Source organism: Pelobates fuscus, chromosome 10, assembly GCF_036172605.1.
Source record: "Pelobates fuscus isolate aPelFus1 chromosome 10, aPelFus1.pri, whole genome shotgun sequence".
In the NCBI taxonomy this organism is placed as follows: Eukaryota; Metazoa; Chordata; class Amphibia; order Anura; family Pelobatidae; genus Pelobates; species Pelobates fuscus.
Genome location: NC_086326.1, coordinates 30,724,209 through 30,858,753, shown reverse-complemented (window position 1 = coordinate 30,858,753; position 134,545 = coordinate 30,724,209). Strand labels below are relative to the sequence as shown.

Here is a 134,545-nt window from a genome sequence, read left to right as displayed (position 1 = left end):
TTTTTTTACTTTGTAACTAAAATGCTTTGTTCCTTTTATCAATTTTCTAGCTCGTCTCTGCACTTTTTCTTCTTTAGAACAGGTGCCCAAAATTGCACAGCATATTCAAGGTGTGGTCTTACCCCAGCTATTTACAAAGAGGCAAAATTATATTTTGATCACGAGAATTTATGCCTCTATTTTTATTTATTTTGTATTTTTGCAGTGCACAAGGTTATCACATACAGGCTTGATGTACCCCAACGGCAATCCTCGAGCATAGCATCCCGTAGTACATTCAGGTTAATAAAGAAGACATTCACAATATTTAGAATAGAAACAGGTGTGAATAACATGCACTAAACAGGTTAACTCAAACATATCCAGCTTTTAGTTATAACTATGGCAGAGTATAGAGGCATTAACCTGACTGGATATGCTGGTTACTACAATTCGTCGAGTGTATGGAACACGCTTATGTATGACGGGAATGCAGAGATGTAGCACGTTAGGAGAGTTTGAAAATGATATATAGTGAATCTAGCGAGCTATTTACTTAATTCTAGATATAAAACAGGGAAAAGGAGTAAGAGCTAAATATCAAAAGGGACACTCCGCACCCAGACCACTTCTGCCCATTGGAGTGGTCTGGATGCCAACTCCCACTACCCTTAACCCTGCAAGTGTAATTATTGCCGTTTTTATAAACGGCAATTACCTTGCAGGGTTAAAGGGGCACTGTCATGCCGAACTTACCTTTCCCTAATCGATTCCTCTTATCTCCCTCTCTCAGGATCTGTTCTTCTTTTCTTCCTATCTGCTATAGTTTTCTTTAAAACCTAAGAAAAAGTAGGGACTATTTATCTTCTGGAGGTTTCCTACGCAGTGACCAGCGGAGGAGCAAAGTGTGCTTCGTTTCCGGTGGTCACAGCAATTTTCCCATAATCCTTAGCTTTCCTCCCTCTTCCCACGATGCTTCCTGTCACTTAGACAGAACGCCGGCAAAACTGCCGAATTGCGTTCTAACAGTTTCTCCATTCGTGTTAGAACGCAATTCGGGACTTTGTTCGGATCGGAATTTCAATCGAATGAATGAAACTCCGATCCTATTCATTGCTGTGGCTGCATCTTGCAGCCGCTTAGTAGATAACTCCCTAATTCCCACGGTATTGGGGAGCTATCTACTAAAAGGCTGAAAGATCTAAATTGGTCTTTCAGCCAAATTTCCGAATACTAAATAAAGATTACTTAGTATTGGTAAATTATGCCCCTACTCGCTATACTGCGAGTAGGGGCATGCCTAGTAAGCAGTGAGCAGCCAGTGGCTACTAACTACTAACACTACTAACCGCCCCCCCCCCCCTTCTGCAAGGGCGGGTGGGGGCCCCCTAAATAACAAATAGGTGGGGGGGACCTATTGTCCTCCCCCCGGCCCCCACCCATGGGCGACTGGTGAGGGCCCTAAATGAGGATAAGGGGTGGACCTACTGTCCTCCCCCCTGGCCCCCATCCCTGAGTGGTGGGTGGGGGCCCTATATAAGAATGGGGGGGGGGCCTACTGTCCTCCCTCCCTAGCCCCCACCCCTGAGCGGTGGGTGGGGGCCCTAAAAAAAACAATAGGGGGGAGGAGACCTACTGTCCTCCCCTCTCCCCCTCCCCCCTGGCCCCCACCCCTGAGTGGTGGGTGGGGGCCCTAAAAAACAATAGGGGGGAGGAGACCTACTGTCCTCCCCGGCCCCCACCCCTGAGTGGTGGGCAGGGGCCCTAAATAAAAATCCCCCCAGTCAAGGTGACTAGGGGTCCCAAGCCGCTAGTCACCTCCATCCCCCCCCCCACCCAAATAAAACTACCCCCTACCTACACCCCTCACTATTTTAGGGTGAGGGGGGTAGGTAGGGGGTAAATAAAATAACTAACCTGTAAACAAAAATTAAACTTGCCATTTGGCGTCTTCTTTTTTCTAAAATCTTCATTTTTCAGCCCCAAAAAAGGCCAAATAAAAAGCCATCATACCCGTCGGACTTAAAATAAAATAAAAAAACCCGAGCAAATGAAAAATACGACGCTAAAAAAATTAAAATTATAAAGCCTTGCCCCGCCCTGCAATTAGACTAAGAACACTCTGATTGGTTGGTTTAAGCCAATCAGAGTGCTCTTTGTCATTTTAGACAGCGTGGGAAAATTCCAAAGAACTTTCCCACGCTGTGTAAAATGACAGAGCACTCTGGGTGGCTTGAAATCCATCTAATCACAGTGCTCTGTGTCATTTTACACAATGTGGGAAAGTTCTTTGGAATTTTCCCACGCTGTGTAAAATGACAAAGAGCACTCTGATTGGCTTAAACCAACCAATTAGTGTTCTTATTCTAATTGCAGGGCAGCGGAAGGCTTTATAAGCCTTTCCCCGCCATGCAGAGCTCAGTCTGCACGGAGCCCTCCATGGGTGAAGATGGATTAATTTTTTTTAGCGCCGTTTTTTTCTTTTTCGTCGGGATTTTATTTTTGCGCTAGGGTTTTTTTTTATTTTAAGTTCGACGGGTATGATGGCTTTTTATTTGGCCTTTTTTGGGGCTGAAAATGAAGATTTTAGAAAAAAGAAGACGCCAAATGGCAAGTTTAATTTTTGTTTACAGGTTAGTTATTTTATTCCCCCCTCACTATTTTTAGGGTGAGGAGGGTAGGTAGGGGGTAGTTTTATTTGGGTGGGGGGGGTGACTAGGGGCTTTCGGACCCCTAGTCACCTTGATTGGGGGGGGGGGGGGGGGCGGGGATTTTTATTTAGGACCCCCACCTGTCGCTCAATGGGGGAGGACAGTAGGTACCCCCCCTTATAGTTTTTTTTTTTTAATAAGGCCCCACCCACCGCTCGGGGGGGAGGACAATAGCTCCCCCCCCCTTATTGTTTTTATATAGGGCCCCCACCCACCGCTCAGGGGTCGGGGCAGGGGGGGGAGGACAGTAGTTCCCCCTCCCACCATTCTTATATAGGGCTCCCACCCACTTTTCAGGGGGGGAGGACAGAAGTCCCCACCACACCATTCTTATATAGGGCTGGGGAGGGACAGTAGGTGTCCCCCTCCTTATTGTAATTTATGTAATTTGTTTTCTACAGTGAGCAGCCACAGGCTGCTCACTGTTTAGTAGACATGCCCCTAATTGCGGTATAGCGAGTAGGGGCATTGGGGAGATTTTAATCTCCTTTATACTATTATGGGGGTCATATTGACCCCCATAGAGTGAGAGGGGACCTGGGGGGGCTTATGAAGTGGTGGGGAGCACTGCTCCTTGCCGCTTCTATCTTTACATATTACAAGGAGGGAGCTGCGTGCCAGTAGCTCCCTCCTTGTAATAATCTGAACGAACAAACTAACACTGATACAGTGTTAGTTTGTTCGTCTGATTTTTCTATTCATTCATTCGTCTGTCTGATGAATGAATAGATGAAATTCCCGTTCGCATGTACAGGTGTTTCACTGGGCATGTGCGGGAATCTCACAGTCTGTCTAGTGTGGGCAGATGATGTGTCCCACAGGGACTTCACCTACCCACACAAAGATGGCGGCGCCCTGAATAAAGATCGGGGCAGAAAATAAAGATTAATAAAGAGGTAATCTGGGGGGTTTAGGGGCATTTGGGGGTGACTAAGGGGTCAATTGGATGTAGTGGAGGCGGGAGGGGGTTAAAAAAAAACGGGATTCGGCATGACAGTGCCGCTTTAACTCCTCTAGTGGCTGTCTACTAGCCACTAGAGGGCACTTCCTGGTCTATAGCACATGTTTTGAGGACCTCCAGCATCGCTAAAATCCCCATAGGATACCATTGAAAAGCATTTTCAATGCTTTCCTACGGAGAGGTCTAATGCGCCTGCGCGGCATTGCCGCGCATGCGCATTTGGTCTCCCCTGCCGGCTGACGTGATGATGGGGAGGAGCGTGAGCGGAGAAAGAAGCAGCAACGTGGGACATGTTGCTGCCTCTGGTAAATCACTGAAGGGCTTTTCACCCCTTCAGCAACCAGGGATGGTAGGTGGGAGGGAGAGGGGACCTGCAGTGCCAGGAAAACTGATTGTTTTCCTGGCATTGGAGAGTCCCTTTAAAAAACAAGAGAAATATAGGAGATGAGGGCTGCGCCAGAGAGACTTTATATCAAACAGTAATAAAAGATAGTCCAAATGAGTCTTTTCTAAAATGTCCTCGCTGTCCTCATCCGTGTGGATCCAATCATATGCAAGAGATAAAACAAATAGAGAACCAAATAGTGCAATATGTCCAGTAATAAACCAAAATAAATATAAAAAGCTGGTATTAAACTCACATGTACAAGAGCTATAGCTAGCTCTAGTGTGAAAGGCGTACAGCGGTATATCCCTGTTTATTATGGGGTAAACTTCCTCATGTTAAGATAAGTAAGAGAAACCTGCATCAACATAATATTTAGTCAATGGTTGCTGGGAGCGTGGGTGATACTTCACCGTGAAGTAAGGAGGCCTACAGCTTTATTTTGCCAAGTCTGCAGCTTGTTTCTGAAACCCCTCTGGCCGGCTGTCACCCGATACCTTTGCTGACTATCCAAGATTTTTATGGAAACAAGTCCTGGAAAGTCCACGCTTGGTCGTTCTTCCAGCCCTGGGCCGTCTCGAGAGCCTCTGTGCGAACCCCACTGCTCCGGTTTCTAACGCCACCGTAAGCATGGTCTTTGTGAGATGCTGTCGCTGCTTGAGCTCGTTGTTGATCCTGCTGAGGGTGTGGGTCATGCACCAGGGTTGTCTCCCTTTGGGCTCTCTATCCTGAAAGGCAGTAGCGAGCGTTGGGCAATTCAGGGCAGGATGTGGCTTTCATACGTGCCTTCTTCTTCTCCCCTGGCCTCTTTGGTCTGGGGGGCTGATTCGGTGCTCCGAGGACTGCCATCCACGTGGTGTGGGCAGCGAGGGTCGACATCTGTCGGTCTGCTGCCACTTCCCCTCAGTCTATGCCCCTCTATGCCATAGCTTCCACCAATAGACACTGAAGATTGTGTCCAACCGATGGTCGAAACTTTCCAGCAGGCCTTGTGTCGTCATGGTCAACGCCACTGTCGCCATCTTGGCTCAAGCCGTGGTATAGTGCAATGTTTCAGGATCAGGTGAGTTCCCTGGTTTCACTTGTTAATATACCTCACCAGGAGGGGTGACGGGGGTCCCAGGCGACGCAGCGTATTCCCGCAGGACTGCTTTCAGGGAGATCGGCCGCCGTTCCTGTGCTTGAAGCGGTCCCAAAACTGAAGCCTGAGAGACACCACTTACCAATTTTGTCCAGCTTGAAAATTTACCATTAATGACAATTCGTTGTACTCTATCCTTACCAAGAACAAGAATATTCTACCCAAGAACAAGAATATTCATCTAGACCAATTTATTTTAGTTTGAAGACTAACCTATTGTGAGGAACCCTATCAAATGCTTTGGCAAAATCCAAGTAGATCACATCCACTGCAACACCATGATCTATACTTCTACCTATTTCTTCGTAGAATGCAATTAGGTTAATTTGACATGACCTATATTTCATAAAGCCATGCTGATTATTGCTAATAACAAAGTTCTTCCCAATGAATTCCTGAATATTATCCCTTAATAGCCCTTCAAATATTTCCCCAGTCACAGAAGTTAAGCTCAGGATGCATTACTTGTTCTAAATTAAATTTTTTGTTCCAAAAATGGTTTTCAGGCTCTCATGAAGTTTCCTAACATGTCCTGTAATAACCCCCCTGAACACACCTTCTAAAGTGAAAGTGTTACTATTTGGATATTTGTAGTTTTGATGGGAGGTATGCTTTACAGTAAATTTCATGGAGTGGATCACAGTGCTACAAATACACCCTCAATGTTCTAAGATTCTGGAAAAGATTAACGGGTTAAAAAAGGAACGGTTTCTCCAAAGAAGGGTGACTAGGCCGTTGATAAGCAGTTAATAGTGCAAACGCGCTTTCTGCAGTTGAATTGAAATGTAGTGGTGATGGTGTCTAGACTGCTTCTTGACTCATATCTGTTCACCGTTTGTAGGCCTTTGTCAATTAATCCGTCACCAAGTGTCAAACTTATTCAGTCATCTGTAGCAAGTTATCAAAGAAGTAAATGACACTTTACAGTGACACTCTTACAATTATTTAAAAATTATTTTTAAAAGAAAATAATTAAATATTTTCACTTTAATTCAGTTATTATTGTTACTAATATTGGGACATAATAAATCCTTTAAATTAATCCCTAGTGAATAATTTTCTGGCAATGTAGGGATACTTTTGACTTTAGAGAATCATTTGACAGACAGCCGCGTACTAATGAACGTTGTGTGACCTACAGAGTTGTTTTTCTGACCTTTGTACCACAGATTTCAGTTCTCCGAACGGTCAACTAACTTTGATTGGGGTAAAGATACTGGACAAGAACATAACTGAATTTTAAGAAACTATTTAAAGCTCCAGCTTTTCTTAAATATTTGCAAATATAAATGAAAATGTTTGTTTTAATAGGCTTATTAATTTATAAATCTAAAATACAAATTTAAAAACTAATTACAGATTATTTTTTTTGCGTGTGTGAATGTGATATAATAAAAAATAATTTAAGTTGACTTGCACCATTGAGGCTGCCCTACCCCTACATTTTTTTTTATTTAAACAAACTCCGTTTAGAGATAAGAAGCCAGCAAGCTTTAGTGAAATGAAAATCTTTGACATTTCAACATTAAAGGGACATTGTAGTCACTGTAACTGATTTCTCATTAAAATGGTTAGTGTCTGGAGTCCCCTGAGGCTTTTCCTCCATTCTGTGTTAAATGTTTTATGGTTAAACAAGAGTCCCAGCAGCCCACCTCCTCTGTGCTGCGTGGGATAATGAGTAAGCACTTCAGGCACTATAAACAATTCAGTGAGTCTAAATGCTTATAGTGCCTACAGTGTCCCTTGTAAGGATTTTTTTTATTTTTATTTTAAAGCCTTGTGAAATGCGTTGGTCATTTGGTTTACATGCCAAAGAGCTTAATTTATATGCTACATATGTTTATATTTATGCTGAAGACTAGGGATCGACCGATATATTGACATTTTTCCAATAATCAAAATTGGTCTCCAAAGTTAGATTTTGTCAATAATATACTTACCTTCACAGCACACCGTCTTCTGCGTCAAGTTGCCAGACAATGCAAAGCTATGTCACCCAGCATCCCTCCCTGCGTTGACCAGAGCATCTTTGAGCGGAGCACGAGGCATTAGGTAAGGTTGAGTTTGAGGAAATCTGGCACTGTAAATCTTGCCAAAATAGACTGCCCCACTGTGCTTACTGCCACTTTCACCCTCAAATCACCAGCTTGCTGAGGTTCACCATATTGTCAAGTAATACTGGTAGGTAGATGGGAATAATTGTTGTATATTATTTGGGTCAGTGATCTTTTGGGATTTAATATGGAGGGGTAATGATTGAACACATGTTTTTAGTGTTATTTTAACCTGTGATATTCCCACCTAATCCTTGAGGTATTGCATTGTTTTGTATAATAATGTCACCCGGTAACCCTATTAAAATGATGACTGTATACACTAAGTAAAAGTAGTCTGGGAATATGTCAGTCAACCATCCCCAAAACATGCAAAACCATGTGAGGATGGGATCAACAACTGCAAAAAGAGTGTACGTCGAATTCATGTTGATTTGTATAATGCAACACACAAAACAAACATAACAAAAAAAACATCTCGGGGTGGCATGTCGTGGAACGCAGAGAGAGTGGACGCATGTAGCTGAAGCTCCATGCGAACTATGCCTTACCGCAGTGAAATTAGTGACCCTAATACGCAGCAAACGCAACAATCAAGATGTCTCAACCAAAGCAACGTAGACAGACTGAGAAAGGAGACAAATATACTCTTCCACATTATAAAAAAAAAAGATCAGGTCCGGTTTGTAAAAGGGCGTCAAGGCTGAGACAATACTAGGAAGGTCCTGGACATCATATACATTACCCAAAGGCAGAATACAGAACGTGTGACCCTGTCGCTGGATGCAGAAAAGGCCTTTGACCGTCTGAGTTGGAAACGGTTCTGCATACATTTGGGATATCGCAGGGTTTCCTCTCGGCGGTCACAAGTGCTGACGAACGGTTTTGCATCGGATCTCTTCTCTATAACCAATGGGACACGGCAGGGATGCCCGCTGTCCCTCTTGTTATATGTAATGGCCCTAGAGCTGATGGTGGAGACCATCCGACAATAGAGCTCTATCCATGGGATGGATATTGGAGAGAAGGAATTCAAGATAACTTTATTTGCGGACAATGTCCTTCTTACTTTCACCCACATTTCACTACTGAACCTTATAGCCAGGAATAAAGAATACTGGCTCTACTCCTACTATAAACTCAATGTCTCAAAATCCCAAGCGATGGACTTGCAAGTCCGTGCAGATTAAGTGACAAACTTAAGCAACACATTCCCGTTTGACTGGAGATGAGACTACATCACCTTTCTGGGGATCCACATCCCTCCCCACTTACCACATTTGTTTAAACTCTATTACACTAAACTGTTAAAACAACTTGCAGACACAATTCAGGCGTGGCTAGGCAGACTAGCAGCAGTTAAAATGATACTACTCCCCAAACTCCAATACCGATCACGCACTATACAGATTCAACTTCCCGGAACATACTGAGAATCGATACAGAAACTCTTTGTTCGATTCATATGGGCGAACCGCAAAGTGAGGGTGGCCACAAGAATTCTCCAAAAACCAATAGAGGGAGGGGGACTGAGTCAAAGAAACGTGAAAATGTATCATAAAGCAGCTCTGGAACCCCAACAATGGGTGTACATAGAATCACAATGCCCATGCAAGCAGGGTTTACGATTCTTTATCGGTTACCAAAACATCTATATACCACTATATTCAGACATGCTTCCGACAACGGCAGTGATGCTAAAAACTTGGGAGCAGGTCAGGTCCTCCTTGGGCTTGGTTGGACCAACTGCTCGGGACATACCAATATGTAGCATTTCAGTGGGCGTCCCAACATTTGACTACACACACTGGGTGAGGGGGGGATGCATACACCTTGGGCAGGAATACCAAAGGAAGAGATGCTATCCTTTCCCAGGTTACAAGACAGATTCGACCTGCCACCTAAGACTATCTTTTCGTACCTCCAATTAAAATCCTTCGCCTCTACTATAGACAAATTCGTAGGGTCAGCGATGCCTCACATTCAATCCGTAGAATACCTACGCCTCTCAGACAAACCACCTCCGAAAATTTTATCACGGATCATCAACCTTGGACACACCCGAGGAGTTTAGGAAAGTCTGGCAAAGAGAGTTAGGACACACGATAGATAACTAGAGTTGGAAACAAGCCTTTGTAGCTCATAGAGATCATACCACAAGCGCATCAATTTTGGAGACTATGAGGAAGCTCCAATACAAGTGGTACATGGTACCAGACAGGCTCTCCAGGATGTACCCAGGGACACTGAACACATGCTGGAGGGGGTGTGCTGATAGGGGAACGATGTACCATATTTGGTGGTCATGCCCAGTCCTCGCACCTTATTCGCTTGCTGGTGTATTGGGAAAACCATATATTCTGACACCAGAACAAGGGGTCCTCTTTATGCACAACACACACGGACCTAATCTTTCAGGTACTCATATCGGCAGTTACCCTTATTGCCAGGGCGTGGAAACAACTGCACCCACCAACGAAACAAGCACTGCTCGATCATATCTCCCTAAATTGGGAATTCAAATATATGGCTAGGAAATATGTCAAACCAAATCCAGCTTCAGAGGAGGCCAACGCCTACCAATTGACAAATAGTTAATGCTCAAGAGACCTGACAGTCTTAGATTAGGTTACATACTCCCATGCTTAAACCTTGAGCACCCAACGCAATAAGGTGCTGTCCACCCAAAATGAACAGACCCCCAGAACAAGTCTTTCAATATATAGTGATTACACCTGGGGAATGGGTGGAGATAAGCGTAGGACAGCGCATACCAGATACCCATGCCCTTTCCGATTCTACCTTACCATACCCGAGCCAACAGAGCACTATATCCTCAGCCACCAACACAAAGCTAAGACGCGTGAGAATCTAGCACAGTGACATAGGCCGCACAGGCCTGAGAGCAGAGGTGGGAAACCACCGGACAAGGTGACCTCATTACAGGATGGTCTACGGCAGTGGTTCCCAAAACAGTCCTCCTGAAACCCCAACCAGTCCTGGATTTAGGGATATCCCAGTTGTGTCTAAGGTCTTTTTATATAAAACAAAAAAATATTTAGGCACAACTCAGTAATCCCTAAATCCAGGACTGGTTGGGGTTCCATGAGGACTGAATCAAAAAAACAATAAAAATTGTCAAATTTGAAGAAAATATTTTCAAAAATCGCTATCCCAGCCAACAATAACACATCTTCCAGAAACACAAAAAGTGGCAAAATTCTGCTAAAAAATCCCACTTCTGGACAGAGCAATCACAGAAATGATGGTTGCGGATAACAAGCCATTTACAATGGTATCTGACTCTGGCTTTAAGCGCATGATGTCATAGCTGTGCCAAGGTACACACTGATAATGAAAAGCATTACAGAGCCCGAAATGCTGGTAAAGATTCACCACAAGGTGGTTTAGAAAGTAAAAACTATGCTGCAACCAGAGACTGCTTGCAACTCACTCTCATTCTACTGAGTCACTTCTTCAGGCAGCTGGTGTTGATTACGAAGGTGATGCATGGATCTTACTCTGGCGAGTACATTAAAGAAATGTTTCTAGGCATGTTTGATGACTGGGGATGCTTGTGCTTTCAGGCAGCATAGCAACCATTGTGAAAGGAATAAAGCTTGTTGAAGTGTCACACCCTCTAACTTATCGTAAATGACGGTCTGTCAAGTCAGAGAGATGTGATAGATATCCTTGCAATGCTAAAGAGTTTTGCATTGCGAAGTAGCGACTGAGGTGTATTCAGCTAGTCCTTGGCCTGTCAAGAGTCTGATTCAGACGATGGAACGCAACACTCCACATGCTGCAAAGAATGTTGAAACAGAAGCGAGCTCCTGGCATCTATTCAGGTGACCATGGAGGATACTCTTGTCCTAACGATGCTTAGTGGGACGTAGCCAATCTCATTGAGACTCTCCTCCCAATAGAGGAAGTGACACTAGAGGTGAGTCATTATGACTTATCTGTCATTCCATATAGGAGCGTGCATAAGATGTGTCTTTGGGAATGAAGAACCCACTGGTATTAAACACTCATGAGGGACAGCCTCAACGAACATTTTGAGAAGCACAAAGAGAATAAAATGTGGTGTTGGCGTGTGTTTCAGCCCTCGATACAAAAATCATGCTTTCTCTTCTGATAAAGTATTGGCCAAGTAAAAAAAAATGGCTTAAAGAATATATGCAACGGGAGGTGCAGGTTTTTCTTGCAAAAAAGTAACATACAGAAAATAATCTTCAATGGGGCCATGTTCAGTGTTTAATTGGGGCCTCATGGGGAAAATTCTCTAACTGTGCCAAACGTCAGCCTTGACGATGAGCTTCAACCCTAACCGTACTCCTAACCCTGCTCCTAACCCACCCCTATCTTAACCCTACCTCTACCCCTACTCCTAAATCAACCCTACCTCTAATCCTACCCCTAAACCAACCCTAACCCTACACTTACCCGAAGTGCCGAACCGAAGTCCAGAATTTTGGAATATTTTTGCCATGCACATCCCTGAAGGTTCTGTCCTGTGTCAGTCTGTGCCCACCTCTGCTATCCGTAAAGTATGGCTATAGTGCCATGTTTTAATTGTCTATTTTGCTATCGACGTGTATGTATATGTATATATATATATATATATGCCAGATTGCAGCAAAACTATATGATCCAAACTATACATATTACACATATGTATGGATTGAATCATTATTGTTTTGCTGCAATGTGGCTTATATATTTGATATATTTTGTGCATTTACATTACCACTCAATAAATGAAAAAGATACAAAAAACTTATAAAACAAAAAACATGTTTTGTAATGGCAAATTTGTGTAGATATTGTGTTGCTTATTGAAAACTTTAAATGTACAGAATATCGGTACCAGTTATGGTCAATCGGCACGACAGGCAACCGATAATCTGTAACTGCTCTGGAAAAGATATGTCAATCCCTACTGAGATCTATAAAAATACAGTATAACGTGAATACATTCGGTGAGGATTTGAAAAGGAATGTTTTAACCAGCTTTATGGTGCAGAGTATCTGAACACTAGTATTTGTGTTTATTTTATTTTAGTATTTTATTGCTCAATTTAGATTAGCATAGGTCATCTGTCTCCTCACGTTGCCATATTCAATATTGCTTAATGTTCCAAGTATGACACCTATTCAAATGTCAAGGTTACAGACCCTTTCACTGGGTCAACTAAGCCTTTCATCATTAATATACAATGTATAAAATCATTTGAGGGGAAAATAGCAAACGTACCCCTACACATGAAAAAATGATTCATTGTATCCTTCCTTCTCGATATAATATATGTATATTGGTAAGTTCTGAACAGAGATTTGATGCAACCTAATGGCGTAACTTCCATCCAGAGGCATGGCTATGGAATGGCCAAATAGGGGGAGTGCCAGTGCCAATATGTATGCCACCGGTGACAAGGTAATTCCTCAAAGGCCTCAAAGGTCATGTTTGGAAAGAGGGTGTATCAAGCTGGCATGCATACCATTTTAACTGGCAGCAACAATAGGTAGGTTCTTAGCAGCGCACTTGCATGGTCTGAATACCCTGAGTTAAAAAGTACCGGTCATGCCATGTGCAACATATGCTCTTAAAGGGACACTATAGTCACCAGAACATCTACAGCTTATTGTATTTGTTCTGGTGAGTAGAATCATTACCTTCAGGCTTTTTGCTGTAAACACTGTCTTTTCAGAGAAAATGCAGTGTTTACATTACGGCCTAGTGATAACTTCACTGGCCACTCCTCAGATAGCTGTTAGAGATCCTTCCTGGGTCATGGCTGCCTAAAATGCATCCAAACATTCAGTATCTCCACCCTCTGCATGCAGACACTAAATTTTCCTCATAGAGATTCATTGATTCAATTCATCTCTATGAGGAGATGCTGATTGGCCAGGGCTGTGTTTGAATCATGCTGACTCTGCCTCTTTGTCAGTCTCAGCCAATCCTATGGGGAAGTACTGTGATTGGATCAGGCTACCACTTCTGATGATGTCAGCAGACTGCTTTTTTTTTTTTTTTTTTTTTAGGCAAACAGCATGCAGAGTTACAGCTTCATGCTTGAATACAGTAAGATTTTGCTATATTTAGGAAGGCATGAGGGGCCCAGGGGGTCTAGATGGTGGTTTTAACACTATAGGGTCAGGAATACATGTTTGTGTTCCTGACCCTATAGTGATCCTTTAAAGAGCACCACAACATTTTTAAAATGTCCTTCTCCCACCTGTCAATCAATAGATCGGACTAGACTGACCAGGGAAAGGAGAAAAGACCTCCAACATGCGATCCTTCTGGCAACAAACCTCACAAGGGAGGTTTCCCCAAGCAGGGCATATCAAGTAAGACTGCAGTCGGAGCAAGGGTGGACCGGCGTTGGCTGGTTCAGAAGTTTTAACCCTCACCTCTGTGGGGATATAGCGACGTGGGCACAGTGGGTGTGGTGACTTATGGCAGATCCCTTTAAATTTCCGACACTACGCTTATTGGGAAATGCTTCACCAGCAGAACAAACCCAGGAGGGTCCCACTGAATCTGAGATTGTTAGAAAATATGACAAAATCTAGATAAAATTTAATTAATAGATGAACAATTACAGTGGTTTATTGAAACTGGGAATGTGGAAATTGTAGATCATAAAATCCAAAATGATAAAATAGATGGGTTGTTTCCAGGTCTGCTATTTCGACTTAAAAGTAGCAATTCCTTGTCTGCTTTTCCCAATTCCATACTTGTGAATATCACATTTTCATTCATCATGCCTTGATTACATGTCCTGGGTTAATGTACCTGTTGTTGTTAAACTGAATGTCTTTGGAGAGCTTTGTCAAGGTAGAAATAAATCTATAGCTTTTGAACAGATTACCACTAGCCTGAAATTCAGGTTTTATTTAGAAACTTTGGTAAAAGGTGAATTATCAGGGGTTTGCTCATTAAGCAGTAAAGTAGTTTGAAAAATACATTTAAATATTTAGGACAAACTAGCCAATCTGTGACTTGTAGAAATGATGAATTGTAGATTATTGTTCCCTAGAAGTAATATCTAGATTCTCAGGATGTCTGTGAATCTATATCTAGAAGGCTTTTAAAGCGCATGCATGTTTTAGTTTGGTCACCGCTGACTTGTTTCAAACGGCTTTTGCTTTAGAACACTTCCTGAAACATTGCATGACCCTAAAAACATAATACAGAATTTAAAAAAATAAAAAACCTTTTGAGAAAATACATTAAAGAGTTCATCTAAACAGATATCCACTTGCTAGCTTGTACTTAAAGGGACACTATAGTCACCGCACAACTTTAGGTTAATGAAGCAGTTTTGGTGTATAGAACATGCCCCTCACTGCTCAATTCTGTCTTTTAGGAGTTAAATCACTTTGTTTATAAACAGTAGTCACGCCTCCCTGCATTTGACTTGCGCAGCCTTCCTAAACACTTCCTGTAAAGAGTCATCTAAAGTTTATCCTTCCTTTATTGCAAGTTCCGTTTAGTTTAGATTTGCTTATCCCCTGCTATGTTAATAGCTTGCTAGACCCTGCAAGAGCCTCCTGTATGTGATTAAAGTTCACTTTACAGAGCAAGAGGTACAATTGTTTAAGGTAAATTACATCTGATTGACAGTGAAACTAGTTTTTTTTCATGCAGGCTGTGTCAATCAGAGTGAGGGGAGGTGTGACAAGGGCTGCATAAACAAACAAAGTGATTTAACTTCTAAATGGCAGTGAATTGAGCAGTGAAACCTGAGTCATGATCTACACACTAAAACTGCTTCATTAAGCTAAAGTTGTTTAGGTGACTATAGGGTCCCTTTAACTTCAGGTATTTATTATAGGTATGTCTGGTGATTAATCCAGAGTATGAACAAGCAAAGACGTTTATTTACTAAAGTTCGAATTCAAGGGGAATTTTAAATTTAACGTCAGAGTAGCCAAATCGAAAACGTAACTTACAGAATTTTTCAAGTTAGACCTTAAATTTAAAGTTAATTTTGAATTCCTACTATAGTGAATAGTCTGGTAAACTTTGCTTTGCATTACGAAACAAAAAATAGAGTTGTGTAGGGATGTGCATGGGAAAAATCTTCGGTTCGGTTCGGTTCGGCACTCCGAAATTCGGGACTTCTCTTGCAGCCGGTTAGTAGATAACTCCCTAATTCCCACGGTATTAGGGAGCTATCTACCAAAAGCCTGAAAGACCTAAATTGGTCTTTCAGCCACATTTACTAGTACATTTTGCCCCTACTCGCTATACCATGAGTAGGGGCATGTCTATTAAAAAAAAAAAAATTCCACGCTGTGTAATTTGATTTCATAACACTCTGATTGGTGGATTGAAAGTAACCAATCAGAGAGTTATGAGTCAAATTACACAGCGTAACTGGATGGCTTTTTTTTTATTTTTCTGTTTAAAGTGCGACGGATATAATGGATTTTTATTTGGCCTTTTTTGGGGGCTGAAAAAAGAAGATTTTAGAAGAAAGAAGACATCAAATGGTAAGGTTTTTTTTTACAGGTATCTAGTTAATGGTCCCCCCTCATTATTTTTAGGGTGAGGGGGGTAGGTAGGGGTTAATTCTTTTGGGATGGGTGTGGCTAGGGGTTTGGGAACCCCTTGTCACCTGGGGGGGTTAAATTTTTATTTAGGGCCCCCACCTGCCGCTCAGGGGTGGAGGCCAGGGGGGAGGACAATAGGTCCCCCCCTTATTGGTATTTTGGGCCCCCACCCACCGCTTAGGGCCTCCACAACTATTTATTTATCCCCTCAAATATTCTGTAAAGTTTGAAACAATAAGTGAAACAATTAATTTACGTTAGTTGATCTAGTTGTATACATTAAAGTATCCCTTAATCGCAATCTAGACTCATAATTGCTATTTTGTCCTAAGTTAATTATGTTAATTGGGCATCCATGGTTTCAAATAAACAGCAATTTTGTATTTTAAATTAAGTGAAAGTGGAAGGTTTAGAAATGAAAAATAATTTCCCCTCCATGCTGATTTGTGGTCAGAATTGTTAAAACCGCAAGCAAATTATGGCCTGTTAATGTTTCAAGCATTTATTGCCGAGCTGTAGTTTAATTTATTTTATCTTGATTTATCTATATTACTTTAGTGTGCTGTTAATGAGTCCTTGAAGCACTTGTTCTATTTGCTATATTGTGAATAGTTTGCTATCAAATATTATGTTCTGTATATAGTATATTAAATTATCATTTATTCATTGTTCTACTTACATAGGCTGAAAAGAGACATCTGTTTTTTTCTGTTGATCCGACTTGTATTTAAAGTAAAACAATTAACATAACGAGGCGCAAATACATTTATACATAGAGTAACTAGCTTTGCCGTTAATGGGATTTTATATTCAATATGTCAATAAATATCTATATATTAATGATGCACCCCGGTGAAATGAACCTGTTGATGTCCATTTTAAATAATTGTACAGATAATTAAAAAAAAAAAAATTATCTACAGTTTTGCAATGTATAAGGTATTGAGTGTCTTAATGTATTATAAATACTTTTTATAATAAATAAGACACTACAAGTTTGTATTGACACCCAGGGAGCCAGGTAAGTGCATTTGGTGACGCAGTATACACAGGATTAAAGCAGCAGGATATTGATCAGACTCGTTACCTTTGCAGTTGGCAATATGATTAACCTGCAGTGCTAATATGGAGCTAAGAAGCACACAAAAACTGGTAGGGTGCCATCCCAAGCGCCCCTACTGACGAGCCTCCACTGCTGTAACACACACAACCTGCTTAGAAATGACAATAATAAACAGACATTATGGTGAATCATGTATTGGGGAAAATAATGCCATGTCAGGGTTCTGGAGACATTTTATAAATCGCTTGACCTTTAATTTATTATGATGTCTAACGCCCAGCGTTCTCTGTCTCTCTCCTCTGCACACATACACAAATATTTATGTAGAACATTCAGAGAGTTTTTATATTTAAAGATGTATTTATACTGTACATTTGTGTGTGTGTGTGTATATATATATATAATACTTTTTTTTCCATTGCCTTTAAATATATAATTTTCAATGTTCAGAGAAATAATTAAATATTTTTTCTTAAAATAAATAGATGAACAGATGTCATTGTCTGTGCCGTTCATGTGAAGGTCATTTCTGTTAATCACTGACTGAGGAACAGACTCCACTTTGTACCGTGAGCAGCCTCTGTCAGTGAAATAATTGTGCTTGTTCATGCCGTAGAGCGGAAGGCTCCCGCATGCCTGGGATTCTCTAGAACACAATGCTGCACTAAGATCTATGTCTGTGCATTTAAATACTGCTTGTTATTCAAACCATTCAACAGCTGTGAAAGGGGGCCCCTAAACAAATGGAAATGTCACTGTACACATACAAACAACGCCACTGCATTAAATACTTACACTTTCTTACTTATTTTATTGGATAATGAAACTTAAATAATTTTTTTTAACCCATTAAGAAAACAACGAGATTCACATATAATTATTTTCGTCAAGCCCCAAGATATACAGAAATCAATTTTAGATATTCCAATAGTTTATACCCAATTCTATATCTTCTTGCACACTGTATACGCCCATGATATGTTGTCTTTCCTGCTTATATTAGTATTTTTTTCCTGTTTTTTTTTCTTTTTTTCTTCATTTTATATTCATTTTATGAAGCGTGGAAGAATAGAGTGCGCATTAAGAAAATTTAAGATGTGTGTCCTCTTTAAGAGAGTGAGGCATTCTGGTAAAATTTGTGGTCAGAGTGATGACACCCATTATTTCCACACTTTATAGTAAAACAAGGCTCTCATTGACTTCCGTAAACCAGCGTGTAGACTGGCAAAAAGCCAGAGAGCTCTGCTTCCTGTTGAGATCAAGGTCGTTGATACTTCATTGCAAGAAATATTCCAGCCACACTGATGTGTTTGCATCCTGAATGCATTGTGTTATGTTTGGGACAAACCAATTTAGCTCCAGTATGGAATCCTATGTGTTCTGGTGACTAATTGGACTCTGTATATTGAGCGCTTAAGAGTCTGTCCATAAGGTGGCACACTGCTAAAAGTGTTTGACGTCTTAAAATGGGATGACGTCAGGGCACTTCTGGCACCAAAACCACCAGAGCAAGCTGTAGAGGTTCTGGTGCTTAGTGTTCATTTAAAGGGGTGCTTAATGCACCATCACAACATGCGCACCTTGTCACCATATGTCATGGTCTAATGTTTCCCCCGGTAGCTATAAGAATGTAAATAAATAGATATTAAAAAATTAATGCATATTGACAGCAAGATAAAAATAAATATATGTTCGATAGTCTTGTTTCTTTGTATATTATAATGTACTACACTGCGCACAGTGGGATTTGCAAATACTTCACTAAATCTTCCTGCCTCTCCTCTCCTAATTTTTTTTTTTTCAGGCAAATCTCAGTAGTCAAGATTTGTTGTGTATAAAATGCACTTCTATATTTTTCAAAAACGTTTTTTTTATTTACTAAAATGTTTAACTTTTTATATTGTAAAAGCAGCCCAAGATAACAATTCATGTCACCTTATCAGATGCACACTCAATGAGACTGTGCTATCCAAGAACGACCTTGTTCCTCTGTATTTGGGGCATCAGCTGGGCTACTTAGACTGATATATATTTTCAGAATCCTTAGGAATGTTTTTATTTTTTTTTGCTCGCTGCCAAAGCTGTGGGCCCAGAAAATGGGAATAATTTTTACATTACATATCTATGTTGATGCACTGCGTGTTTTTCAATATTTCCAGACTGGAATGTAACTTTAAGATCGACTACTTCTGGAAAATTATCCTTCCTACTAAAAAAACACGTAAGCATCACAAACACAGGCTCCCCTTTATGGGAAGCACAAACAGGGGACATTGTTTCTTTACAAGAAACGCACTTTACCAAATATTCCTTGCAGTAAACCTGCCTATAAAATCCATCACAGGAGATTGAGACGTCTGAGTTGACATGCAATTCTCATGGTTGAGATAGACCTAGATGGTATATTTACCATATAGTAATATTCAATGTTACGTGTGGATAAGGCAGATCTGTCTGCTTTAACGCTTTGTTAAAACTGTCTAATTTTGTTATTTTTATTTTTTGTTTTAGATGTGCATGTGCAATAGAGTCCTCAGTCGTTTTGTCTTATTTTTGTAGTGCATTGCGTAGCAGACCAAGAGTACGTAGACATTCTGCAAAAGGCATAAATGACAGTGATCGGTATAGACCCATAATGAGAATGAGGGAGTGGACACCATCGGGGAGGCTGACAATGGCGGAGACCAGGACTCTCCTTCATTGGGAATCGGCTGACCGATCCACACTCTCTTCCTGCATCCTAGTTGTGTCTCTCCTGGCACACACTGCAAATTTCCTGCAACATTTTGGACGTATTCTCCATTTTCAAATTCTAATTGAGTTCAAGCCTTAGAACTAGTGGTTTATACACTGCTAAAAAAATAAAGGGAACACAAAAATAACACATCCTAGATCTGAATGAATTAAATATTCTTCTGAAATACTTTGTTCTTTACATAGTTGGATGTGCTGACAACAAAATCACACAAAAATCAAAAAATGGAAATCAAATTTTTCAACCCATGAAGGTCTGGATTTGGAGTCACACTCAAAATGAAAAGTGGAAAAACACACTACAGGCTGATCCAACTTTGATGTCCTTAAAACAAGTCAAAATGAGGCTCAGTAGTGTGTGTGGCCTCCACGTGCCTGTACGACCTCCCTACAAAGCCTGTGCATGCTCCTGATGAGGTGGCGGATGGTCTCCTGAGGGATCTCCTCCCAGACCTGGACTAAAGCATCTGCCAACTCCTGGACAGTCTGTGGTGCAACGTGACGCTGGTGGATGGAGCGAGACATGATGTCCTTGTTATGATCAATTGGATTCAGGTCTGGGGAACGGGCGGGACAGTCCTCAGTCGTTTTGTCTTATTTTTGTAGTGCATTGCGTAGCAGACCAAGAGTACGTAGACATTCTGCAAAAGGCATAAATGACAGTGATCGGTATAGACCCATAATGAGAATACTGCACTTTTAGTAGTAAACAAAAAGAACTGCAAGAACACAGCTCTATTTAATTAGAGAGGGAAAATACATGCTGAAACGTAGAACTGTACAAAAATTGCAAGATATATACACTGCTCAAAAAAATAAAGGGAACACTTAAACAACACAATGTAACTCCAAGTCAATCACACTGCTGTGAAATCAAACTGTCCACTTAGGAAGCAACACTGAGTGACAATCAATTTCACATGCTGTTGTGCAAATGGGATAGACATCAGGAGGAAATTATTGGCAATTAACAAGACACCCCCAATAAAGGAGTGGATCTGCAAGTGGTGACCACAGACCACTTCTCAGTTCCTATGCTTCCTGGCTGATGTTTTGGTCACTTTTGAATGCTGGCGGTGCTTTCACTCTAGTGGTAGCATGAGACGGAGTCTACAACCCACACAAGTGGCTCAGGTAGTGCAGCTCATCCAGGATGGCACATCAATGCGAGCTGTGGCAAGAAGGTTTGCTGTGTTTGTCAGCGTAGTGTCCAGAGCATGGAGGCGCTACCAGGAGACAGGCCAGTACATCAGGAGACATGGAGGAGGCCATAGGAGGGCAACAACCCAGCAGCAAGACCGCTACATCCGCCTTTGTGCAAAGAGGAACAGGAGGAGCATTGCCAGAGCCCTGCAAAATGACCTCCAGCAGGCCACAAATGGGCATGTGTCGACTCAAACGGTCAGAAACAGGCTCCATGAGGGCCCGACGTCTACAGGTGGGGGTTGTGCTTACAGCCCAACACCGTGCAGGACGTTTGGCATTTGCCAGAGAACACCAAGATTGTCAAATTCGCCACTGGCGCCCTGTGCTCTTCACAGATAAAAGCAGGTTCACATTGAGCACATGTGACAGATGTGACAGAGTCTGGAGACGCCGTGGAGAATGTTCTGCTGCCTGCAACATCCTCCAGCATGACCGGTTTGGCAGTGGGTCAGTAATGGTTTGGAGTTGCATTTCTTTGGGGGGCCGCACAGCCCTCCATGTGCTCGCCAGAGGTAGCCTGACTGCCATTAGGTACCGAGATGAGATTCTCAGACCCCTTGTGAGACCATATTCTGGTGCGGTTGGCCCTGGGTTCCTCCTAATGTAAGACAATGCTAGACCTCGTGGCTGGAGTGTGTCAGCAGTTCCTGCAAGACGAAGGCATTGATGCTATGGACTGTCCCGCCCGTTCCCCAGACCTGAATCCAATTGATCATAACAAGGACATCATGTCTCGCTCCATCCACCAGCGTCACGTTGCACCACAGACTGTCCAGGAGTTGGCAGATGCTTTAGTCCAGGTCTGGGAGGAGATCCCTCAGGAGACCATCCGCCACCTCATCAGGAGCATGCACAGGCTTTGTAGGGAGGTCGTACAGGCACGTGGAGGCCACACACACTACTGAGCCTCATTTTGACTTGTTTTAAGGACATCAAAGTTGGATCAGCCTGTAGTGTGTTTTTCCACTTTTCATTTTGAGTGTGACTCCAAATCCAGACCTTCATGGGTTGAAAAATTTGATTTCCATTTTTTGATTTTTGTGTGATTTTGTTGTCAGCACATCCAACTATGTAAAGAACAAAGTATTTCAGAAGAATATTTAATTCATTCAGATCTAGGATGTGTTATTTTTGTGTTCCCTTTATTTTTTTAGCAGTGTATAAACCACTAGTTCTAAGGCTTGAACTCAATTAGAATTTGAAAATGGAGAATACGTCCAAAATGTTGCAGGAAATTTGCAGTGTGTGCCAGGAGAGACACAACTAGGATGCAGGAAGAGAGTGTGGATCGGTCAGCCGATTCCCAATGAAGGAGAGTCCTGGTCTCCGCCATTGTCAGCCTCCCCGATGGTGTCCACTCCCTGGACCCGGGCCCACAGACTGAACAAGAGCATCCCCCATGGATAGAAATCCCGACCCCCAGCCAGAATTTGCATTAGCTGTTTGCAGGTTCTATGTAGCCGGCAACAGGAGTGTTAGGCCTCCAAGACAAGTAGAGCGTGTTGGGGGTCAGCGTGCTCGCTTACCCGGTATCTGTCCAAGTCGTAGCGAGTGCGGGGACCAGAGCGTTGAGGTACCTATTGCCGCCACTGCTGTCTTCTGCGCTGTCTTCTGACGCCAGGCTTATATGGTGACACGTTTTGCCTGCAAGGAAGGTCTGCGTCCGCCATCTTGGTGAGATCCATGTCACAGTGAAGTCTGTGTGACCGAGATATCCCCCACTGGTCCAAGGGGGAAATGGGGGGCACCAAGAGGACTATTTCTCTGGGTTGAGGTGCGCGAACAGGACATCGGCCACCTTCCTGCTCTACACCTTCACTAGGCCTCACCTGGAGCTCCCGGCAAAAACAAGCTGCATATCTGTGAGATCAAGCATAAAGCTGCATCTGGAAGAGGTGTTTATGTCCATTATTTAATTTTGTTAAAGGGGGCTCAATCATCCAAAGCCATCAGCAACACTCCCATAAATGTGAATTCAAAGTGAATATTTTATTATAGGCCACATTAGATACGGGCAGGTAGGAAACTAGGAACATTCTTCCAACTAAGGGTCAAGAGATGGAGAAGGCCACATGGCCTGACACTGCTCCTTGATGACTGTTGCATGATACCTAAATTGCTTTTGCAGTTTGTTTGAGCTCCTAAAATATATTCTTTATTGACCTTTATATTTCTCCAGCTTAAAGGGACACTATAGTCACCTGAACAACTACATCTCAATGAGGTTGTTCAGGTGAGAACTATAACTCCCTGCAGCCTTTCTCATGTAAACACTGTATTTTCTGAGAAAATACAGTGTTTACATTGAAAGCTAGGAACACCTCCAGTTGCAGTCACTCAGAGTGAACCAGAGGGACTTCGGAGTTGATGGAGGCATAATATCATGTCAGCAGACTCCTTGTTTTTCTGAGTCTACCAGCATGCAGATTTACAGCTTCAGTAAGATTTTTTACTATATTTATGGAGGCATGAGGGGCCCAGGGGGGCTAGATGGTGGTGTTAACACTATAGAGTCAGGAATACATGTTTGTGTTCCTGACCCTATAGTGATTCTTTAACATTTTATTGCAGATATGGCCAAAAGGTAGATCCCGAGTTGTCGTAGAACTCCTGTTTTTTCTACTCTAAAGCAGCTAATGTGTATGGAACACCACATCTACGAGTACAATGTATATTGTAACATTTTTATTGAATTGCTTAAATGTTCGATACAGAATAAATGTAGACTAAACAAATAAAGTACATGTCCCTCTTTCTTATATATTTTTTCCTGTTTAACCCCTTAAGGACACATGACATGTGTGACACGTCATGATTCCCTTTTATTCTAGAAGTTTGGTCCTTAAGGGGTTAAATAAAACATTACATTGAGGGCTTTTCTACTAAATTTTCCAACATTCAATAATGAACTATTTCTTTAAAACATATATCTATATCTATACACACACACATTTTTTTTCCATGACAAGTTTGTAATGAAGGATGTTTTTTTTTTTTATAAAACAAATTCTTTTGTTCGGATTTAATAGACTATCTAAGTAATTCGTAATAAACCATCTTTAATATGCTGCTTTCTAGTTGAATCTAGTTCATTGCTGGTAATTGTATTCATAAAATAAAGTCATGCTCATCATTACAGAAGTTAAAATGGCGTTTATGGTTTAGATTTTTTTTTTGCTGAAATCTGTTTTATGGGGGATAATGGTATAACGAGCTAACCGCAATGCTCCCATTAATTGCACGCAGTTAAATATTAACAAGTCTTTTCTTAGATGGAGCAAAAACCAAGGCTTGCAATAAACAGATTATGTGGAGAACTTCGTGGAAGGGTGCTGGTTTCTAAGAAAATCCAAGATAATAAAAACCAAGGCATATAGTTTAACCAAATATTGAGTTTCTCTTTCTTGTAATTAATTATGAAAGTAAATAAAGAGATCCAGGCCATCTATTTTACATTAAACCATGAGTTGTTCAATCTACTGGCAACCCGGGAGCCTTGGTTGTGTGTTGGAAGGCAAAACTGTATTGCAGATCACCCCAGCATGGAAAGGGTTAATTCTGGGATTGCTGGAGGTGTACACCAAGCGTTCAGTCTAAGTGACTCTTGTTTACGTATTTGTCCATGTATGTTTTATAAGTGCTGCTTCAGGGCACTAGACATGAGTAAGGAAAAGAATTCTCATATTAGTGAATATAACCCATTGCGTTACAAGATATTGTGAGAATCAACAGACCCACTCGGGATCAGACTGCAGCAAAAAAAAAAAATTATTATATAGATATATTTCATAAGCCCAGCTGGGGCCTGGACAATCCATTGCTATGATCCAAAGAGGGCCATTAAGGAATTACTTGCTATTACTATTCTGAACAAATTTGAGCGAAGTTCTAAAAGTTAAGTAATCACCATGGAAACCAGCGGAACACGCAGAAACATTCCATTATTTATTTGTTGCATTTTTTACAACAAGATAACTATTCAGATCATTCACTTTGATAAATCTCCCTCATTCGTTCATCATTTGCCATTCTTCTCCTATTGGACCTGAAAGTAGTATTGTTTTATGGCCTGGGCACCACCTCGGATAAGAGTGAGATGCACACGTTTTTTCTTTTTCATTTTAATTAAAGTTTATTATTTAAAAGAACATTTTAAGAACCATAACCACTACAGCCCTCTGTAGTGGGTATAGTGCCAGGTGTGACCGGACATCCTCCCTACCAGAATAACTAGCAAAACCGTTTTAGAATAGTAAAAAAACAACTGTTGTCTATAAACTTGCCTTGGGTCCGCTGTGCGCTCCCCTCCTCTTCAAGCTTTTAGCTTACTTGCACTAATCCCTGCAGTGTATACTCTCAGCCAATGAGATAAGCAATGCACTGCTAGGTTTTGATTAGAGCAGGGAGCTTCCAGCTAGAGAGGAGGCCTTCAGTGGGTGCTCAGCAGACCTCTGGTAAGTTGTTGAACCTTGCTCAAATGGTTTGATTGCTTACCTTGCAAGGGTGCCAAGGCTGCAGTGGTTGTGGTGCTCCATGATGGTAACACTTTATTTCATTATTGGACAATGCACTTCATGCTAAGTATGCTAAGTGTATGTTTGTAATGTATCCTATATCCCTAATTATAGAAATCACTATTTCAATGAGTAATATAGTTTTTAAAATACATTTAGATTTAGATTTCTAGTGCTTCCTATAATGTGAGTAGGCAGCTAGGACAACCCAAGTCAGAGTCTCTTCTTTCTGGTAGAAGGTAAGATGCAACAAGAAGAAAGGGTCACAGTGCCCCTTATAGTTTTTATTTTTTTTGGATAATCTTGCTCACTTGGTATTCACATGATCTGAGACTTTGTGTATAAAAAATGTTGCGGTCACTGTGGTATTCATACATGATTAAGGATTATTGAAGCTGAAATGTCGTTATCTGGGGCTGCGCTTCTATCAATAAATCCATTATCAACATTTGCACTTGTTGTGTTACTTTATCATTGACTGCTTCTCTGTGCAAGGAACCTTTAGCTAAAGACAAGGTGATAGCAGGTGGTTGGCAGACCCCAGGTAAGTTGTTGAACCTTTCTCAAAAGGTTTGACTCTCTCATGAGGGCACCAGGGCGTGATGGTACCATAACCACTGCAGTGTGCTGTAGTGGTTGTGGTACTAGAAGTGTTCCTTTTAAAGCACTGTATAGAATGGAACTCTAGAATCAAAGTACCATGGGAGTTTTGGTTCTGTAAAAGCCAGATCTCTCTTGGTCACCCTCTTGTTATGCCAGCACTGTACAAGGTAATTGTGGGACTACGTCAAACACATCACCTGCTTTACAAATGTTTATCCTAGGAAATCCTTCCATTACGAAATTTCCAAGTTTTTACTGGTCTGTCCACTATCTCTGTAGATAAAGTCTTCTCGTGCACTTTGATATAAAACATAATTACATCATCTACAGACCACGTGACTTTAACGAACACATTAACAAAAAAAAAATTCTAATTCCAAAAATAAAAATCAGTGTGAAGGTCATACCGCAATGTCATTATACATTGATAAAGGGACAGGAGACACAAAAAAAACCATCTGTTTAGGTTTTTGCTCTTTTATTAAACTCTAGGGCAGAGCTGCCAAAAAGGTAGCTCCCTGGATGTTGTAAAACTACAACTCCCATGATTCTTTGCATGCCTTTAGAATGACAAAACATCATGGAAACTGTAGTTTAAAAACATCTAGGGATCTATCTTCACCCCTGCTCTAGGATTTTCACAAGTCAGCCCATGTTACCTAAGCTGTGCCTAATGTGTTTCTATTGCTAATTTCCATAGTGCTGGTAGCGAGCTGTTTTTTTTCTCTCCGAAGTAGTATTAAAGGAGTACTTAGTGGAGCAATTTCTACACTTTGGTGCAATTTATATATCTACCCATGAGAAAGTTTAAAGGTAGGCCTCCTCCTGTGTTTGATATTTAAATGGACACCCGGGGTTGAACACTACTCTTTTGTGTCCATTACAGAGATGCGGAAAAGGCAATAATGAATAAATAAATAAATAAAGGCTTCTCTCTGTATTGCCCTTATTTATGACTCTGTGACTGCTAACTTTTTCTGCAGAAATCCTATTTTGGTTTTGTCGAGTACAGAACAGGTTTTAATTCCCTTTAAGCTTGCAGGGGTTAAACGGTCTATTTATACAAGATGTTAAGGGTTAAAGGGTTCTGTGCAAATTGGGGGGTTGGGGCAGTTGTAAAACTGTGTAAGGTATGTGTATCTGACAGATCGTGATCTTGATTGAGAATCTGACAGTGTTAACTGCACCAAAAGTATAGAGGCAGACCGTGAAGCACTTCAAAAGGCATCTGTGTGGACATGTTAGAAATAGTGATGTCCCGAACGGTTCGCTGGCGAACATAGCTTGTTCGCGTTCGCCCCCTATTCGTCATCATTGAGTAAACTTTGACCCTGTACCTCACAGTCAGCAGACACATTCCAGCCAATCAGCAGTTTCCTTCACACATGTGCGTTTCAGGGCCTGCCAGGGCACAGTGTCACACTAGTGCAACTCATATCTGGTGTAACAGAAGTGTACATTTAAAAAAAAAAAATACAGGGGGCTTGTTGTCACCTTTCGAGGACCCTTGGTGTTGTATGTGGCTAGGTGGAGGAAGAGACCTTCAATGACATCAGTGAGGACAAGGTACGGGACATGGCTAGCTTGGTATCCAACCTTGTGCAAATGTGGAGTTTGCGGTTGTGCAAATGGAATGTTTGCGGTGCGTTAAACGGGGAGTTTGGTCTGTCACTGTGAAGCGGGCGTAACCCTTACACTACCTGATCGATACAACATCATACCTGATGTTTTAAAGCACGTTATTCCAAACAATTTAGGAATGTTAGGTGATTTATGCCCTTTATCAATTAAAACCAGACTCTGCAGCAACTATGTAATTTTCCATGGGAGTTTTGCCATGGATCCCCCTCCAGCATGCCACAGTCCAGGTGTTAGTCCCCTTGAAACAACTTTTCCATCACTATTGTGGCCAGAAGGAGAACCTGTGGGTTTTAAAATTCGCCTGCCTATTGAAGTCTATGGCGGTTCGCGAACATTTGCGGAAGTTCGCGTTTGCGAACGTAAAATTTTATGTTCGCGACATCACTAGTTAGAAATCATGGCACTTTCCAATATGCAAACCCTGTTCTAGACATGTAATTGGAAAAAAACAGAAACACGGACCCCTGTCATATATATGTCGGGACACATTCCATTATTAAGTTGAGCTTCTCTGTTATTTAATTTCTCTGAATCAACCATGACTATTTGGGAAATTCACACTGTGTTTTAATTCCTTATTATTTTTTTGTTTTGCTCACATTACTTTTGGTTTTAAAATCGTAATTGTGATAAGTCTTGTGACTTCGTAATTTTTACCTAAAGGCAAATTTATCACGTTAGGAAAATCATTAAGTTTGTGCGTTAGTTGGACTGGGCTGCAGAATTCTTTCCTTCACCTTTTGTGAATGTGTATTCTACCAGGCCAGATCAAATTTGATTGAATTTATGATGGTTAAAAATATGGGAAGTTATATATTTTGTACTGCTGATCAGCACAGAGTGAGTCACAAAATGCAGCGGTTGAGAAGAAGTTTAAGAAGCGGTTACAGAATGAAAGCATGGCAGAATGTAATAGCAGTCATGGCACCGAACAGCAGGGAATGTAAGAATAACTGCTAAATATGCCGTTGCAGAATGTTAACGCAGTCATGGAACTAGTATCTAGAATAGTTTTTGACTGTATTGGAATTTCAGTGCCCTTGTGCCCTTAACTCTGTAAATTTAATTATATCGGTTTATGAGAAACTGCAATAATTGTATTGCACAGTTAACTCCTCCTCTAGTGGTTATCTACCAAACAGCCACTAGAGGCGCTTCCTGGTGTTTCACAGAGTTTTACTCCATGAAATTATGCTGGGCGTCATCATGCTTTGAATGCGCATTAGGTTCCCTCCGTCAGCTGAGAACGAGCCCAACCTTAATCCGAGGGACATCGGTACTGGAATCAGGTATGTGTTTAAAGTTAATTATTTTACATGGCCTGGGAAGAACTGGGGGTGGGGTCTGCGGAGGCAGAGGGTCACTGTAGTTTGATGTATTCTTCACACTATAGTGTTGCTTTAAGAATTCACATTTGCCAGCCCTAATTTTAATCTTTACGCATGCAGAATACTTTTTCCATAACAAAATTTTAGGTTTTTAAAGTTACCCTGCAGATGTATCTCCTCCGGACTAAACAGTTGAAATGAAATTACTGTGATTCAATATTTAATTATGAACCTAATTTCCTCACAGCTGAAGATTCCACTGCAATTAATTATTTCTGGCAACTGTGAAAGTGTTGATTGCCGGTAAAGCAATTTGATTCAGACAGCATCTACACATCTGGATACCGCTGCCATCCAAAGGAACACCAACCAAGTAAATTTTTTATTTTTTTTAAATATGTTTATTGGTTTCATAAGATATTCCAATGCAAACGTGTTATTGTTAAAGCGGGTTAGTGCCTGCGCAGAGGCCTGGTTATCACTGCATGAATGGATATACTAGTTGTTGCCTGCGCAGAGGCTCATCAATCACGTTAATTTATTTTTTACGTCAAACTCTTACACTGCTTTATATGTGGTCCCTTACATGATTTAAAAAAATAACTTTCCAAGAATAATCAATTATGTGAATATTGGAGAGCAAAAAACGGGGCGCAAGAGAATACGGAGAACGGGCAGCAGCTGAAATAACCTGCCCTTCGGTGGGTCCCTGCTCAGATCTCTAGCTGGTTTTAGCTCATCTTGTGCCTGTCATGATCTGCTCTGCTCTGTTCTGATGTCTGGACTTGGCTTCTGGTATCCAGTACTCTTTTTGCTATTCTTGCTTAGTTTTCCTTGGTTTTTTGGTTTTCTAGTCTATGTCTGGTTTTCTTTATGCTGGGATTTCTGGGTTAATTCCTATAGTTCGTCCCTGGATTTCCCAGTCTCCAGGTTTCCTTTAAATGTTTGTTTTATGTTGCCACACCTGTTTGTTTTCCATCATTCCTTTCTGTTTCAGTGTTCCTGCAGGCAGCTCCTCAAGGCGTCTGCCCTTTCTTGCAGGTAAGTGCTATATTTGTCTTTTGGTTGTTTTAGCATACATTAGGCAGTGTAGGACCTGACAGATATGGGGTACATTGGCGTTGTTGGCAGGCTTATGCAACGTATGATCATATAGTGTGACTAAATCCCCATGATTTCCATATGTAGCACTTAGTTATTTCTCCTCTTGTTTTGCCTATGTTATCTTGTCTTGTTTTAGTTTGTATACCAGTCCATGTACAGTCCTGTCTAGTCTTGCCAATGTTATGTTTGTTTTCCTCATGTCTTGTGTATATGTTCTGGGTTTAGCTTACTATCTTTCTCTGGTTCTGGGTTCTACTAGTTCTGTCTTGCTTTCATGTTTGGTGCCTATCTCTAGTCTAGCCTTGTTTCTAGTACTGGATACAATCTTGCTGCAGAGCCTCCCTATTAAGCTCCTGGGAGGTCTGCTTGAATTCCAAGTTCCTGGTATCCGCTTAAGCTGTATCAGGGTCTTGGTATGTGGCTGCACTAACGCTGGTGCTCAACACCAGGGGGCGTGTGGTTACCCTGCTAATCCACCTCCACACTGTGACTCCTACTTAACATCAGGCATAATGGGTCCCGGTCCACGCCCCGCCGCCTGGACACTGTGTCTGGGTTCCGGGCACCGGACTGCCACCCTGACAGTGCCATTACAGAGAAAACGTCTCTGAAACATATCAGACTGGTCCCACCCTTATGGGCAGTCCAGATCCGAAATGCCTGCAAGTTCCCTCTGCGCGAGAGACACAGCAACCCGAGACGATCGTTTCAGCCTTGTTAGGCATCATCAGTGAGGCATAGCTGATATCTCTCTAGGCACCGTGAGCAAGGGGACCACGTCTGGATTACCCTTTAAACTAATGGAGAGCAAAAATCGGGGCGCAAGAGAATACTGGGAACGGGCAGCAGCTGAAATAGCCTGCCCTTCGGTGGGTCCCTGCTCAGATCTCTAGGTGGTTTTAGCTCATCTTGTGCCATTACAGAGAGAACATCTCTGAAGCATATCAGACTGGTCCCACCCATACGGGCAGTCCAGATCCGAAATGCCAGCAAGTTCCCTCTGCACGAAAGACATAGCAGAGGGGATGTGAATATTGCTACATTTTGAAACAGTTACAAATGCAGGTGTCTTTTTAATTATTATTATTATTTTTTTACTACACTCCTGCACAAGAATTGATCAGAGAGCGGAGTACACAGTGCAGTCCATAAGTATTTGGACATAGATCCAAGGCTTGTTTGTGTCTTGCATCCATATTGAGTTAAATGTAGAAAATTGATGGAAGTGCACTCCACCCCTTGCCTAGGAATCCAGGGTGCTTCACTGGATATGTCCCAGTACCAAAATGGACCAAATATAATAGTAAAAATAGAAAAATGAATCCAGGCACTCCAAATGAATTCCAAGAAAAAGGCAATTTATTGGAACCAGCAGCTACAAAGCGACGTTTCTACCCCTAAGGGTTGATAAAGACCCTTAGGGGTTGAAACGTCGCTTTGTAGCTGCTGGTTCGAATAAATTGCCTTTTTCTTGGAATTCATTTGGAGTGCCTGGATTCATTTTCTATTTTTACTTCCATATTGAGTTAAGACTGATAGTTTTAGTTTGAATTAATTTACATCCATTAACCACGCACCGTGTAGTAATGATAACCCTCATTACATCCCCCCCCCCCCCAACCACTACATGTGTCTTATGCCCCCCTTCCTCCATGTATCTTATTGCTCTTCCATGCGTCTCTCCCTCTGTGTGAACGGCTGCGCCTTGGGCCGGTGCAGCCATTCACAGGCTCTGAAGTGATGCCGGCTCACGGTCGCAGGGGTTGACCGGACCCCCTGAAGTGACAGGTCTGGTCGGACCCGCAAACTCTGCGACCATATTTGCTACACTATTGACTGCTACCATATTTAAATAAATTAGGTGGTAAGTGTAGGGTTATTTGCATCTTCATTCAACATTCACATCGATTTTCTCTATCTGGAAGAATTTATTCCAGAATGCTACAGGTTTTTTATTTCCTGTGCATATTTGAAAACTGAAACTTGGGCATTCTTTTATGGACTCACTGGTTATGCTAGTGTGGTCTTAACTTAGTCTTAATCCTGTTGGTGTCTGTGATCTGTTAAACAGTTTAAATACTTTGTTTGGGTTTTTTTCACCACATTTTTAAGCAATTATTAGTCATCAAGTAAATTCCATTTTAGTGTTCTACCTGTTAATGTTCTATCACTGAGCTCAGATGTTTCTCTTGCTTCATGTGATTTTAACACAACCAATTTTTAGGCTGTGTCTCTCTAAAGGGACACTATAGTCACCCAGACCACTTCATCTTAATCAAATGGTCTGGGTCCAGTGCCACTGGGATTTTAGCCCTTCCATGTAAAACACTGCAGTTTGGTAGATTACATAGCTAAACACACCTCTAGTCGCTGTCCTCCTGAAAGCTACTAGAGGGGGTTTTCCAGTGAGAACCAAGTCTGTCTCTGTTCTGTGATGTTTGCGTCATTATGTGCTCACAGTGCATGTTACAATGTGAAGCATTGGATTGGACAAGAAGCCACGAAGCGAGGCCTCCAAAATGACGTTTTTCATTCTGTTCTCTGTGTTACCTCTTTTGTATATTAACTAATGAAGCATTGATATATACCATACGCCTAGCCAAACGACAACTGAGCAACTAACTGTCCTATTATGTTGGTAAAGTTAATGTGAGTATATCTTTATTTTTGCATTTTATACAAAATGCATAAAAAATATAAATCTCATCCATGCTAGTTTTTTTTTTTCGATACCTACAAAAGATTTTTGTAAAAGTAAAAAAAAAAAAAATACTACAGAATTAGAAATATGTGAATGTCGTTACACGGACAAAATGAAATAATTTCAATATGTTTATTTAAGAAAGAAATGCATATGACTGTACCATTATGTGAAAAGGCCAAGCAGACGTCTAAAAGATCAGGTGATAAAATACTTAGCTGGGAGATACAGGTTGCCTGCTGCAAAAAGACTGGTAATTTGCAGAAAAATACTTCGCTATATAAACTGTCTTTGGTCATTTGTAAGAATAAAAAAAGCACGCCCACGACCCCCCAACCTCATCCCCCCTTCCCCAATCCCCCCCCCCTTTCCTACACCCTACCTTTCCTTCCCCCCCTCATACCAGCCCTTAACTGACCAAACACGGAACGCTGTAATTGACTAGACACCTACAACTAGACCGCTCACATATGACGACCGATATACCACCCACTATCAACACTCATCGCTGACTGAAACACCCGATGAGCACCTAACCCATACTGAAATTATAAGGCACACTGATGCTCCAACCCCTCACGACAGGGCCACCTATACACTGGAAGATATTCTCAACAGCACAAACCACTCCCATAAACTCGGGACCCCTGGGCACCCACCAATTAACGTACACACTTAACGTCGACAGAGGCTTTAGGGACCTAGGGGAACAACGACAGACATATGGGACACTCAGTTGGGACAAAGTTGAACTAGTTTAAGTTATCAATCTTTAAATGGCTTACATAATTAACTACCGTAAACTACTGATGCACAACAGCTTGCAACACTTGATAACGTGGGACCTATGCGTCCCACCTTCAAAAATAACCAAAACACATACACTAACCTGCCATATCTCATGCACTATAACTGGCTTTAATATCAGACTACCAAAGCTAAGCCAAGGACAGAGAGAGGGGGGAAAAAAATAGGAAAACTCATGCGAACAACACCAGTATACAATCAGGACCCTATGAAGCTGCAGCCACCACCTGTACAGCGTGGCAATACTTAAGGCTGCAAACCTGTTGTCTCCTAAAGCCTATTTATAGCACCACCTCTAGCTGACAGGGCTATTCACTACATGACCAACTGCTAATATTTCTGTCATTGCATGAGTTGCACTTATCCCCTGAGGACCGAGTTTGTATTTTGAAACGAGGTATAGCACATGCTACCGCTGTATATGATGTTACATATGTTCCTTGCTCCTTGTAATACGGTATACTATGTCTTTGGTGCAAATACCTCAATAAAAACCTAATTGATCTACCAAATTAAAAAAAGCACGGCATTTTCAGGTTTTAAAATGACTCTCCTCTGTTCTCAGGTGGCGGTGTCTATGTTCTTCCAACCATTCCTCAATTTAGCAATCACCTTGAACGTGTTCACTTGAAGAACTACCCCAAACCTCCCTTCCAGGTCTGGAAGCTGTTCACCCTCTGGAACCACCAAGGTAAACCTCTGCAGAATCCACGAAAGGAAGAGAAAGATTTCCATTTTGGCCAAGGCTTCTCCAAGACAAACACGGATCCCAGCACCAAAAGGCATGTAACTTGGGCAGGGGGAATAAATACGATTTCCATTCTCGTCCAAGAATCGGTCTGAAAAATGTAACATCATTTATTGATGGTCTTCTAAAACGCAGTAGTCCAACACAGAAATTATAAAAACAAAATGTAAATTGAATAGCCCCCCCCCACCCTCTAATGAGAACTATTATTACTCATTATGGTCTTGATTTCATATTTTAGGATAAGCTTTTTAAATGACTAAATATTTTGAAAAAAGGTTTTAATCATTTATTTTTTATATATTGCATAAATATATTGATTTTTAATATTTGAAATTTTGTTTTTTAAATTTATCTAAATATATTAAAATCATTTGAAGAAGCTAATCCAAAATGATTAAATCGAGGCATAAATTGGCCATTACACAGTCTATGAAGGAAACTGGTGGTTGGTACTGGGATCTACAATATATACACATATTACATCCTCCATCAGTGAATGGCGGTGTGGGGGTAGTAAAAATAATAACGGCTAGATATAACTTTACTTTGTGCTACCATTTGTACATTACAGAATGGGTCATACGTAGGACAGAGTTGACGACAAATTAATCATAGATTACACATAGATCATTCAAATTAAAAAGAAATGAGTCAACGGGGCTTAGGTTAAGAGACACAGAGATATTTACTAACGTGAGAATTGACAGTGAATTCCAAATCTAAGAGCAAAAAAGCTGAAATGGAAAAATCCCTAATTACGAAGGCTGTCAGTTTTGTTACTGTGGCTTTCAATTTGAAATTCAATTTGAATTCGCACTTGAAATAACCCTGATAGAGACATGATGATATTGATATATGTTTCTGTGAAGATCTCCAGAGCTTTGATTTTAAAAGGGAGTTTATTTATATATGTAGTGATGTACTAAATATATGTTCTTGGAATACATACCTGGATTAAAGACTTCAGGGTTTTTCCATTCATTGGGGTCATGATGAAGAGACCAGAGATTTATAACCACACGAGCATCTTTTTGAATTGTGTATTCTCCAATGCTATGAATGAAGAAAATCACAGTTCACTGTCATAAACAAACCCCAATTCAGTTGTATTAAAATAAAGATTACAAAGTGACGATAGCTATTTATCCCCAATTAATCCAGCTTTGCACATACAAATCTGTATAAATCTACATAAATATTTATTGCACACAGTGGCGTACTAAGGAGGGTGTGGGGTGAGGGCGGTCTGCCCCGGGTGCCACTCACTACGGGGGTGCCATGACCAGGGTGGCCTTAGGATGTGTGAGCTGTGCGGCAGGGACAGGTTGCCATGACATTCGCGCAGCTCACACACGCAGGGACAGGCAGACGCAGAATTTTAAAACCGCCTCATCTAAAATAAACAGGGTGTGGCTAATTGGCAGCGGGGGCGGAGCCAAACCAGCAGCAGAGCGCAGAGCTAAACACTGCCTCCACCCGCTGATGTTACTGCTGCACATCAAGGGGAAGCAGGATTGGAGTCCATGCTTCCCCCAACAACTACACAGCATGGACTGAATCCACTCCTCCAGCCCAAGTGGACTGTAAGTGTGTGTGAGAGAGAGAGAGATAGTGTGTGTGTCTGTCTGCCTGCGACTGTGTATGTGTGTGTCTATCTGCCTGTGACTGTGTGTGTGTGTGTGTGTGACTGTCTGCCTGTAACTGTGTGTGACTGTCTACTCGTGACTGTCTGTGTGTGTGACTGTGTGTGTGAGTGCCATCCTGTTACTACGTGTGTGTGACTGTCTGCCTGTGATTGTGGAATGCTGCCTGTAACGGTGTGTGTGCGCGACTATCTGTCTGTAACTGTTTGTGTGACTGTCTGCCTGTAACTGTGTGCGATTGACTATGTGCCTGGGACTGGACTCTGAAGACTGTTGCTAATATTGTTGTGTAAAAAAAAATGTATTCTATTGTAAGGGGCTGAGCAGGGGCTTTAGAGCGAGAGGCAGGTTTTTGTGGGAAGGGGGGTGCAGGGGTTTGTAGAAGGGGGTGCAGGAGTTTTGTAGAACGGGGGCAGGACATGCATTTGTAGAATGGCAGGCAGGAGAGGATTTTTGTAGAAGGGAGCAGGACAGGGTTTTATCAAAATGTACACATCTGTGCAATTTAAAAACTGAAAAAATTAAAAATACTGCGGGTGTTTTTTACATTTTAAAGTGGGAGGGGCAGTGCCAACTGCTCTAGGTATGCCCCTTATTGCATATGCTCTTTATTCAGAAACTGATTGGCTTCACTAAGCTTAGTGAGTTGAAACTGTTCCCAGGTCATCTCTAAAGGGCATTTACATTTTGTTTTGATTCCAGAATATTTTTTTTATTTACGTTGGACTGGAGATGGATATCCCTACTATAGCAAGACTTGTGTTTCTCTGCGCATACGGAATTTGCTGGGGGCACAATAATGTGATGTCATCGCATACCTTAGTGATCTTCACTTGGCACTTCATGACAATGACCTAACTCACCTCGATTCTTCCATGGCGACATGCGGAATGAGCAGCGGCGACACGGGGCGAATACGTAGCACTTCAGCAATGGTGGCTTCCAAATAGTGCAACTTCCCTCTGTCACTGATCAATGGGTATCTTTCAAATCCAACCTGGGCATCAAGTTCCTCTTGGATTTTGAGTTGGACCTATAGTTTATAATAATCAAATTGTCAAAATGTAAATTCATATGCATTGATGTATCTATTAATATCTGCATTAAACACCTCATCTAGTCCATTTTTGATTTCTGTGTAGTACTATAGAAAAATGTGAGCTAAGCTAATTGAATAACACGGTTGAGAACACAAGTTAGAGAGGATGATAACGAGGAGTCTGGAATATGAAGAACTGAGCAAAAAGGAGAGGAAATTTCGACATAAATCTTGAAGCATTTTTTATAAAATCCTGCCTTCCAGTCCTCCGATATTAAGGGTTACACAGATATCTGAATCAGATAACAAGCTTTGATCTATGCCAGTAGCTTACACATTTTTATTATTTATCTTTTTAAAACCTGGATCTAAACACCAACAAATAAACAAGAAGGTAAAAGGAAAAAAGGTAGAGAGGTAAGTGAAAAAGAGGACCATGTCTCAGGGTAATCTACTACACATGTGGTGGTCCTGTGAAAAAATTAAGAATCTGTGGTTCAGAGCCTTTGCTTTAATTTCCGATCTTACAGGGACTTTAATTCTGGTAACACCAGAAAAAGGCGCTGTTCCACTTTGACTTGGTCTATCTGTCATCCTTTTTAATTTGCATTTTTATTAAAGTTTGTACATAGAATATACATCTTAGCCGTTGTATGGGGGTATAACTAAACCTAAAGATAGCTTTTTAGGTGATGGTTGGGAGCACTGAAGCTGGAGGAGCAAAGCAGAGATGCGTAAGTGTAATAAAGATGAAACAAAGATTGTGTCAGACAGTGGTGCAGCTGTGTGAGAGGCCAAGTTTGGCTATCAACAGGTGGGAATGCTATGGGTCTTATCACAAGTCTTACTACAAGTCCTGGCTGCCCGGCATGTGCCACTGCCAGTTAGCTGCTACTCTGGGTGCGCCAGTCAGTAGGCGGTTGCGGGTTGTCCCATCTAGAGCCTCTCTTCTTTCTAGGTTTTCCCTTCGTCTGGGTTTCGGTGGGCAGTGTGATTGTCATGCCCAGGCTTTGCAGAAACGAGTGGATGACAGCGTGAGTGTTTCTTTACCGCGGGGGACTATAAGCATGCCCTCTGTTCCCCATCTGTACTTGTCTCTCAGCCTTCTGGCGATGGGGGCTAGCTGCCTCGTCTCCAGCAGCACAGAGAATGGCAGGTCTCTGTAAATAGATACCGTGCAGCTGTCGTAGGTGACAGTCCCAAAGGTCCTGGAACGGTTCATAATTGCAGTTCTCACTGCTCTGTCCCTTGTGACTGCGATGGTGTCCCTAGGAGCTTCGGCTTGCACTGTGGAACACCGACGTTATCTGAGGGGGATCATTGCACCCCTTTATTCCCATGGACAACAGCGCCTCCCCCTCCACAGTCTCTGGGATTCCTCGTAGGCGGACGTTCCGGCGTCTGTGGCGGGCCTCCAGTGTAGCCACTGCACGACTTAGCTGGTGGACTTGCTGGGTGAGCCCTGCGATTTGGCTCTGTGCTGCCTGTAGCTTGCTGTCTCTGGCTGTCTCCCTCGCATCCACCACTTTGATCTTCCGGTGGATTACACCAATTTCAGCCTGGGTCTCACGCAGGTCGGCCTTCCAGACCTCTTTCAGGTTGGTCAGGAGTCTCTTGATGTCTCCTTTGGTAGGCAGAGTGGAGTCTTCATCTGACTCAAGGGACTGATACCCTCCACTGGCTCGAGGAGAGGTAAGGGATTCCTCTTCCTCGTGGGAGTCCTCCAAGGTTTCTGGGTCGACCTAGGCCTCAGGCGCCATCTTAGGCAGCGCTCGTGGCGTGTGCCTCTCGAAGGAGAGTCTGATGTCTGGCAAGCGAAAGTTTTCCCTGCGGTTCTGCTTTCTATTTTTGCGCCCCATTGTGTCCTCTGCTGGGGGCTGCGAATAGTGTGTTTTCAGATGTGAGATTTTTGTTGCTGGGGTCTGTTTATTGCGGGGTCGCATCGGAGCCCCGATGGTAGATGTCTGGTTAGGTGCTCTGCTGGCCACGCCTCCTCCATCTGTCATCGTTAAATAAAACACTGGTGTTTAACATTCTGATGGCGGTGAAATGGATCATCGCTAGACATCGAAGTATGTGGAATTTCTTGATTGGTCTAAAGTTAAAAATCAGATAGCATATCAATGCTTGATGGAAAAAAGGTTATTATAAGGTCAGATGTAAGGGATACCTCTTTTATAAGATATGGAACAAGTGGCTACTGAAACACCCAGAAAATAAAAATTATGATAATGCCCTAACAACTCTTTTTTTATGTTCTTATAATGGTTTATAGATAAGGGGAGGTCCCCATGCCAAAATGTCCCTTGGTGTCCACATGGTTGTGTATAAAGTTTGTGTGTGTATGTATACGAAAAAATCTTGCACTCCACCAAAAAATCACTGTACTGCCCGGTGCTTGTCCAGCCAGGAATACAAAAATTTGCAAAGGGTAGCACTCCAAGGACTTATATAAAATATAACTTTTATTTACCTTCCAATAAAAAAAATGAAAGGTATTGGAAGGTAAATAAAAGTTATATTTTATATAAGTCCTTGGACTGCTACCCTTTGCAAATTTTTGTATATATATTATATTATATTATATTATATTGGAATGCATTACATTGGCTATTTTAGTGTCTCAGTCAGACCTTGAATGTTTAAGAGGAGAAATTGAAAATGAGAGACTCAAAATATTGGATAATCTGTTTTGTCAGCTTATGCAGTGTTTAAGAGATCTTATCAATTTATATTTTGTTTTGTATTTTTTTATGTGAAAACAATAAAAATATTTGAAAAAAAGAGCAACATGCTCAGATGGAGTGTTATACTGCCAGGTATGAAACCTGCATTTATTAAACATATGCAAAAAATGTAGGACATCTATAGGAAGGGAGAGTGATGGAAAATAAACAGTTTTATCTATGCAATGCTTAGTGAATATTCCCCTAGACGTACAGAGCTATATATATATATATATGTTACAGGGTGTCCGTCTCATGTCCTGCTTTCTACTTCTGTAGCTAAAGTATTACTGTATACATAGCTAGAAAGATGGGATGGTCAGTAGGCCTGATTAGAATACAATACAATATTTTTCTCACGTGTGCCTGACACCAGTTTTCACACCCAGCTAAACATCCTGCACTTGGGAAAAAAAAAACATTCTTTCTAAGCACCTGCAAATTTTAATTGGGTTCCTAAATCAAAGACTGTCATATCGGTTAACAGAAGACTAACAGCAATACGTAATGTTATATAAAAAATTTTACTTTTTGCACTGAGAATCCCGTGATTGGCTGATATTGCCGTATACACCCCTAGAAAAACAGTGTGTTTTATATATATATATATATATATATATATATATATACACACACACACACACACACACACACGATGTACGACCATTAATTAAACCTTTTTGCCCATTGCCCTGGTCCTAATGTTTGTTTTTTCACAACCCATTAAATATGCGATATTCTATCTGCTGCCATTGTCATCATTACATAGCTCAACCGAAGGCAGCAAGAAATATCCATCACTGCCATTTCTCCATTATTCACCCACATGTGCCGTGTAGCGGAGTAGAGGTACGATCCAAGGTAGCTCCGCTGGTAGACAGGAACAGCAATCCAATATAGGTATCAAACGGGTAGCGTGGTTACAATCCCTTCCCTCCAAGAACTAGACGACACATAGCTTGGAGGTCAACTGTCAGCTTTATTCACACAATTTCTTTTATGGCTTTTTCCCATGCAAGGGAGGTAACTCAAAACAACCAATCACCTCACAATCACCTCCCCTCCCTCTCCTCCCCTTAGATTAGCAGGTAAATTAATTAGAGGGAACCGAGTTTTCCCCAGTTTCTGAATGACCCCTAAATACGGGGGGTACGAGGATAAACGGGGGTCCCCTGGTAGGTCTGCTCTGGGTGAGTAACATATTCAAATTTCACCCAGATCAGACCAGGGGTTCGGGAGTTACAGGTATGTAAAGATTTGACCGACTGCAGGGACACAGTAGCCGAAAACGGCTCCATAGATTCTGGCCCTGTAGTCGGTCTACTTCACTGCATAGAAAGTGCCGAACAGCTCAGCCATCCGACCCCAATCTTTGGTTCGGATGAATCCCCTAGACTGGGGAATGCAAACTACCGAACGGCGGGCCGTTCGGCAGTTTGGATCATATGATTTGGTGATCCTGGAGGTCTGAGCGGTGTCTGGGTAGTCGAGCGTCCGATTTTAGTTCCAGACGCTCGACGACCAAACACCGCTGTTCGGCAGTTAAGATGGCCGCCGCCACGTGGAGATTAGGCGAACGGCGGCCACCCACGGACCCAATAACGGTATGTGCACATGGATTCTTCTTTAACATGCTGGCATAATATACAAGATACATTGACAGGGACAAATAACATGGTAAATACGGGTTTCTGGTGGCTGCTTCTGCCACAATGCTCCCCCAGAACCAAGCCAGCATACACAGTCTGATCCCAACGGATCGGCTTGGGGATGTCTGGAGGAGTACCCACAGATCACTTGTCTAGTTCCGTTTGTCGGGATAACCCGTCAGCATTTCCATTGAGCTTCCCCGGGCGATATTGGATATTGAAATCAAAGGGCTGAAGCGCTAAGCTCCAGCGCAGCAGTCTGGCATTGTCTCCTGACACCCGGTTCAGCCAGACCAACGGGTTGTGATCTGTGAGCAGGGAAAATGTTTGTCCATACAAATAGGGCTGTAGTTTCTTGAGGGCCCACACCACGGCAAGGCATTCCTTTTCGATGGCGGCGTAGCTTACTTCTCTGGGTAAAAGTTTTCGGCTGAGGTAAGCTACGGGGTGTTCACCGCCATCGGCTCCGATCTGGCTCAGTACTGCTCCCAATCCGAACATTGAAGCGTCTGTATGGACGAGAAAGCGTTTAGTCGGATCGGGAGCAGCCAACACAGGGGCATTAACAAGGGCATTTTTTAGGAGTTGGAAGGCCTGTTCACACTCTGGGGCCCATACTACTAATTTGGGAAGGTTTTTGCGGGTTAAGTCGGTAAGGGGCTTGGCTAGGGCGCTGTAGTTAGGTACAAACTTTCGGTAATATCCTGCCGTCCCCAAAAAGGCTAGTACCTGGGTTTTAGTGCGGGGGGTTGGCCATTTAGCTACGGCCTCTATTTTGGCTGGTTCGGGTTTTTGGTGGCCGCTGCCTACTCGGTGTCCGAGGTATTGGACCTCGGCCATCCCTATATGGCATTTACTGGGCTTGAGGGTCAGTCCGGCTTCCCTGATGCGGTCTAGCACTGCTCCGATATGGTCTAAATGATCGGCCCAGGAGTAACTAAAGATGGCTATGTCGTCTAGATAGGCGCAAGCGTACTCCTGAAACCCGTCCAATAGTCGGTCCACCATCCTCTGGAAGGTGGCCGGGGCGTTCTTCATCCCAAATGGCATGACCCGGAATTGGTACAGGCCAAATGGGGTGACGAAGGCCGACTTGGGAATGGCGTCCTCGGCTAGAGGAATTTGCCAATATCCTTTACAAAGATCAATGGTGGTTAAGTATTTCCCCCTAGCCATTTTGTCTAATAGCTCGTCTATCCGGGGCATGGGATAGGCATCGGATATGGTTTTATCATTGAGCCTCCGGTAATCTACACAGAAGCGGGTAGTTCCATCCCGCTTCGGCACGAGTACTACGGGGGATGCCCAGGGGCTATCTGAATGCTCAATTACCCCTAACTGCAACATTTCCTTCAGTTCCTTGTACATGTTCCCCCTCACTGCTTCGGGAATGCGGTAGGGCGGTTGACGGAGTGGGACCGGATCTAGGGTTTCTACCCGATGGGTAGCTAACGGGGTATATCCCGGGAGGTTGGAAAAAGTGGCTCCTTTTTCCCTAATTAAACTTTGGGCCTGAGCTTTTTCCTGGGGATTCAAGCGGTCTCCTAGCTGTACGGCTGCGAGATCCTCTTGTAGCGTTTCTCGGGCCAGCATGTCAGGGAGGGGTAGGTTATCTGTGTCCTCTGCAGCCGAGGCGCAGATGGCGGATACTTCCTCTGTGCGCTCGTGGTAGGGCTTCAGCATGTTCACATGGAACATGCGTCGGTCCCCGGTCCCGGCGCAGGGGCCGATTATATAGGTGGTATCGCAGACCTGCTCTACCACCTTGAATGGGCCCCGCCAGGAAGCCTGCAGCTCGTCAGTAGGGACGGGGCGTAAGACTAGTACTTTCTGGCCGACCTGAAAGCTGCGGTCCCTGGCTCCCTTATCATACCAGTGGCGCTGGCGTGTCTGGGCCGCCTGGAGGTTGTTGCGCACAGCTCGGGTCAATTCCTCCAGGCGGTTCCGAAACTCCAACACATAGGGTACGATAGGGGTGCCGTCAATGGTCGTCCCCCCCTCCCAGTGTTCCCTTATTAGGTCTAGGGGTCCCCTTACCCTCCTTCCGAACAACAGTTCGAAGGGAGAGAACCCAGTGGACTCTTGGGGCACCTCTCGGTAGGCGAACAGGAGATGGGGTAAGAACCGCTCCCAGTTCTTCTGAGTGGCTACGAACGTGCGGATCATTTGTTTTAAGGTCCCATTAAACCGTTCGCAGAGGCCATTGGACTGGGGGTGGTATGGGGAATTAAGGATAGCTCGGACCCCGCATACTTTCCAAAGCTGTTGCGTGACCTCGGCCGTGAATTGGGTACCCTGATCTGAAATGATCTCCCGGGGGATCCCCATACGGGTAAAGATACGCATGAGGGCGTCTACTATGGTCTCTGCGTGTACATTCGTTAGGGCTACTGCTTCGGGGTATCTAGTGGCATAATCTACCACGGTCAATATGTATTTCTTACCAGACGGGCTTTTTTTGTCTCAGTGGTCCGATAATGTCTACCGCTACTCGGCTAAAGGGTTCTTCAATAATGGGCAGGGTGTGTAGTTTGGCCTTGTATCGGTCCCCCCGCTTTCCCACTCTCTGACAGGTATCGCAAGTATTACAGTATTGCTTAATATCCTGTGATATCCCTGGCCAGAAGAAGTTCTGTAGCAGCCGATGTTTGGTTCGGCTGATCCCTAGGTGTCCGGACATGGGAATGTCGTGGGCGATTCGCATTAACTCTTGTCGATACTTTCGAGGCACAATTAACTGTTTAATGGGTACAGGAATTGACCCGGCTACTACTTTTTCTACATACCGGTATAATAACCCCTTATCCCAAGCATATCTCTCCCCCTCTCTGCCAGTCTGGTCTTTATCTATCCTGTCCTTGTAAACCTGTAGGGACGGGTCCAGGGCGACCTCGCTACCAAATTCTAATGGGGCAGCCCAGGGTAATACAGTGTGATCAGGGGGGTTTGTGCTTACCTGAGCCTCAGAGTCAAGGTGGGGTGCCGTGGTGCGAGCCTGTTGGCGGGTGACGACCGGGTAAGCTTCCTGTGGAGGAGGCCGGGTAACAAACGCGGAAGTTAGCTCCCCCAAATCGTTTCCCAAAATCACATCGGCAGGTAGGTCCTGCATCATCCCCACTTCAATTTGTCCTGCCCCCGCTCCCCAGTCCAAATGTAGTTTAGCAGTGGGTACCTTGTAGATAGCTCCCCCTGCCACTCGAACTGCAATGCACTCCCCAGTGAGATGGTTCGGGGCCACTAAATGGTTCCGTACCAGAGTGATGGTGGCCCCAGAATCTCTTAACCCCTCCAGCCGCTTGCCCTCCACATGGACCACTTGTCGGTGGCCCTGGCGGTTGTCTGAGGCCGCCTGGACCGGGTTTACCTCATGGAGGGTGCCCAAGGGTTCTGCTATTTGGGTAGAGGTGAAAGGTTGAGCCCAGGGCCTGCCCTGATAGCAGTGTACCGCGGCTCGGGGGGTGGTTGGTGGTCGTTGAGGGGTCCAGGCTGGTCTGGCCCGGCTTTGGGGACAGTCTCGTTGCATGTGACCCAGCTGGTTACATGCATGGCACCGGACAGATGCCCGGTTGTTGTACCGGGGGGTTTGAGACTGGTAGGTCCCCCCTGGTCGGGGCGGATTTACTGGGGTAAGCTGGGGAACAGCTGGCGTAGATTGCACTCTACTGGAGACATGCTGTTCCCGTCGGGAGTCCTGATGCTCATCTGCTAGTTGAGCGGCCTCATGCAGAGTACGGGGCTTACGTTCTCTTACCCAGATCTGTAACTGTGGAGACAAACGTCGGTAGAACTGCTCCAGCATCATCAATTGCTTGATCTCTTGGGCCGTGACGGCTTTGGCTGCCTCAAGCCACCCGTCAGCTGCCCGTTGTAGGCGGTGTGCAAATTCTGCATGTGAGTCTTTTTCTGATTTGGGTAATTCCCGGAACTGTGTTCGGTATGCTTCAGGTGTAAGGGCATACCGTGCGAGCAAGGTTTGTTTTACCTTTTGATAGTCCCTGATATCCTCTGCCGGCATAGCTCGGTAGGCATCTGCTGCGCGGCCGGATAGGTTACCCGCTAGCACTCGTACTTGTTCTTCAGTGCTAATGGCATGTAGCTGGCACAAAAGTTCAAAGTTCTGTAAATAGCCATCAATGTCCCCCTCGGTATCATTAAATGCTTTGAATACCTGGTACGGTATTTTAGCTTTCGCTGGCGGGGTGGGGGCCGCTGTTGCGCTTCCCTGCGCTGATCGCTGCATAAAGAGAGCCTGTACATCGTTGTACACCTGGTCTGCTTTCTGTGCTGCCATGGCTGGTGAGAATAGAGCCATCCTGGCCCTATATTCTCTGGTAAACTCAGTTTCTTCCCCCTCCCTTGGGGGTGCTGCAGCAGCTGCGACTCTGTCTCCTTCCATGAGTTCTGCGATTAGGATAGCCTTTGTTTTGTTGCTTGCTATCCTCCCTCTCGCTTCCAGTAACTCTTTTAGCGTGTCCCGTTTCAAGAGGGTATAATCTGTTTCCATTCAGTCCTTTTTAATTCCTGCTGAATGCCTCTTGCTGTGTAGTACGATCCCGTCGCTTGCCACCAATTGTAGCGGAGTAGAGGTACGATCCAAGGTAGCTCCGCTGGTAGACAGGAACAGCAATCCAATATAGGTATCAAACGGGTAGCGTGGTTACAATCCCTTCCCTCCAAGAACTAGACGACACATAGCTTGGAGGTCAACTGTCAGCTTTATTCACACAATTTCTTTTATGGCTTTTTCCCATGCAAGGGAGGTAACTCAAAACAACCAATCACCTCACAATCACCTCCCCTCCCTCTCCTCCCCTTAGATTAGCAGGTAAATTAATTAGAGGGAACCGAGTTTTCCCCAGTTTCTGAATGACCCCTAAATACGGGGGGTACGAGGATAAACGGGGGTCCCCTGGTAGGTCTGCTCTGGGTGAGTAACATATTCAAATTTCACCCAGATCAGACCAGGGGTTCGGGAGTTACAGGTATGTAAAGATTTGACCGACTGCAGGGACACAGTAGCCGAAAACGGCTCCATAGATTCTGGCCCTGTAGTCGGTCTACTTCACTGCATAGAAAGTGCCGAACAGCTCAGCCATCCGACCCCAATCTTTGGTTCGGATGAATCCCCTAGACTGGGGAATGCAAACTACCGAACGGCGGGCCGTTCGGCAGTTTGGATCATATGATTTGGTGATCCTGGAGGTCTGAGCGGTGTCTGGGTAGTCGAGCGTCCGATTTTAGTTCCAGACGCTCGACGACCAAACACCGCTGTTCGGCAGTTAAGATGGCCGCCGCCACGTGGAGATTAGGCGAACGGCGGCCACCCACGGACCCAATAACGGTATGTGCACATGGATTCTTCTTTAACATGCTGGCATAATATACAAGATACATTGACAGGGACAAATAACATGGTAAATACGGGTTTCTGGTGGCTGCTTCTGCCACATGCCGTGATACAGAATAACTGAATGACTTACCTCTGGATAGTGTAATAAATAAGCCACTGCCCACTTCAATACAGTTGAAGTGGTTTCCACTCCTGCTCCAAATATATCCCCGACCGTCATAAGCAGGTGATCCTCGGTGAGCCCCACATCCTGGGAAATATTGCTGTTGTTGTTTTCCACGCTAAGCTTTGCTTTCAGAAGAGCATCTGTCAAGTCTTTTATTGCCTCGCTACAAAATGCCTCCTGTGCATAAAATGTGACAGGTCAGGGTAATACAGAATCTAGAATCAATATTAAAAACATTCTCAGGCCAACATTAGAGATCTGTACTCCCTTCTAAATATGGATAATTTCATATAATAAATAGTTGGACACCCTGAAACAAAGCTTACACAGTAGGGTGACCAGTTATGGGGTCACTGGTACATGTTCATTATTCTTTGCATTTTTATAAGACTCAAGATGATGTCTTTTTGGATGGGGTATCCATGGGATGAGGGTAGATAAGTTTACCCGACTCTCTCCTTGGTATCCCCATCATCCACTTCAGCTTGATCTTTATCAGCCAGGTGTTTCTCCAATGGTTTTCTCTTGTTTACGCATGAAATTAAAAAATGTAGGTCTGCAGGGATGTCGAATCCTCCTTTTCTATCAAGTTATAAAATTTGTAAGCTCCCGACTGATTCCTCTTCTGCAACTGCCATTAGTCTAATACTATCCTTAACTTTTTGTGTCATTTTACCCCACTCCCTCTAGCATGTAAGCTCATCCAGAAGGGCCCTCAACCTCTCTGTTCCTGTGTGTCCAACTTGTCTGGTTACAACTACAGGTCTGTTCGTCCACCCATTGTAAAGCGCTGCGGAATTTGATGGCACTATATAAATATCATAATAATAATAATAATAATGTTATTGTTTTTTATTTTTGATTCTTACATTTTGCAACTTAAACTAGGGTCACCTACTGGATGTGTGCTGCCTGGGGCAAAATAATCTTGCAGAGCTAAGTTTTATCCCAGACCATTCCTCCCCCCCTCCCCCTCCCTTTTTTAGGACGCCCAGATCGCAGCTAGGCAGGAACAGAATAGTCATACTGCACACAAATCTCTAACTGGTCTCTTGCGACATCAGTCATACCAGAAACACAAAATCCAAATATTCTGCTTCCTGTGTGATTTGGGTTTAACTGGTGAAAGAGCTAAGTGCAGCACAACCCGCTAACTGCTCACACATCTGTAACAATTCCTTGCGATTTGTGGTTGAGGAAGGGGATGGAATTCAAAGATCCAAATTCAAAGATAATTGGAATCAAAACAGTGCTATTATTGCTTAAATGAACACTATAGAGTCAGGGACACAAACATGTATTCCTGCCCTATAGTGTTAAAACCACAATCTAGCCCACTGGTCCCCCTTGCCTCCCTAAATATAGAAAATCTTACTTGTATTCAAGTCTAGAGCTGATGCCTCTCCTTTGAACTGCATCTGACCTCTGACATCATCAGAAGTGGTGGTCTGAGCCAATCACAGTGCTTCCCCATAGGATTGGCTAAAACTGTCAAGGAGGCAGATCAGGGGCAGAGACAATCAGCATCTCCTCATAGAGATGAATTGAATCAATGAATCTCTATAAGGAAAGTTCAGTGTCTGCATGCAAAGGGAGGAGACACTGAGTGGCAGTATTGTCTGTGTGCAGTTCTACCCCAGGAAGCACCTCTAGCCGCCATCTGAGGAGTGGCCAGTGGAGTTATCACTAGGCTGTAATGTAAACACTGCATTTTCTCTGAAAAAAACAGCATTTTTTCTGGTTCTGGTGAAGTTAATGATTCTACTCACCAGAACAAATTCAATAAGCTGTAGTTGTTCTGGTGACTATAGTGTCCCTTTAAATGTGTTAATGGGTTAACCATTCTAGCCAATACATGTGAATTTATCAGTTTAATAGCTTAAATTCAAATACTTACTTCATGTTCCTTCAATTTCTGTTCCAGAAGCTTATCTCGCTTTGCCACAGAGTTCTTCAATAAACTCAGATCTTGGTTTGGAAATATCTGCAATTTAAAATAAAGAACAGAAATAACAATAAGCAAATCACTTAGTCTCTCTCTCTCTCAATGCAATCTGACGTGATAAATTAACTACATTTAATAGCCTTTTTTCCTACCTGTAGCCAAGGAAAGATATCCACTAAGCTATCTTTGGCAACTGTGTCCACTATGCCTTTACTATAACTCAACATTTGCTGAAACTCTGTATCTCCTCTGTTGTATCTGGTATTGAAACATAGTGCGCAAACCACGTTGGTTACAGCCCGGGTCAGTTCTGGTGCCATGTCCAATGGATTGCTTTGGAAACCGATGAGCGTTTGGCACAGTGATGAAGCCTCACGAGAAACTGTAAAACACAAAGGGTAACGAATAAAATATGTTGATTCTTGGTAAATAGCATCCACGTGGTTTATTCACAGACATGCAACGTACCAGCAGTTGGGGGGTAATGAGTTATAAAGCTGCTCAACATAGCAAAATGGTGGTGCTTGGCAGTATATTTATCCCTTTAAGACAAAATTCAACTACTCCCAATTTTAGGTATAGTTCACCCAATTTTTGTCACTGCCTGGCTGTTTCTGTGCACGGCCTATTTTCCACCAATGGCACATCCAATTGGCACACCAACATAACTTTTTTAACCCCTTAAGGACACATGACATGTGTGACATGTCATGGTTCCCTTTTATTCCAGAAGTTTGGTCCTTAAGGGGTTAATTAGTATATTTTATAAAATTGAGGGTGATTACGAACTCAGGTTCTCTTTCTTTTTAGGAGTAGCAGTGATCTAAACACAGCTTTGCTATACATAAAATCAATTTATGAAGACTAGTTTTCACATTTGTCTTTTGTTTTATCCCCCCTCATGTTCTTGTTGTCTTTTAATTAGTGTTGTATGTATTGCTATTTCTATGATTATGACAAAGTAACAAGGTCTCATGCATTATGGTTAACTAATGCAATTTTCTAGCGTAGGTAGTAAACAGGACCACATGCTTCTAAATGTCTGATGCAGTTTTGTACAGGAATACACATTTGTTTTCATGGCACTATAGTTTCCCTTTGAATATGTCTCATGAGTTGGAGATTTGCATTGACCACTAAAACACAGTTTTCCTTGGATTTATTTGACATTTTCCTAAAAATTATGTATCTGACATTAGCTTGGTGACCTATCTTTCAACTGTAAAAAATAGTCTAGGAACTCATTCTTCCAATGTATTCCAGTATGTATTTACAAAGGACTCAAAATTTCCAGTCATCACTAGACGAGTAAAAAATCTAGCCCATCAGCGTAGAAATTGGCCACGGACCCTAGGCTTGCAGTGGTTTGTGACTTTGAAGCCTTGGCTAGTAGCATACTATTTTAAGCCTTGTACTAATTACTTAAAACACTGAGATTAGAGATGTTTGTCTAATGGAATATCCATTGCATTGAGGAGAGCATTGCACCTACAGCAATCCAACGATTGTGATCAGTTTCAGAGCTTTACTAATTAGAAATGGCTGGCACAATTAATGAAGACCCCATAAAATAGCTTAGGTACCCCATTTTCCTTCTCAGTCCAATGGTTTACGTCAAAAAAATATTCTTAAATGTATTTGTAAGACTCAAACAAGCCTGGCTTTATTTAGACTGAATGATGATCCATTCATTGTGCTTGCTCTGAGTATGGGTAATGGTTTTTGTTTCACCTCAAACCCTACAGCTTTCGTTAGAAGAATCTGATAGAACTTTTAATATATATATAATGAGTTGCCATTCAGTCTCAGAACAAACAATGGGTTTTGTTGTAAAGTTGGTCTAAGGCAGTGATGGCGAACCTTTTTGAGCCAGAGTGCCCAAACCGCAACTTTTTTTTCCTCAAAGTGCCAACACGGCAATTAAACCTGAATACTAAGGTTTCAGTTGTCTGAACTAATTAACAACTTTTGTTTTAAAAGAATAACACAACAGAGAGTTCAATGATACAATATTTAAATAATGATATAAATAGATAAAATGAAGCTTATATTTATTAGTATCTTCAACAAATGGAATACATACACACACACACACACAGTCTGCTGAACACACACACAGTCCGCTGAATACACACACAGTCCGCTGAATACACACACAGTCCCATGAATACACACACAGTCCACTGAATACACACACACACAGTCCAATGAATACACACACTGCCGAAGACACACACAGACTGCTGAATACAAGCACACGCACACACAGACTGCTGAATACATACACACGCACACACAGACTGCTGAATACACGCACACATACTGCATTGAGGGGTGTAGTGTATGTGTGTCTGTGTGAGGGGTGCTGTGTGTGTGTGTGAGGGGTGCTGTGTGGGAAGGTAGGAGTGCTGTGCTGTGTTGGAAGGTAGGAGTGCTGTGCTGTGTTGGAAGGTAGGGGTGCTGTACTGTGTGGGGGTAGGGGTGCTGTGCTATGTGGGGGGTAGGGGTGCTGGGCGGGGGTAGGGGTGTTGGGTGCTTTGTGTGTGTTGGGGTAGGAATGCTGTGTGGGGTGGTAGGGGTGCTGTGTGTGGGGGTATCGGTGCTGTGAGTGTGGGGGGTGGTAGGGGTGCTGTTTGTGTGGGGGTGGTGGTAGGGGTGCTGTTTGTGTGGGGGTGGTGGTAGGGGTGCTGTGTGTGTGGGAGGGAGTAGGGGTACTGTGTGTGTGTGTGGGGGAGGTAGGGGTGCTGTGTGTGTGGGGGAGGTAGAGGTGCTGTGTGTGTAGGGGAGGTAGGGGTGCTGTGTGTGTAGGGGAGGTAGGGGTGCTGTGTGTGTAGGGGAGGTAGGGGTGCTGTGTGTGTAGGGGAGGTAGGGGTGCTGTGTGTGTGGGGGGAGGTAGGGGTGCTGTGTGTGTGGGGGGAGGTAGGGGTGCTGTGTGTGTGGGGGGGGAGGTAGTGGTGCTGTGTGTGGGGGGGGATAGGAATGCTGTGTGTGTGGGGGGATAGGAATGATGTGTGTGTGGGGGGATAGGTGTGCTGGTTGTGGGGGGTAGGGGAGCTGTGAGGGGATAGGGGTGCTGGGTGTGTGGGGGGTAGGGGTGCTGGGTGTGTGTGGGGGGTAAGGGTGCTGGGTGTGGGGGGAGGGGTGCGGTTTGGGGGGAGGGGGTGGTAAAAAAAAAAAAGTATGCTAAATCTTGGTGGTCCGGTGGTGGTAAGGATTGTAGGGAGCAGCTCCTCCTGTGCACTGCTGTGTGGAGCGTTGCCATGGTAACGCGCGGCAACGCTTCACACAGCTTGCTCGTGGGAGGACAGGGGAGCTGCTTCACAGATCCCTCCCCCTGCCTCCCAACACGGAAACAGAGTAGGCGCCTGCCTTTTTGGGCAGGCAGGTGCCTTCACTGCATTGATGGCAAACCTATGGCCGCGTGCCCACAGAGAGGGCGCGGCGTGCCACCTGTGGCACGCGTGCCATAGGTTCGCCATCACTGGTCTAAGGCAAAGGAAAGGTTTTTTTACTGTAAGAACAATCAGGATGTGGAATTCTCTGCCTGAAGAAGTGGTTTATCAGAGTCCATACAGATGTTTAAACAGCAACTAGATGCATACTTGCAAAAACAGAATATTAAATTATATAATTTCTCAATGTAGGGTAATAGCTTCTTGATCCAAGGATAAATCTGACTGCCATTCTGGGGACAAGAAGGAATTTTTTTCCTAATTTGTTGCAAAATTGGAAGTGCTACAAACTAGGGTTTTTGCCTTCTTTTGGATCAACAGCAAAAAACAAATGTGAGGAAGGCTGAATTTGATGGACGCAAGTCTCTTTTCAGTTATGTAACTATGTAATTTACTCAGTCATGACATTTTCATGCTATTCTCGGACAGAAGGTTTTCGTTCCTATCACTCTCTGTGGTGATATACTCAATATATTATTATATAATTAGTCCTGAGTGTAATAGTAAGATATGTAATTAGTAAAATGAAGGGAGAAATGCAACTGTTAATAATTATTACTTTTTTCTATTTAACATAATGAGCCAACTTGTGAGATATTAGTAAACTTCATACATATATTTCACCCATATATTTTTTATATATATATATATATATATATATATAAAAAATTTTTATTGTGGGTGCTTTGTACTTCCTCAATATGAATGACTTTTGTAGTATGTAGAATTAATAGAATAAAATCTGCTAACAATGTATTAAATAATAAATTAAATGCACTAGAACAACAGAATGTGTTTTTTTTTTTTTCAATTTAATAGAGAAACTGGCACGTATTTTGGTAAATACTACCAGCTGTGACCATATTGCAATTCTTATACTTAAATTTGGGCTAAATACACCCAAGATGTGCTGATACAAGCAAGGCAAATTCACTTCACATTGTTTACACACTACATAGAAGTTTCAATAAATGCCACTAGATGTCACTAGAGAAGCATGCTGATATTTACTTCCACTATAACCACCACCAGAGCTGTAATATCTGGAAGGGACATTTACCATCACACCAGCAAAATATAGATCTTTTATTACTTTGAGGGAATTTAAATATGATACTTCTTATACCACATACATCATTAAAGTGTACCTTTCATCAAATCTGTCATGGTGGTAAATTGAAGAGCATAATATTTTATCTTGAACATTTGTGCTAGCCAAAGTGATAGCTATTCGGAAATAGACAAAGACACGGTGTCTAACATTTAACCAGAAACTTGATATTGTGAGACGCGGAGATCTAAATATGGCAGTAAAGGGATACACACATACAAAATGAGCAAAGAGGCGAGGCATCACCAAATTTCCTAAATTCATTCTTTTTTAAAAAATAATCTCTCTTTTTTAGTGCATTATACATTAAATAAAAAGGCAAAAAAACAAGTGTAACCAATTACAGGTTACCTGGTTTTATTTATTTTTTATTTACTTGATAGGCCAGGGTACCATGATATACCAAGAGCATAACTGACATGAACGTGACCACTAGCATGTGCAAATGTACAGTACTTTGGTAGAAATGTCTGTGAACACATAGATTCATGGAACACTTTCTAAACAGATGCATGAGTGCGCATGAGCATGCACACAGCATCGTGGGAAGATGTCAATACCTGGATCTGCGTAGATGTTGGTGGATTTTATACTTATCTCTCTTTACGTGAACCAGTCAAGTATGGGTGCCTCTTGAAGATATTTCAGAACGTGGGATATCCTGTCCATTTAATGACAGCAGGGCTATATTGAACTGGATTTTTGTTTTTTAAGAGAGACATTCCGTGCTTGTGTGGATCATATCGTGGAGACGTGATATAATATAATTAGTGATGATGGGGTTAAATCAGTAACTAATGTTCATCCCACTGTACTTCCCATTAACCCCAGAAGGTGGCCCTGTTCCCTTTTTCGACCCACAGGGTTAATAATGTTACCTACTCTACAAATTATGAGTTTAAATACATGTCTGGAGTGATCACGATGCAGGATGTGAGAAGGGTGGTTGGTTAGTGTAACTAAAACATGGTAATTTAATTATTGGTATATGTGACTTCAGAAACTCAAGCAAAGATAGAGTACTGAATATCACAGTCAACTATCACATGGGCAAATGACTGGAGAAAAAAAAAAAGAACTCATGATGTTATTTTGAAATCATTAAAAATCATCAAAAAAAATCTAATAAGTTGGTGAAGAGAAATCTAAAGGTTATTAGGAACCAGCGCACCATCGAGAAGATAAAGGATGGAGTATGGTGACAATCTAACTATCTGTCGGTCTGTCCAGTGTTGGGTGCGAGAAAGGACAATGGAAAAGTAGGCAAGAAATTGCTATGGAGAATGTTCATGAGTGGGACCTACAGGAATCTCTCAAGGTGTGAATAGACAGGGTAGAATATCAGATGGTACTTCCCTGATATGAGCTTAACCTCTATGTATTTAGCTGCAATACTTTGAGAGAAGTAGGACATATGGGCTTACTGATTTCCTCGATAGCGATGGTCCCTTCTCCGAACATGTTGACAGCTGAATGTACTATCTTGCGGTGAAATTTCCAGCTTGGGCTGTAGTCTGCAAAGGCAATGTCTTTTCCGTTCCTTGATAAAATATTAGTTGTTACCTTTAAAACATAATAAATATAGGTGTTATTTGGGTGTTGCATCAACTTTAATTATGTTTTTCATTGAATTTGTTTTTTAAAAAACAATTATTTGTATTAAACAGAAAAAGGAACTATACTGACTACTGTCCACAAAATCTTGTAATGATCACATAACGCAACATTTTGGGAGAATTACTTTACAAGGGATAAAACGGCTTGTGAACAGTTTCTCAGAAGAGTTGATATCAGCTCGGTGGACAGAAACATACATTCATTGGCTACCAAAAATATGAGCAAAATTGTGAATAGCCCTGGTAATACATTTTATGGAGATGGTCCATCCTGTATCCAAGCTCAAATTCCATGCAATCCATGTGCCCGAACAAATTTTACCAGTATTGAAACTCTTAAATAGAGTGAGTTCCCATGATGGGGTTGCAATAATTTTGGTGTATTCCTCCTACTCTTGATATTGTTTATACTTTATTTCATCTCTTGACTATGCCTGTGTAATTGAAACAGCTTTTTCTGTGATCTTTGGGATAATTTTTACTATTTTAAAGCCTGGATTTAAAGACTGTTCTTTGGAGATAGAGCTACATCGCAATTATCTTTCTTGTAGAAACCAGCTGAAGATGAATCATAGGGATCTGCAGGAAGCCACAGTAATTGTGATGTTTTTAAAATGGCATTATCACCGTCTGGGGACTTTGCAGAATTCACAAAGACCCCTGATGGGTCTGGAGGGCGGGGGGTGGGGACAGGTAAAGTGAGTTCTACTTGAACGTGTCCTCTAGTGGCGCAGCCATCTTTCTCTGACGTCCTGCTCAAACAAGCTTACAGTCTAGAGGAGGTGATATCAAGGAGCATCCCACATATTCAGCCCAAAGCAAATAGTAGTTTTCAATTTCTCCATCGCATGCAAAAAGAGCTATGCTAAATGCTGAAAATGGCTCTGCATCTGGTTTTGAGCTGCTCAGGACTTGTGCATGACATCAGCATTAGTGAACATACACTATCTCTGAATTTTCTGCACAGCTTTAGATTGGGAAAAATGGTGGTTTGGATCAAAAGTCACTTGCATTAAGTAGATCTTGTGGAGTAAGGATAAACCAAGATTCTCAATGAAACAATGCATTTATACACTGCTAACTACTGTATAAAATGCACTGCAAAATAATGCACAGAGAGACTGTAATCTATGCATTATTTTATTTAAATAATATGTGTATGCCAGTTTCTCTGTATCAATTGCCAATTAGTACATTTTTCAGATAATAACAGGTTTATGATTTAACACATTTCATAGTTTTCAGGACCACTATAGGCACCCAGACCACTTCAGCTCAATGAAGTGGTCTGGGTGCCAGGTCCATCTAGGGTTACCCTGCAGCTGTAAACATAGCAGTTTCATAGAAACTGCTATGTTTACATTAGGGTTAATCCAGCCTCTAGTGGCTGTCTCACTGTGATTTTCACAGTGAGAAGACGCTCTTGCCGCGCATGCGCATTCGGCGGATGACGTCGGAAGAGGGTGGAGAATCCCCAGCACCAAGAAAGCCCGGCGCTGGAGAAAGGTAAGAATTTAACCCCTTCCTCCCCCTTCAGCCCGGCGGGAGTGGGACCCAGCGGGTGGGGGGGGGGGGGGGGGGGACCCTACAGAGCCAGGAAAATTAGTTTGTTTTCCTGGCACTGTAGTGGTCTTTTAGGTCTAACTTAGCTCTTAACACGAACTCCAGATTTTTTCCTATACAAGAAACTGCTGTCACTTCATGCCACTATTTGAGTATTTCATTGAGATAAAATCTTTATGAAATATTAATGTTCTCTGCGTTGGAATTTTATTGAAATTTCAATGCAACCAAGCGATATCTTAAGACAAATTAGAGACTACTTTGTGTTATGTGGAAAGCCTACGCTGGCGAAAGGAGGAGCTTTGCCCTCACCTGTTGATTGCCACATCTGTCACCAGAGACGCCTATGGAAAACGGGTATCTTCTCATGCATCTATTCTCTAAGACAGATCTTGCAGAATCCTTTATATATTTCTGTATTGTACTCATGCGCATGCACACGACTGCAACAGTTAAACAGCTCCTGGTAGATGAAGAGCCAAGAGCTGGAGATACAAGTTGGAGGTGCCCGTGGAGGAGAGCTTCAGATCCCTATAACTCCCTTCAGCTTCACCTGTGGTCTGCTGAACAAAGAGTGGGGATGTGACCTTCTGGGGGTCTTTGAAACAATTGCAAAGACCCCACCCAAAGTTTCAAAACTGTTCTTGCATTTTTTTGCGGTTTGTTTCAATAATTGAAAAAACATAACCATTCTAATTTAATTTGTTTTTAAAATATTACTACAGTATTTATTAAATAAACATCAGGGGATTTATTCCCTAAATTTGAATTTATGGCTCAAATGTGGAATATTCTAAAATTCAGCTATTATTCTGATCTAGTGAATACACTCTCAGATTTAACAAGCAAGATCTGCTGCATTTATATAGAAACATATTTCTCCAACTTACTGTACGTGGCCTCCCAGCAAACGTTTTCCCTTTCTTCAACAAGACCTCCTTGGCATGCTGGTGGTTGTTGACAATGACAACGTAATGGGAGCCCATATTAAATGAGTAGAGACTCCCATACTTTTTCTGTAAATTGCAGAAATGGATGTGTGGAAGAAGGTGATGACCAAGGTGAAGTAAACTCCCAATCACAGGTAATGATGGTAAGCTCTTTGGGTACTTTACATCCTTGTGGTTTTTCCTTGTCAACAACGAAAAAGAAGTAATAATTAGCCCCAGTGCTAGAATCAATCCTGCAACTAGCAAGGCAAGCATACTGGTAGCTGCTTTACCTTGAAATGGTAATCTCAGTTTACATTCCAAATAAATAATGCGGAGTCCAAACTAGCAGCCAATCAGAGGGGACCAACGGAATAAAAATTGTTAACCCTTGTGTGGACAAGAAACCAGTATTCAATTAGGATTAGAATTTCATGACGTCTACTTATATAATTAATGTATCTTGTACTCTTCAGGATACAACTTCAGAAATAAAAGGGAATGATGACTGATAATTTGCTGTGCTTAAACAAACCCATCCTGCATAACAGCATTTACAATTACTGATCGTATTTGGGACTGTTCTGCTGAATCTGGGACTGATGAGAGACATTATGTCTCTCAACAGTCCCAGATTCAGCAGAACAGTCCCAAACTTGGGCTCCTGTTCTGCCACAGCAGGTTAGATCCCCTAGAGAGAAAAACAAGTATCAAGAGAGATGAGAACGGACAACACCTCAATTAGACTGCCCTTCGTGGGTCCCCACTCAGATCTCAAGCTGGTTTTAGCTCATCTAGTGCCATTACAGAGAGAACATATCTGAAGCACATCAGACTGGTCCCACCCTTACGGGCAGTACAGATCCAAAATGCCAGCAAGTTCCCTCTGTTGAGAGATACAACAACCCCAGACAATCGTTTCAACCTTGTAAGGTATCATCAGTAAGGTATAGCCAATATCCCTCTAGCCAACGTGAGCAAGGGGTCCACGTCTGGATTGCCCTTTAAACTTAAGGAGAGAAAAACAAGTCGCAAGAGACGTGAGAATGGACAACAGCTCAATTAGCCTGCCCTATGGTGGGTCCCCGCTCAGATAGATAGATCCCCATAAGTGCTTGCACGCAGAATCAGCTGTTTTACAGCAATTACATGTACTGCACGCGCACACCTCTCTATCAGCTCAACTCAGAAATCAAAACAAACTTTATATCGGAATCAATATAAAGTTTACGTTTTTATATCTCAATTGAGCAGCTAGGGAGGTGTGTGTGCTCTCGCGCATGCTCAGTACATGTAATTGCTGTAAAACAGCTGGATTGTGCAAAATTCTGAAGGGTCTATGAAAATGGCAGACCACCGCCGTTCATGCACACTGGGCTGACATGTCTCCTTTCTTGGGTGGAGGAGCCTCACCACCACCATTCAATGCTTACACAATGTTAGGAGATTTGTTATAATAACTCTCTAAAAATGAATTGTTTTTTTTTTTTTGTCAATCTGATTTTTATTAAAGGCATAAAGTATGGGATACAGAAGAGAAATCGGGGGAAACGTTTAAGTGATTTACAACATAGGGTTGGTACGACAATATGCAAAATTAGAGTACATTTCCAAATTTTCAATGCCTCATTTTTTTTTTTTTTTTTTTATGTAGTGTAGTTAAACTCCAGTTTGAAAATACAAGCTATGGATCAAAGGATCCGGGTTGGTAACTCACTAGATCATGTTAGTCAGGTGTCAGGAGACACATGGGTGAGAAAAAACATTGGTTACTTATGCTAGGTATATGTTAACTTCAATATGCAAGCAGGTCTGGCTAGTTCAGCGTCAGTAGTGCTGGTCGGGTATGTTAAGCTATGAACTGGTTATGGTCTTTGGGTGTCTGAGTAAGGTACACGCTTTAAGAGTTAGAGTACATAGGCTACAGCAACGATCATATAATTACTCGCTGAACGTAGACAAGCTAGGTCAAGTAAATAAAATAAAATAAAACATTGCTATCCATCAAGAGTGTCATCTATACTGAAGCTGAGTTACGTCGTTTAAACAGCAGGACGAACAGGAAAGGAAAGGTAAACCATCTACATGGCACACTATGGTATTGTGAGTAGTCATACCCACAGAAATACAACAATTTGCCTGCTATATTGTCCACCAAGAGTCCATAGTTGTGGGCGGCATGTGATGGGGCTGCGGGCTTACAGGCCATCCATCAGCCAATACCCCTGCTGGGAAAGTCTGAGCCATGTGCCGGACGGGTCAGCGAGAGGCCGGTGAGCCGCTGGTGCAAGGAAGGAGTGCTCCAGCCCCAGGCCGGAATGAAGGCCAGCACCTGTTGTCCACGGACTCGTGCTCTCTTAGTCGAGGCCGGGTCCACCCTCTGTCGGGCGCCGTGGGGAGCTCGGATGTTCTGCCGTCGCCTGCGACGGTCGGGCTTCTGGCGGTGTGGTCGGTGCCGTGGAGGTGTCCTCCGGGAGGCCTTCAGCCCGGGAAGGATTGTAGGGCGGTCTGCGATTGTCGCCTTGCGTGGTTTGCCCGTTGCGGGTCCATGCCAGCTCCGCACCTTGTCCCTCCTTACTGTGCCCACCGGGTCGGGTGGTTCCCATCTACAGCGCAGTATCAGTCGCTCCCAGAGCCTTTGGAAGAGCTTGTCTAGCCTCTCAGCGTACTGCTCTGCCGTGTAGAAACTCTGGCTGCTTGGTTGGGCTGGCGCGCTTTTCTGCCGTTGAGTCGCGGCCGCCATCTTGAGAGGCCCACTGGCCGTGTTGCTCGAGCCGCGGAGTTTAGCCGGGGCTTGTGAAGTCGCTTGCCCTGGTTTGATGGATACCGGGATGACCCCCACCGGTCCAAGGGGGGGGGAACGGGGCCCCATGTTGAGGTCGTGGCCCAGTATGGTCCCAGGAGAGCAGCCGTCTCCCCCGTGGTCCACTAGGTTCAGTGACCGGTAGGCCCTGCTGCTCTGCTCCGGTTTCCGTGGTCGGAGCTGCATGTTTCGCGCACCGTTGGGTGCCGCTTCTGGTGCTGGTTAACCCCCTCAGGTTGGTAAGTAAATATAGTCTCAGTAGGTCGCCGTGAGGGCTCAGATTATGCCCCTTGCCACCGGAGCACGCAGCATGTGCGTCCGGCCATCTTGGCGGTCAGGCCCCGCCCCCACATGAATTGGTTTTATCACCAAAGTGTAAATTATTGTTGACTCAAATTGAACTTTAAATTTAGGCCAAAGTGGTCCACTTGGAAACATAGGGGATTTGAAGAATTTTTTATTTTTGACTATTTTGGCTTAAAATTTTAGTTTTTGGCAATTCACACTTTAGCAAATTCAAATTTTGACAATTCACACTTTAGTGAATTTTTATTTGGACAATTCACACTTTAGTGAATAACCCCGTGAAAGAAAAACAAAAGGAGACACACTGCCCCTTTAACACCGGTTTCCATGACAACCCCTGGTAGCATCCTCCTCACAGATCGCTAGATTACGCCTTTTGGACTGCAGGCTGACCCGTAGTTGTATCTTGATGGAGAAGGAAGCGGTAGCCAAGATGGCTGCGTCCGCGGACGGGCAAGCTCGGTACGGGCACTCCGTGAAAGGTTTGCTCACCGAGAAGGTTGGTACGTGCGGTGCTGACGTCATCGCGCTCACCAAGCAGGTGCTGAAAGGCTCGCGCAGCTCGGAGGTAAGGGCGAGCGGCGGCCATCACACGGCATCCCGGCCGGTGGGCGGGGCTAGTCCTGGTTATATGCGCCTTATACGGCGTCGAACTACGTTTCCCGTGATGCTCTGTCATCCGCTCATCTGACTGAGCATCACGGGAAATGCAGTCCATATAAATCTATCTATTGCTGCTAGTGCTTACAGAAGGAAAATAATTCATACGATGTGTTTAATTTCCCCCTTGTATATTCAGTAAACAAAACAGTTTTAAATAAAACTTGATGTATTTGTATTGCTGAGTGTGAAAATGGTATTTGTTGTAAAATAACCAGATTCAGAGTTTCCCTGCTGCTGATAGCTTGTAGAAGTGATTTTTAGAGTGCCTGTTAGCCCCAAACTGAGCATTTCTGTAAGGCTGTAATTACACAGTGTGTGGCTATCTATAGTCTGGGCTCCAGATGGGCAGCAAATGAAAAGTGTTGCCCTGTAGTGTGTAGCACTGAAATGCTGCAATAATTAAAGGGACAATGTAGCCACCTGGACCACGTCAGCTCATTGAGGTGGTCTGGAAGCAGTGTGTCCTTTTTTCCCAGGTAGTGCTGTAATGTAAACAATTGCCATTTCTATACATTGCAGCTCTAAGTCTGCCCTCAGTGGCTCCCTACCAGACAGCCACTAGAGAGAGCTTCCCGAATTGAAGCGGACCTTTGGTCTGGTATCTGGCGCTAGACGACCTCACGCTCTACATGAGGACCTCTAGCGTCAGATTATTTCCCTGTAGGAAAGCATTGATTCAATGCTTTCCTATGGGGAGGTCTAATGTGCGTTCAGCATTTGCTGCGCATTAGAGCTGGCTTGTCGCATGATGTCGAGGGACATCGGTATTGGGATAAGGTGAGTAAATAAGAGGTTTTTAACCCTTTATTCACCCGGGCAGGGGGCACAAGGTAAGGAGGAGGTAGAGGGGAGAGATAGTGCCAGGAATACAGCTTTGTATTCCTGGCACTATAGTATTCCTTTAAATTAAAGGGACACTCCAGACAAATACATCACTTTGGCTTGACTAAATTCATTTAATTAGCACCTTCCCCACCCCCTGAAAATGAGTATTTCATATTTTTTGTCTATGTATTTCTCCTGTGCCTGACTTTCTTAGACTCAGGGCAGAGCTACAGAGTCAATCCCGACAGTCATCACCAGTGCTGGAGGTAATTTGCTTCTGTAGACATCATTGCTGTACTCTAATGCATGTGCGAGAGTACAGCAATGCCATCAGCTTCAGGCAGCACCAGGAGCTGAAGAGGAGCAGACCAAGAAAATGGCAGCATCCGCAAAGGACAGGTTCCGGTAAGTAAATCTCACTTTTACTTTCCCTCCTGGCCATCAGACCCCCAGTGGCACTGTCACCATCGGGGGCTTTACAAATTCACCGAAGTCCCCAGACGGTGACAGTGCTGCCTTAAAGGATTACTATAGTGTCAGGAAAACAAACCCATTTTCCTGACACTGTACAACCCTCAGGGTGCCCCTCCCTTGGCGCTGAAGGGGTTAAAACCCCTTCAGTTACTTACCTTAATCTCCCTCGGCGCTGGTGACTTCTCCTCCCCCACCTGCGTCAGCTTCCGAGTGGAGTGGAATGCGCATGTGCGGCAAGAGCCGCGCGCGCATTCAAACAGTCCATAGGAAAACATTTCTCTGAAACTGCTATGTTTACATCTGAAGGGTAAAACCTGGGGGACCTGGCACCCAGACCACTTCATTGAGCTGAAGTGGTCTGGGTGACTATAGTGTCCCGTTAACAATGTTATATCCCCTGCGTGTTAATCAGACAGCCAGTCCTGTTACTTCCGGGTTTGTTTAGCTAAGTGAAGCTAAATTTAAGAGGCAGCTTTTGCTCAGAGCACCTGACTTGCAGAGTCTTCTAATTAAGGTGCATTGGAAGTCTGTGATTGGACAGAGAAAGTTTGAGCAAGGTTATAAAGGGAGGGTTCGCGAAGGCAAAAAACATTATTTTTTTCATTTTAAAAGCATATTATTATAATATTTTAACATTGCATTATTATAGGTTATTTTATCATATATTCTCTATTTAATGCTATTAATTGTTAATGCCTGCATTTGTACAAGAGGGAGGCTGTTTAACAATAAGTAGTTTAAACTACATCTAACCACATATCAAGTCATTTATTGTTCTGCTTTACTATGAGTTTAATTCACTATTTAGTTTCATTTGTGTTTTGTCCAAAATAACAAATTGCAGTTTTGTGTATATTTACCAATATTATGTAAATATCTGTCCTGCCAGTTACCAAGCCTAAATTCATAGACACACAAACTACACACTTGAAACTGTAGAAATAGTTTTTTTTTTTTTTATTTAATTGGAAATGTAATTTCATTTTTAAAATTTTATTTTTTTCTTTGCCTTTTTAATTTAGCTCCTTGGCCAAGCAGCCCGAAATATGGTTATGCAAGAAGATGCCATTTTACATTCTGAAGATGTAAGGAAAACTGTTGTAAATATGAATAGATCTAATGTCAGTGTATTCCGCTTGATACCTATTGTGTGTATTTAACTTGAAAATTGCTGATAATGTTTGGCTATAGTTAATTGTGATTTTTATATTTTTGTTTTCATTTTTTTTAAAATTACAATCTTGCCTGTAAAATCTATAGGTTAGTAATGACCGATTAAAGACAGAGATGCATCATGGGAAGTGTACTTTAAAAATATTTGAAGGTGCCAAGAGTAGACATCGTTGGTGTCGGTTTTATTGTTTTTAGTTTTTATTCATTCAAGGGACACTATAGTCACCTGAACAACTTCAGCTTAATGAGGTTGTTCAGGTGAGAACTATAGCTCCCTGCAGCCTTTCTCATGTAAACACTATTTTCTGAGAAAATACAGTGTTTACATTGAAAGCTAGGAACACCTCTAGTTGCAGTCACTCAGAGTGAACCAGAGGGACTTCGGAGTTGATGGAGGCATAATATGCCTCCATCCACTCAGATTGGCTGTCAGCAGAGCACAGGGCAGCACTGTGCACAGCATCCTGTGATTCAGTATCTCCTCCCACTGTATGCAGACACTGAACTTTACTCATAGAGATTCATTGATTCAATTCATCTCTATGAGGAGATGCTGATTGGCCAGGGCTGTGTTTGAATCATGCTGGCTCTGCCCCTGATCTGCCTCTTTGTCAGTCTCAGCCAATCCTATGGGGCAGCACTGTGATTGGATCAGGCTACCACATGTCAGCAGACTACTTGTTTTTCCAAGTCTAACAGCATGCAGATTTACAGCTTCAGGCTTGAATACGGTAAGATTTTTACTATATTTATGGAGGCATGAGGGGCCCAGGGGCGCTAGATGGGTGTTAACACTATAGGGTCAGAAATACATGTTTGTGTTCCTGACCCTATAGTGATCCTTTAAAGGATTAGTGAAAACACCATGACCACGTCTGTGTTTTGAAGTGGTCATGGTGCAGGGAGTCTATATGTGAAACGCAGCACATGCAGAGATTTTTGATCAAGATTCCGGAGATGGAACTATTTTTCAATTCAGACACTGTTCCTCCATCCTACCTCTGTTCCTCGGTCTGTCGCTCAGTGTTCCTACCCAGCCCAGAGCGAGGGCAACTGCCGCACATGCACTCTCGGCCCAATAATGCGTCTCTACAAAAAGCATTTCATTAACTACAAATTGTTTGACATAACTGGATGACATAAATGATGGCAAAACTTTGGCTACCGGGAGAACTTAGAGTAACTCTTTCTTTTATTAATGTGCATGATTGAATTCCCCCCCATTTTAAGTTTATGTATGAGATTAGCTAATAATATATTGCGCAGTCTGGGGGAATGGCTTATTATTTTTTTGTATTAGTTATTCTGTGTTCCCACAAAATGCTAATAGACATCTTATTGACACACTTTGTTTAATGTCTCACCTTTTTAAATATGATTTCTTTGTTTCTATAATAGTTCCTTGGTGAAATGTTTTTTTGAAACTCATGGTGGCTTCTTCTGCAAGGAGCTGCATTAACGGAAACTATCGTGTTAGAGATACAAAGCTGCATTCCTTATATTATAGTGTCCTCTGCCCCCCTGCAAACCCCCCCTTGCGGCAATGAAAGAGTTAATCCTTTAAACACCTTGCTTATTCCAGCACTAAGGTCACTCTCGCCACTGGCTCCATCTCCACTTCCGTCAGCGTTAGGGGAGAACCTAATGTGCTGGTGTAAGGTGTGTGTTAAAGGGCTTTTAACCCTTTAATTTCTGTAAGGGGGTGTAAGGCAGAAAGACACTAGTGTTAAAAAAAATATCTTTGTATTCCGAACACTATAGAGTTCCTTTAATAACCCTTTGACTTATTCTTATTTATATGATCTGGTTTTCACAAAACTGAAAAGGAAATAATTGAATAAAAACATTTTTTGCAACTCTTCTGCAAATGATTGCTTTGTTTCACAGACATTCCTGTGAAATGTTAATGAGCATATTTTTGATTTAATGAATGACCTGCATATTGTACCCACAATCTTATACAGTAATACACACAGACAGCGAGTCATACTCAAACCGAATCATATACTGTAGTGGAGATAATTATTAATCTGATTTCGCCGATATCGCTTTTTTAAAATTTATGCTTACTTGATTTTCAAGAAGAATATGACCTCCGTGAAAAAAGTAGATCCCAGTAAAGAACAGATATGTCTGCTATTTCCGAGTGCAATCACTATCTTGGATATTTTACAGCACAGTGTAGTAAAATTGGATGTGGGCTGCAATTAGTGTTGGCCAGTGGGAAATCTAATATTAGGTAAGGGTTTGTTTTGTGATTTAAAGATCTACACCTGGTCATAAAACACAAACTCTATTGCCCCAGAAATCAAACAGGAGGTTAAGGTTTAAAACTTTATCCTGGAATATTGCATTGTGGTTTCAAGACGTGTTATCAGGGACAAAAGATCATCATCAGTAATTGAATGCAGCGTCTGTTGAATTTGTGTGATAAAAATAGTTAATTAAAATATAATATAATAAAAAAATCAGTTTTTTTTATTTATTATTATTTATTTAAATCCGATTACTTTTAATAAAATGCTTTTTTGGATGAAAAATATTTATATTTCAGAACTTGATTGTCAAAAAGTTATTCAGCGTGAACTAGAGATTAGTAATGTAGCTTGCTGTACTGCTCATGTGTCAATTCTGTCAAAATATGGATGCCATTGAGTGGCTGAGCATATCACATGTAGTGGTTATCAAGCTTGGACTACACATTCAAGACCCAAATAGCCAAGCCAGATAAATAGCTGAGTTGTCAATTCACTGATTAGTAAATAACCTTAGAGATCTCTGTGCCAGGATTGCAGTATCGCCGAGCCATGAACCATTCAATTCAGTCAACCTTAAGGTAAGGCACTAACTAAGCAGGACAGGAGAGCATAATGTGTCATTGGTAAAGTATTTACTTTGCCCCAAAATGCCAAGTCCTGGGCAGGACTATCCCTTCTAAGCCTGGGAACTTTTCATGAAAGGGGGGATCCCCTTGTAAAATGTATGGAAAAAGTACCTTGTATGACAATAACAATAAAACCATACTTGTGTAAACAGAAGGAGCCTTGTTTCTAACCAACGCTTCCTTTCTTTTTCAGAGCCTCAGGAAAATGGCGATTATAACGACTCATCTACAGTACCAGTAAGAAGCTCCTTCCTTTTCATTTCTGATGTTGTCAATTACGGATGATTTCTTTATATCAATGCTTTTTCTTTTCTTTCTCTCATAGACAAGAGGCTATTCAGAAAAAGTAAGTCCATTTTTCATTCTATATCGTTGTACTTGTAGTACCCACGTACAGCTTGCTGTATTAGTTATGGTTTCAGCACTTTCACACATCACAAAGAATGAAAGAAACTGCTCTGTAGGTTTCAAGTTACACGAGACACACACAACATGGATGAAATTGCTGTCCCGGGTCTGAAGGTCTGTCTTTAGCAGTGTTTTTTTCGGTTGTTTTTTTTTTTCTATGGTAATTTTTTTTTCAACAATAGATTGTACAAGTTGTCATACTTAACTGAAAGGGGCTTTGGTATGCAGCAATTTTTAAATTCTTTATTTTCTGTTGTGCATGGTATAACAGTAGCTTGGTCAGCCACAATAGCAGTCACAAGCGGTATAGTAACAAACATATTAAACATAACGTGGCATATAGATAGGCAGCACATTTTTGTGTTTGTATGTTATAGTATGTGCTAGACAGATTATGAAGTTTGCATATATATGAGCATTCTTAGCTAGCTCAATGCGTTTAGAGTATGCTAGGCAGATTAACAGTGCTTCATCTATGTGCGTGCGAGCGAAGACATAGTGTGTTTCATGCAGTATCACGCTTTAGTGTGTTATAATTCTAGCGTTCAAACGTATTTACAATATGGTAAGGTTTTAACTACTATTACATGTGTAAAGCATTGCATCTCGTGGTTCCATATACTGCGCAACATGGAACTCACGATTACTGTAGGTAAGTCCTGGTTGTTTATCCGACGCCCGAAGCGTGTAGGGTGTCGCTGGTATGGTGGCTGTTAAGCTGATCTCCGGTGATGTCTCCCCGCCAGACCTCTCTCTCGCTGGACCCCCATGGACCGGGTGCTGTAGCGCGACTGCGGAGAGTTGCAGGCTCAGTATGGCCGCATGGCTCGGTGTTTCTGTTACATGGGTCCGCTCCAGTAAGTCTCTTCATGATGTGCAGCCTCTTATCCGCTTGTGTTGCAGCATTGGTCGGGGAGAGGTGCTTGGTGCTGCGCTGGTAGCCGGGATCGAGGTCAGACGCTTTTTTCGCGTGCGTCACTTGCTTTGGGTCCCTGTGTTGCTTGTGTGCGGGTGGGAGCGTATGTTTCTCAGGGCCCTCTGGTATCTGATTTGCCTGACGGCCATCTTAGATGCTCGGGGTACCTGCTTATAATATTTGCGTCTCGCCGCTGATCTTATCCACGAGGCCACCGTTAGGTCAGCTTGTCGGTGGGTTTCCCCTCGGCTTTGCAGGGCTTTCCTGAGGCCTGCACATAGCTGGTCAAACAAATCCATAGGGGATATGTGTGCTTTAGAGCGATTGCTCCGTTTTGTAGGTCTAGGCTGGGCGGCCATTTTAACTGTACCTTGTGGGTCTGTTGCCCCGCCATGACTTGTGGCTGTGTTGCAGGCGTTCCTTGCTGGTCTGTGTGGCCAGAGTTTGTGGACCGGGATATCCCTCCCGGCCCAGAGGGGGGGGGAACGGAACTCTTTGTATTCCTGCTGGGGGTTCAGGCAGGGGATGGGAGACCGGACGTCTCTCCCGCCCGGAGCCGTCACCAGGCCGCAGCCTCGCTGTCTCATCTTGGTCGGGCGGCATTCCGGTTTTCGGTATCGGAACGCTCCGCCCGTCTTTTACTTTGATTAAGCCCCTGTTTGGTGCGGTTTGTGGACGGCAGGAGTCCCGGTAAGACGCTCGGGAAGGTAGATTGTTAGGGAGCTCCTGCATAGTGCTGCCGTCCGCCATGCTTGTCAGGCCCCCCCCCCCCCCCCCCCGGTATGCAGCAATTTGTGGTGATACCTCGATTAAAGGGATTCTTAAAGGACACTATAGTCACCAGAACCACTAGAGCTTAATTTAGCTGTTTTGGTGTCTAGTGCTTGTCCCTGCAGGCTTTTTAATATAACCACTGCGTTTTCAGAGAAAAGGCAATGTTTACCTTGCTGCCTACTTACACCTGTAGGTGCAGTCACTTATATGGCCACTAGAGATGCTTCACAGTGTACAGCACTGACGTTCTGCATGGAGACGCTGTACGCTTCCCACAGACATGCATTGATTCACTGCGCCACTATGAGGAGATGCGGACTGGTGCAGCACGTTTTCTGCTGCACACGCCCAATAGCCTCCCAACGCTTTCCTATGGGGAACCATTGCATTGGCTGAGATTAATTAAGAATGATGATCTCGGCCATGGAGGCAAAACCAGCCGCGGCAAGGGAGAAAATGTAAGTAAAATCACCTTTCAATTCTACAGAGGGGGGACCGGACACCTAAGCAGTTAGTTTAACACTAAAATGCTAGGTATATATGTTTGCATTCTTGACAGTATAGTGTTTCTATAATATTATATTGTTTTTCCCTTATATTTAACAAATATGCGTTTTGAGGGCTAAAAAATAACATCTAAATGTTAAAAATCGACATTTATTTATTTAACCATTTTATTTTTCTTTCTACTGTGTAGTGTTGAACAGTCGACAAACCTCCAGGACCAGCTGCGGCATCTATTGAAATAGGAAGAATGTTATAAATAGTACTAGCATCACGGAGGACGTATCGCAAATTGTTTGCTTTTCGGTGCAGATATAGATTACACTTTCATCGCAGCATGTGTTGGCTATTACTTAAAGAAACACTCCGAGCACCATAACAACTTCATTGAAATTAAGTTGCTAAAGTGCCAGGAGGTCCCTGGCACTGGCTCACCTTAAGGGTGACTGGCTGAGAGGCAAGGAGAAGAGCACAAACTTTGTGGTTAATCCGTTTGACAATGGTTTAACACCTTAAGGTGAACCAGAGATCTCAGAAGATCATTTAGATGAAGTTGTTATGGTACCTAAACTGTCCCTTTAAAGGAAACACACCTTTTTCCTCATTTTTATTTACAGTGTTCTAAATTGCTTGTTGTTTACAGAGTCAGTGGATTTAAACATGATACGTTCCCATCACCGGCATCATCTACAAAATGAAGACCTAACATCACTAACTCATACTGTATTTAAATATTTTCCTTGAAAGTGGAAGAGCCTTATACGAATACAACTTGTTAAAATGAATTGCTTTGTCTATGTATAAAGATATGTATATTTGGATTTGTAAAATAAATTGCACTTTTGTAATTACAATTAAAAATGTATTTTTATTTGCGTTTACTGGGGGCCATATGCTGTAAGGGAGAAATTTGCAATTCACACAGATCCATTCCTGTGCAGAATGCTGAGAATCGTTTGGGTAACCTGCAGAGACACCTTTACAAATTCAGCACTCAAGTTGCACAAATCCTTTGATAGGAGAAATGCATCTCCCCCATCCTGCTACTTAAATAATATATATATACACACAGAGAACTATTTACTAAAATGCCATATGTACGGGTTTATTTATCACAGTGCTTCAAAGGTATGAAACGTCCAGCAATGTGTGTTTATGAGTTGATCAAACTTCCATATCAATATAAAATCAAACAGGATCAATTGTGTGTCCAAATGTAACTATAAATTGCGACATTCTATTATATCTAATATAATATTCTAATATATCAGTTAATATATTTCCAAAGTCTCAAGGCACATTCAGAGTTAAAGGAACCCCGCTCTGCCTGGTTTCTAAAATAATAAAGCAGTTTTACATATAATTTCTTCCTCCCAACACTGGTTTCCATGCTGCCATCCCACCTCCAGAGCTGTGATCATTAAGACTGATGATCCCAGCCAATCAAGGCAAGTGCTCATGCATAGCAAAATGTTACACTGCACCAATCAGATTTCATTGCTTTTTGGACACAAACGTGCCTCTGGTGGCTGTCAGAGTGACACTAGAGACATTTAAACCCTGCAATATAAATATTGCTATTCCTGCAATATGGCAATGCTTTATATTGCAGGGATAAAACGACCGGATCATGAAGTGCTCTAGATTCTTATAGTGTTCCTTTAGGCAAGAAAATTTGGCTATATGGAGACTGCTGAATAAATTATCCCTGGAAATGTCCCAATTCCATTCTAATAAATGTAGACATTTATCAAAAAAGGGGAAGTCCCTGTATTTGAAGAGTTATCCTTAAGTTAAATATCTCTCCTGCTGAATGTTCCGTGGCCATTGACACAGGGATATATTTACTTAATAGGCCATAGCAAACCTTAGGTCAAAATCGCAACGTCAGAAAACAAAGTTTGTCTCTTTGTCTAGATTATTTTAGCCTGACATTTACAGGATTATTCAATAAAGTGAGAATTCAATGTGAAATTTAAAGCCACAGTAGACAAAATTGAAGCATAGCTGACTTATGGAATTATTCTAGTTTGGCTAATTTGACCTTACATTTGTAATTCGCTTTGATTTCTCACTTTAGTATATAACCCTGTTAAAATCCCTTTGTCAACTCACTATAATTCCAAATTTAGTCAATAACTCCTGCAGTGATTTTATTAATTAGTCTGTCAGAATTGGATTTTGTACTCCTGTTTTCTCCCACTCTGTGACCGCCTCCATTACTAAGAATCAATATTGATGATCTCAGCCAATTCAATGCTTTCCCGTCGGAAAGGAATCAGAGGTACTGCGCATGCATGGCACAACGCCGTCCTGCGCCAATCAGCATCTCCTCATAGAGATACATATAATTCTCTGAAAATGCAGCCTTTATGTTGAAAAGCCTGCAGGGACATGCTATAGATACCAGAACCACTATATTGTCCCGTTAATTCCCTACAATTAAGTTTAGCAAACACACCTTATATTGTGGTGGAATCTCGGTAAAAATAAATTTAGTAGGCCGAGATTACCACGTGGCATGTGTACGTGCATATGCTGACGTATCGATCAGTTGGTTGCACGTGGCAAGATACGATCAGTAGTGTACGGAGCATGTGCAAGAATACAGGATATAGTATTCCCCCTCCTCCATTGTGCTGGACAAGCCATGCGGTCAAACAGGAAGTTAATTCTTATTTGTATTGATTGGTTAAGAGAATGTGCGGGTGGAGCTTAATATGGGAGGAGTTATATGCCTATATAAGGAGCCTGCACTATTGTCCGGGGCTCAGAATTTGCTGTATTTTGGTGACGCTAGTCCCTCTGAGTCCCGATCGGTGATCCAATAAAGAATCTCTTCCTTCCTGAAGAAACCTGTGTCCATCTCTCTGTGCTTGGCTTCCGTCAGTTTCTCCGGTATCATTTGGTGCATTGGCCGGGAAGCTCATCGTTCAACGGTAGCTGAGAGGCAGAGGCGTGAGACGGTCTATCTTTGCCCACGTTCTCTACGGCTGCACCCCTGAACTTCTGCGTGGACCTCCCTTCGTCTCGGCGCCACTGGTCTGTTGTCCAGGAGATCATCGGCCTCTACGTGAGAAGTGCTGGGGTGTCCCCGTCGATGAGTGTGAACTCAGGTTCAGGAACGAGGAGGTAAGACAACTGCTGTTTTAGACGGCAGGACCCGCTAGGGGTATACCGATTGTGCGGTAGGCCCAAAGGGGTTTTTGAATCTGTATCTGCCCCCTCTGTCGGAGGGAAGGAGCGAAGGCGCACCGCTCGATCGAACGCTCTTTAGTCAGACCGTTTGATTTGGTTAGTCAGGCGGGGTCCTGGTGTAAATAGCCCTAGCCGGACACCGGTGTCTTGTCTAGACTAGCGTTCTAGGGTGTATATTACGTTCGCTAGGTCGGAGGGACCGGGAGACTAAGCGGCGCCTGTGTAAATTCGGTTCGCTAGTTCTCATCCTATCTGGGCTAAGTGGGAAGGCGTGTAAATTTGGAACCCACTAGACTTTTGATAGTACGACTAAGAGGCGCCTGTGTAAATTCGGTTCTCTAGCTCGTTGTATAGTGCGACTAAGAGGCGCCTGTGTAAATTCGGTTCTCTAGCTCGCTATATATGTGGTGATTGGGCAGTGTGGCTAACCAAAACGGGTGTATATAGTTTTAGGTAGTCCATTCAAGGTACTGGCCAATAGTTTAGTTGGGAATTGTAAATGTGTTAACGATTGTTTTAGTAAAGTGTATATCTTGTTAGATAGCGCGAGCTCAGCCGTCTAGCGAGAGTGTTAATAGTGTGTTGCTGTATTATAGTGCACGGTACCATAACACTGTATATTTACTGACACTGTATATAAGTACTAATCATTGTCGTCAATTGCATGTTTTAACACCATAACCACTAATAATTGTATTGTGACCTTAACTTGTACTTTGACCTATGCTAACCGTACTGTAACCGCTATTTGTAAAAGACGATGTTACTGGGGTGTGTTATAGACGGGTAATTCGTATATAGAGAATTATAGCGTGGGTGACTGTATAGTTACGCCAAAGGGCATAATATCGATTATATAGTGACTGGTGTAGCAGCTGTGTGTGTACGGGAATTCCCTGAGTGTTTATTGTTATTGTGTACGTTTCACTTGGTAACCGTACCACGTGGTGCTGTTGCCAGAGGAAACGGGTGTGACTGTTGAATAGTACGCGTGTATAGTAATCGTTGTCGACGACGTTCCATTGTTAAATATGGGTGCGTCGCAGTCAACGATTCCGGATCCCTTAGGATGTATGGTTAAGAATTTTAAAAAGGGATTTAAGGTTTGTGATTTTGGGGTTAAGATGTCTTCTGTGCGTTTAGTTACTTTGTGCACTAGGGAGTGGCCTACTTTGGTTGCGGCATGGCCGCCACGTGGCAGTTTGGATCCAACTCTGGTACAGCGCTTACACGTGGCTGTATTGGGTAGGCCTGAACTTTACGGCCAGTTTCCTTATATTGACTGTTGGAGACAGGCCGTAAATGACTCGCCAAAATGGCTCCAGACATGCCACGAGGAGCAGTGTCGCCTCATGGTAGCTAGGACTTGTTCGTCCACTAGGACTGGTGTTAGGCCCATTTTGGACACGCCCCCTGAGTCCGAGATCCCTTTGCCGCCCCCTTACTTTCCGTTAAGAGGAAGTGACGCAAACGCAGGAAGTCCTGCACCCCTCCCCTCATTACCCTCATCCACTTCCGCTTCCTCCTCCAGTACAGGATCCACCCCCCCTCGTACTAAATCTCCCCTTCCGGAACCAGAACCCACCCCCATTAGAAACGAATATCCTGATTTGGCGCCACTTCAGACTTCCGGTCAAGCTTCATCTAGCTCGGCTCGAAGTGTTCTATTTACGACCTTTTCCCAAAACCAACCTCCTACATCCCCATACCCTATCTCTCCCCGACCGGAACCCATGACTGACGCCTCCCTACGTAGCCCCATCCAAACCCGACAGTTGACTGGTGCCCAACAATTAAAGCACTATCAGATGCCTCTTCGCCTAAATCCCGGGTCAGCTTATATCGATGCCGCAGGTCAAATGGCACACGCTGACCCAGTCTTCGTATATGTCCCATTTACCACTACCGACCTTTTAAACTGGAAGACCCATAATTCCTCGTATACTGAGAAACCACAAGCCATGACTGATCTGTTCACCTCAATAGTACAGACGCATAATCCGACATGGGCTGATTGCCAGCAGTTACTAATGACTTTATTTAACAATGAGGAAAGGACAAGAATAAATCAAGCAGCCATTAAAGCATTAGAAGATAGAGCCCGTGCTTTGAACCAAGCTAATCCAGCAGCATGGGCCGCAACACACTATCCCAATACCGATCCCGATTGGAACGTAAATGGTGCTGATATGGTTCAACTCAGAGCCTATAGAGACGCTATAATTGCTGGCATGAAAGCAGGAGGAAAGAAAGCCATTAACATGTCGAAGACAGTTGAGGTGATTCAGAAAAGCGATGAAGCACCCAGTGTCTTTTATGACCGATTATTGGAGGCATACCGCTTGTATACCCCCTTTAATCCGGAAGACGCAGACAATTCCCGAATGGTTAACTCCGCCTTTGTCAGCCAAGCATACGGAGATATTAAGCGCAAGCTACAAAAGTTAGAAGGGTTTGCAGGTATGTCCATCACCCAACTAATGGAGGTAGCAAATAAGGTCTATATGAACAGGGATACAGAAAATAAGAAAGAGGAAGAGCGCAAGATGCGTAAAAAGGCTGATATGCTAGCGGTAGCGATCGCAGGCGTAGATAAACGGGGCCCAGATAGAGGCAATAATAGATGGAGTAGGGAGCCTTTGAGTAGGGATCAGTGCGCGTATTGCAAGGAAGAAGGGCATTGGAGGAACGAATGTCCGCAAAGAGAGCAGTACGAGAGAGACCAACCCAGGGCAGGCTACGGAAATTTTAGAGGCAGAGCGAGAGGTAGAGGAGGCCCCGGAGGGAGTAATGGTTATAGAGGGAGTAATGGGAACAGAGGAAGTGTTAGGGAAGACAGGTATATTCCAGCAGCGCAAAGGTCCCGCGATAGAGAAGGTAGGGACTTCGTAGGATTGGCTGACACGGTCATGGAGGACTATTGATACCGACCGGGCTCCATCCCCCTTGGTCGAGCGGAGCCTATGGTCGATGTATCAATAGGGGGGAAAAGGAGTGCGTTCATGATCGACACTGGTGCCGAACATTCAGTGGTGACTAATCTAGTTGCTCCTCCATCTGGAAGGACTATTACTGTGATAGGAGCAACTGGAAGAAGTGCTGAAAGACCGGTTCTTAAAAGTCGACTCTGTACATTGGGAGGCCACGTAGTAAAACACCAATTCCTTTATATGCCTGAATGTCCAGTCCAACTGCTGGGACGTGATATGCTATCAAAATTACAAGCGCAGATTACGTTCCTACCAAATGGAACAACATCTTTAAAGTTTAATGGACCTTCAGGTATTATGACTTTATCCGTACCAAAGGAAGAAGAGTGGCGACTTTATACAGTGTTGACTAGCCAAAACCCTAGGAGTGATGAGACATTGTTTAACATACCAGGAGTTTGGGCAGAGAACAACCCACCAGGACTGGCCCGCAATATTCCACCTATAAAAATTGAACTGAAACTTGGGGTTTATCCAGTAAGCCTAAGACAATACCACATCCCACAGAAGGCTAAGAAGAACATCCAATCCTATCTGGATAAGTTCATACGGTATGGTATCCTAAAATTCTGTACTTCCCCCTGGAACACCCCATTGCTGCCTGTTCAAAAGCCCGGTACAGATGAGTATCGACCTGTACAGGACTTAAGAGCAGTCAATGATGCGGTTGTTAGTATACATCCAGTTGTACCCAATCCATATAACCTGCTTGCTTTAATTCCGGGCGGGGCTACTTACTTCACAGTCTTAGATCTCAAGGATGCCTTCTTTTGCCTCCGAATTGCCGCAGAAAGTCAATGTATTTTCGCTTTTCAATGGGAGAACGCTGTAACGGGCTCAAAACGCCAAATGACTTGGACAAGACTGCCCCAAGGGTTTAAAAATTCACCTACCCTATTTGGCTCAGCCTTAAGTCAAGATCTACTGGATTTCGAGTCCATCCCAGGAGAGTGTGTCTTGTTACAATATGTAGATGACTTGTTGATAGCAGCAGTTACAAAAGAAATCTGTCAGCAAGCAACGCACGATCTACTACACATTCTCTGGAAGGCAGGATACAAGGTGTCTAGAAAGAAGGCTCAGTTGTGTTTGCCAACTGTCAAGTATCTGGGATTCCATATCTCTGAAGGTCAAAGAATTATGGGGCCAGAGAGAAAAGAAGCTGTCTGCCAAATACCAATACCCAAGAATAGAAGACAAGTGCGAGAATTCTTGGGGGCAGCAGGCTTCTGTAGGATATGGATTCCCAGCTATGCGATACTAGCAAAACCTCTGTACGCAGCCATCAAAGGTACAGAGCACGACCCCTTCTTATGGACCCAAGAACAGCAAACGGCATTTGAAGATGTGAAGAAGGCTTTGATGAGTGCCCCAGCATTAGGTCTACCTGATCACACACGACCATTCTACTTATATGTACACGAGCAAAGAAGAATGGCTGTGGGAGTATTGACACAGTACTTGGGATCATGGCAAAGACCTGTTGCCTACATGTCTAAGCAATTGGATGCAGTGGCCAGCGGACTTCCACCTTGTCTAAGAGCCGTAGCTGCAGCCGCCCTGCTAGTAGCTGAAGCCGATAAACTCACTCTGGGTCAAGAACTTTATGTACGAGTTCCACATGCAGTACAGACGTTGTTGGATTACAAAGGAAATCATTGGTTTAGTAACAGCCGTATGACCAAGTATCAAGCAATGTTGTGTGAAAACCCAAGAGTGCATTTAGAGACTGTAAACACCTTAAATCCAGCTACCCTTTTGCCACAACCTACTGAAAGTCAACATGATTGTTTGGAAGTAATGGATGAAGTATTCTCAAGTAGACCAGATCTTCGTGATTTTCCCATCCAGAACCCCGATGTTCAATATTACACCGACGGCAGTAGTTATGTGAAAGAAGGGATCCGCTATGCAGGATATGCAGTAACAACAATAGACAAGGTGATAGAAGCTCGGCCACTGGCGAAAGGAACATCAGCACAAAAGGCAGAATTAATAGCACTAACACGAGCGTTACAATTGGCTGAAGGTTTAAGAGTAAATATCTATACGGACTCTAAGTATGCGTTTTTAACCACTCATGCCCACGGAGCTCTGTATAAAGAAAGAGGACTACTGAATTCAGAAGGCAAAGAAATCAAGTACGCAGCTGAAATCCTACAACTATTGGAAGCAGTGTGGGAGCCGAAAGAAGTCGGTATTATACATTGTCGAGCGCATCTGAGAGGAGATGGTGATGTAACTAAGGGAAATCGGATGGCAGATAGTGCAGCTAAGCGTGCTGCTGAATCAGGAAGACAGGAGTATGTGGGGCATATAGCTGCTCTAATACCAACCCCACTGTCTCAATGGACTCCAGTTTATACAGCTCAAGAAGAGGAGTGGTTAAAGACTGAACCGGGAAAGTATTTGGAGAACAAGTGGTATCAGCTAGAAGATGGAAGAATAGTTATACCAGCATCGCTAGCGGTAGAAATTGTCCAAAATTATCATAACGGGACACATTCTGGGAGAGACAGTACTGAAGAATCTCTCCGGAAACATTTCTACATACCAAGATTGTCCAACTTGACTCAGGCCATTGTACGCAGATGTGTAACGTGTGCTAAGAATAATGCAAGACAAGGACCAGTAAAGCCACCAGGAGTCCAGTTTATGGGGGGACTCCCCATGTCCGATCTACAAATAGACTTTACAGTGATGCCTAAATCGGGTGGACATCGTTACCTGCTGGTAATTGTGTGCACCTATTCAGGCTGGGTAGAAGCATGTCCTACTCGTACCGAGAAAGCAGGAGAAGTTGTGAGATTCCTGCTACGAGAAATAATACCCCGATATGGACTACCCTGTTCTATAGGATCAGACAATGGTCCAGCTTTTGTTCACCAGTGCCTACAACAACTGACTCATATGCTTGGTATAAAGTGGAGGCTTCATACTGCATATAGACCCCAGAGTTCTGGTAAGGTAGAGAGAATGAATAGAACTATTAAGAACCAGTTGGCTAAAATGTGTCAGGAAACCCAACTTAAGTGGAACGTTCTCTTACCTATAGCTCTATTGCGAATCCGCAGTACCCCTACCAGAAGGATGGGCCTCTCTCCTTTTGAAATTATGTATGGGCGACCACCTCCCGTACTTGGTAACTTAAGGGGGGATTTGAGTCAGCTGGGAGAAGGAATTACCCGGCAGCAGGTTGTAGAGTTGGGTAAGACTATGGAGGAGGTACAGAAATGGGTACAAGATAGATTACCTGTGAATATTTATCCCCCTGTTCATAATTATCATCCAGGAGACCAAGTGTGGATTAAAGAGTGGAATAATGTACCGTTAGGGCCCAAGTGGAGAGGTCCTTATGTTGTTCTTTTGTCTACCCCTACAGCGATAAAAGTAGCCGAAGTGACTCCGTGGATACATCACTCCAGGGTTAAACCAGCAGCAGTCGATTCTTGGCAAGTTACAGCAGATCCAGAGAATCCCTGCAAGATCCGGTTGAAACGCACTACTCAGTCGGAGTAACGAGGAATTATTGTGGATTACAAATTTTATTGTTACAGGTGTAAGTGAGAAGGCCATAATAAAGCCTGTCCTCTTACCATCACATAGTGTATAAGCCAGGAAAGTCCCGAAGGGACACCTGTGAAGACGAGCAGAACTCCATTCCCTGCAGCCCTCACATCCTGGAAGCTGAGGTTCCATCGCACGGACGAAGACTGAGGATGACGGCGAAAGATGTGCTTTTGATTGTGTTTATTTATATGTGTTTTTATATTCAGGAAGGTAGAGGTACCGACACTCCTAGCTGTGAGGTATGCATTAAGACTACGAGAACAGGTAACCATATTTCCCAAACCCTAATTTGGCATTCACAATACGAATGTAAAGGAGATGTATCAAGATGTAGATACTTAAATATAGACTATAGTGTATGCCATTTAGGAGTAGGAGAACCTAAGTGCTTCAGTCCGGAGTATCAGCCTCGTACAATTTGGTTGACTCTCAGGAATGGAGATCCTCAGGGGACCCTAATTAACAAGACGGTGTTAGAATCCGTACATTCTTCGGGTGTTCTGCTATTTGATGCGTGCAAAGCGATATCGAGTGGTAGAAAGCCGTGGAATGTATGTGGGGATCTTAGATGGGAGAGGACGTATGGGTCTAATGATAAATATATTTGTCCCAGTAGTAAAAAATAAATATGTGAGTCCTAGATGCCCAAATAAAGACTATAACTTTTGCCCATATTGGTCTTGTGTGGGGTGGGCGACTTGGGGACAGACAGTAGATAAAGACATGATAGTGACTAAGTTGCCGACTAGCCCATATTGTAAGTCTATGGAATGTAACCCAGTCCATATACTTATTAATAACCCCGACAAGTTCTTAGATAAGTATGGCAATTTATTTGGGTTTCAGATATACGGGACGGGTTTAGATCCTGGGACATTATTGTTTATAGGGATAGAGACTGATACGGTATCCTCCCAGACTCATCAAGTATACCACTCCTTTTATGAAGAGATGAGTATAGATAATAAGATCCCCCATAGCGCTAAGAACCTGTTCATCGACCTAGCTGAAAGTATTGCCGGTAGTCTTAATGTTACCAACTGCTATGTGTGTGGAGGTACTAACATGGGAGACCAATGGCCTTGGGAAGCAAAGGAGGTAATGTCCGGTTCTGAGGCAGTTGACCAACTAATATCTGCACCAGCCGATTATCATTTGAGTGTTAGAGGTAAATCTGAGTGGAGATTAAAGACCTCCATCATAGGTTATGTTTGCATAGCAAGGAAAGGAATAATGTATAATACTTCTGTAGGAGAATTAACTTGTCTAGGGCAAAAAGCTTATGATGATGATACAAAGAATACAACTTGGTGGTCGGCTTCAAATGTCTCAGAACCATCTAACCCGTTTGCTAGATACGCCAATTTAAAGGATGTGTGGTTTGATTTATCCATCACATCTACCTGGAGAGCCCCAGCAAATTTGTACTGGATCTGTGGTAAGAAAGCCTATTCGGAGCTGCCACAGGACTGGGAAGGGGCATGTGTGTTGGGTATGCTCAAACCATCCTTCTTCTTGTTACCGATTGAAACAGGTGAGACTTTAGGTGTTAAAGTGTATGATGTGAATCATAGGAAGAAAAGGGGACCCTTAGAGATAGGTACCTGGGAAGATAATGAATGGCCTCCCCAGCGTATCATAGATTATTATGGGCCAGCCACGTGGGCTGAGGATGGTACCTTTGGTTATAGAACCCCTATTTATATGCTCAACCGTATTATAAGATTACAGGCGGTGGTTGAGATTATCACAAATGAGACATCACAAGCTCTCAATCTTCTAGTGAAACATAATACCAGGATGAGGACAGCAGTATACCAGAATAGATTAGCCTTGGATTACCTTTTGGCAGTAGAGGGAGGTGTATGTGGGAAGTTTAACCTAAGCAATTGCTGTCTTCAAATAGACGACGAAGGGCAAGCAATAGCTGAGCTTACTAGCCATATGGTTAAACTAGCGCATGTGCCTACTCAAGTATGGAAAGGGTACAATCCAAGTAGTTGGTTTGGTAGCTGGTATGAGTGGTTTGGAGGGCTTAAGGCAGTGGTAGGTGGAGTCCTACTGATTTTACTGTTGTGTCTACTCCTACCGTGTCTTATACCCTTAGTAGTTAGGTCTGTGCAAAGCCTGATAGGAAGTATAGCAGAGAGGAAGGCTGCTGCACAGATAATGGCGATATATAAGTATAAGGCTCTAGATCAGGGAGAACCAATGCAGGAAGATGAATGTTGAAGATTCACATCATAAGATAAGTCTGGTCTGGTTCAAGGTAACTTGCGGTGTAAGCAAACCAAGGTTATGTGATGCCTCAAGTAATTGTAAAATATCAAGAGGCATCAAAGGGGGGAATGTGGTGGAATCTCGGTAAAAATAAATTTAGTAGGCCGAGATTACCACGTGGCATGTGTACGTGCATATGCTGACGTATCGATCAGTTGGTTGCACGTGGCAAGATACGATCAGTAGTGTACGGAGCATGTGCAAGAATACAGGATATAGTATTCCCCCTCCTCCATTGTGCTGGACAAGCCATGCGGTCAAACAGGAAGTTAATTCTTATTTGTATTGATTGGTTAAGAGAATGTGCGGGTGGAGCTTAATATGGGAGGAGTTATATGCCTATATAAGGAGCCTGCACTATTGTCCGGGGCTCAGAATTTGCTGTATTTTGGTGACGCTAGTCCCTCTGAGTCCCGATCGGTGATCCAATAAAGAATCTCTTCCTTCCTGAAGAAACCTGTGTCCATCTCTCTGTGCTTGGCTTCCGTCAGTTTCTCCGGTATCAATATGGCTTATCCCCTTAAAGGGACAGTATAGTCACCTAGACCACTTCAGCTCAATAAAGTGGTCTGGGTGCCAGGTCCCTCAGGTTTTAACCCTTCACATGGAAACAGCAATTTCAGAGAAACTGCTATGTTTACATAGCAGGGTTAATCCAGCCTCTAGCGGCTGTCTTCCTGACAGCCGCTAGAGGCGCTTCTGCGACGCTGGATGCAAAATTCGCATCCAGTGTGCAGAACGTCCGTAGGAAAGCATTGAGAAATGCTTTCCTATTGACTGTTAGAATGCGCATGCGCATTCTGCTCCACTCGGGACTCGGGAGCTGTCGTCGGCTGGGGAGGAGAGGTCACCAGTGCCGAGGGAGCCCAGCGCTGGATTAAGGTAAGCTGCTGAAAGGGTTTTAACCCCTTCAGCGCCACGGGAAGGGGACCCTGAGGGAGAGGGTCCCCCAAAGATGACATAGTGTCAGGAAAACAGGTTTGTTTTCCTGACACTATAGTGATCCTTTAAAGGGAAACTCCAGTGCCAGGAAAACGATCCGTTTTCCTGGCACTGGAGGGTCCCTCTCCCTCCCACCCCCCCAATCCCCAGTTGCTGAAGGGGTGAAAACCCCTTCAGTGACTTACCAGAGGCAGCGACATGTCCCACGTCGCTGCTTCCTCCTCCCCCGCCGCTCCTCCTTCTGCTTACGTCGGCCGGTGGGCGAGACTGATCTCGCCCGCCGGCCGAGGAGACCTAATGCGCATGCACGGCAATGCCGTGCATGCGCATTAGCGCACCCCATAGGAAAGCATTGAAAATGAATTTCAATGCTTCCCTATGGGGAATAGAGCGACGCTGGAGGTCCTCACACAGTGTGAAGACGTCCAGCGACGCTCTAGCACAGAAAACCTGTGCTATAGAGCAGGAAGTTCCCTCTAGTGGCTGTCTAATAGACAGCCACTAGGGGAGGACTTAACCCTGCAAGGTAATTATTGCAGTTTAAAAAAACTGCAATAATTACACTTGCAGGGTTAAGGGTAGTGGGAGTTTGCACCCAGACCATTGCAATGAGCAGAAGTGGTCTGGGTGCCTGGAGTGTCCCTTTAAGTGTGAATTACTGGAAATTCATACCGTTTATTCACTAAACAATGTATTTCTAGTGAGTTGAAATACAATTTGCAAACTTGAAGCCAAGATGCCATACTGTAACTATAACTGAATTGGGGGAATTTTCACAAAAATAATATAGCTAAAATAAAACCATAGCTAAATTTCTCTTTTCTGGCAAAGTAGTCTGGTAGATGTAATTGTACACCACATGAGATCTCCCCTTTGCCCATCCCTTGTTATACAGTAAACACAGCATCACATTGAACTTACAGCAGGCAGTGGGAGGAGGATTCAGTGAGTAAAGTCCCCAATGTACAGTGCATTCTGGGTAACAAGGAAGCGCCATATTTGTTGATGGAACAGCAACATGTCACAGTGCAGGTCAGTGCTGTTTTATCCCTTCTTGTTAAAGGTGTTTTGATACTGAATAATTGTTTGGCAGTTAAGGGGCAGCTTTATACTGGGCTGGTTTTCTTACATGTACATAGAGTGACAGACAGTCTGTATTAATTAATCTGTGTTAATTATGCAATTTACTATCAAGACTAGAGAGAGACAGAGAGGGGGGGAGCTAAGTATTAGCAGGTCTGAAAATTGATGAATGGTAAGTGTGGTAAGGAGCTTCCATCTGCTGTTTGTTATCACAGAGATACATTTACCAAAACAACCCATTCCCAGTGTTCCTTTATGAGACCAGTGGCTTGGACTGGCTTTAAGCAAGTCCCAATCTGGATGGCTAAATGCCACACTTGTTTTGCTTATAAACCAGCATTTATTGCTTATATTCAATAAATTGCCAATATTCAATAAATGGATTCTAGCCCAAATTAACTATTGCTGACAGCTGGATGTCTGGCTGAGGATAGTTGGAGTTGCATTGGAAACTGGAAACCAACAACTTACCTACTCCTGTCCGCATACAAAACAAGGGACACATGGGCTTGTGATTTATGTCAAACCTAATGTCACAGATACTTACAATAAGTTGTTTTTCATAAGCAGACCATGATGATGGCATGCACCGTCTGTTTCTTAATTGATTAGAGATTTTAAAAGTTTTTATTTGATGATCCATAGAATGATATATTTTTTATTTTTTTGTATAAAGAACCAGTTGTAATAATTCTTGTAACTAGTGCCGCAGCCAAAGTATTTGAGTCACTCAGGACACAGTACTAATTATTACATTCATACCTTAGTAAAACCAGGATAGTGGAAAGTCCCTTTCTCACAAAACAAGCTCACCGTATATATTATAAATAGTGATGTCCCGAACAGTTAGCCGGGAACTGTTCGCCGGCGAACATAGCGTGTTCGGTCCGCCCCCTATTCATCATCATCATTTAGTAAACTTTGACCCTGTACCTCACAGTCAGCAGACACATTCCAGCCAATCCGCAGCAGACCCTCCCACCTCCATGACGAATAGGAGGCGGACCGAACATTGCGCGTGTTCGCGACTGCGAACACGCTATGTTTGCCACCGCGAACACGCTATGTTCGCCGGCGAACACGCTATGTTCGCCGGCGAACGGTTCCTGCCGAACTGTTCGGGACATCACTAATTATAAAAGCTGTTTTATGCCTCGAAAGGCACTCCCTAAAGCGGTAATAAACCATTTTGAAATGTCTCCTAACACAATACAGAAAGTTAATAAGTAAAGAGTAACTTGTCAGGAATTTCAATGCAAATTAACATTTAAGAACAAAATAGTGGAATTAAAAGTTGTCAAATTCCACTATTTCTGGCCTACAATCACAGCAGTTTTGCGTTTGTGTGAAGTTGTATAGATGGCCATTCAATTCTGGTATCGTGTCTTTGGATAGCAGACAGTGATGATGGCATTGAATACCATTTATCCTTTAGGGATAATAGATCACAAATAAGTGTTTTTTTGTTTTATTTTTTTATTTTTTAAATAAATTTGATTCTGCGTTCAAGTTCTGTCGTAATGTGTAACTAGTGTCGCAGCAAAAATATTCTGTTCCTGCTATACTTTTATGAAGACAAAGATACAGTCTCTACGACCACAAACAAGTTCACTAAATGCATTTCGTGTTGCTGATTTTAATGTGTCAAGTGCCTTCAATGGGAAATTTAAAGTAAATGTCTAGACCCACTTCCTATCTTGCCTAAATATATCACAGGAGTTTATCGACTAAGCTCTAAATTAATAGAATCATAAAGGCAAACTATAGGCTAAAATAACCGCTTTGATTATACCAAAAATGAAGATTTATGTCAAATCAGCTATTTTAACTCTACGGGTTATTTACTAAAGTGAGCGTTCGCAATGAATTTAATATTTAAGGCCAAACTGAAAAATGTGGCTGGCTTAGAATATGTTTCCAATTCAGCTGTTATGGCCTTAAAGGGACACTATAGTCACCAGAACAACTACAGCTTAATGTAGTTGTTCTGGTGAGTATAATCATTAATTTTCATTAAAACAAGGCAGTGTTTTAAAAAGGCAGTGTTACAGTGCCCCTAGGGACACCTCCAAGTGGCCACTCCTCAGATGCCCACTGGAGGTGCTTCCTGTCTCGGTGCTGCACAGTAGGCAGCACTGCCGTTCAGTGTCTCCACACTCTGCATTAGGATGCTGAATTTTGCTTATAGAAATTATTCAATGCATCTCTCTGAAGAGGTGCTGACTGGCCAAAACAGATTTTAGCCATTGGAAAGCATTGGATTGGCAAAAAAAATCGTCAATTCTGATGTCATCAAGGAGGCAGATCGGGTGGGTCCAGCGCCGGCAGACCAGCACGGCGCTGGAAATAAGGTGAGTTTTTATTCCTTTTAAGGGGACTGAGCCACCTACATGGTGGGTTTAGCACTATAGGATCAGGAATACAGGTTTGTGTTCCTGACCCTATACTGTTCCTTTAAATGTAAAATTTGCTTTGAATTCTCAGTTTAGTGAATAACTCTGTAAATGTTGCAATTTGGTTTCAGTTCTTTAACCCCTTAGTGACCGCAAAAAATGGTCGTTAACGACTGCAGACGTACCGGGTACGTCTGCGGCAAATTTGATCGCTTCCAGCCGCTCTAACTGTACTGCAGCGATGCCTCGATGTCTAGGGGACAGACAGTCTTCATCTAGGGGACAGACAGTCTCCCCACAGCAAATTAGGACCCCGCGGGCCATGTGACGTCACATGGCCGCAATAGGTGTCCATAGTGTTGCCTGCAGGGGTCTGCCTGAACTGACAGGCGGTCCCCCTGCTGGTGAAAAAGGTTTTAAAAAAAATTATATATATCTTATATCTATATGTAATATGTATATATATATCTTATATATAATGTCATACTAAGTGTATTTGTTTTATTAATATATACATATATTAATGTAAAATTACACACGTGTGATATTTTAATAAAAAATAATAACTTAAAAATTTACAAATTTTATATATATATATAATTTTATTCTATCTGTATTTTGATATCAATATATATTTATATCAAAATGCACTTAGAATTAAATTTTATATATATATATTAAAATAATACGAAATATACATAATTACATAAATAATTTAATAAATATACACGTAGACTTCAAATATAAAAATATGTATATATATTTAAATTCTATGTGCATATTTTATGTAATATTTTTACATAATTAAGTAATTTTATTGATTGCAATTTGGCGTACTGCCTGACAACCCAGGCAGAAAGTCCAGAGAATTTAATTTGCTAGCACCATATTTAACCCTGTAACTTTCCAAAACACCCTAAAACTTGTACATAGGGGGTACTGTTTTACTTGGTAGACTTCGCTGAACACAAATATTAGAGTTACAGCGATGATATTGTCAGTGAAAGTGAAGTTTTTTGCATTTTTCACATACATTGTTTGCACTTTCACTGATGATATCATTGTTGTGATACATTTTACTGTTTTGAAACACTAATATTTGTATTCAGCAAAGTCCCCCGAGTTTAACAGTACCCCCACGTCAAATATAATGCTTGATTTTCTGTTTTTTTTACATTGAAATTTGCCAGATTGGTTATGTTGCCTTTGATAGTGAATGGTAGCCCAGGAACGAGAATTACCCCCATGATGGCATACCATTTGCAAAAGAAGACAACCCAAGGTATTGCAAATGGGGTATGTTCAGTCTTTTTTAGGAGCCATTTAGTCACAAACACTGGACAAAGTTAGCATTCATCATTGTTTTTTGCATTTTTAACACACAAATATAAATGCTAACTTTGGCCAGTGTTTGTGACTATGTGGCTACTAAAAAAGACTGGACTATGATACCCATATTGAATACCCTGGGTTGTCTACTTTAAAAAAATATGTACATGTGAGGTGTGATTCAGAGATTTATGACAGATAATAGTGTTACAATGTCACTATTGATACATTTTAAAAATATATAATTTGAAACCGCAATGTCCTACTTGTACTTATAGCCCTACAACTTGCAAAAAAAAAAGCTAAGAACATGTTAACATTGGGCATTTCTAAACTCAGGACAAAATTTAGAAACTATTTTGCACGAGTGTTCTTTGGCGGCTGTAGATGCATAACAGATTTTGGAGGTCAAAGTTAGAAAAGGTGTATTTTTTTTTTAATTGTGTCATCATATTTTATACATTATTTTTATAGTAAATTATATGATATGATGAAAATAATGGTATCGTTAGAAAGACAATATATTAGCGAGAAAAATTGTATATATTATGTGTGGGTACAGTAAATGAGTAAGAGGAAAATTACAGCTAAACTCAAACACCGAAGAAATATAAAAAGAGCCCTGGTCCTTAACAGCGCAGCGGCATATACTGGGTCCCTGTTCGGCAGAAATGCTTGCCGTTCAAGCGCAGATCCAGAACCTAATCTTGGGAGGGGCACTGGTAGATTATTTAAAGAAACCATCCAGGCACAATAACCACTACAGCACTTTGTAGTGGTTATGGTGCAATATATGAGGGGTGCAGTGTGCGTGTGTGTGAGGGGTGCAGTGTGCGTATGTGTATATGGGGCAGCTTGTGCGTGAGGGGTACAGTGTGTGTGTGTGTGTGTGGGGACAGGTTGTATGAGGGGTACAGTGTGTTTGTCGGGCAGATTGTGTGAGGGCTACAGTTTGTGTGTACAGAGTGGCAGTGGGTGTCTATGGGGGGGGGTGCTATGTGTGTGTATGGAGGGGCAGAGTGTGTGTGTGTATCAGAGGTAATGTGTTTATGTATGGGGGGCAGTGTGTGTGTGTGTGGGAGGGAGCAGTGTGTGTGTATGTAAACTCAAACACCGCAGAAATATAAAAAGAGCCCTGGTCCTTAACGCTAAGAAATTTGAAAAATGGTCTGGTCACTAAGGGGTTAAAGTGGCTGGATTACCTCCCTCTCCAAACAAAATTGAGAATGTCATCAAGATTAAATCATTATGGAATACTCACTTTGACTGTGTTGGGATGTCACTAATATTTCAACACAGACTAAAGATATACTGGGACAAATTAGGGACTATTATCTATTGATCTATTTAGACTCCTGGGGTCTTGCACGCGTGAGCACTTATGTGGCTTCCTGGCAGGTGGAGGGCCAGGAGCTGCAGAGTATTCTGTGGAAAAACTTGACCGTAAGTAAAACCTAACTTTCACTGCATCTTGGCCACCATACAGCAAGCACGGTCTGAGATCAAGCCTTGGACCAACAAAGAAGAAGAAGCTGGGCAGAGCGATTGGCCATGTCTGTAAAAGTTTTGGGGTGAAACTGGTAATCGATGTCCTTCAGTTTGGGGGTGAACAAGGTCACTGCAAGGAGGTCTCAATCGATACCTGTAGTGACCCTCCATCTGCAGGGACTAGATTTAGTGGTCCAAGTTGAATAATCAAATATGATTGCTGTCACATCTCATGGATATAGCATGGCCATACCACTCTGTTCAGAGGACCAGAAGCAGCACATGAACTCGGCAGGACCCAGGTGTTCCTTTCATTTCTGTAAATCTGTCTACTCACGCTCAGTCACTTAGATAAGAATTTGCTAAGTCATACTGACAGGGTGTTTGCTAAACCTGGAATTATTGGGAATTGCAAATGACCAAGTTAGCTGAGCTGGGAATATAGACAAGTTTCAGACTGTGGATATTTTGTTTTAAAACTATAACCTAACCCCCAATCAATATGGGAAAATAAAATGTGCAAACACTTGCAGGATCTCGGTGTTCTGGTCAGCATACAGCCAGCACTCATATCACGTACATTACATACAGCTAGAATTTTAGAGTCGATTTTATGGTAAAATTATCTAAAAATTGGGTGTTAGGTGTCTGTACAGGGGCTGTGAGGGGCACAATTTCAGTGCTTGCCGTAGGCGCTATCTTTAGAAGATACGCCCCTGTACACACCAAAACTGCTTCATTAAGCTAAATTTGTTTTGATGCCTATAGCATCCCTTTGTTTTTTAGCTGAAAACCGGGGATCACTATAACATATATGGTGCTCTAACCAGGGGCGTATTAGCCGTGAGGCAAACAAGGCATTTGCCTTGGGCGGCATTTTCCAGGGGGCGGCAAAAAAAGCCGCCCCCAAATGCCCAAGGCAAATGTCTTGTTAGCCTTGCGGCTAACAGACATGCCGGCGGGCTGCTGGGCGATCGGGCGGCACTGCCTGGCGGGCGGGCGGCCGGCCGGCCGGCGAGGGAGCACTTCCCCTGAGCTGTCTGCTCAGCTCCCTCGCCAGCCGCAGAGTGAGGCTGGGAGGAGGAGCCGGAATATGACGTCATATTCCGGCTCCCAGCCTCACTCTGAGGCACGCGAGGGAGCTGAGCTGACAGCTCAGGGGAAGTGCTCCCTCACCGGCCGGCCGGCCGCCCGCCCGCCAGGCAGTGCCGCCCGATCGCCCAGCAGCCACTGGACCACCAGGGAGGAAGAGACACCCCCTCCCCAGCATTCCCAAAGGTAAGGAGGCTGGGGGGGGGAGGGGGGGTTAAAAAAAAAAAGTGTTAAAAATAAATAAAAAAAAATGTGTTAAAAATAAATGTAAAAAAACGTGTTAAAAAAAATAAAAAAATGTGTTAAAAATAAATTTAAAAAAAATGTGTTAATGTGGGTGGGTGAGTGTGTGTCTGTGTCTGTTAGTGTGTGTGTCTGTTAGTGTGTGTGTGTGTGTCTGTGTCTGTTAGTGTGTGTGTCTGTTAGTGTGTGTGTGTGTGTCTGTGTCTGTTAGTGTGTGTGTCTGTTAGTGTGTGTGTGTGTGTCTGTTAGTGTGTGTCTGTTAGTGTGTGTCTGTTAGTGTGTGTGTCTGTTAGTGTGTGTGTCTGTTAGTGTTTGTGTCTGTTAGTGTGTGTCAGTGTGTGTGTCTGTTAGTGTGTGTGTGTCTGTTAGTGTGTGTGTGTCTGTGTCTGTTAGTGTGTGTGTGTCTGTGTCTGGTAGTGTGTGTGTGTCTGTTAGTGTGTGTTTGCCTGTGAGTGTGTGTGTGTGTGTGTGTGTGTCTGCTAGTTTGTGTCTGCTAGTGAGTGAGTGTGTGTCTGTTAGTGAGTGTGAGTGTGTCTGTTAGTGTGTGTTTCTGTTAGCGAGTGTGTGTGTGTGTATTTAGAATGCGGGGCGGGGGGAAAGGTTGGGTGGGGGTGGCGCGGGGGGAGGGGGGGGGGGGCGCCTGAGTTTTGTCCTGCCTAGGGCAGCACAAAACCAGGATACACCACTGGCTCTAACAATACAAAGGTGTATCATTGGAGTTGTAGTTTGATGAGATGTGAAAAGTATCATTCAGAGAGCTTCTAGAAAAATATACTTAAAACAGTGGTTCCCAAACTTTTTAGGTTCAAGGCGCCCTTAATATTTTAATATGTTTCAAAGGCGCCCCAAGTCAAAAAAATGTTCTAGGTTGTATATATGTACAGCAGTGCGGCATATAATGGGTCCCTGTTCGGCAAAAATGCTTGCCGTTCAAGCGCAGATCCAGAACCTAATCTTGGGAGGGGCACTGGTAGATTGTTTAAAGAAACCATCCAGGCACAATAACCACTACAGCACTTTGTAGTGGTTATGGTGCAATATGTGAATGGTGGAGTGTGTGTGTGAGGGGTGCAGTGTGCGTGTGTGTGAGGGGTGCAGTGTGCGTATGTGTATATGGGGCAGCTTGTGCGTGAGGGGTACAGTGTGTGTGTGTGTGTGTGGGGACAGGTTGTATGAGGGGTACAGTGTGTTTGTCGGGCAGATTGTGTGAGGGCTACAGTTTGTGTGTACAGAGTGGCAGTGTGTGTCTATGGGGGGGAGCTATGTGTGTGTATGGAGGGGCAGAGTGTGTGTGTGTATCGGAGGTAATGTGTTTATGTATGGGGGCAGTGTGTGTGTGTGGGAGGGAGCAGTGTGTGTGTGTATGGGAGGAGTTATTGTGGTGTTGGGTCTGTGGGAGTGGGAGGGCAAATTCATGAATATATATATTTTTTCTTAATTAAAAATAATACTTTTCAAATCCCCCCACCTGCTTACCTTTGTCTGGGATGGGGGACATTTCCTGCAATCCCTGGTGGTCTGGTGGGGAAGCCCTGGTGGTTCCAATGGTCAGTGTGAACTCTAGCAGCCTCAGGAGCTGCTAGAGTTTACTCTCGCGAGATTTGGAGCATTACCGTAGTAACCGCGGCAACGCTCCAAGCTCGCAAGAGGAGAACCCGGAGGAGCTGCAAGTTAGTGCTCCCCCGGGTCCTCTCTCACTCCCTCCCCTGCCGGCTGTCAGCATTACACTGCTAGCGGGCCAGAGAGGGAGTTCTCTGCAGAGCCGACAGGGGAGAGAGAGGCACAGTTCCCGGTGCTATCATCATAGCACTGGGAAAATCTCTTGCGTCTCCCCTGTTGAGAACCGCTGACTTAAAACAAGGCAAAATATTTTTTAAATGCTGATAGTGAGAATTGCAGAGTTTGTCAGTGCTCTTTCCAGGAATTTAAACTCATAGTGGCAGGTAATCTACATCACCCATCGTGAACAGATAAGACTTTGGTAAAACAAGAAAGGAAAATAAATAGACCGCACCCAAGGAATATGAATAAGGTGATATACGTACACAAATATGTATGAATGATATACACTTTGGACCTCAAGAGAAAACAAAAATGATAATAATAGTGCAGTATAGTATGTACAAAACGATAAGTGACGTGTGATCTGTGATAATTACACTCACATTTGTTTGAGCTATATCAGAGTTCAGCTGTATCAGCGCCTGTACGGAACAATCCCCGTCTAAGGATATAGGTAGGCGCAGATGTCCAAATGGCTCAGATAAATAGCAGTGTGCAGTTCATATATGGGAATAAATACCAAAAGATGTGCTCCAATGGTGAAATAAGTATGCTAAAATATATATCGAATAAAAAGGATATCGTACTCACATTTACTAGAGCAGAACTTGCTCTAGTGTGTATAGCGTTGATGCTATAACCCGACCCAGGGATATCCTGGTACTAGGAAGGGAAGTTTGGAAAAATGAAAAGTGTAAATATAGATATAAAATACACTATTTATTTATCAAACATAAAAAAATTATAAGAACAATAAAAAATAAACTTCTTAACGTTATACGCTATACACATTAGAGCAAGTTCTGCTCTAATAAATGTGAGTACGATTTTTTATTCTATATATATTTTATCATACTTATTTCACCATTGGAGCACATCTTTTTGGATTTATTCCCATATATGTACTGCACACTGCTATTCATCTGAGCCATTTGGACATCTGCACCTACCTATATCCTTAGACGGGGATTGTTCCGTCCAGGCGCTGATACAGCTCAGCTCTGATATAGCTCAAACAAATGTGAGTGTAATCATCACAGATCACATGTCACTTATCATTTTGTACATACTGTACTGCACTATTATCATTGGTGTTTTCTCTTGAAGTCCAAAGTGTATATCATTCATACGTATTTGTGTACGTATATCACCTTATTCATATTCCTTAGGCGCGATCTCTTTCTTTTCCTTTCATGTTTTACCACTCACAAGGTTGGGAATCCTTGTATTAGTTGCTGCAGCACGTTTTTATATACTGTATTAGTTTTTAGTGAACACCTATTCCATATCTTTTGTAGATAAGACTTTGGGGCTACTGTGACTAACTGAAGTACCAGGCGTGTTAGGCTGGAGGAAGTCTAGCGATACTCTGTTAATCACTATGATAGACTGTTACAGAAATCAGATGATTACGCTCATACTGTAGGTCTGGAGGCCCCCTATAACAGGTACATGTGATGATTAGCTTGTACGGCACTATTGCTGGATGCCAATGTAATTACATTTTTCAGAACTCATAAAATACATTGTTTGTTAAACGTAGGAGGTATGTAAACATAATTGTTTATATTATTTATGGGCACATTTAATGAGAAGTCATGGTTTGGCAAACCCCTAGCCAAAATGACACTGATCAAACACAGAATTTGGGGGGGGGGGGGGGGGGGGATTCTCTGTTACAAAAGGGTTAACAGAAACCTTTTATTTTCTGATGTAAATTACACGTGAGGTAGGATTGTGTTATAAAAAGTGTCAAAGTTCCAAGATGTATATTACAGCCATGCTGCTGAAGCTAAGATAACGATAATTCCCTTTTTATAAAACAGCAGTTCATTGAGTGCACTGTAGTTTCTTGGCTGTAATGATTTACAAGCCTGAAGGTTGAAAGGGAATCTGCAGGCGGGAACTGACCCCTCTTTTCCAATACAATCTGTAGATAATGCATAATAATGTATGAGTAAAGAAAGAACTTACACAATATGGAATAGAAATTCTTCCAGCAATTGCTGGATTTGCAGCATCTACAGTAAGATCAAAACTGAGCATAAAGCACCTTTTATCAATCCTGTTGCTCCCATACCTTTTTATAAATTATTTCACTCCCTGATAATTCTCCCCTCCTAAGCATTCCTCAAGTTGCATAGGCCATCTCCGCTTTTCCATCGTAACTGTGGACCCCCCTTTTCATTGTTTGATTTTTGGACCCTCTCCCCTCTTCCATGTTTGCTTTTCGACCCTTTCCCCTTTTCCATGGTCACTGTGGGACACTCTCTTCTTTTCCATGTTCACTCTGGGATGCACTCACCTTTTCCATGTTCACTGTGGGACCCTCTCTCATTGTCTCTGTTCTCTGTGGGACCGCTCTCTTTTTCTATTGCCACTGTGAGATGCTCTCCCCTTTTCCATGGCCACTGTAGGACCTTCTCCCCTTTTCCATGGTTGCTGTGGGACCTTCTCCTCTTTTCCATGGTTACTGTGGGACACTCTCCCCTTTTCCATTGCCACTGTGGGACCCTCTCCACTTTTCCATGGTCGCTGTGGGACCCCTCTCCTTTTCCATGGTCGCTGTGGGACCCCTCCCCTTTTCCATGGTTGCTGTGGGACCCCTCCCCTTTTCCATGGTCGCTGTGGGACCCTCTCCCCTTTTCCATGGTGGCTGTGGGACCTTCTCCCCTTTTCCATGGTCGCTGTGGGACCCCTCCCCTTTTCCATGGTCGCTGTGGGACCCTCTCCCCTTTTCCATGGGGGCTGTGGGACCTTCTCCCCTTTTCCATGGGGGCTGTGTGACCTTCTCCCCTTTTCCATGGTCGCTGTGGGACCTTCTCCCCTTTTCCATGGTCGCTGTGGGACCTTCTCCCCTTTTCCATGGTCACTGTGGGACCTTCTCCCCTTTTCCATGGTCGCTGTGGGACCCTCTCTCCTTTTCCATGGTTGCTGTGGGACCTTCTCCCCTTTTCCATGGTCGCTGTTGGGCGCTCTCCCCTTTTCCATGGCCGCTGTTGGGCGCTCTCCCCTTTTCCATGGTCGCTGTTGGGCGCTCTCCCCTTTTCCTTGGTCGCTGTTGGGCACTCTCCCCTTTTTCCATGGTCGCAGTTGGGCACTCTCCCCTTTTCCATGGTCGCAGTTGGGCACTCTTCCCTTTTCCATGGTCGCTGTTGGATGCTCTCCCCTTTTTCCATGGTCGCTGTTGGGCGCTCTCCCCTTTTTCCATGGTCGCTGTTGGGCGCTCTCCCCTTTTTCCATGGTCGCTGTTGGGCGCTCTCCCCTTTTTCCATGGTCGCTGTGGGACGCTCTCCCCTTTTTCCATGGTCGCTGTGGGACGCGCTCCCTTTTTCCATAGCCGCTGTGGGGCGCTCTCCCCCTTCCATGGCCGCTGTGGGACCCTCTCCCCTTTTACACCCTCTCCCCTTTTCCATGGTCACTGTGGGACCCTCTCTTCCTTTTCCATGGTTGCTGTGGGACCCTCTTCCATTTTCCATGGTTGCTGTGGGACCCTCTTCCCTTTTCCATTTGTGTGCTATTTCCAGGCACAATGCTGTGTTCTGACACACTATTCTATACAATTTACCATTGGGTCGCTCATACGTTAATAGATTGTATGTGTTGCTTGTCCTTGTATGTTACCAATCTCTTGTGCATTTACCCTTGCAGCTGTGATCAGTATGGGGCAGAGCGGGCACATTGCATGGATATGGTGCAGTGACTATGTATATATATTTTTGTTGTTCTATTGAGCACTTGCCACTGTGCCTGTTATACCTTCCCCTTGGTGATGCAGTTTTATGAACGGAGTTTCCTGAAGGGAAGGAGCTGTGTGATGCTCATTGTACCTGGGATTATGTGATTGAGTCCTAATCTTTAAATTGGGGGGAGGGAGGGGCTTGCAAAACATCCTTAAAGATAAAATATCACAGCTGGCTGTTAATATTTGGCTGCCCCTGCAGCCCAGCATTGATGGCTAACCTTCATGCTGCTAAGGTTTTTGTAAACTACAGTTCCCAATGTAGCTGAGCAGCATGGGAAATGTAGTTCACACACACATCAGCTCTGTCACAGTCAGAGAATACTACCCTAAAAATAGGTCCATGCAAGAGGGACAAGAGAAGAACACTCCAAGCACTGCAGTTATTATGGTGCCTAACGTTCCCTTGTGCTCCTCCAGTATAAGTAGTCAAACTATTTGCTAACGGTTTGACAACTTAATTGTGGTCTGCTGGGCACTGAGCACTTCCTACAGTGAAAGCAGTTCTGCACGAAACTCACTGGCTGAGTGCTTCAACTGATCAACCAATGAGCTAAGCCCTGCACCGCCATTAGCTGTTGGTTTTCCTACTTACACTTCCAATGTTTTGCCAACTTACACTACTGCATGCCGTAGTGGTTATGGTGCTAATAGTGTTCCTGTAAATTTAATGAGGCCTGGAATTAATTCTGGACTGGACTTGCAGAATGAGGCTAAGGTTGAGTAGGAACTTGCATAACTCTGAACCCTGTCACCTGTGTATGTTGAAAAGCTCTATAGCTACAGAGTGTCCAATAGAAGATGGTGGTTTGATAATTAATATTGGATCTCTTTTATTTATGTTTTCTTCTATTTTTTTAAAGAACTCTCCTGGCTTCCAAATTAATTTCTTCACGACTCCTCTGGAGCTTAAGACCCTTGTGTAGCAGGTTAGTTTAATTCATACCCAACCACATACTCCCCAGCGTTTCATATGGCCAAAAATTGACAGTTTACATTTTTTTACAATTTTAAGTGGTATGTGTGTAGTTGTCCAGCTGTGTAGCTATTCTATAACAGCAGCAAAGCAGCCAGGTTTCAAATTCCACCAGAGCTGCAGTTTTTGGAAAATCGGGAACTAACCCCTTCTGTGGGCACACATGCCCTTTTTGAGCCTGGTCTCTGACACAAGTGGTGTAACAGACATGCCCTCCCAAGGCCGGCCCACTCCCTGTGTCAATCACATACATTCCAAAGTTAGGAGGTATGCCATAGGCTCTGGGAAGCATAAGCATTACAGTTAAACTGTATTGCTTATGTTAGTTTCCACACTTCCCTTTCTTTCTTTTTTAACTTTTGTGTATCACAATGCACCTAATAGTTTAAAAGTGCAAACTAGTTTCTTTTTTTTGTATCTCAAAATTTTATTTAACAAAGACATTGGTTGCATAAGTATTGAACCCTGGGTTATTAAAAAAAATAAGTAAAAAATACCAAACTTTAAGCATTTCCATGTCCCAAAGCACAATTAAATAAATTATAAAAAAAAAAAAGGAAAAGCTCCCAACTGGCCACCAAATCTCAGAGAAACTTGTAATAAGACTGTTTAGTTAGAGAGATGTCAAAGACGTCATTTGTGGTTGTGAAGGAACTGGAGAGACTGACAGCTGAGATGGAAAAAACAATCTTTGAAAAAATATAACCTAATTGCTTCAGAAAACTGGGCATTGTGGACAAATGGTGCGAAGAATAAGCAGTGGGGTAACGGTTTATATTTGGTTTTTGGTTTTAGTTTTTTATTGCAAAATACTTTTGTAATGCGTGGCTGTCAATGTTCCCACTGAAAGCACCTTCCCCAGAACTTCACTATAGTGACTTAGAACGAAGAACTGAAATAACACAGTCACAGTCCAGGCCTTAAGTTAATTAAACATACATGGAAAGTCTTGAAAATTCTGATTTCCAACGTGGTAGAGCCTGACCAATTTAGCCAGGAACAATGGTACAAAAATTGCAGGTTTTAGATGTGCCAAGCAAGTTGATTTGATTTGTGACTTATTCCAAAAGACTCAATATGTAATTATACGCTAAAGTGTTGGGGATTATTTTTGTTGTGTTTTTAAAACATTTTTTTAGCTTAATTAACTTTAATTGGATTTACACCTTTAACATCATAGAGAAAAATCCAAATTTAATGCCAGGTGCTAACCAAACCAAACGAGAAAGTGTTAATACTTGCAAATCACTGTATGTATGCCATAGAAACAAAAAAAATGTATATATCCATTTGTCCTTAGCCTGTAGAATCAGATATTCTTTATATCAATGTTAAGCTGAACAATAAATCTGATGAATCGCAATACTGTCTTTCTATTTTAGCTCTTCCTCTCCCAGCTGTGGTTCGCATGGTTGTCAGACATATGACGATGTCAAGGTAAAACCTCCACGAAGCTAGCATCTCTTCATTGAACTTGTTGCATTCTTTAAATTAATGAAATGTTGTTTTCTGCAATATGCCAAAAATCTGTTTGTTCCGATTGGGCGAATAGTACTTTTTTCAATGTCTGATATGCTGCTCCAGATTGTGCAGCCTTGTGAAACTTTATCTAATTCTGGGACTCCACCGAGCTTTAAAAAGCAAGGTTACCATGTAATAATGAGTTATGGGCGCTGCTTATTATTATAAGGTGCATAAATCAGCTATGAGCATGCTTTGTCCTCTCAGTGAATAAACACAGATTTGGGTTCCTTATAAAGTTTGTCCTTCCCTATAGGCATCGCCTATTTAAATAGGACATATTCTATTGTTGGTTTTAGAAACTCCACATATAACAGGAATCCATTACAAAAATACTGACACTTTTTTTTAAAAGTACTATATGATAGTGCAAACCAAATACATAAACATGTAAATGTTCACCAATATTCTGATCTCTCAGATCACCTAAAATGTTTCATCATAGCAAACAGACATTTTCAAGGGCATGTGGGTTCTAGCCGTATCACTATCTACTGAATATATTTATATTTTTACATTGTGGATTATTCAATATACAATGAATTCTAAAACAGCAAATAAATTGTAAATGGTTGCAGGAGAAAAATATCTTTGCTGCTGCTCCCAATTCACGGCAGTTCACAATCTAAAGATTAATCTAAAACTCCTCAATAACTGGCAGAACTACGTTACGTCCCCCAAAATACAAGACAGTGGAAGTTGTAGGCCAATAAAATTGAGCATGGCTCTGCATGTTAAAGGGACACGATAGTCACCAAAACAGCTTTAGCTTATTGAAGCAGTTTTGGTGTATATATCATACTCCTGCAGTCTCACTACTCAACTCTCTGCCATTTAGGAGTTAATCACTTTGTTTATGCAGCCCTAGTCAACCCTCTCTGCATGTGACATACAAAGCCTTCTTAAACAATTCCTGTAGAGAGTCATCTAATTTTTACACTTCCTTTATTGCAAACTCGGTTAAATTTTAAATTTCTTATCGCCTGCTATGTTAATAGTTTGCTGCATGAGCCTCCTGTATGTAATTAAAGTTCAATTGACAGAGCAGGAGATAAACGCTTTTTTAAAAAATAAGTTAGATCTGATTAAAGGTGAAACAATTTTTTTCATGCAGTCAGTGTCAGTCACAGCCAGGGGAGGTGGGGCTAGGGCTGCAAGGACAGAAACAAGAGTGATTTAACTCCTAAATGGCAGAGAATTGAGCAGTGCAACTTCAGAGGTATGATCTACACACCAAAACTGCTACATTAGACTAAACTTGTTTTGGTGACAATAGTGTCCCTTTAATATAAAAACCTTCTTTCAATATAAAAGATTTGGATGTTTACATTAGTCGTTTTTAATTTAATTCTGTTTGTCTCCTTCCACCTAATTACATTTCCATTTGTTTCTCCAGGAATACTATGGAAAGTACTTGAAGAGTTCGAAGGATTTGAAAACCAACGCTTGTGTAACCCCAGCAAAGCCATTACCAAAATTTGTGAGGGACGCACTGAATGACGTTCACGATGACGTCTCCTCGCGGTATGGTACATTCCTTAGTGTTATAAGATCAATTCATCTGTAAAAGTACGATGACTCTCTGTGGGTGCACTCCCTCCAGAATTGCACCTTATCCGGTTTTTGCCCTGGAAAAAATATGACTATATCCTGATTACCTGTACACGTTTTTTGAGTGCACACTGAGGGTCTCCTCGGGGAATCATCCAGGGTATGTCAGAGTGACTGAAAATGGTTTGACAAAAACTTGATGGTCTGCATCCATAGTGTCCTTTGAAAATGTTCTGATGAAGTAAGGGAAGAGGCTGGACAGAGTGGGTTAGAGGTAAAGCATTCATGTGGGTAAACGGTGAAATCAAGGTGATAAGCTATTGCCCAAGGTGAATTGATGGAATTTATTGTGGATTGAGATGGGAATCTTTTAAGCAGGTTCTTATTGGCCCAGAGTAATAAAATGAAAACATTGCAATTAAATTACTTATATCCATAAACGCAGCAAAAGAGAAACTTCTTTGACACATACATTGATTGTAAGCTCATTGGAGCAAGTTCTTCTTTACCCTTTGTCTTTGTTATATTCTGTCTGTCCCCCCTCCTCCTGTCTAGGATCTGAAAAGTCCCAGAGCCCATAACTTGTGAGTGTCGAGTATGTTGGGAGTTTGTATGTGTGTCTAGCCAAATATTATAAAGATGGACTAATGGATAGACAAAGCGAGCTATAGAAGTCCTTGAGCTATAGAGGTCCTCAAGCTATAGAGGTCCTCGAGCTATAGAAGACCCTCTAGCTATAGACGTCCTCGAGCTATATAAGACCCTCGAGCTAGGGCAGCTTAGCTTTCACAAGCATATTTTATTACTATTTTCATGGTTCTTTTCAATCAGAGCTACTCTTGGCATTTCTTTGGTCAATGGTTCCTTCATATCACAATGCTCTCCCCATCATCATCATCCTCCTACCACAGGCCACATATCACAGGGGAAAATCATAAACTGGGGATTTCTTTTAGTCTTCCAGTCTGGTGATTTATGAAGAAGAATATAATACTGTATAGACTAAGAGAATAAAAAACATTATTCCAAAGAATTAAAGTACAGTCTTTTATTTCATTGATCTTAAGTAAATGTTTGATGCACTACGCCTCCTATATGATTTATTCTACCTTAATGTGTGCAAGTGACGGTAAATGGTTTAGTAGGCTTGCAGGGCTAACCCCATTAAAAAGTGTGCTCTTGCCGTAGGTATTATGGCTGTGGCCTGGTGTTACCAGAATGTTTGGAGAACTGTAGCATTCTGGACCTGGGTAGTGGAAGTGGGAGGGACTGCTACATGCTGAGCAAGCTAGTTGGCGAGAAAGGAAAAGTCACGGGAATAGACATGACGGATGAACAGGTAGGAAATACATGTACAAGATGTTTGAAATTTTCAGGGCCCGACCGCGTCATCTGTACAGCTTAAATTGCAAAGCTTAAACAAGTAATCGAGAATTCAAAGTGAATTTAAATAGAATTCCAAATTTAAGCTCAAAATAACCGAACTGGAAACATTCTCCACGGCTGCTAATTCTGTTGAGTATCGAGGAAGGTTGAGTATAGGTTTGTTAAGCAAGATTCAAGCTAAACTTTTTAGATACATTGTTAGAGATTTCTCAACGTGTTGCCAATACTCTCATCTAATTTACGGCAAATTTTTGGCACAATTTATTAAAATTGGCAATTTCTTTTTTTTTTTTTTTAATCTGTTGTCTGTTTGAAAATAAAGCTGTAACAGTTCCAGCAGTATTTCTGGAAAATCCATCAAACATTGAAATAATGATTACAGTAGTGATGTTACGGTTTTGAAATGCCATATTTTTTTTTTATTATTAATGTAAGTTTTTTTTTTTTTTTTTTTTTATTCATAGGTGGAAATATCAAGAAAATACATTGACTATCATACCAAGAAATTTGGTTACCAGAAGCCAAATGTGGAATTTTTCCAGGGATACATTGAAAACCTCAAAGCTGCAAACTTGGCAAACAACAGCTACGATATAATCATGTAAGTACTATTTATCCACATTGCACACTATCACTTTGGGTTTACTTGATACAGTGCTCACAACAAATTACAAGGAATGTATTTAAAACTATTACTAAATAACGTGTTTCATAACTAGGAGGAGCGAGAGAGTAAAAATGAGTTTGTATTCATGCCATTGGTATATCGAGTCCCTCGGGTTGTTGGTAGACCTCTTAACTAATTTGCCCTCCTCTTTTCCACTTGAAGGATTAAATGCTAAAGAATAAGGTTAACGAAAGGTTAAATATTCAATCTAGAAACTGTTTATCTAATATTGATTAATACAAAGGTGGTTTAATAGTAAAGGACAATAAAACCTATCAATGTAATTCTGAAAGTTCTCATGTACCCAGGTCTTACGTACTCGCGTAGTTAAACATGTTTTCTAAATAAGTAGAAATAATAGAATAGGGCAAGTCTAGAATCCCATACACAGTGGGAATTCCTGATAAGTCCTAAAAAAGCCTTGTACAGAGCTTCAAAGAGGAGGGTAATCCTGAATATAACACAAACAGAAAAGAGGAATCCCTTGAAACAAGGGGGTCCTTAGGTGAAGCTCTGATAAAACATCCCTATCTAAATAAACTCTAGAAATGGGGGTATACACAGTAACAAGGTACTAGGAATAGAGGGGGAAGGTAGGGATAGGGTATATGCATGAGTAAGGGGTAGGGGGAGGTAATAATGGTATAAAACACTTATATAAAGAATACATTCACACCAAACCTCTAAAAAGACACTTAAGTAACCCGAATCCAACAACAAATCCCCCACTCCTGACGATGGCGCATAGATACGCTGAAACGCGCGTCGAGCATACTTTTTTATTTTTTTCATTTGGTAGCACCAGTTTTCACCATGCGTTATTCATTTTATTTATTTAGCTTTATATGTTTCTGCCAGGCAGGGGGAGTTTTCGGTTTAGGTAGGTACCAGTGGAGTTATCCACAGTACTAATGTATCATTAGGGCAGTTTTTTTTGACCTTCAGTTTACGTCTAGTACGCCTTTTTTTTCTGGGGGGGGCGGGGATTTGTTTTTGGATTCGAGCTACTTATGTGTCTTTTTAGAGGTTTGGTGTGAAGTTATTCTTTATATATGTGCTTTATATAATTATTACCTCCCCCTATCCTTTACTCGTGCATATACCCTATCCCTACCTTCCCCCTCTATTCCTAGTACCTGGTTACTGTTTATACCCCCATTTTTAGAGTTTATCTAGATAGGGATGACTCTGTTTTATCAGAGCTTCACCTAAGGACCCCCTTGTTTTAAGGGATTCCTCTTTTATGTTTTCTAAATAGTTCGTTCATTAAACCTTGAGTTCTTAATTTGATTTTGCATAATGAGATTTCCAGTTGTACATTACAAAGCGTGCAGTGTCAAAGATGCAACAAAAATTAAATAGAATGAACAAAGGCAAATGATACAGCTCACGATGAAACATCGTACAGGGGCAAAGAGACTTCCTAATAAAAAAGGTGTTGGACACTAAGTCAGCCAGTTTCCAATGATGTTATAGAACCATTAGAATGAGTGCAGTAAGATTATCAATTTCCAAGAACAGATATAATGTAGCAATGGTACAGGGGGAGGAGACTGCAATCTGGAGGCGGGGGGGGGGGGGGCTGTCAAATCTTCTTATATTAATATAGCGTACCTGTTGCCTTATGGGACATACCTTCACGCAGACAAGTAATAGCCAAATTACCTAAAACTACGAAAGTCAAGGGCAACCTCAGATTTTTAGGCGCCAGCTATATACACTTTATCAGCTAGTATAATCAGGTATTTCCAAGCTCAATGCACCATCCTGTTGTGAACGAGCCGGATTATTTCTATCAAACTGTTCAACCTTCAGGACAACTCCTCCACCCATGGCCTGTCCATCAAGGACGTCTCCGCATTCTTAGACTCGTTTTTTTACCTAGTATTTCTCCTCAACAAGCCAACCCGCTAGATAACTAATTTATAGAGGATGAGGTCTTCCTGATTATAAAGCACTTACCCAAACAATTGTTTTAATAACAAATGTGCAGATGGTATGACACAGAGTGCAACTGTTTTTTTTTTTTTGTCCTTAAATAAAATAAGAAACTATTCGTATCAAAAAAGTTTCATAAAATTGCAAATAATCCAAAATTGCATCAATACAAAAGGTAGTTGGTAAAGACAGATTCAGTTAGTGAAATTGAAGAAGAGCTTACTTATCCCATTTATTTATTCTTGTATATAAAGCTCAATCCTCCCGCTAGCTCGGTGTGACTGTGTGTATTGGGTTACTTTTGACTCATTGTGCTGTATCTATTAAGGGTCTTTTATGCACACGGAGCAGTGAATGAAAACAATTAAACTGATTTTGAATTTTCTTGCAGATCAAACTGTGTGATTAATCTTTCTCCTGATAAAAGGGCTGTTCTGGCGGAAGCTTATAGAGTGTTAAAGGTACCTTGAAAAACTATTTTTTATTAATGCTGCCATTGTTTCCTCCGAAATAACCATACAGGTGAAAAAAAAAAGTAAATGTTTAAAAATATATAAGCATAGGTTCATCATCTAATACACTGAATTCAGTCAAAGATCGGTGTCACAATGTGATTTGTAGAAAGCAGCAGGGTTTAGAGAATGGCACAGGGCTGGGTATAGGAGGGGCCGTTAAATTTATCCTACACGTCACTATAAACTTACACACTGTTCTTCCAACAAAAACTTGTCTCTATCTGTCGTATATTTTTGAGATGGGTGGCGTTATTTTATTTACTTGTATTAATTTATTTTAGGATGGCGGAGAAATGTACTTTAGTGATGTCTATTCAAACAAAGCAATTACTGAAGACCTGAAGAATAACAAAGTACTTTGGGGTAAGGACACAAGTACAATCTTCCCTAAAGCATCAAATATAGGGAATAAGTAAATGAGACCAGATAAGAAAGACTGGGGAAGTTGAGGGTGTGGAGGGAAGGGGAGAGGGCTAGTCAAAAAGCCGGAGTCAAAGGACACATAACGTAAGAAGCGTACCAGGGAGAAATGCGCATGGATGAAGCATAATGTTTTACAACAAGAAAGATGAGAATTTGGAGCGAAAGGAACAAACCTGAAAGTTGTAGCAAACGAACATAAGTCAAGAGAATGAAACAGGCTGTGATAGAATATTCCCAAGGGATCAGCAAATGTGTCGATTTAGAAATGAGTGCTGTAGGGCACCAGACCTTTTAAAGCTTTCTTATATTTTTCAGTATTTCATAAAGATCTATTCTTTATGGTATACTGATCAAGACCACTTTAGGGATTACTTGATATTTGAAAAAGCCTGTGGTTGACAAAAGGCTGTTGGATTCAGGTATGGATCTATGGAGACTCCTGCGGTTTCATGGGATCCTCCAAAGACCTTAGTGTTGTACTCTCGTGGCTCCTGCAAAAATGAAGCATCAGGTGCTGAATACAATCTCCAAGACAAAGATGGTGGCAGCCACAAGGGACAGTCTGATATAAGTAAAACTTACCTTCCCCAGCACCCCATGGCTTCTAGATCCAAACCGGATCTGTCACTTTCGGGGGGCTATGCATATTTTGCAAAGACCACCAGAAGGGGCAGATCTGCTTTAACTGTCAACCTTTACTTCAGCTGTCCTACTGACGTGTGTCTAGTTGTTCTGTTGAATTTAATACACATAGATTTTATAGCTTTTAGGTCTAGCTAAACCCGTCAGAGGCACATTGTATACATTATACATAGTATAAATATAAAAGGAATATTGGAGACCATGGTAAATCGTATTAGAATTTCTTAGAAACATTGTAGTAATACAAAAACGTTCTCTTAATTCTTTTGTTTCAGGAGAATGCATTAGTGGAGCTTTGGATTGGAAGGACCTTTTCCAGATTGCTGAAGATATTGGATTCAGTTCTCCACGTTTAGTGACCTCCAGATATATTACTGTAGATAATGAGGAACTAGAGAATCTTCTTGGTAAGTTTATGGAGTGTGAGAACATCAGTTACCTGGGTGATGAGACCGATTTTTATTATTCGATAGGAGTTCAGTACTCATCCTGTTACTGAAACTGTCATTATAGTTGAAGGACATAGTAAGAAAATAATATAAAAAAAAAATATATATATATATATATATATATATAAATGTTGCAAACTATAAAGTATCTTCTGTTACAAAAATAAAAATTTGTAATAAAACAAATATAAAAAGTGTGTAATTTGCATATGTATAATCAAAATAAGAAATACCAATATACAATGTAGTTTTTTGTTTTGTTTTTTTGTGAAACATAACACAGATACATTTATAAAAAGAAAACTACATTTTTGGTGAAAATGTTTCACTGTATTTCTTTTTACATTTATTTAAAATGTATATGAAACTTTGATTTTGTTTTGGGGGAGGGGAGGTGGACTACAAACTACCTTACAGAGTGAAAGCACTAAAACCATTATTCACTGAATTAAAGGAACACTAGGGTGTTGGGAATACAAAGTCATTTATATAAAATATTTCGTTATTGAGTCCGGTTTAGGTATGGACATAACGTATGGACTTGGCCTGTTCTTTGTTTTACTGATGCTAGAAGCCCTGCTTTGTTGAGGGAGGCTGCAGGAAGATACATTTAAAGTCTATACTACGATGGCCTGCTTCGCTATCAGCCATTATAATACATGTGTAATTCAAGTTGCGGTTAGTGACTAGAAAATCCACAGAAAAGGCCAAACCAATGGCAGCCTTTAGTGTGCGGTAAAATTCTAACCTTTTTAACAATAAAAGTGAAAATTCTTACAATCTGTGGCTTACTTACAATTTTGACCCTCTCTAAATGTCTTTGTATATAAACAACATTTTGAGTGTATGCATTACTTTTCTTTAACGATATATTGTACTTCTAGAAATTGATTTGACAATTAATTTGCTAAGTTTCTTAATGTGTTTCAAAGTGCAATCATTCTAGACAATTACTGAAGCCAAAGACCTTGACGTTCTATCTGAATTATGCACGTGGCAGGAAGAAAGACCCTTTGGAAAGGCCGCCACTATCCCTAACCTTGAGACTTGCATGTCTCGAAGTAACTCGGAGACGCATCCCATGCATTCTAATCACAATCTGTTACCCCCCCCTCCTCCCACATTTCCCAATATAAACATTTATTGTATGTGAAGGAAAACGTGTATGGTATTGGAATGGGTTTTCATTCATCAGTTGCCTTTTATATGTAGCCATTTACTCGTTCTCCCCCCCCCCCCTCTTATAGAGCCTATTCCCCACATACTACATGCCACTTCAATTCTATTATTATTTTAAAGTAAATGTAATCGTTCACACATTTATTTTTTAATTCTATTTTTATCATTACTTTGAGAGTTTTAAAGAACATTGATAGAATTCTAATTTAACAAAGTTAATTTTACAATACGTTACAATAGAAGGATGGCTTTGTTTAAATCACACTCACAGTGCGGTCACGCGTGTTTGGAAAACCCTATACTTCTTGTTTAAGTGAAGCAATGCAAATAGAAACTATAATTTGGTACTCTGCATTGTTTTATTCCTATTCCTGTTTCTATGTATTTTAGGTGATTACAAATTTGTTTCTGCCACCTTCCGTCTGTTCAAACTACCGAAGAATAAGGTGAACGAAAAGGGTCTCGTTATATACAATGGAGGTGTCACGGGCTGCAAGGATGAAATAGAATTTGATGTCAACTTCACATTCAAGGTTCTCAAACTGATGGCTAGATGTAAAAGTTTTATTCACTGCAATATGCTGTGGTAGCTCATCCAAATGAGCACTTAGATAATTGTCAAATGAAAAAAAAAAAATAATAATATATATATATATATATATATATAGGTAAAATACAGTACAGTACTGCAGTGTTAGAATTTCCCCTCCTCAACTTCCACTACAATGGCTGTCTTGATAAGCTGTTGAGAGTAGCATGTGTAGAATTTAGGTCATTTTTGAGATTTGTCCAGTCTGAGAGCATTTCCCCAAGAGATTATTTTGAAGTGCCCCAATTAATCTCCAATATGGTGTCTTAATTGGACACTCAGTGTGTACTAGTTTGACAGTCTTAGCCTAATCTACTCTAGAGGTAGTAAACTGAGCTTAGAATGCAAAGGTTGTGAGTTCAATTCCTGCATGGTGAGACGTTTATGCTTTTTTTTGTGCACTTCAGATTTAGGGGTTTGTCATTTCAATCCCTGCATTGTGATGTTTTGTATTTCTGCCAGTTCTTTTTCCACAAGTGTAATGTAGTTCTTTAAACGTTTCATAACTTAATATATTTTGAATGCCCATATTATTACACTTACAAAATATACATTCATTTCACTTATTGAGTTTGTGGGGAGTGAACATTGGAGAGTGAGTAAGTTTACTTTCTTATGTGTTGGTCCATGTAAAATATATTAACTTCCTGGGACATCTCAATGAAACCCAAAGATCTTACAGTGCTTAGTTTCAATACCTGGGCTATGTGTGTTTGCTGATAGTGTACTCTCCATAGTGTACTATACCACCAACTCTGTGGGCCTTCTAAAAATGTCTTCCTCGTGTTAGAACTCTGTTTGTTTCTGATGAAACTCTGTTCCACAAACTCCAGCACTGGAGCCCTTCTGGAATTGTGTCCCTCAGACCCAGCAGTAATTTTCCAGGATTACCTATTTCCAATGAGTAATGCCCAAAGTGTCTTCTGACCTAGAGTTTGCTTTGTCTAATGTTCTAGGAAGGAGACGTTGCAGAAGTGGATGACGAATTATTCCTTATTCTGAAGAATTCCAGGTTTTCAGATGAGTTTGTATTTCAACCTCCAGGGGGAGCCAGTAATTCTGGGGGATGTCGCCCTAAGAAGGTGTGTTTAATTTGAATACTTTCAGTGGAACTATTGTAGAACGTGACTGTACCCAGTACTGTGACTGTAACCTATTTTATCTAATTCTAATTAAGTGTCATCGTTTCAGTGGAAGTAGTACTTTTTGAAATATGGTACGTATAGAGATGGGCACTAGTAACCAAAAAAAGAACTTGCTAATTAGAGAAATATGTATTCTATTGTAAAACAGACTAAATAATAAAATAAAACTTGGGATACAGAAGAGAGAAGGGGGGGTAGGGTGGGACATCACATATTGCCATCATACAGTGTATCCGTTGTTACATGGTACAGTAATGTTCAATAACATTTTAAACATATTGTTCGTCCTAGACTTGCCCTCTAATATTGGGTTCTGGGACCTTCCTTGCTCCTCAACCCTGTAAGCGTACCCCTACGGTCCGTATCCGAGTGGGCTCGAACTGCTTTGTAATGATTTCAGTATGTGCTTCCCAATTTGTGTTCTCCTCAAGTTTTCTAAAGTTCTAAGCCCTCCATGTCTCCCCTCTAGTATCCCAGTGAGGGAGGGGGGTAGGATAGCTGGTGGGGTGGGGGGGCAGGGGGGGTGGATTTGCGAGATCAGCATGTTTGCTCTCCTACCGGTTCTGTCCTCTTGTTGCTTTTGATGTATTCCTCTCTGTACCCTTGTACTACTATCTACCACCTATCTATTCTCTCGGTCCCTTCTGGTCTATATCCATCTTGGCTCCATCTTGTACTCCTGGGGGCATATACCTGTTGTATTGCAAAGTCTCCTTGGGGGGTCGTACCAGTGGTTTGGGGACTATTCACTGTCCTCCTTTCTCGTGGGGGCATTTATGGATTCCCAGCTAAGTTGTACTTCCTCAAACCTTTGGCTGTTGCCGTAGGTTTTCCTCGCTACCTTTTCGTATTGTAAATTAGTGGAGATTTGCTTTGTTAGGGCTTGTTTTGTCGGTGCTGTAATGGTTTTCCATTCTCTAGCTATGAGCGTCAGGGCTGCTATTAGTATGTGGAAGATCAGTATTGCCCCACTTCCTTTGAACTGGCCCAAGTCCATAAATAGGAGGTGTCTACCACCTCTTTTATAATGCTCTCTACCATCTCCCAGTAGGGACGGATCATCTCGCACGTCCACCATATGTGGTACATCGTGCCTTCCGTCACCCCACATCTCCAGCACTGTTCCCGGGTATATTTTCGCTAGTCTGGCTGGCACTATGTACCATCTATAATACACTTTCCTCATTAATTCTAAGTGCGTTGTGCACGATGTCTTCCCCTTGTGTGCCGTTACTGCTTTTGCCCATTGGGTTTCATCGAATTGTTTCCCCATATCCATCTGCCAGGCCTCACTGAATCTGTCCAGATGTACTGGGGTACCCACATTTAGGAGTGAGTAGCACATAGATATCCCTTTTCTCTGCTTTTGATTCAGACACGTTCTCTCTAACCCTGTAAGTGTGCTCACCCCTTCCGCTGTGGGTGTTTGGGCCCCTAGCATTGATTTAATTGGTAGATATGGGAATATCAGTCTGGGGGCCAGGTTAAATTTTTCTTAGAGAATGGGGAATGGTATCAGGTTGTGTACCTCTAGGAGGTCTCTCACATGTGTACACCCTCTCTTTGTCCATTCTCTGTGGTCAAACGTGTTGTTGGCTACGTGTAAGCTGGTCAGTGGGGTTGCCGGTGACCATGGTAACATGGACACCAATGCATTCTGTGTTCTGTCCCAGGCCTTCAGCATTGTTTTAGTGGTGGGTAGTATGTGAGGTTGGGTTGGACGCATCCTTTTAGGTACCCACACTAGTCTCTGAAGTTCTGCCCCTTGTAACCAGTGGTCTTCTATTTCTAGCCATTAAGGGGTTGTGTTGTGTGTGTGTGTGTATCCCCATCATTGGGGCCAATAGTGTCGCCTGGTAATAGGTTTTGATATTTGGCAAAGCGAGACCCCCATGAAGGGTTGGTCTATGTAAGAATTTCGTCGCTACTCTTACTCTCTTTTGTGCCCATACAAATTTAGTGAGCAGTGTTTGTGTTTTATTTAGGTATGAGGATGGTAGGTCTATTTGCATTGTTCTAAACAGGTATTGTAGTTTGGGGAGGAGAGACATTTTAAAAGCTGCCATCCTTCCCAGCCAAGAATGGTATTTATCTTTCCATGAGGCCAAGCTGGTCTCCAATTCCTTTTGTAGGGACTCGTAGTTGACTTTGAATAGACCCGCTATTGTCTTGGTTAGTTTAATTCCTAGGAAGGTGACACTGTCTGTCCTCCAGTCCAGCTCAAATTTCCCTCGTAGTACTTGTATTACGTCATTGGGTATCCCTATCCCCATCGCCTGGGTTTTTGTTACATTTAGTTTATAGTATGAACTGTCTCCATATTCCTTTATTACTTGCAATAGGTGTGGCATTGATATTAGAGGTTGGGTCAGAGTCAGTAGCACATCGTCCGCGAATAAATTGGTTTTGTATTCTCTTACCCCTATGCGTACTCCATGTATGGAGTCGTGTTGTCTTATCTTAGAGGCCAATGGCTCCAGAGCTAGGACGTATAGCAGGGGTGACAGAGTTCCGTTTGAGATGCTAAAGGGGCGTGACAGGAACCCCGCATTGAGTACCTGGGCTTTCGGTGCGCTGTACAGCGCCTTTACTGCTGACCTAAAGTTACTTGGTATCCCACACTTTGCCATGACCGCCTCTAGGAATGTCCAGTACAGGCGGTCAAAGGCCTTCTCTGCATCTAGGGATACCACAAGGCCTCCCTCTTTGTGTGTTCTGTGTAGACTGTGCAGTATGTTTAAAACTTTGCGCGTGTTGTCCGCTCCCTGTCTCCCCACCACAAATCCAACCTGATCTGAGTGGATTAACTGGGGGAGGAGAACGCTCAATCTCATTGCACACAGTTTGGCGAATATTTTCGCGTCAGTATTGAGCAATGAGATGGGTCTGAAGTTTTGGGGGACGGTAGGCGGTTTCCATGGTTTTTGTAATGTTATGATGTGGGCTAGTAGTGAGTCCTTAGGGAGAGCTTGTGTATTGGTCGCCTCTGTGAACATGTGTACTAGTTGAGGTGCTAGTTGATGTAGAAAAGTTTTGTAATAGCTATTGTCCAAGCCATCTGGGCCTGGGGCTTTGCCGTTTGGCAGGTTCCTTATTACGGTATGAATTTCTGCCTCTGATATTGGTTTTATGAGATCTCTCGCCTGTTGGGGCGTGATCGTGGGGAGATTTATTGTGGCCAGATATGCATTGATGTGCTCCTGTGTGGGATGGAAAGTGTTGTCATTTTTATTTATGTTATACAGGGAGGCGTAATAATTTGCAAATTCATTGCAGATGTCTTTTGGGATCATTTTCTTCTCTCCCGTTGGGGACATGAGAAAAGCAATTTTTTGGTTTGCCCTTCGTTCTTGTAGTCTCCTAGCTAGGAGTCTGCTAGCTTTATTCCCTTGCGTGTATTGTCTTATTTTCAATCTTTGGAGCATGTACCCTGTCTGTTCTAGTGCTTTCTGGTGTATTTTGTTCGTAATGCTGGAGATTTGTATTGTAAGGTCATTGGATGGGGAGATTTGGTTGCGAGTGTTTAGTTGGTATAGTTCTCATCTCCATTGCGTAAGTTGGGTTGAGGATTGTTTGTGTAGGTATGCTGCACTTTTAAATTCTCTCCTTCTTTTTAGTGTATACGTTGATATGTCCGCAAACACCATCAACCCCCCATAGGGGTCTGGAAGTTTCTTCTTCGCCCGGCTCGTTTGGAGCACCACCTCTTTTACGTGATAATAGTGCATTTTTTTTTTTAATTCTTTATTTTTTTGTGCACATATTAAACAAGGTAGCAGACAATGCCACAACAGCTCTTGCCCGCCGAAATGTCAACAATCAATAACACAGGTAGCATCAGTAAACAGTGCACATTTTATATTTATATTCAGTTAAACAGACGTGACGGTCAACGCTTCTACCCTATGTGAATGTGTGGTCTCGGCTATGTTCTTCGTGTGCTTAAGTCACCTAGGGTGTCTCCCCCTTCCAGTCAGGCAGATGTGTGAGCGTGGTAGTAAGGCCGTCTGTATAGTGGCATGGGGGGAGGTTGTATGTATAATAAGTATGCAAGGTTAGTTACAGTCTAGCGTTGGTCTCGTAATGTAATGTGGAGGCCCCTATCTTTGTAGTAGTAGTCTTCGTATCTTGTGCGTGCGGTTGTCAGAACATGTATGGTATGACCATGTAGGTGTCAGTAGGGCCCCTTTTGGGGGGAAGTCATCGTCCTTTAGAGGAGTAAGCGGAGTGGTGTAGACAGTCAGTCTGGTTTGCATCAGAGAGGTAAAAAAGAAAAAACGAGTAAGAAACATCAGTCTCAGTATAAGGTATATAAGTCCCAGGGTGTGTTGGATACATTCATCCTGGGCAACGGAGCAGGTTGTTCTCCCGAGTCGGGTGCCCTGTCTCGCTTCAGGTCGGGCCCTTGGCAGGTGGTGTTCCCCGAGACTCCCTCGGAATGAATTCCAGTATGGTTGCAGGGTTCAGCCTGGACAGTCCTGCTCTGGGTGTCGGTGCTGTGTGTGTGAGTCCTGCTGCCGCCAGGATGGATTCCAATTCTTCGTAGCTTTGAGCCTTGTGGGTGGTCCCGTCATGTGTGAAGGACACTGCTCGCGGTGTTCCCCAGCGGTAGGGTGTCTCTTTGGCCCGGAGGTGCTGTAGAAGTGGCTGCAGTGATTTCCTCCAGGTATGTGTACTCCTGGTGAGGTCCGGGAAGAGTTTTAGTTCTGTTCCCTCAAACATCAAGGGAGTTTTCCCCTTTGTAGCGGTCAGGAGGGTAGTTTTATCAGTCAGCGACTGGAAGCGGAGTATTAAATCCGCTGTTGCGTTTACCGGAGCCCTTGCTGGCTTCGAAATGCGGAAGAGTCCAACCAGCTTTATGGACTTGACCTGCTTAAGGGGTATCAAGGTCCCGAGGAAGCGTCTGATATAATGGGGTAGTTCCGGAAGAGTTACCGTGTCCGCTATTCCCCTGATTTTGACGTTATATCTCCTTCTCAGGTCTTCTAACGCGTCCAGCCGGTCAGTAGTGGTGGTTTGTCGCGTTTCTAGGTCCAGCACTTTTTGTTCGAGCTGTGAGAGCCTGGAGTCTTGTGTACTCGAGCGGTTTTCAAGTTGGGCAATTTTAGCCGCGGCTCCTTCTATGGCCTCTTTAAAGTAGGCCATGTCCGCCGCCAGGTCCTTGCGTAGCTCTGCCAGCATTATTTTTATTTGATCCGCGGTGACCGGGTCCCCGGTTGGCCTTTTGTTGCGGTCCGGTTCGGGTCTGAAGGCTGCACCTTCAATTAGTTCTGCGGTGTAGTCCTCCGAGGAATAGGAGGAGAAGTAATCTGGCGGCGCCATTTTGGGCCATGCGGTCTGTTGCGCGTTCTGCAGCATGTCTCCAATATCCCTTCCAGGGGGGCCTTTATCCGCCTTCACTTTTTTATTTTTTCGGCCTATGTTAACAGTGTCGTATGTGGGTTTTAGAAGACCCAATTCCCCGGTATAGGTATAATCTCGGTTAGTGCGAGCCGGAGCTCCAGGAGATGCGACCACTCTGTTGCGTTGCTAGCTCCGCCCTCGATAATAGTGCGTTTTTATGAGGACATCTCTCGGGGTGTCTTGGGGTAGGAAGCTGGGTTTAGCTGTTCTATGGTATCTGTCCATAAGTAGCTGGTCTTGTGGTATATCAGGTGCCAGCTTTTTCAGCATGCTGTGCAGGTAAGCTGCCAATTCTGCTTGCCCCACTTCCTCTTTTATCCCGCGTATCCGCAGGTTATTTTGGTGGGCTCTATCTTCCATGTCAGCTAGTTTTAGTTCATATGCTTTCATTTGGTTATGTAGCTCTGTCACCTCTTCTTCCAGACCTTTGGGAGCCTCAGCCAGCTCCACATTTTGGCTTCCGTCCCGGTTGTTCTCACCTCCAGCTCTTGGATATCTTTATGCATAGCCCCAATTGTTGTTTTAAAGCTGTTTTCCAACCTAGCAGACATCTCCTCCAGCAGTGTCCGCAGTACCTCCTGTGTGAGAGGGGCTTCAATGTCTGGGGTCTTACTGTACTGTTCAGCAGGTTCTTCGGCGCCATCTTGGATTTCCTCCTGCACCAAGGCCTGCTTCCCCTGCGGCGTCCGCGAGGCGAAAAATGCCGTCTTTTACGCCTTATCCACTCTTCCCTTTGGCTTGCGACATGCTGACTTGGGGTATATGTTGCCCCTGTTTTATTTTCGGCTGTGATCGCCAAATTGCTCCTGCCGCCAGGACACGCCCCCTTAATAACAGTTTATTAAAGCTCAGGGCATTTTTTTTGATTTTTCATGTGTTCTCAAAATATATATTTTTTAATTAAGAGGATTACCTTGATTTCCAACATGCTTACTGTTTTCCTTGTTAGCCATTTCATGTTTTTGCTTATTTTGGTAAAATTATTCTCTCCCGGATTTATTTATTTGAGACAAAGAGACTAAATAGAATCAAACCCAATAGGACTAAGTGGAAAATTCCTGCTCATTTTGGAGTTATAGATTTTTGTTGTTGTTATGGTGCTGGGAGTGCCCTGATATATCCCTCCCTCCCCCCTCGCCTTTGTAATGGGGATGCCAGGGTACTCATTCCATAAAAACGACATCACGCTTAGTGGTTATGGTGCATTGTGTTCCTTTAAACACAATTATTTATTTTTATAAATGCGCCTGGATACTTGGTTTATATCTGTAAATGTATTTAATGTACTGATCTGAAACTAATCATCCTAAGAACACTCTCAAGCAGAACCTGTCAATTTGGACTTAAAGGGACACACCAAACACCATAAACACTACAGCTTATGAAACTAGGTTTGGTGCATAGAGGCTATAGGTGCAGTCTCAATGCTCTATATAGTGGATTCAGTACTCTATGCACAAATATCAGGGATGAATAATGAAGCAAACCTGCTCATTATATCTCCAGCAAAGTGGCTAAGCTGTGTGTACAAAGGAATCACCATCTCTCTAATTTTTTTCCCCTCCCCCATCTAGAAACATAGAAACATAGAATGTGACGGCAGATAAGAACCATTCGGCCCATCTAATCTGCCCAATGTTCTAAATACTTTCATTAGTCTCTGGCATTATCTTATAGTTAGGATAGCCTTATGCCTATCCCACCAATGCTTAAACTCCCTCACTGTGTTAACCTCTACCACTTCAGCTGGAAGGCTATTCCATTCAGCCACTACCCTCTCAGTAAAGTAATACTTCTTGATATTATTTTTAAACCTTTTCCCCTCTAATTTAAAGCGGCACTGTCATGCCGAACTTACCTTTCCTCAATCTCTTCCTCTTCTCCCCCTCTCGGGATCTGTTATTCTTTTCTTCCTGTCTTCTTTAGTTTTCTTTAAAATCATAAGACAAAGTAGGGACTCTGTCTTATGGAGGATTCCTCCGCTTGACCAGCTCTGACCAGCGGAGGAGCAAAGTGTGCTTCATTTCCGCTGGTCAGAGCAATTTTCCCATGATCCCTAGCTTTCCTCCCAGTTCCCACAATGCTTCCTGTCAGTATTGCCGAAAGTCCTGTCACTTAGACAGAACGCCGGCAAAACTGCCGAATTGCATCCTAACAGAATGAGCACTGTTTCTCCATTGGTGTTAGGATGCAATTCGGTACTTTGTTCGTATCGGAATTTCATTCTAATGAATGAAACTCCGATCCTATTCATTGCTGTGGCTGCATCTTGCAGCCGCTTAGTAGATAACTCCCTAATTCCCACGGTATCAGGGAGCTATCTACTAAAAGGCTGAAAGACCTAAATTGGTCTTTCAGCCAAATTTACTAACACCAAGTAAAAATGACTTGGTATTAGTAAATAATATGCCCCTACTCGCTATACCGCGAGTAGGGGCATGTCTAGTAAGCAGTGAGCAGCCTGTGGCTGCTCACTGTAGAAAAAAAATAAAAAAAATATTGCTCCCCACCCCTAAATGACGGGTGGGGGCCGTAAAGTAAAATAAGGGAGGGAGACCTATTGTCCCCCCCCCCCCGGCCCCCACCCCTGAGCGGTGGGTGGGGGCCATAAAGATAATGAGGGGGGGGACCTACTGTCCTCCCCCCCGGCCCCCACCCCTGGGCGGCGGGTGGGGGCCATAATAGTAGTAGGGGGGGGGGGACCTACTGTCCTCCCCCCCGGCCCCCACCCCTGGCCGGCGGGTGGGGGCCATAATAGTAATAAAGGGGGGGGGGGACCTACTGTCCTCCCCCCCGGCCCCCACCCCTGGGCGGCGGGTGGGGGCCATAATAGTAATAAGGGGGGGGACCTACTGTCCTCCACCCCCCGGCCCCCACCCCTGGGCGGCGGGTGGGGGCCATAATAGTAATAGGGGGGGGGACCTACTGTCCTCCCCCCCCCCGGCCCCCACCCCTGGGCGGCGGGTGGGGGCCATAATAGTAATAAGGGGGGGGGACCTACTGTCCTCCAGCCCCCGGCCCCCACCCCTGGGCGGCGGGTGGGGGCCCTAATGGAAAAAAGGGGGGGGACACCTACTGTCCTCCCCCCCGGCCCCCACCCCTGGCCGGCGGGTGGGGGCCATAATAGTAATAAAGGGGGGGGACGACCTACTGTCCTCCCCCCCGGCCCCCACCCCTGGGCGGCGGGTGGGGGCCATAATAGTAATAAGGGGGGGGGGACCTACTGTCCTCCACCCCCCGGCCCCCACCCCTGGGCAGCGGGTGGGGGCCATAATAGTAATAGGGGGGGGGGACCTACTGTCCTCCCCCCCCCGGCTCCCACCCCTGGGCGGCGGGTGGGGGCCATAATAGTAATAAGGGGGGGGGACCTACTGTCCTCCAGCCCCCGGCCCCCACCCCTGGGCGGCGGGTGGGGGCCATAATAGTAATAGGGGGGGGGGACCTACTGTCCTCCCCCCCCCGGCTCCCACCCCTGGGCGGCGGGTGGGGGCCATAATAGTAATAAGGGGGGGGGACCTACTGTCCTCCAGCCCCCGGCCCCCACCCCTGGGCGGCGGGTGGGGGCCATAATAGTAATAAGGGGGGGGGGATCTACTGTCCTCCCCCCCCCGGCCCCCACCCCTGGGCGGCGGGTGGGGGCCATAACGATAATGGGGGGGGGGACCTACTGTCCTCCCCCCGCCCCCACCCCTGGGCGGCGGGTGGGGGCACTAAGTAAATTCCCCCCCCCCCCCCCCCCCCATCAAGGTGACTAGGGGTGCCCAAGCCCCTAGTCACCCACCCCCCACCCAAATAAAAAATGCCCCTACCTACCCCCCTCACCCTAAAAAATAGTGAGGGGGGAATAAAATTGCTAACCTGTAAAGTAAAATTAAACTTACCATTCGACGTCTTCTTTTTTCTAAAATCTTCATTTTTCAGCCCCAAAAAAGGCCAAATAAAAAACCATCATAGCCGTCGAACTAAAAATAAAATAAAAAACCCGAGCGCAAAAAAAAAAAACCTGACGAAAAAGAAAAAACCCGAGCGCACAAAAAAATAATCCATCTTCACCCATGGAGGGCTCCGCGCAGACTGAGCTCCGCAGGGCGGGGCAAGGCTTATAAAGCCTTGCCCCGCCCTGCAATTAGCCTAAGAACACTCTGATTGGTGGGTTTAAGCCAATCAGAGTGCTCTTTGTCATTTTACAAGCGTGGGAAAGTTCTTTGGAATTTTCCCAAAGAATTGGGTGGATTTCAAGCCATCCAATCACAGTGCTCTGTGTCATTTTACAAGCGTGGGAAAGTTCTTTGGAATTTTCCCACGCTTGTAAAATGACACAGAGCACTGTGATTGGATGGCTTGAAATCCATCCAATCACAGTGCTCTGTGTCATTTTACAAGCGTGGGAAAGTTCTTTGGAATTTTCCCACGCTTGTAAAATGACACAGAGCACTGTGATTGGATGGCTTGAAATCCATCCAATCACAGTGCTCTGTGTCATTTTACAAGCGTGGGAAAGTTCTTTGGAATTTCCCCCCTGTCTTGTCTTTCCTCCAAGCTATACATGTTAAGATCCTTTAACCGTTCCTGGTAAGTTTTATCCTGCAATCCATGAACCAGTTTAGTAGCCCTTCTCTGAACTCTCTCTAAGGTATCAATATCCTTCTGAAGATACAGTCTCCAGTACTGCGTACAATACTCCAAGTGAGGTCTCACCAGTGTTCTGTACAATGGCATGAGCACTATCCTCTTTCTACTGCTAATACCTCTCCCTATACAACCAAGCATTCTGCTAGCATTTCCTGCTGCTTTATTACACTATCTGCCTATTATAAGCTGCAGATGTTATCGTGGTTGTTGTGTCCTGTGTAAAATATAAAAGTATTGATCAAGAACAGTAAATTGACTTTTCCATGTATTTTATTTTTTATTTTTTTTCTATTTTATTTTTTGACAATCTTTATTTATATATTTTCAGTACAAAACATTAGTAAAACAGATACCATATAATAAGTAGCATGTAACGGCTGACCGGTAATCACATGTAGTTAGGCTGTGGTGATCCCCAATGACTATGCAATTGCATGGTTTATATAAGGTACATGTAAGTAGCTTCAACAGGGGGGTCATGTTCCGAGTTACGCAGCCTGGATTGTATAGAAGTTTTACTTGCTACATTTCAAATCCGTGTCTCCATCTGATGGAGTTTCCCGGGGTGGGGAGATTACCCGTAACTTGCAGTCACTTGGATTATTTGAGTTGATGCCTCTTGTCAGGGCCTGACTAGGTTGACTTTTCCATGTATTTGATTGTTTAATTTTTAGGAAGGTAATTCAGAGTTTTGTTCGTGTAATTGTTTGTTATACTGTTGCCATGCGTACATGTCTGAAAGAATGTCTGTGACCTTTTAAAGTACAGTTGTGCAAGTTAAATCCCAAAGTCTAAATAACCTTCATTGTCTAGATTAGATTGCCAGCAGTTAACCACAAATTTCCTGCCAATGTTAAGGTTATCTTTATAGTAACAGACTAATTTACAATTCCTGTAGAGCAGTGACTGCTAGTCCAGGCACCTACATGGATAAACAGTGTTTCCTATTACGCTAAGCCCACCCAAAGGCATAGAAAATCTCTCACACTTAAAGGAAAACTATGGTAAAAAGTTATTTTTGTTTAAAAATCATTTAATCCATGTTGGAGTCTTCAGATAGATTTGTCCAGCCCCCTCCCTGTCAATTACACCACAATTTAATATTAAAACTTACCTTGAATCCAATACAGAATATCTGCAGCTCGAACCTCCTACTGTTACATCGCATGGACGTCTTCTCTTTGTCCAATGAAATGTTTCTCATTATTATTGGATATGGTGTTATCGGACCTATGGCGCATGCACGGCATCAATCCACCAAACAAATCAATCAGTAGATTGAATCCAATACTTCTCTATGAGAAGCATTGATTTAATGCTCAACGTGCTCATGCAATGCGCGAGGACGCTGAATGTCAAGAACCGAGTCAAACTGAACTGAAGAATCTTCTAGTGGCTGTCAGGGTAACAGCAACTGAAGGTACATTTAGCCTCGCAGTATAAACATTGCCGTATCTTTGAACTGGCGATATTTTACATTTTTGGAGCAAAACTGAAGGGGCTGTTTCCGTGCTGATAGTGTACCTGTAAAGCCGTCTTTAAAGGGACAGCCAAAATAATAGTAAAAAAGCAGATGTATGTTTCACAGAAATAAAATTACTCTATTCTGTAGCTATCTCACAGTATTCTATTCCAACACTAAAGAGCAGCTAATGAGAATACAGATTTAATGCTAACAGGTTTTTTCCCACCTGGTTTTTCATGCATATATGATATATCCTTGCTTTCTATAAAGTGCAGGATGTTTACATGCTTATCTAAACTTGGCTCAGTGTTTTTCACACGAAATTCAACATTAATACAGCATTACTGATACTTTGCTAAAGAAAAGCTATTGGTTCTTCAACTCTTCCTGCCTCAGTGACAGCCAACCAGGGCTAAACAAACCATGACAGAATAATTCTGTCATGCATATAATGTATCAAAGGAGCTGTTTTTCTGTTGGTATCAGAGAGACTTGGGTATCACTAACTAACAGTCCACACTGACTGTTGAGATGTGCTCCATGTTTTTATGGAAATTACCGTTCCCAAACATCCGTGTTCAGAAAGAATCTAATGATATCGTTTGTGATGTCCCTGGGTTTTCCTCCATTTAGAGCGAGATAGACCTTTTAAATCCACCTTCCTACATGTGTTCCCATGCGTGATCACACAATGCAGAGCATGATCAATGGTATCTTGTGCCGCTCACTGTGTGTGATCAGACTGTGATATTACAAATAATCTGCCTGAGAGAGCCAGGTTAATGGGGAAACAGATACTGCAGTCACAGTGTAGAGTGCTCTCTACAGCGTAAAATAGGAATGTTCTTCAGATTATATCAGATGAGGAATCCCTCTCCCGATGGCAGAGTTACAGCTAGGGCCGGTTTCTTTACAAAAACTCAGCGAATACATACAAATAAAATATACCGGTACATAGAAGATGTAGCTGAACTCACACATTATAGTTTGTTTAGGTTGTATTTCTGTTGTTTATTTATTTTTTGGTGTGAATGGTTTACAGGGCTACCCCAAGCACCATGGCCACCTTATTATTATTATTATTGACATTTATATAGCGCCAACAGATTCCATAGCGCTTTACAGTATTATGAGAGGGGGGATTTATCTATAAATAGGACAATAACATGAAACCTTACAGAAACGATAGGTTGAAGAGGACCCTGCTCAAACAAGCTTACAGTCTATAGGAGGTGGGGTATAAAACACAATAGGACAGGAGATATCAATCACATAGGTTGGGAGTGAAGCAGAGCTGGAGGAGAGAGTAGAGTGCTGCCCTTTAGGAGAGAGCAAGAGACAGGTATGTGAGGTAGAGGTTACTCTGGGAGACCATAGGCTTTCCTAAAGAAATTGGATTTGAAGTGGTCGTGGTGCCTGGAGTTGGTATGTGCAGTGTTTTTATATATATATATATATAGTCAAGAAGGAGACCTCTCACTGGACTTTTCAACCAAATTCAAATATTTATTGTGAATTCAGTCTCATTACATCAACGTTTCAGTCTATAAAAGACTTTCATCCCAAAATATTTTTTTAAACATAGTGGATGGAGGGGTCCATGCCAGCAAAAGTTTGATAGAAATAATGTTTTTGGTCTGAAAAAAAACCTTTAAAACATACCCGGTTCAAAAATGAAAACAAGTTATTGTAATGGTATTGCTGTTCCGGTAATTTTGTTGACATGTGCCAAAATGGATAGAAAATCCCAGACATGTAATGTCTTCCATAAAGTATAACAATTTGAAGTAGCTGTGCTTTGTATGAGTTGCTATAATTATGTACACATTACTTTAGGCAAAACATTAAATTGAGTAAAATGCAAAATAATTTAACACCCTATCTGTCTTGGAAAAAAAAAAAAAAAACAACAAAAAAAAAATCAACCTGTGTGTCTACTAAACAAGAAAGAAATGAAATAATTGAAGAAAAAGGTATCATAAATTTAAAAAATTGTTCTGGTCATTCAGTTCCAAAAAAAGCTAACATAGTGGGGTAATGGGGAAAAAACAGGCTAAAGAATAAGTAAAAAGAGAACTGAAACTCTGCCCGTTTACTTTTGAATTGCAATTAAATTTAAAAATAAATAATTTTCACATTATATGAAGGATAAGTGGAGTTTGGACAGCTGTGTGAATTTTTTCGAGGCACCCTGGTTATCACGGATGATAGGGAGAACAAAAACGGAACTTTTTGTTCAACAGAGAGAAAGGAATGTTCTTAATAAGTATGCCGGGACACGGCTGTTTTAATCTGACCTTGAAGTCCTGAGCTTTTTCTAAAGGACAAGTGGTTTAATTTGACTCTGTGAATGTAATTAAGTAACAACAGTTAAAGGGGAATATTTTCAAGAAAGTACCATAATCTTGTTTTGTATGTTGCAAAACGTCTAGTGTAGTATATAGTAATTTATACTTACGCCTGGGGCACAGGTTTGATCAATATTTATTGCTGTCAGTGCTGTCAGTGGGTGTAATTTGCAGGAATACTATGTATCATACAATATATATATATTGAGATTAGCTTAATTCAAGTTTATTTTAATTTTTTTCTTTCTAAAACTTTCATTTTAGTAAGTGTTACAATGAAATGTATATATATTTTCCATATGTGTCTTTTAGAAGCAGTTAAAAGTTTTATAGCTAAACCTCATCATAAAAAAATAAAATATAATAAAGGGAATTTCCGGGCTTCTTATTGCCGAGATATATAAAAAAGAAAAGAGGCTCTGCTCCATTTTCTGCTCCTGTCCACACCAGCAACTTGTTCTGACTTTTTTTTATTTTTAGAATTTTTCCTAATTTCCGTGGGAGCACATATCCCATAAATCTCCACTCAAATGTTTCCTCTTGAACTTTGCAAATGTTTCCGTCTGAAAAAAAATATGCATGAAAATGAATAATGTCTTTCATCAGCTTATCACATGTCTGTGTTCTTATTTTCTCATACATGGGGCAGGTTAGGCGCCCTCATAGACATGAATGACAGAGCCTTTTATAGGAGGTGATATAGGGACTTTGTGTGAACTGTAAGCGTATTTGAGTAGGGGACTAGTGCTAGAGTTATAAGCACCAGAGAGAAGTGAGACAGGCCTCCTTGCATGTAACCTATTCATAGGATTCATAGGACGTTATAGTGCATAACAATAATTGTTATAACAGTTGCATTTTGATTTTAAAAGCAAAGAGGCAGATATTCTTAGATTATTACATTGACCTATTATTCACCAATGTGCACCAGCAGATCATGTTATGCTCTCAGCTAGATCCCGAAATACTGTGTGCATTTTGCTGTAAGATATCCTTTTGGAACAACTTGGAAGAGTTGTCGGAGATTGAGCCCTCTTCGCTCCACAATGACAATGATATTACAATCGCGAGTACTTACTTCAGCGAGAATTCAAAGTGAATTTCATATTTACGGCCAGAGAAGCCAAACTAAAAATATAGCAGATTTTTGAGAATTTCTCCTGTTCGACTATAAATTAAAAATGACTTTGAATTCTTACTTTAGGGACAAACCCGGTTCTATCTTCATTATTAGATTGTATCTGCGTATTTGCTACCAACGTAGCCCTCAATTTAACATTGTTAGATAAGCTTTCCAAATGATGTAATATTTTTGGATAAACTTTATTTATTTTATAATTTATTTTTCTTCAACATATTAAAATATAAAAAAAAAAAAAAACATTTACACTAAGCCAGGTGTGCTCAGTTCAGTATCATAAAGTGATGCCCTAACCCAGGCATAGGCAACCTTCGACACTCCAGCTGTTTTGGACTACACCTCCCATGATGCTTTGCCAACATTATGGATGTAAGAGCATTGTGGGGGATGTAGTTCACAACATCTGGAGTGCCGGTGGAAAGGAAAAAAAAGGTTTCCATATTAAAAAGCAAGAGAAAAATGGAAAAATGGCTGCAAGTTCAGGAACCACTGCCACAGTTAGATGACTTGTGAGATTGAGGCGGCTTTAGAAGCAGAAGAAAGATCCTTGTTAGATGAGGTATGTTCTCACCTCTAGTGGTGCAGATAAAGTTACAGTGGGGGAACTGAGACTACGCGGTCGCCTGATTTGAGGCTCAGCCAGGTGATTGCTACTGTTTGAAGTGGATCCCACTGCACCATCTTCCGCATGCTAGTTTAGAATGGGTAAAGACAACAAACAGGTTAGGTCACTGCTTCTCAAATCTGAAGGACCACCAACCGTGTAGGATTTAGAGAGCACCCACTAGAGCTCAGTGAGAACATCAATAAAACCTGTTGACGGTCTTTGAGAATAGGCTTAGAGAAGAATGAAGCTATAAGTACACAGGAGACAGTGAACTGCTGGAATTCTTGAATATTTCCATCTTTCCCTACCTCTTCTAGCAAACGATTACATTCCTGAACAAAGAGTATCTCCTAATTATAATGTTCATTTGAAGCTGAGATTTTGAATCCCATGATTCGCTCATTGCACAAAAATTTAACCTGTAGCCAAAATAGTTTTTTTTATTTAATGTAGTTAATCATGTTAAGTAGGTGAACATTTCTGTTTTACACTGTCTTATATCTTTGCTGCTCTCCCTCCCCCAGAAAATTATTACCGATCCATTTCAGTTAGCCGATGGAGTGAGCAAGGAGACGAAGGCTGCCGGTTCGGGGGGCTGCTGTGGACCGAAGGGCTGTTGCTAGAATACTTACTTGATCCAGAAATCCTTGTTAAATAATAAGTATTATGACCGCTAAGAATTAAACAAATCTTCACTGAAAAGACACAGAAAGAAGCAGAAGTACAGTTAGACATTTATTACATTTTTAAAATATTGGCAAAACTGAAGTGAGTTCCAGAGCTGGTAAATGGGGACTCGGCCAATATATTAAAAATAAGCCTGCCAGATGGGTGGCTAAATACCGTATGTCGTAGTAGAATATCCCCTTTACCTGACAAACTTATCAAGCCTGTTATCTATCCAGGAAAATCAAGCTGCTGTGTCTACGCTGATTCGCCAATTTGTAATTTTTGGGTTTTGCTTGGAAATCATATTTTAATCTATCTACAAGATGTCTGTAAACCTCTATAAATAAATTAAAAAAAATAAATAAAATAATTCTCACTCTTATTTTCTAAATAAAAACAGATGTAAATGAACAGCAATCAAACGTAAGACTAAGACCTTAGAGAAGTATAGCTGTGTTTTGCGTGTGGGCCAGACTTGAGGCCTCCTGGAGAGCCTGATTTTTCCACAAACCAACTGCGGGATGAGGCACCACAAACTATAAACTGTAGTGGTTATGGTGCTTGTTGTGCCCTATAAAACTGATATAATTTAGTGAATGCATTACAACTGAAGTTTGGAACTCTAACATTTGTATTCCTGATGCTTTACACGTTAGAGCGTTTACATTTTACAGATTTTTTTTTCCCCCTAGGATTTTGCAAAGCCGCCTTCTGTTCGGTCCATAGCACAGCAGAAAGTGGAACCAGATGTAGCTGAACAAGTCAGCTAATCAGTTAGGATACCAGCACCCTGAATGTCAATGTGCCAAATCAGGCGTGTACGGTTTATTGACTCTAATGAACGGTCCACCGTGTAGGACACTATATTTTTAACTACCACATTTCATCACTACATTTATGGCTCGAAACAGATGCCGAAAGAGAAAGTGGTTGCTGATATTTACGGATTCAGCATAACATCATGTCAGTGTAAAATATAGTTTGTTGCACACAAACCAAGGTAATAATCATGTTTATTTACTATTAAATGAAATTCTTTATTTTTTGTTGTGCAAAGATGTACAAACATGTTTGCCTAGCCATGACAGCTGTAGCAAGCATTTCAAAAGGCAGATCGGAGAAGCTATGCGCTATGAACATATGCAAAAGTAACTGAAAATAATTAAAAACAGTAGAGAATAACTAAAAGTAACGGGAAAGCGTTCTACATTCCTGGGCATAGAAGCCATGTGTACACAGGTTCAGTTGTGAATGAGAGTCGCCTGAGATAGTGACCACAGCATAAGCGTCCTGTGAAGTCCACTGTGGGATGAATGGTGGGATTCTCGCAGGATCCCATCCATGCGTTGGTGCAGTTGCTCTTTGAGACTCATTAATCTGAAAAGCGGCCCACGGGAGGCCAAGTGTGATCAGGAGAGCAGCTGCTCCCTGCATATCATGGATGGGGTATGAGGATTTTCCTTGCAACACTAGAAGAGTACAGGACAAACGCCATCTGCAGCAGATGTTGTTTCAAAAAAGTGTGGTGAAAGCTTGTAGGGATCTCTGCCACAGTAGAGTGCCCCCAGAGAGGTTGGCATATTTTTAAATGCATAAGGAGAAGTCCTGTCAAGAGTGGTATACCTCTTATCTTCAGGTTATGACTGCACCTCATGTATCCCATGGTCTCAAATTTCTGTTCGACCCCAGCTTGTTGCTGCTTCAGTGCCCACACTTCTTGTTCAATTGAGGATATCTTTTGGGTATGGTCAGTCCTGGAGGCCAGTCAGCCTATGAAGACTGTAGGGTCTTGTCGCAGCGTAGCCACATCTACATTAATTTTTTCTTGAGCTTTGTCAACAACTCCTGCAGGGTCTCCTTTGTCGCAGGCTAAAAGTCCAAGTTCTGTATGCCTGATTAAGATGGCATCGGTGGTAGTAGGTCTGATGCCCCTCTGATCTGAGAAGAATCTGAGTAGTCCTTCAGCTTCGAGGCCATTTTGGGCCCAAGTGCACCACGAATCTGTTGGAAAAGCTCTCCGATGTGAATCCCATGCTTGGGTTTATCCAGCTTTTGCGTCTTGGACTTGCGGCCCATTTCATTCCAAACCACTAGTCTAAGATGCAGATCCAGGCTGCAATTGGGTTTTTAACACATTGAAATTTGCAGATCATTTCAGCTTAACATGGAGCTTCGAGAACATCCGTCAGATTAACTCAGCCGCTTAGCTCCGCTCCCCATCATGTTTATTTTTAATACAGTATGGTCTTGATCACACCAATGAAAGCATGCCTTTGTATAGAATTAGGTGAGCTATGATTAAGACCTGTGGTTTTAACTTTTTATGCTAGGACTCAGGAATGGATCTATATTGGTTGGAACAGTCAATTGCTGGTCATAGATGACTGCCTACAATAAATATAATGGAGCAGCACTACCTACCATAAGTCACTGGAGACCACTCTGACTTAGGGAATAATCGAAGTGTGGTGTTTTATAGAATTTTATTTTTGTGCTATAACATTTGAAGAAGGGTACCCAATGTGACGTTTCTCCGCCAAGTATTCAATTTCCCTGGTTCAGGAGGTTTAGAGTGATTATAGCTAAAATCCAAAACACCAGCGGAGGCTTGATGAAGGGTAAAGCATGAACCTTTGTTCAGCAACAGGCCAGTTTATATACACATATGCCCAACCAAGGGTCATCAAGGCACACAATACATACTCCACCCCAGTCTGGCACATAACTAAATCACACCCAGATAATGTAATTAACTAAAAGACACCAGGGCGCCTTACAACAGTATCTATGAAATACACATTCACTGGAAAGCTCTGGAAGCGAAGAGCAATTTTTAAAAAAAGTTCCCTGTTTGGTGGGAAGTTCTGGTCACTGATGCTTACTTCCTATGGCTCCAGAACAGGAAGCTCCCTCAAGTCCTTGGTGTCATTGGATGCCTCGTCACCTCACTGATTCCTCTTCCAAATAGCACCTGTTCGATGGTCGTGGGACTGAGTACAACCCAAATGAAGTTTCTCCAGGTCGTGACACCTAGCAAGCCAAAGCTTAGTTTCTGAGTAGCTCCCGGTCAGGTGCGCTGTGCCTGAATGAGCCTCCTGATAGTCACTGATGGTAGTAAGTTGACTTGTTCAGCTCTCAAACGTCCAGTAGAGCAAAGGCACAGTGTGGAAGGGACAGATCTGTGATTACAGATGTTTTAGGGAGGTGTTGCCTCGGAATCCTGTACCAGTTGTCATCTTGACCAGGAAGTGTTCTAATGAATACCAGATGTCTGGAGTAGTTTTCTGGAACCCAATAGCAGAGGAGCTCTCCTGGACAATCGGAACTAGATTTGCTAGTAGGGCTGCATGATAGGACATACCAGCCTGGCTGCCACACCAAATTCCTGTCCATAATTGTGTACTAGCAACAGATTTCACTTATCACCTAAAGCATTGCCCACTTACAAAAATTGTCCAGTTGTCACAGTTATCTGTTTACAAAAAGATAGTCTTTTACAAGTTTTCCATCTTGCAGCCACCTGTTACCATGACCCTTGATACTTCTAACTAACAATATAGTGGCCTCCAGGCCAGACCTTTATGAAGGGATGTATTGACAAAGTGGACACTCCACTTCTAGATTATACGGTCTAGAAAAAAATACCCTGGTATTATTTGTGTCAAACTCTACTTCCACCAGGAGTGTAAACTGTGCAGCCAGTTAGAACCCTCATCCCTAGTCTCGAATAGATACCCCCATCCCTTTACCATCACGTCAGCCAATCACATGCAACACAACTCTCACACTGCACAAAGTGGGAGATTTATCCACGTGTCACCAACAGAATTCAGTCTTATTTTTGGCTGAATTTATTAAACCTTTTTTTTTGTCTGTTGCTTTTTTGCGTAGTCTCTTTCTCTCCAAACATGACTAAGCTTCCACATTCCATGACTTCACCCAAATAATGTGCAGAAAATAAATGATGGTCCAGGCACTCATGGTAAATCCAGTGAGCACATTTATTTGAGCAGATGAACGTGTATGATAATTACATTTACCAAAATGGTGACTTAAAATCCCTCAATTAAAAATAAATAAATAAAATAAATCTTGCCCACACTGGCCCTTTAAATCCTAGAGTTGGGCTTGTTTTCCATACTGACATACATACTAACTAATTTGTGAACTGTTCGGGATTTTGTTTATTTTATTCTTTGTTCTTTTACTTTTCTTTTTTTGTAATATTACTGAAAAGCAGTAATTGAACTGGTGGTTTACAGTATGTTTAATTGCCAGCTTGGGTGTCCGTTGTTTTCTATAAATGCTATACTAATTATGGAGCCTGACAGTGAATGTTGTATTACTTCAGTTGTCGTTTTGAACAGATATCTGAAGTTGCTGCATTGTATTTAAGAGGTAACCATTACGGCACTGTCTGTGCTCAATGCCCATGTTTAGATTATAGGTTATAATGTATCACAACAGTGCCACCTAGGGATGGAAAGTGTGTGTGTGTACATAGAGCACAATATATATATTTAAAGGGACACTATAGTCACCAGAACAACTACAGCTTATTGAATTTGTTCTGGTGAGTAGAATCATTACCTTCAGGCCTTTTTGCTGTAAACACTGTCTTTTCGGATAAAATGCAGGGTTTACATTACAGCCTAGTGATAACTTCACTGGCCACTCCTCTGATGGCTGTTAGAGATCCTTCCTGGGTCATGGCTGCCTAAAATGCATCGAACCATTCAGTATCTCCTCCCTCTGCATGCAGACACTGAACTTTCCTCATAGAGATTAATTGATTCATTTCATCTCTATGAGGAGATACTGACTGGCCAGGGCTGTGTTTGAATCATGCTGGCTCGACCCTGATCTGCCTTCTTGTCAGTCTCAGCCAATCCTATGGGGAAGCACTGTGATTGGATCAGGCCACCATTTCTGATGATGTCAACAGACTGCTTTTTTTTTAGGCAAACAGCATGCAGATCTACAGCTTCAGGCTTGAATACAGTAAGATTTTGCTATATTTATAGAGGCATGAGGGGCCCAGGGGGGCTAGATGGTGGTGTTAAAACTCAGGGGTTTTAACGCGAGGCTAACAAGGCATTTGCCTTGGGCGGCATTTTCCAGGGGGCGGCAATAAAAGCCGCCCCCAAATGCCCAAGGCAAATGTCTTGCTAGCCTTGCGGTTAACAGACATGCCGGGTAGGCGGCTGGTGGCTGGCGAGGGAGCTCTTCCTCTGAGCTGTCTGCTCAGCTCCCTCGCGCGCCGCAGACTGAGGCTGGGAGCCGGAATATGATGTCATATTCCGACTCCCAGCCTCACTCTGCGACGCGTGAGGGAGCTGAGCAGACAGCTCAGGGGAAGTGCTCCCTCGCCAGCCACCGCCCGCCCACCCGCCAATGCCGCCCGCCCAGCAGCCACTGGACCACCAGGGAGGAAGAGAACCCCCCCCCCCCCCTAGCATTTCCAAAGGTAAGGAGGCTGGGGGGAGGTGGGGGGGGGGGTTACATTTAAAAAACAAATGTGTTAAATATGTGAGTGTGTGTGTATGTCTGTTAGTGTGTGTATGTCTGTTAGTGTGTGTGTGTCTGTTAGTGTGTGTGTGTTTGTGTGTGTGTGTGTGTCTGTTAGTGTGTGCGTGTCTGTTAGTGTGTGTGTGTGTGTGTCTGTTAGTGTGTGTGTGTGTCTGTTAGTGTGTCTATTAGTGTGTGTGTGTGTGTGTGTGCATCTGTTAGTGTGTGTGTGTGTGTGTGTCTGTTAGCGAATGTGTGTGTCTGTTAGTGTGTGTGTGTCTGTTAGCGAGTGTGTGTTTCTGTTAGCTAGTGTATGCGTATCTGTCAGCGAATGTGTGTGTGTGTATTTAGAAGGCGGGGAAGGGTTGGGTGGGGGTGGCGGGGAAGGTGTCAGGATCGGGTCAGGGATCCAACACGCAGAGTACAAAGAGTAGCTGATACGTATACCGGTCCTTAGAATGGCCGGACTTAAACGTATAACTACGATAGAATGGTCAGAGACAAGCCGAGGTCGAGGGAACGAGAAGACAGGTAAGCGAGAGACAAGCCGGGTCAAGGATAACAGAAAGACAGGAGAGTAAATACCAAAGCCGGGTCGGAACCAAAAGACAAGAGAATAACAAAGCACTGTGTGACTAGGCAGACTAGAACCACGACAGGGCAATGAGTGAATGAGAGAGCCACTGTTAAGTATCCTGGCTAGGGAGAGGAGACACGCCTCCAGCGAGTCCTGATTCGTCTCCCGAGATTTGAGTGACAGGACGTTCCGGGTTGGCGTCATGACGTCTACCTCCGGTCCTCCTGTTATAAAAGGAAGTGACTCCCTCGCGGCCGGCGTTAGCAAGACCGAGTAAACCGCGAGGGGCCGAGGAGACATGCCGTCCGGACGGAGAAACTTCTAAGTCTCTACCTCTCTCAGAGGTAGAGACCTCAGGTACCCTGACAGTACCCCCCCTCTCAGATACGCCCACCGGGCGGAAGGAGCCGGGGCGAGATGGAAAGCGGGAGTGAAATGCCCTGCGAAGGCGAGGAGCATGAACATCCTCTTGTGGTACCCAACTCCTCTCCTCAGGACCATATCCCTTCCAGTCAACTAAATATTGTACTCTCCCCCGGGAGATACGAGAATCAATAATGGAGTTAACCTCATACTCCTCCTGACCCTCCACCTGAATAGGGCGCGGAGGAGCGATTGTGGAGGAGAATCTGTTACAGATTAGAGGTTTCAGCAATGATACGTGAAAGGAGTTCGGGATGCGTAAAGTAGCAGGAAGGGCTAGACGATACGCCACTGGGTTAATTCGAGTCAAGATCCTGTAGGGACCAATATAACGAGGAGCGAATTTCATGGAAGGAACTTTAAGACGAATATTCCTAGTACTCAACCAAACTCTATCGCCTGGAACAAAATTCGGAGCCGCCCTTCTACGTTTGTCAGCATGTTTCTTAACCAGTACAGAATTGTGTAGAAGAATCTGTCGAGTCTGATCCCACAACTTCCTCAAATTAGCCACATGGACATCAACCGACGGCACTCCTTGGGAAGGAGAAACCGAGGGAAGAATAGATGGATGAAAGCCATAGTTCATGAAGAAGGGGCTTGAATGCGTAGAGTCACAAACGAGATTGTTGTGCGCAAACTCCGCCCAAGGAATCAAACCGACCCAATCGTCCTGGTGTTCGGAAACAAAACAACGTAAGTATTGCTCAATCTTCTGGTTGGTTCGTTCGGCAGCTCCGTTAGACTGAGGATGATAGGCGGACGAAAAATTCAATTTGATGCCTAATTGAGAACAGAACGACCTCCAAAAACGTGAAACAAATTGGGAGCCTCTATCAGAAGTGATCTCCGAGGGAATCCCATGCAAGCGAAAAATCTCTTTAGCAAAGATTTCCGCCAATTCAGGAGAAGTCGGGAGTTTAGGCAAAGGTACGAAATGTGCCATCTTGGTAAATCTATCGACTACGGTGAGGATAACCGTGTGCTTTTTAGAAACAGGCAAATCCACAATGAAGTCCATTGCCACACAGGACCAAGGTTTGTCAGGAATTTCCAGAGGTTGTAGAAGGCCACACGGAAGTGAATGTGGTAGTTTAGTTTTGGTACAGACCACACAAACTCCGATAAAATCCTTAATATCCCTCCGTAACGAAGGCCACCAGAAATCCTTGGAGATCAAAGAATACGTCTTGCGAACACCCGGATGGCCAGCCACCTTACTCTCGTGAAGACACTGTAAGAGCTCCAATTGGAGTTCAGGGGGAACGAAAAGTCTGGAAGCCGGAGTCAGTCTAGGTGCCAGATGCTGCAAGCTCCTTATCTGATCAAGAAGCGGAGAATGGACCTTGAGAGTAGTGTTAGCGATAATGTTACACTTAGGTACTATAGAGGACAAAACCGGCTCAGATACTGCAGCAGGTTCATATTGGCGAGATAAGGCGTCAGCTTTAGAATTCTTGGAACCTGGCCTATATGTGAGTACGTAGTTGAAGTGAGTGAGAAATATGGACCAACGAGCCTGTCTAGATGATAGATGTTTAGCCTCTCCAATATAGGATAAGTTTTTATGATCTGTCAAAATAGTAACAGGATGCAAAGTACCCTCCAATAAATGTCTCCACTCCTTCAAGGCCATTATAACCGCTAGTAGTTCCCTGTCACCAATGTCATATCTGCTTTCAGTACCTGACAATTTTTTAGAAAAGTATCCACAAGGATGTAAAGGCTTATCTACACCCAACCTTTGGGACAGAACAGCACCTATACCAGTCTCAGAAGCGTCAACTTCGAGTAGGAACGGTAGTGTAGTATCAGGGTGAACTAAAATTGGTGCGGAAGCAAACAGCTCCTTGAGTGTCCTAAAAGCCAGAAGTGCTTCAGTAGACCAATTCTTAGTATCAGCCCCTTGTTTGGTCATATTGGTGATGGGAGCAATGATAGAGGAGTAACCCTTAATGAAACGTCTGTAGTAATTGGAGAAACCAATAAATCTCTGGATAGCCTTGAGTCCCTTAGGTAAAGGCCAATCTAATATGGATTGGAGTTTCTCTGGATCCATTTCAAACCCCTCCCCAGAAATTACATAACCAAGAAAGGTAGTTTGGGATTGGTCAAAGCTGCATTTCTCTAGTTTGCAGTATAAGCCATGCTGAAGAAGTTTATGTAAAACCCTTCTGACTTGTCCGTGGTGAGTTTCAATATCCCTGGAATGTATAAGTATATCATCAAGGTATACAATCACACAGTCATCTTGAAACTCCCTAAGAACCTCATTAATAAGGTCCTGAAACACCGCCGGGGCATTGCAGAGGCCAAAAGGCATTACAGTATACTCATAGTGCCCATAACGAGTATTGAATGCAGTTTTCCACTCGTCACCGTCGTGGATTCTCACCAAATTATAAGCACCTCTAAGGTCTAACTTAGTGAAAATTTTAGAACTTTTTAATCGATCAAAAAGCTCGGTGATCAAGGGGATCGGATATACATTTCTGATGGTTATCTTGTTAAGACCTCGGTAGTCAATGCAGGGTCTTAAAGAACCATCCTTCTTTTTAACAAAAAAAAATCCAGCCCCAGCAGGCGAGGAGGATCTTCTAATGAACCCCTTGTCTAGGTTTTCACGAATGTACTCCTCTAGAACTAAGTTCTCATTCGTAGACAAAGGGTATACATGACCCCTGGGGGGCATGGTACCAGAAAGTAAATTAATTTTGCAATCAAAAGGCCTATGTGGTGGCAAGGTATCAGCCTTTCCTTTGTCAAATACTGCCTTTAAATCTTGATACAAAGACGGTATCTGTACTTTGGTAGAGTCGGCAGCGTTATTAAGTGAGTTGACACTACAAAGAGGTGACACTTTCTTTAAACACTTCTCTTGACAATCCTGACCCCACGAAACTATTTCCCCTGATCTCCAATCTATAACGGGGTTGTGTCTTTTAAGCCAGGAGTATCCCAGGACTATGGGAACAGAAGGAGATGAAATGAGTAGTAGGGATATTTCCTCCTTGTGTAGAATACCAGTAGTTAAGTAAAGAGGTGTGGTCTCCCGGAAAATCACAGGCTCAACTAAAGGTCTACCATCAATGGCTTCAACAGCTAAGGGTGTCTTCCTTAACTGGGAAGGGATAGTGTGTTTATTGAGAAACGTTTGGTCGATAAAACTCTCAGCAGCGCCGGAGTCTATCAATGCCATAGTCTCTAAAGTTCCCTTCTCCCAAGTTAAGGAGACCGGTAATAGGAGTCTATGTTCTTTGTAGTTATGAGTAGAGGACAAAATCGAAACACCCAAGGTCTGTCCTCTAGAGAAACTTAGGTGCGAGCGTTTCCCGGACGACTGGGACAGCTCAAACGTACATGACCTCTGGACCCACAATACATACACAGTCCCTCCCTTCTCCTGTACTGTCTCTCCTCCTCTGAGAGACGAGTAAGGCCTAGCTGCATAGATTCTGAAACCTGTGGA

At 42.7% G+C, this 134,545-nt stretch overlaps 3 protein-coding genes across 4 annotated transcripts; 2 read left to right on the top strand and 1 right to left on the bottom strand.

Annotated features, from left to right (window-relative positions):
- Window positions 1-33,771: 33,771 nt before the first annotated feature.
- Window positions 33,772-57,742, bottom strand: LOC134575868 (steroid 17-alpha-hydroxylase/17,20 lyase). The gene is made up of 8 exons (XM_063435308.1): window positions 57,422-57,742; window positions 54,777-54,915; window positions 48,942-49,171; window positions 48,742-48,828; window positions 46,809-47,021; window positions 36,778-36,947; window positions 35,221-35,324; window positions 33,772-34,359 (listed from the first exon to the last, which is right to left on the bottom strand). Exons 1-8 carry the CDS (start codon window positions 57,734-57,736, stop codon window positions 34,082-34,084), a joined length of 1,536 nt encoding a protein of 511 aa, XP_063291378.1. The 5' UTR covers window positions 57,737-57,742; the 3' UTR covers window positions 33,772-34,081.
- A 3,231-nt stretch (window positions 57,743-60,973) lies between these two features.
- On the top strand, window positions 60,974-69,990 carry LOC134574903 (BLOC-1-related complex subunit 7). Its single transcript, XM_063433962.1, has 5 exons — window positions 60,974-61,137; window positions 63,554-63,616; window positions 66,782-66,825; window positions 66,914-66,934; window positions 69,384-69,990. Exons 1-5 carry the CDS (start codon window positions 60,979-60,981, stop codon window positions 69,433-69,435), a joined length of 339 nt encoding a protein of 112 aa, XP_063290032.1. The 5' UTR covers window positions 60,974-60,978; the 3' UTR covers window positions 69,436-69,990.
- A 13,149-nt stretch (window positions 69,991-83,139) lies between these two features.
- On the top strand, window positions 83,140-124,926 carry LOC134575684 (arsenite methyltransferase-like). 2 transcript variants are annotated; one of them, XM_063435044.1, is made up of 12 exons: window positions 83,162-83,202; window positions 96,186-96,251; window positions 97,681-97,735; window positions 99,216-99,343; window positions 100,559-100,709; window positions 101,221-101,357; window positions 103,753-103,822; window positions 104,158-104,239; window positions 105,217-105,348; window positions 106,960-107,102; window positions 108,115-108,240; window positions 124,424-124,926. In XM_063435044.1, exons 1-12 carry the CDS (start codon window positions 83,189-83,191, stop codon window positions 124,520-124,522), a joined length of 1,203 nt encoding a protein of 400 aa, XP_063291114.1. In that variant the 5' UTR covers window positions 83,162-83,188; the 3' UTR covers window positions 124,523-124,926. The 2 variants fall into 2 exon arrangements, with proteins under 2 accessions (XP_063291115.1, XP_063291114.1); XM_063435045.1 differs by lacking the exon at window positions 96,186-96,251 and having other exon boundaries at window positions 83,140-83,202.
- Window positions 124,927-134,545: the final 9,619 nt, after the last annotated feature.

What these genes read in the sequence shown, in the direction of transcription:
- LOC134575868 (XM_063435308.1), bottom strand. Translation starts at nt 57,736, where the DNA reads ATGCTTGCCTTGCTAGTTGCAGGATTGATTCTAGCACTGGGGCTAATT. An exon ending in CATCGCTATCGAGGAAATCA is followed by an intron (nt 49,172 to 54,776) that starts GTAAGCCCATAT and finishes TGTGTTTTACAG; the next exon opens with TTTCTCGTGAGGCTTCATCA. An exon ending in CCCTGAAGTCTTTAATCCAG is followed by an intron (nt 34,360 to 35,220) that starts GTATGTATTCCA and finishes TACATTTTTCAG; the next exon opens with ACCGATTCTTGGACGAGAAT.
- LOC134575684 (XM_063435044.1), top strand. An exon ending in AAGCTTATAGAGTGTTAAAG is followed by an intron (nt 103,823 to 104,157) that starts GTACCTTGAAAA and finishes AATTTATTTTAG; the next exon opens with GATGGCGGAGAAATGTACTT. An exon ending in GGGGATGTCGCCCTAAGAAG is followed by an intron (nt 108,241 to 124,423) that starts GTGTGTTTAATT and finishes TCCCTCCCCCAG; the next exon opens with AAAATTATTACCGATCCATT.
- LOC134574903 (XM_063433962.1), top strand. Translation starts at nt 60,979, where the DNA reads ATGGAGAAGGAAGCGGTAGCCAAGATGGCTGCGTCCGCGGACGGGCAA. An exon ending in AAGGCTCGCGCAGCTCGGAG is followed by an intron (nt 61,138 to 63,553) that starts GTAAGGGCGAGC and finishes TTTTTAATTTAG; the next exon opens with CTCCTTGGCCAAGCAGCCCG. An exon ending in CAAGAGGCTATTCAGAAAAA is followed by an intron (nt 66,935 to 69,383) that starts GTAAGTCCATTT and finishes TCTACTGTGTAG; the next exon opens with TGTTGAACAGTCGACAAACC.